Below are 142,279 nucleotides of genomic sequence, written 5' to 3' on the forward strand. Positions count from 1 at the left end.
AAGCTTAATTTCCAGCCCGGTTTATACTTAAGCTACTTGAGATCACGTGTCCCTGATCACTTACCGTAAAACACAGAATTAGGGACTGTGTGGTTGTTATGTGACTGTTCCATACTTGTGCTCTCCTGTCTCCTGACTGAGGCTTGTGGGTCCGTTTTGTGTTCTGCCACTTCTACAGTGCAAAGACGACAAGAGAGGTGGCCATTCGACATTCAGCTGTTTAATGATTCATGTTTATCCGCGTATGTTCTTACACTGACTCAAATGTGCCACGTTTTTTAGCTTCACGGGATGTCAGCAGTAAGGACGTGTTTGGAAAGGACAGCATCAGAGTGTAAGGTGAGATGGTTTACAGACACAGCTGCATATAAAAACCACTGCACCTCTTTAACCACTGCAGTAGTGTGTAATCTCACCTGAAGTTTGGTGAAAGAAATGGAAAAACATTCAGGTTTTAGCTTTTTTTGGGGGTTGTCTGCCTCTGGAAGTAGTGCATTAATTCAAACCATACCATAAGCTGACAGAGGTCCATGTAATACTGAAACAGCACAATAATCGATACGGATGAAGATAACCTTTACGCCCAGCAGCCACTTAACCAGATTTTTCAGTAAAAAAAAAAAAAAACATTTAACTTGCATAGTATATTACAGTATCATACATTTATGTTGCAGTGCTGCTGGTGACATAACCAACCACAAAGTTCCTTCTTAACTGTCCAATCACACGACTGCACAGAAGCAGCCGTTTCCGAGCAGCTGACTGGCTGTTCCAAGTGTCACTCACAGCCCCTTAGGTGTCGGGCTGGGGTCACGACCCGCCGTTTAGCAGGCCTGCGCTGCAGTGGCAGCCAGCAGAGGTAATGTCCTCGGTGCCACGGGGCAGGAGTGCTGTGTGCAGACCGGCCAGCAGGGTGCGCTCCAGGCCGTGCTGCAGGGAGTCCAGCCGCTGGTCGATGTGCTGGGTGAGCCTTCTCTCCATTTCCTGCAGCCGCTGTTCCAAAGCCTGCTCCAGGCTCCTGCAGCACGAGTGCTCCTGTCTTTCAGGGGGATACGGAGACATTATCCTTCTAGTTTTACGGAAGTGCCAAAAGACGACAAAAATAGCATTAAAGACAGCAATGTTCACCCCTAAAACACTCCGCTCCTCCTACATGTTTCCCAGGGTATCCTTATAGGCTGTTTTCATACTGCCGTGGCAGCGAATTAACCGTGTCCTAGGTCAGTGTTTCCCCAACCCAGTCCTTGGGGACCCCCAGACAGTCCACATTTTTGCTCCCTCCCAGCTCCCAGCCAATCAAGAGCACAGAATACCTGGCACGGGCGTGACGGGAGCTGGGAGAAAACAAAAATGTGGACTGTCTGGGGCTCCCTGAAGACAAGCAATAGTAATTCATAACAGGTTTCTACATACCGTGGGCCTGGTGATGGACAACACTTCTGGGCGTCGTCCTCAATGTGGAGTCCGCCCACCTGCCCACAAACTGCCCGCACGGCCGAGAGCAGGTCGGGGTTCTGCCCCGGGTGACCGCTCAGCAGGGATGACACTGCCCTGGCCAGCTCGGGGCCCTCGATGTTTCCGTTGGGGAGCCCGGGCCGTCCGCTGGATCGTGGCTGATCGTCCTGTAACACGCCCCCTTCAGCAGGCCCCGGGATGCCCGTGTGTCTCACTGTACCTCCCCCGCCTTCAGGCTCGGGGGCTCCTTTGACCACAGAGGCCAGGGATCCCCCACCCATGAGCAGGGGCACAAACCCACCCAGGACATCCATCTTACTCTAGAGGAGTGATGCAGATAAAACCCAAGTGAGTGAGAAGTACAGTAAATAAAGCAGTGTGAGTAAATGAGTATAGTAAAGTATAGGAAACAGTATAGTCAATATGAGTAAGTATAGTGAATAGTGCAGTACATGTAAGCATAGTAAACAATGCAGAAAGTGTAAGTATACCAAACAGTATATTAAATGTGAGTACATAGTGATCAGTGCAGTAATTGTGACCGAGAAGTATAGTAAGTGCAGTAAATGTGTGAGGTGTACTACGTAGAGTATTTTACATACTCAATAGAGCAGAGTTAACTAACCCTGACTGGGTTATGCAGGCTAGACTTTTTAGTGAAAGGGTGGTTCCTGTCTATGCTTTTGACAAAAGGGTGGGAGCCGGTTAGGCATGTAGCATAAATTACCAAGACAATATACTCCATTTAAAAGTAAGATACGATTCACAGTAGCAAAACCCGTAAGTAAGCCTCAAAAGATCGCGCCGAGCCAGTAAACCCGCTTCTTAGTACACTGAGAAGTATAGCAAACTATACAGTAAATATAGCAGAGTTCCTGAAGTACCAAACAGAAAAATAACTTTTAATGCGACTTGCAAAATTCGATAAACACCACAAAAACAGCACCAACAGAAAACAGGTGAGCAAATATTTACTTAAACACTTAAGAGAAACTGCAACATGTACTTGCTGGCTAGAATGATCAGCATATCCTGTTTTGACTGCTTCTGCATCAAAATTTACTGACAGTGAGAAAAGACTGAGGCAGCATTGGGTTGAGTTGCTCACTTTTCCTGTCCCAGTGTAAAAAAAAAAAAATCTGTGGATGTTTTTGTTGACTTAAGTCGCTGCTATTTACCTGCTGCTGGAACTGCACCAGATGCATCAGGCTCTGAGCCCCGGGGGAGAGGGCAGTGCCCATGGAGCCGACCATGGCCCGCACGCGACGCAGGTCGATGCCCGGCCCCGGGGCCGGCGGGGAGCCTTCCTGCGTGTCGGCTGTCTTCAGGCCCAGCACGACTCGGCTGACCCCCACCCTTGTTCGCCCACCCAGAGACAGCAGCTGTAAAAACAGGGAGGGTTGCGGCAACAGCTGGCGAGACCGCAGTACACCTCCTCATTCCGGGAGTCATAGCGACTGTAAACAAAACAGCTGGCTGTGACCTTGGGGTGTACTGCCGCGCTGATGTAGGTACATACCAATTCAAAATGACAGAGTACTTAATTAATTACTACAAAGGATCTTAATGGATTATCCCCAATTGTGATTACTATACTCATATACAGTGTTGGAGACGTTACTCACAAAAGTATTCCATTACAGACAGAGGTGGAAAGTTCAGGTCCAGAAAGTACAAATCCAGACCTCAGGGGACATCCAGGAGAAGTACACACATACAGCCCAGTGCAGGTACACTATGAAGTACACTAAAAAGCAAGCTTTACAAACCCAGAGTAAACTCGATCGGAGCAGGTTAGTAAGCTATGATTGATATCATGCAAAACTCTGACGTAAGCCTTGAGAGACTCACGCCTTAGCGCCCCCCTCTGGTCAGAAGTGCACCTGCAATTCCTGGGTTTTGAAGCCAGAGAATCACCAGGGGCTTCTATATTATACAAACATACACATAATACTGTACGACGACAGACATGGATGTTAGAGGAAATTCTGGAAGTACAGCCTATGTCTGCCCATTTTAATTTACGTTCTCACCTTCACTTCACACGACGGCGATGGATACTCTAATATTAGGTGTTTCTTATAGAGGGGGGTTCTTTCTTCAGCACTGGAACACAAAGAGACCCAGGGAATTACTAAATCCAAAAATACTAAATAAACAGTTTGTAACTGGATCACTTTTTGCAGTGGTAAAACTATCTGCCACTAATGTCAGAACAAACAAAAAATCCAAGCAAAAAAATTAAGTCAACAGGGTCACATTTTAGTCATTTCTCCACAAAACTACTGGAATCATATTTTGTCAACATCTCTGTAAAAATCTGCTTTTACTTAGGGCTGCAAAATTCTGGGAATTTTCCAAGTTGGAATTAATTATGAATTAACAGGAATAAACTGGAAATTTGTAAAATTGCAGGTTAGCCTATAACAGGGAACTTAAATGTAGTTGAGAAAACAAAAACATCTCGACGGAAAATAGTGACATCATTGTGTAAACAAGTGCTTGTGAGTATTTTTGTGTGTAAAAACACCCCAAAATAAGCACCTGCATCAAAACACACTGCCTATAAGTGATATTCTATATTGTATTATTCATAGTTTGCTTTCTTTGCCGCATCTGACAGCTCAGGTAGGAGTTCCATGGAATTCAATATTTCCCAAATTCCCCAGCTTAACTTCCCGTGGAAAGTTTCTGGAAATTTATTGGAAACTGTCCACCCCTTTGCAACCTTAGCTTTACTAGCCAGAAATCAGAGCATTTTGGGTCAAATACCATTGAACGGGTTAAACAGTGAGGCCTTTGACCACAGAGACATTAATGAAGGTCGTACCTGCCGAGGTACAAACCGGGATCTGGTTCTCCACGGCACGTACCGCAGTACTCCCCCGTCCCAGAGTACACTTCCATAGTCCGGGCTTCGCTAATCACCAGTAGACTGGTTATAATGTCTCTGCATTCCGGGGGGCATCGCAAACTGAGTAAACACGGCGTCGATCCCTCTTCCTGTACCAAGTAAACTGGACCTTTCCTGTACAAAGATATGCACACACGTCAGCGGACAAACCTTCATGGTCTACGTTCAGCTTAATATAAATAACAGAATAGTACATTTACATATTGTACTGCACTGCTGATAGATTCTCGTGACCCAAGACGTTCACTCACTAGTTCACTAGTGATGTGACAATTAATGTGATTTCATTTGCTCTGAAATCCAAAGCAGGCGAAATTATCCTACACCGTCAGTCACTGAGTGGCTTAATCAGAACCGTGCTGGGAAAGCAAACAATAAAATTAGTAAGAAAATAACTAGCCAGGTTTAAAGAACACATGACAGCTCAAGTTATTGTGCGTACCGGATCAGGAGCAGGAAAGAAACTCGGGAACATCATGGCCAGGACTGAGAGGCTTAGGAGGAGTTTCTAGTCCCAGACCACAAGGTTTCTGAACCTGGACGTGCCATTGCACCTCAAACCCTGGTGGACATTGTGCTCTTGCACCCCTCACCATATCCGTACTGTTACACTGCTCACTTTTTATGTCTGTGTTACCGTTCATTTTTAACATACTTCTCTGCTTGCATTTTAGCTTTTTGCACTTTAACTTTAGCATAATTGGATTTTTAACTTGCACAGTCTACAAAAGAGCGGTCCAGGAAGCATTTCACTACGTGTTGTACTTTGTATAGCTATGTATGTGACAATTAAAGAATCTTGAATCTTTATATATCTCACCAATGACAAGCAAACATTCATCCTCTACATTTAGTTCCAGAATGAAGCAAATAAAATGAGAGAGAGCAGTGACTTACTCGACTGAGGTCTCGGAGTACAGCTGTGTGAGCTCCACGGTGCCGCTCTCACGGACCGGCTGTATAACATCGGAGAGCTGAGTCCCGGCAGATCCATAAGCCCAGGACGGCTGCCCGGAGACTAGGGCATCGCTTCGTGACATCTGGCATTCATTGGCCATAATTTATTCTAGATTCTCATATATGTCAATATCAACGATAAGCGACAGTTTCGGTCGCTAGTGACAGCGCTAAAAACTATAAATAAATTATAATTAACGGAAAGACAAAACGGCCCAGTATGTTACCCATACACCAAATGCGACTCCAGTTATTACTGCGCTGCAAAGTACTTATCTAACCGTTTAAGAGGATATATCATGATGAAAACGTTACTTCACCTATCCCTGATTTCTAAAATCGCTTAAGAAACAACCATTAATTCACATACAATAAAAACGACGCGGCAACTGCCGGACATGGCGAAAATATGACATTGGCTCTGAGGACCCATAGCAGTATGCCCTTAACTCGCCTGCACAAAAAAGACCATTGACACAAATATTAAAAGTGAGTAACTTCAAATTCCTAACTATTATCTGAATAAAAGATATGTCAAGAAATATTGTATTGTGGATTTGGCAATAATAGTATAGATATTTACTGGTACAGTCGGCTGTACACGAGTTTCTAAACATCAGGCTCTTCAACGACACCTACCAGATGAAAAAATGACAGAATTGCGCTGTTTTCATCTGTGTATAGTTTACGGAGAGGTCAAAGGGCGGTATATTTAAATGCTGTGATACGGAAATTTTTCCGACGAACGTTTTTATGACTGAAAAATCTAAACAGGAGGGCATTTTTTTCTGCGGGCTGGCGATACCTAGCCATAGAATTTAATCAGTGTGTACAAATGACCAGAATAAAAGCATCATGTTTTTGGCATACTATGAGAAGACCCGTTGTTTAGAAAGTACTGTAATGCTTGGAAAAGTTGAAGGAAAAAGAGGAAGCGGACGATCAGCAACAAGATGGATGGATCGACTCATTACAACGATGAGCATGTCACTTGGAAGCCTGTACTCTATTATCAGCCAGTGAACAGGAAATTATGATGTCGTCTGTTTCGTTCCAGGAGTCGACGTGACTTGACGTCACCTAAAAAATAATAATAAAAAAATAAATGTGCAATGTGTATGAATCCTGTGAAAATATTCAATAATGCAGGCGGAGTTTAGATGTGACTGGTGCCAATTAACATGCATTCTTTTCCACTTTAAATCTATCAGGCCTATCTATCTAAGGTTGTCACAACCGTTAATCCCCAGTAGAACCTGACCGCTTGCCTTTCCTTACAATCCCCCCTCCGTGTGCGCTGAATCCAAATCACCCACCAGGTGGTGATGACTTAACGGCGCGATTTGACTTGACTAGGCAGTGTGTTTCCACCACGGTGGGCAGTAGAATAGGAGACACCCTATGAACTAACTAGAGATGGCACCCAGGATCGATCCGTTCCGAAGTCGTCCGAAACTTCTGGTCTCAATACGGAGTTTACGAAATGTTTCGAAACAGTCACGTGACCGCCGTGTCATTGTTCACGGCGAGAGAAAAAACCCCGGAAAAAAATCGGTGCGTATTGGGTGTTTGTGGCGTTGTTGGTTTGAGTGAGTTGTTTGGCGATTATTATTATTTGAAATTCAATTGTATTAGTGAAACAGGTTAGCAGTTAGTTTGATTTAGGCATAAGTATAGAGAGGGACATATAGTTATAGTAGGTGTAATATCAAGGTTTTGCTTAGATTCAGTTAAAAACATAAATCAAAAAGCTAGAGTACGCATAGACACAAATTACATATACATATATTAACATTGCTAACACAAAGACTGTTGTCCGAAACTGCGTTTTTGCACTGTTCTATACAAATTAATTAAAACTCCTATAACCTGCTCAAGACACACAAACCTGGATAGGATAGTATTCTGACCTCAGTAGCTAATTAATTACTATGCACACTCAATACTCGGATGGTATGTAAATACAGAAATTATGTTTTAACAATACACAACCATGGGAACAAATAATCTCTAAATGATATAAGAACCAGTTTAGGTTTTGATTGACTGGGGGAAATTCTGCGGCATATAAACATGCAAATAATGCAGATAGTGTCAAAAAGACAAGGTACAGAGACTGTTCACATGGTGCGAGCAAAGTAAACATACTGCAACAGATTTAAAAAGTACATAGTACACAAATGGATGTAAAATCTTGAGAAGCTGAATGTGACAGTAACGTGAATATTTAAAGATGAGAATAATAATCATCTGTAAATAAATTATGTGCAGTTAGAACACAAGGCACCGGATTGTATTATAACAAAAGAGGATGCTTCCTGACGTATTATGGCTATGGATGGGGAGTGTAACGCCTGGAGAAAGTGTGATGTCGGTCACCAGTTGTCTGCAGGCTGTGCACAACTAGTGTTTCGAAACTTTTCGAACCGTTTCGAAACATTGTTTGTTTCGAATGTTTCGAAATTGTTTTGATGATCCGAAATTGCCATCTCTGCTAAATACTACTGAATACCTTTTTCCCTCATGCAGTCATTCAGGCTCCGTCCTTAATGACCCATGTTACAAAAGTCAATTTCTAATCCAGATAGGTCATATATGTCCTTTCCAGCTTGCTGGAAAGGTGTTGGCTGATCGTGGGCAATATTATGGTAATACCGTATACCGCCCCTCCCGCTCTGCCAATTTAATCGGGATATACGTGAATAGACCGCCTTGCTTTTAAAAATGCCGTCAACACATGCTGCTGTAAAATGTCTGGACGGTATTATAAAATAGATAACGCCCAAGTCTATAGAGTGGAGAGACGAGGTGTTGAGGTGCTGCCGGGGCTAGAGGGTGGCGGTAAAATTTGCTGACGGTGGGGTGGGGGTCGGAGCGGGGTGCGGCAATATCTTTTTTTTCGTTTTTAAAAGGCGGTTTTATAAGAAACTTTATTAATAACATAGAAAAACAATATGTTGACGTATATGTACTCTCAGTTGTAAAAGCTGTGGTTAATGCACGCAATATATGATGGATAGTGATGACAGCCAATAAGATGTGCTGGGATTGACACGTGATGTACGTGTGTATGCGTCAATAATTGTTTTTGCAGGTTCCAGTCTGAACAGAACTGAGATGTCACACTGTTCATTCTTCTGTAATTAATTTCAGTCTCGCATTGGGCACACAGAACCGCTGACCAGCTCATCTCTGCCAACACAATACAGTAACAAATTCTAGTGTGTTCAAGTAAGGTTTCCCGTCCAAAATAAAATCACACCTAAGAAGGATATTTATGATTTATCCATAGGGTAAAATTAAACACCAGTTAATTATAGGAAATAGTAACAACATAAATATTACTAAAATAAAATTGAAATGTTGGAACAACAAAATAAATGAAAATTCAAGCAGAGAAAATTAAACAATATATAATTGTTGTGGTTTTTCCTTCCCCACCAATTCAGGAGTGAGAAGTCGCTTGTGTTGAGCTTCCGATTCAGTCTTCATTGCAACATGCGTAGTTACACTGATTTTTATACACTTATCAAGATATTTATCATAGCGATTTTCCAAGTATCATCTCTCTGGACCAATTGCTGTCATTGTTCCAGGGCTCAGAGTCCTGGCAACTGTGAGATAAGGATGACAGTTATTTAATTATCTGTCTGGAAAACATGACCAGGGCAATATTGTTATTTTGTATAGTTTTGGTGAAGAACCCAGAACTACAGAAGGAAAGAAAACTTTCCAGGTTTCACTGATTAAGAAATAACAAGTTTTGGTGGTTTCAGTTGGTCCTGAGATGCTTCGCCACAGAACGGAATATTCTGGGCCTTCAAAACACTGATAAGCTGAGCTAATTAAAGTACATATTCATACACCAAAGGCTAACATAAGATCGATAACAGATACAGAAGCTTCTTAGCCAACACAAGGTGCTTATTCATACTTATTTTTAGTCACATCATGCACAGCAGTAATGGTCTGTATTCTCTGAAAGTTACAAGGTCACACTCTACACGGTTTACATTTGCTTCTGGTTGCATCTTCTTAATAGTATCCTAGTGATTACAGTCTCTATGTGTTATACAGTGCTACATAATATCCCATATAATAAAATGAACTAATAAATCTAATTCGGACAAAATTATGTACAGTTTCCTGGTATGGACACTTAAAAATGTAAATATATTTTTGTGGGGGGATTCAAAAAAGTGACATTTAAGTAGTCTATATAGTTTTTTGCTATGATGATGATTTTTAACAAAAAATTCAATATGCTTGTTCTTTGGGGTACCTCATAACTGGATCGCTCTGAAAAAGAAGGATTCTATGCTTATGGTTTTGGAGCTCAGCCAATCGTGCAAGGGTTTCCGTGTCACAAGTATAAAACAAAGTATAGAACTTCATAGAATGGGTTTCCATGGCCGAGCAGCTGCATCCAAGCCTTACATAACCAAGTGCAGCGCAAAACGTCAGACGCAGTGGTGTAAAGCATTCCGCCACTGGATTCTAGAGCAGTGGAGACATGTTCTCTGGAGTGATGAATCACGCTTCTCTGTCTGACAGTCTGATGGACGAGTCTGGGTTTGGCAGATGCCAGGAGAACGGTACTTGCCTGACTGCATTGTGCCAAGTGTAAAGTTTGGTGGAGGTGGGGCAGAATTATGGTGTGGGGTTGTTTTTCATAGTAAATGGACTGCATTTATATAGCGCCTTTCTACTCCTACAAGTACTCAAAGCGCTTTACAATTCATGTCTCACATTAACCCATTCATACACACATTCATACACCGGTGGCCTTAAAACACCTTTTCAGGGGTTGGGCTCGGCCCCTTAGTTCCAGTGAAAGGAACTCTTAATGCTGCAGCATTCAAAGCCATTTTGAACAATTTCATGCTCCCAGCTTTGTGGGAACAGTTTGGGGATGGCCCCTTCATGTTCCGACATGACTGCGTACCAGTGCACAAAGCAAGGACCATAAGGGCATGGATGAGCAAGTCTGGTGTGGAGGAACTTGACTGGCCTGCACAGAGCCCTGACCTCAACCCGATAGAACACCTTTGGGATGAATTAGAGCAGAGACTGAGAGCTAGGCCTTCTCATCCAACATCAGTGCCTGTCCTCACAAATACTCTCCTGGAAGAATGGTCAAAAAAATCCAATAAATACATTCCTAAACCTCATGGACAGCCCTTCCCAGAAGAGTAGAAGCTGTCATAGCTGCAAAGGGTGGCCCAACTCCATATTAAAGCCTATGTATTAAGAATGGGATGTCATTAAAGTTCATGTGTGTGTAAAGCATGGGCGTAATTTCTAGGCGGGTTAGGGGGGTCATGACCCCCCCAATAAACAGATCCAGTAAATATAACCCCCCCAATAATCATGTTTCCCCTGTAATGGGTGAAGACCTGGACCCCCCCAATATTCCAGCCAAAGTTACGCCCTTGGTGTAAAGGCAGGTGGTCCAATACTTTTGGCAGTATGGTGTATAATGGCACCATTGATCGGTGCCATTGTAACCAGATAGCCAGTATAATTAACTTAACCTGTCTGTGGTTTTAATGTTACAGCTGATCGGTGTATATACTTGCGGATTTAGGTTTGGGCGACTGGGGCAGGCTACCACTCAGAGGTGGGGAGGGGGGCAGGGCTGGGGTCTGCTCAGGGCACCCAACTGGAAGTGCAAGGTAAGGGGAGTGAAGGAAACTATCAAATAGCACACCGCTAACTTTGAACAGTACTAAGTAAAATTTGTTTAGAATGTTACCACAAATATATAGGCCTATTTATTTGTATCATAAGAAAAAATAATTGAGAGTTAGTGCTGAATGATGCTTTTCTTTGTTGGTGGGGGTGTATATGGTTTGTTGGATGGGGGTGTAGCTGAAGGGGAGTTTGCCCAGGGTGTCATACAAACTGGAACCACCACTGGCATCTTCTCGTTATAATTAGATACATATATTGCGTTATAGTGAGATAAACATCTCGTAATAACGGATACTTAATTACCTCGTTATAGTGAGATACTAAGCAATTGTTTATTATAGTGGCCGCGATACGCTTCCTTAATGACTTTCACTGGAGCAACCACAACAAAATAGGTAGGGTGAGTATTGTTAAAATGGGACACTTTTTGAAAATTTTCTTTCTGGAAAAATCATCTCAATGTCTTGAATCCCAGCTTGACACCATTCTAAATAAATGAACGCCCCTTGAACACTTATAGAAGAGAACATAAAATATTACTAAACATATATATTAACTGCAATTCTCACCCCATAACTCTTTTCATATAACCGAAACAAACTGGAATCTTGTCAGGTTTAAAATGCAGACTAGATAAACCGGTTCTTTACTAGTAGACACCTTGATCCCATCGATAGTCACTCACCCCACCTCCGGAATTACCTTTGAAAGGTTCCTGATTGTATACACACTTTCTTTGCCACGGAAGTTAGCGCACAAGCTCGCCATTGGAAATACATTAGCGATGGCAATAATGCAGGGGAAGAGTATCTTCGTACTTGTGCTAGTTTTTTGTTTTTTAAGGGGAATTGCAAGCCACGGTAAGGCCAGACTTATACAGTACTTACAAAACATATGCGGATTCACACTGAAGGTGGGAGTATCTTATCATGACGGCTAACCTGTAGAATACTGAACTCACCTAGTAGTGTGGTGCAGGTGTTGTAAATCACTCAACACAAAATGAAAATTGTGGTATATGTCGTATATCTATCAAGCTTTACAAATGCTGAGTGCAAATCTCTGAGAATAGTTGTTCATTTTTTGTAATGAATGCCTTTGTGATGTTTAATGCGTTTTCTGTCATACTTCCTACAGCATACGCTACCACAGGGGTCTGACTGTTTACGAGAACGCTTCTCTTTTAATAATGTATGCGGCTGTTTAAATTGTGTCATAAATCGAAATCGAAATTTTATTATTTGGATATACGTTTTGAGCGTTTTTATTTAAAAGTGAAAGAAAATCGATATCTGTACGTGGTCACGAGTAATCGGTTATGTTTAAACTGGAATCGGAGCTTTGAGTCGCCTGTCTTTGCAGGGCTCGCCGATGAGCTGAAACCGCAGCTTTCGAGGCGCACAGTTGTGTATCCGCACATAGTCCATCACAAGTGGAAAAGACAAATCGAACATGTTGAGGACTTAGAGCCGGTAAGCGGAACATCTTTTTGTTTATTTGTGGATCAGGGTGTGACAGACAGTACAAAGGCTAAAAAAAAAATTTTATTGCAGGAAGTGGAAACCGATAGAGTTACATATTCTCTAATCATTGAAGGAAAGCATCACTTAATTCATCTGGAGAAAAACAAGTACGTTTTAAAAAATTATTATGCATTCTCATTATCCAGCCTGTGTGCTATATTATCTTTATCTCCAGATCATTTTTCACAGGTGCACAAACGATATGTATAATGAGTATACCGTACCGACATACTTATCTATTTTTTTTATTATTATTTTTGCTGGACAGAGACTTCTTGGCGAAAGATTTTATTCGGTTCTCCTATGATGACAGTGGAAAACTGGTGGCTTCGTATCCAGCAGTTAACGTAAGTTATGAATTGAGTTCTGAATGTGAGGTAACCTGGAAAGAACCGACATCAGCCTGACACAATTAAGTGTGTATAAATACACTCCAGCCGCTGATGATTAGGATTATTTACCGTCTAGATATTTAAATTAAGATGCGAAATACTTGACATTAAGACAGTTTAGTGACTCGACATGCCAGTTTGTAGCCTGATCCATGTTTGTTTGATGTCGGAGTTGTTCAGTCTTTGCCTGCAGGTCTTATTTAATGGAGCGCCCCAAGAATTAATTTTACGAGTTTTATTATATTGCTTCACTCTTTTATTTGCTATACCAACTATAGGCTATGTGATACATACATTATCTCTGCTATTCTCTGGGTTTTTATATATCTGTTATATACGCCTGTATGTTTTTTTTATTATGCAGCGTATCAACTTACTAACTGAGAAGACTGGAAAATATTAACGTATTAGCCGCTTTTGACGAGGGCCAGGTTTCTATTAAAGGCAGGGATTGTCTAGAAAAACGTGTCTGTGTGAAAGTGTGATTGAGAAATAACGATATATACTAAGGCCATACCATGTCTGTGGCGCAATTTGAACAAAGACTCCCGTCAGTAACCGTCGTGGTGTTTAGCCCTGTTAATCTATCTTCTCTTGGCTATTGCGGTTAAAGTAAGTGGGAGCTGGAAGAAAACGGAACCGGTAACATTTTAGGCTTATTTGAGGGGGCACAAAATAAAATAGAAGTTCACTCTTAGGGCGCTTTTCCACCGCACCAAGTACGGTACTTTTGGTACTTTCGCTTTTCCATTGATTCTGGTCAATTACAATTAAATACTGAAAGTTCCAGAGCGAAAGTGCCAAACCGGTTCTGGTACCTCTTCAGTACTTCAGTACTTTGGGCTGGGACTTGAAACGCTTTACTTAATGTACTAATTAATAAGAAACAATTAAAGTGTTAGTTACATACTGATTCCACGTTCGTTTATCATTAGTCATTACAGTCCATGTATTTGTTCATGATTTGTACTTGAGTAGTAACTGAGTTACTGAGTTATTTGTGCTCCCCCAAATAATGTGTTACCTTGAAGCCAGCCTTCCTCATTGTCCTGTCAGAAACCCATTCTGTATCATGCAGAAGGACCTTTGTGATATGTTCAAGGCCATCAGGTGTTTCTTGTGTTTCTCTGCCATTGTAGAGACATTGTCATTATCACGGACGCCTGGAAGGACATGATGACTCACTGGTGGCACTTAGCACCTGCTCAGGTCTCAGGTATGTCCAGTCATCCATATGTCTTCATTAAGCATTTATCTAAGTGAGCCTGGAGCTGACCCTAGAAGGCAGGGGACACCCCAGGGACACACTCACACACTATGGGCAGTTTAGGGACACCAGTGTCACCAATTCTGATCAGCTGGCTAGCATGAGATTTTCAATGTCTGCACACACATGCATGCTCATTTACATGTATGTAACAGTTTTATTACCTTGTAAGTATATGGCGCAGGGGGTTAAAGTTTCGCGAAAATATTTTTGCTCTGTTACTCTGTCATAGCAAGCTTTGCAATTTTAATTATTATACCGATTAAACATTCTTACATGTTTAAAAATCAGTTTAAAGTTTTACTTCCGCTGCTTTTGCATGAGTGCTGCATGCGTTCTCCGAACCGCGGTTAAGTTAGCCTCATATTCGATATTCAGTTTTCTAGCTTCAATAACTTTTCACGGAAGTAAGGTGGGGCGTTTTTAGTGATAAAATCGTGTTGTCCAGTCCACAGACAACAATGCACACCGGTTATTTTGTCGCTTCAAACCATTTCGTGATTTGTGCAAAATCGCGTTAATAGCTCATAAAATAGGTCCTGTCAGCTGTAATGACATGGTCGGTTAGCATTTTGGGCTCATGGCGACTGTTGCACACCCCTTTGTTTCCCAGATTGCTTTACGTACGATTTTTAATTAATTTTTGAATGTTCGAACGTATCCGTATAATGTGCTATGGGACAATACATGAATGGGTTAATAACTTTAAAACTAGACGAGATAGGCACATCTAGTGAAGTGTGCTTTTATCAGTGGACTACAGGGAACAATGCACACCCCTTAGATTTTCAGAATAACTTTCACTCTAACAGCTATTAATTAATACATTGTATGCATATTACATGGCTTAGGGGCAATGCACTAAAGGGTTAATAGCTCAGGAACAAAATGGGACAGCCATATCCCATGAAGTGTGCCTTGATCAGGGGACTCTGGGGCACAATGCACACCCCTTAGATTTTCAGAATAACTTTCACTCTAACAGTTATTAATTAATACATTGTATGCATATTACATGGCATAGGGGCAATGCAATAAAGGGTTAATAGCTCTGGAACAAGATGGGACAGCCATGTCCCATGAAGTGTGCATGGATCAGTGGACTCTGGGGGACAATGCACACCCCTTAGATTTTCAGAATAACTTTCACTCTAACAGCTATTAATTAATACATTGTATGCATATTACATGGCATAGGGGCAATGCACTAAAGGGTTAATAGCTCAGGAACAAAATGGAACAGCCATGTCCCATGAAGTGTGCCTTGATCAGGGGACTCTGGGGCACAATGCACACCCCTTAGATTTTCAGAATAACTTTCACTCTAACAGTTATTAATTAATACATTGTATGCATATTACATGGCATAGGGGCAATGCACTAAAGGGTTAATAGCCCTGGAACAAGATGGGACAACCATGTCCCATGAAGTGTGCCTTGATGAGGGGACTCTGGGGGACAATGCACACCCCTTAGCTTTTCAGAATAACTTTCACTCTAACAGCTATTAATTAATACATTGTATGCATATTACATGGCATAGGGGCTATGCACTAAAGGGTTAATAGCCTTGGAACAAGATGGGACAGCCATGTCCCATGAAGTGTGCTTTGATCAGGGGACTCTGGGGCACAATGCACACCCCTTAGATTTTCAGAATAACTTTCACTCTAACAGTTATTAATTAATACATTGTATGCATATTACATGGCATAGGGGCAATGCAATAAAGGGTTAATAGCCTTGGAACAAGATGGGACAGCCATGTCCCATGAAGTGTGCCTTGATCAGGGGACTCTGGGGCACAATGCACACCCCTTGGATTTTCAGAATAACTTTCACTCTAACAGCTATTAATTAATACATTGTATGCATATTACATGGCATAGGGGCTATGCACTAAAGGGTTAATAGCCTTGGAACAAGATGGGACAGCCATGTCCCATGAAGTGTGCTTTGATCAGGGGACTCTGGGGCACAATGCACACCCCTTAGATTTTCAGAATAACTTTCACTCTAACAGTTATTAATTAATACATTGTATGCATATTACATGGCATAGGGGCAATGCAATAAAGGGTTAATAGCCTTGGAACAAGATGGGACAGCCATGTCCCATGAAGTGTGCCTTGATCAGGGGACTCTGGGGCACAATGCACACCCCTTGGATTTTCAGAATAACTTTCACTCTAACAGTTATTAATTAATACATTGTATGCATATTACATGGCATAGGGGCAATGCACTAAAGGGTTAATAGCTCTGGAACAAGATGGGGCAGCCATGTCCCATGAAGTGTGCCTTGATGAGGGGACTCTGGGGGACAATGCACACCCCTTAGCTTTTCAGAATAACTTTCACTCTAACAGTTATTAATTAATACATTGTATGCATATTACATGGCATAGGGGCAATGCACTAAAGGGTTAATAGCCTTGGAACAAGATGGGACAGCCATGTCCCATGAAGTGTGCTTTGATCAGGGGACTCTGGGGCACAATGCACACCCCTTAGATTTTCAGAATAACTTTCACTCTAACAGTTATTAATTAATACATTGTATGCATATTACATGGCATAGGGGCAATGCACTAAAGGGTTAATAGCTCTGGAACGAAATGGGACAGCCATGTCCCATGAAGTGTGCCTTGATCAGAGGACTCTGGGGGACAATGCACACCCCTTAGATTTTCAGAATAACTTTCACTCTAACAGTTATTAATTAATACATTGTATGCATATTACATGGCATAGGGGCAATGCACTAAAGGGTTAATAGCCCTGGAACAAGATGGGACAGCCATGTCCCATGAAGTGTGCCTTGATGAGGGGACTCTGGGGGACAATGCACACCCCTTAGCTTTTCAGAATAACTTTCACTCTAACAGCTATTAATTAATACATTGTATGCATATTACATGGCATAGGGGCAGTGCAATAAAGGGTTAATAGCTCTGGAACCAATTGAGACAGCCATGTCCTGTGAAGTGTGCATTGATCATGGCTGTCCCATTTTGTTCCAAAGCTATTAACCCTTTAGTGCATTGCCCCTATGCCATGTAATATGCATACAATGTATTAATTAATAACTGTTAGAGTGAAAGTTATTCTGAAAATCTAAGGGGTGTGCATTGTGCCCCAGAGTCCCCTGATCAAAGCACACTTCATGGGACATGGCTGTCCCATCTTGTTCCAAGGCTATTAACCCTTTAGTGCATTGCCCCTATGCCATGTAATATGCATACAATGTATTAATTAATAGCTGTTAGAGTGAAAGTTATTCTGAAAATCTAAGGGGTGTGCATTGTGCCCCAGAGTCCCCTGATCAAGGCACACTTCATGGGACATGGCTGCCCCATCTTGTTCCAGAGCTATTAACCCTTTAGTGCATTGCCCCTATGCCAAGTGATATGCATGCAATGTATTAATTAATAGCTGTTAGAGAGAAAGTTATTCTGAAAATCCAAGGAGTGTGCATTGTCCCCCAGAGGCCTCTGATCCATGCACACTTCATGGGACATGGCTGTCCCACCTTGTTCCAGAGCTATTAACCCTTTAGTGCATTGCCCCTATGCCATGTAATATGCATACAATGTATTAATTAATAACTGTTAGAGTGAAAGTTATTCTGAAAATCCAAGGGGTGTGCATTGTCCCCCAGAGGCCTCTGATCCATGCACACTTCATGGTACATGGCTGTCCCATCTTGTTCCAGAGCTATTAACCCTTTATTGCATTGCCCCTATGCCATGTAATATGCATACAATGTATTAATTAATAACTGTTAGAGAGAAAGTTATTCTGAAAATCCAAGGGGTGTGCATTGTGCCCCAGAGTCCCCTGATCAAGGCACACTTCATGGGACATGGCTGTCCCATCTTGTTCCAAGGCTATTAACCCTTTATTGCATTGCCCCTATGCCATGTAATATGCATACAATGTATTAATTAATAACTGTTAGAGTGAAAGTTATTCTGAAAATCTAAGGGGTGTGCATTGTCCCCCAGAGTCCTCTGATCAAGGCACACTTCATGGGACATGGCTGTCCCATTTTGTTCCAAAGCTATTAACCCTTTAGTGCATTGCCCCTATGCCATGTAATATGCATACAATGTATTAATTAATAACTGTTAGAGTGAAAGTTATTCTGAAAATCCAAGGAGTGTGCATTGTCCCCCAGAGGCCTCTGATCCATGCACACTTCATGGGACATGGCTGTCCCACCTTGTTCCAGAGCTATTAACTCTTTAGTGCATTGCCCCTATGCCATGTAATATGCATACAATGTATTAATTAATAACTGTTAGAGTGAAAGTTATTCTGAAAATCCAAGGGGTGTGCATTGTCCCCCAGAGGCCTCTGATCCATGCACACTTCATGGTACATGGCTGTCCCATCTTGTTCCAGAGCTATTAACCCTTTATTGCATTGCCCCTATGCCATGTAATATGCATACAATGTATTAATTAATAACTGTTAGAGAGAAAGTTATTCTGAAAATCCAAGGGGTGTGCATTGTGCCCCAGAGTCCCCTGATCAAGGCACACTTCATGGGACATGGCTGTCCCATCTTGTTCCAAGGCTATTAACCCTTTATTGCATTGCCCCTATGCCATGTAATATGCAAACAATGTATTAATTAATAACTGTTAGAGTGAAAGTTATTCTGAAAATCTAAGGGGTGTGCATTGTCCCCCAGAGTCCTCTGATCAAGGCACACTTCATGGGACATGGCTGTCCCATTTTGTTCCAAAGCTATTAACCCTTTAGTGCATTGCCCCTATGCCATGTAATATGCATACAATGTATTAATTAATAACTGTTAGAGTGAAAGTTATTCTGAAAATCTAAGGGGTGTGCATTGTGCCCCAGAGTCCCCTGATCAAAGCACACTTCATGGGACATGGCTGTCCCATCTTGTTCCAAGGCTATTAACCCTTTAGTGCATTGCCCCTATGCCATGTAATATGCATACAATGTATTAATTAATAACTGTTAGAGAGAAGGTTATTCTGAAAATCTAAGGGGTGTGCATTGTCCCCCAGGTCCCCCTGATCCATGCACACTTGGTAGAATGTGGCTGTCCCATTTTGCTCCAGAGCTATTAACCCTTTATTGCAGTGCCCCTATGCCATGTAATATACATACAATGTATTAATTAATAACTGTTAGAGAGAAGGTTATTCTGAAAATCTAAGGGGTGTGCATTGTCCCCCAGAGTCCCCTGATCAAGGCACACTTCATGGGACATGGCTGTCCCATTTCGTTCCAGAGCTATTAACCCTTTATTGCAGTGCCCCTATGCCATGTAATATGCATACAATGTATCAATTAATAACTGTTAGAGTGAAAGTTATTCTGAAAATCTAAGGGGTGTGCATTGTCCCCCAGAGTCCCCTGATCAAGGCACACTTCATGGGACATGGCTGTCCCATTTCGTTCCAGAGCTATTAACCCTTTATTGCATTGCCCCTATGCCATGTAATATGCATACAATGTATCAATTAATAACTGTTAGAGTGAAAGTTATTCTGAAAATCTAAGGGGTGTGCATTGTCCCCCAGAGTCCCCTGATCAAGGCACACTTCATAGGACATGCTGTCCCATTTCGTTCCAGAGCTATTAACCCTTTATTGCAGTGCCCCTATGCCATGTAATATGCATACAATGCATCAATTAATAACTATTAGAGAGAAGGTTATTCTGAAAATCTAAGGGGTGTGCATTGTCCCCCAGAGTCCCCTGATCAAGGCACACTTCATGGGACATGGCTGTCCCATTTCGTTCCAGAGCTATTAACCCTTTATTGCAGTGCCCCTATGCCATGTAATATGCATACAATGTATCAATTAATAACTATTAGAGTGAAAGTTATTCTGAAAATCTAAGGGGTGTGCATTGTCCGCCAGAGTCCACTGATCCATGCACACTTCATGGGACATGGCTGTCCCATTTTGTTCCAGAGCTATTAACCCTTTATTGCAGTGCCCCTATGCCATGTAATATGCATACAATGTATTAATTAATAACTGTTAGAGAGAAAGTTATTCTGAAAATCCAAGGGGTGTGCATTGTCCCCCAGAGTCCCCTGATCCATGCACACTTCACTAGAAGTGCCTGTCTTGTCTAGTTTTAAAGTTATTAACCCATTCATGCATTGTCCCATTTCGCATTACACGGATACATTCGAACATTCAAAAATTAATTAAAAATCGTACGTAAAGCAATCTGGGAAACAAAGGGGTGTGCATCAGTCGCCATGAGCCCAAAATGCTAAAGCACCATGTCATTACAGCTGACAGCACCTAATTTATTAGCTATTAACACGATTTTGCACAAATCACGAAATGGTTTGAAGCGCAAAAATAATCGGTGTGCATCTTAGCCTGCGTACTGGACAACACGATTCTGTGATTAATAACGCCCCACCTTACTTCCGTGAAAAGTTATTGAAGCTAGAAAACTGAATATCGAATATGAGGCTAACTTAACCGCGGTGTTCTCCGAGACAATCATAATCATTTTCCTCCTTGCTGTTTAAATCAGTCTTAGACGGGTTTGTGAGAAATGTATGAATTCCTATTTTGTTTTATAAAAACCCCAAAATTTATCACAACAAAATCACATTGCTAAATTTGTATCAAAATCATATCGCTAGGACAGCACGCTATATATGTGCTGTATTAGTATATTCAAGAAAATACCGTAGCACCGCGAGCATAGCGAAGGACGAGGAGACTTGCTTGCCGTTGGTCTGTCGAGTTGAGCTACTTTGTCGAGTTAGGCTACCGTAGTGCTAATCGATATCCCTAACCCTAACTCTTACCCTAACCCTAACCCCCCGAAAACCCCTAAAACCCTTACCTTAACCATAACCCTAACCCCTCAAACCTAACCCTAATCGTAAAACGGTGGAACTGCACATGCGCAGAAAGGCTCGATAGCACGTCTCGATAGGTAGCTCAACTCGTCAGAACACCGGAACAGAACACACTCTTTATTGTAGTCCTTAAGAAGACTGCAACTGGCACTCAATGAGCACCATAACCTCAAATACACACAGCGGAAACACAAGGTCGTCATACGCCGAACTGTAAGGTGCACAAACAATGGAAGATTTATATAAGATAGGAACACGGGAGGATCGGACAGGGTACACACAAGACATGTGTCAAGTCCCACCCCAAAGTACCAAAGAAGTACCCCAGTTGGTTTGGCAGTTTCGGTACTGGAAATTTTAGCACTGGTGCTCGACTGGAAAGGTCAATAAATACCTAAAGTACGGTAGTTGGTGCGGTGGAAAATTGTGAGTGTCACGTGTGAGAGTTGGCAGCCCTGTAACCACGATTTTCAAATGTGTGAGGAAATCAGACTACCTAAAGGAAACCCACAAAACACAGGGGGATCATGCAAACTCCACACACAGATAGTGGAAGTGGGACCGCAGTGCTGCTGTTGAGCCACCACACTGCTCTGTTGGTTTAGTCGCGGAGAGGAAGCGTGACAGCTTCAAAAAAAAAAACTTTGTGTTTGTTTACCTTTCAGTGGCGTTATTTTCTTTGGAAAAGGGAGTTACGGAATTGAACCGGCTGCCACTCATTCCACAACCAATGAACACTACCTCTTTCCGCTGGAACCCAATCAGGATGAGGGGGTCTTCTGTGGAGTGACCAATGAAATGGATACCTCCGATGGCTACGCCCACCCTGAGACTACCCTGTCTATGAGCAGATTATTCCGGGTATAATGCAATACCTGCATTGTTGGCAGGCAATAAAAGTTGTGACAAAAGAATTATGCATATGGCAAAGTGCCATCTGTTAACTCATAGCTGGGTCATTCTTCCTCCCACACTTGTTTTCCGTTCCATGTTCAGAAAAAACGTAATTTGCCACAAACCAGATATGTTGAGCTGGTGCTGGTCGTCGACAAGAACAGGGTGAGATGTCTATTTATTTTGTCAGTTGGTTATTAGTTACCTGTACGTGGGTGTTAATTGGATGGCTCCTTTTTCACGCTCTGTCCTCAGTATGACATCGAAAAGGGCAACGATACGGCAGTGACGGAGGAGATGGTGTCACTGGCCAATCTGCTGGACGGGGTGAGACCAGTTTCTTTAATGAATTCTGACCCCTTATACATCTGCACAGTCATGTATCATGTGCAAGTTAAACCAGTTATCATTTCATGAATGATATTATATATTTCGAATGGTGTGTGAGTGTGCCCTGCGATGGGCTGGCCCCCCATCCAGGGTTGTTCCCTGCCTCGTGCCCATTGCTTCCGGGATAGGCTCCGGACCCCCCGCGACCCAGTAGGATAAGCGGGTTGGACAATGGATGGATGGATGGATATTATATATTTCATAATTACACAGGACTTCTTTGGGGTGCTACTAGAGATTTTGGGCCCCATGAAAGCATATCATATTGGACTCATAACCCAGACCGATACAATTATGTTAAAAATTTTGGTACAAGCCCTTGACATCCTAACTGGTGTCCCCTTTATGGTTTCTCTGGTACTATTAATAACATCCATTTATCTATCTTCCAAGGGCTTATCCAGTAGAGGGTTGTAGTTAGATAATATCTGACCATGATTTTTGAGTAAGAGTAGCAGATCATTACACTCAGCCGTCTGCTCCATGAAATCCTTGTGTCCCCAGTACTACCAGCAGCTGAATATCCGTGTGGTTCTGGTGGGAATGGAGATCCTGAAGGCTGGTAACCCGTTCAGCGTGAACGGCACTGCGGGCCAAACTCTGAGCAACTTCGTCAAGTGGAGGCAGACTGTGCTGCTGCCTCTCATCCGGCATGACGTGGCTCAGCTTGTGCTGTAAGTTTGGGGGGGGGGGGGTCGCTTTGTAACACCATCGGGAGCTTTTCAGATGGTTAAAGAGGTCCATAGACCCCAGTACTGGGAAATCCCCCCAATCCCAACTATCACGGATGGGCAGAAAAACACAGGTACACTTACCTCAAACAACAACGTTTGTGCCATACATTGCTACAAAGCCTGAGTAGAACAAACTAAAAGGTAATTCTCTCGTGTAAAAATCTTCCAGAATTTACATGTGAAATGTACAGTTTGTTTAATCCTCTGTACCTAAAGCACCTCTTGACAGGTGTTTGATATGCACTACTGGGACCTAAGTTAGCTTAATGGATAATGCTTAAGGTGGACCTATAGGTTATGGGTTTAGACCCAAAAAGGGTTGTGTTAACTTGTGAAGGAGCCTTCATAAGCTTCACTACAAGCAGCTAGATGTTTCTCCATAGTTTCTCCAAGCATGTCAGCATTAACTGAGTAACTTTCCCACTGCAAACTTTCTTCACGTTACTAAGTCATAACAGTTTGATATATTCAATACGTGGTGCCTGTCTGTTTCACACATTTTAATTATTTAAATTTTTTAGCATCATATAATGTGTTCAGAATATTTTTTAAAGTTGCCCCCCCCCCCAACTCTTTCGTGCCCTACAGTTTGAATAACCCAGACAAACCATCGTCAGGCACCATTGTAGTGAAGGTGACCGGCCTGGCCGTGTTTTACCGTGTATTACCATGTTTCACTCTGTTTTACCGTGTTTTAGGGGCCTGCCTCCGTACTCTGGAGGGATCCTGGGAATGGCATTTGTGGGCACTGTGTGCTCCGCCTCTAGTGCCGGGGGAATCAGTGTGGTAAGGCCTGGCTTACGGACTCTGGCTTACTGGCTGCATTTGCCAGAGTCGTGCTGAGTTCTGTTATAAAATCTGCCCATTTCCAGTCCTGCCAGAAGTCGAAATACCCCCCTGCCACACACGGCTGATCTCACAAAATTCTTATAACATAAGCGCCAGGGTAACGGAATGTCAGCTGACCTGCTTGCTCCCCCCCCCCCCCCCTGCAGTTCACGGGCAACCATTTGGCTTATTACTCCACGATAGTCGCCCACGAACTGGGCCACAACCTGGGGTTCAGCCACGACAATGGCCACTGCACCTGCAATGGGTCTGCCTGCATCATGTATGCATGGGCCAGGTATGCATGCCTTCCACACCCACACTTCACTGTGGCATGTGTGACTCAGTAATATCCAGCATGGACTTCCCCGTTCTGTGTGGAAATTAGGTTTTAGTAGTTCCTGCTCTTCAGTTTCATTGTTGTTGTTTTGAACACCTTGCTCACTGCCACCCTCTAGTGGGTCGACCTTGTTCAGCACGTGCAGCAGCAATGACTTTGAGACACTGATCCTACGAGGAGGGGGCGTCTGCCTCAAGAACCAGCCGCCCCCTGCCAGCGTCGTCACTTACGCCATATGCGGCAATGGTATACTGGAGTCCGGGGAGCAGTGCGACTGCGGCAAGCCCCAGGTGAGCGCCGGGGTCACCGGGCCGAGCTGAGGTCCACCCGGCCTCGAATCCACGCTCTGATGCCGACCTCCTGCCCATGTGTGCTATAGGTGTGCCAGAATGTCTGCTGCAATCCCGCTACCTGCCAGTTCACCAAGGGCTCCACCTGCGCGCAGGGCAGCTGCTGTCAGAACTGCCAGGTAGGTGGCGCCCTGTCGCCCCACCCTCCTCCTCCCCCAGAAATCGCCGTGGCGACCCTTCTGGGGCCGACTCGGCGTGAGGGAATTCCACATATCATACGGTTCTGGCATCAAAAGGTCATCCTCACAATTGGTTAGGTAGAACAAGAAGTGGAGCTCCTTTGTTTTAGCTTCTGTTTAATAATCTACACTTAGGGGTTCTGTGTTCCATCTTTAATCTTGGTGTACATACATCCCTTTTCTGTAACCGCTAAACCAGTACAAGGTTGCAGTGAACTAGATTCCTATCTCAGGAAGCACAGGACACCAGGCAGGGGCCGACCCTGGATGGGATGCCAGTCCATTGCAGGATACACACTCACTATGGACATATCACTAAGATATGCCAGTTGCCCTGACTGTCTTTCGATTGCGGGCGGGAACTGGAGTTGGGGACTGGGCTGAGGGCCGTGTGTCTGTGCTGCAGGTCATGGTGGCAGGGACGCCCTGCAGGCCGTCGGTGGACACATGTGACCTCTCAGAGTTCTGCACCGGCCAATCGGGCTCCTGCCCCAACGATTATTACATCATGGACGGGACGGCATGTGGCAACAACACCGCCTACTGCTACGATGGCCGCTGCCAGACTTATAACTTCCAGTGCCAGCAGCTGTTTGGGCAAAGTAGGTGCTGGGCAATTCTGAGCCCACCGTCCCTTCCGCCCCCCCAATGGTGGACTGCCACTTGACATCACCGCCTTTGGGGGGCGTCATCTGCCCGAATGCTTAGTTTCTCCACCACTGGTTTCTTCACAGATGCAATGATGGCCCCCAACATCTGCTTCAGTGTGATCAACGCTAGGGGGGACCAATTCGGCAACTGTGGATACAACGGAAACAGCTTGGTCGGTTGTACGGTTGCGTAAGTATCACCCGTGCCTCTCCGGGCCTGGAAGTGCTCTCCCTCATGCTAAGGGTTTGATTCAGCAGACTGTGGGGAAGGGTTAAGAACCACAAGGATCCTCTCCCCTGGGGATCACAATTCTCTGTCCGGAGGGTTAGCAAGGAGCGAGCGTCAAGAGAGATAAACAAATTAGGTCATTTTGTAACTGCTTTGAATTTAATTTGGCTGTAAAACGATGACAGAATGACATGGAACACGTTTTGAAGTAGAAGAATGCTCGGATATAAGGACTACATGTCCCAGATGGTTATAAACAGGCGTGTGCAGAAGGTACAGGGGGTGGCTGGGGGTATCTGAGCACTTGCCCGTGACTTGTACATAAGATTTAAAGGTGCAGGTGTTTCTTTTAACCTGCACCTCAAAAATTCTCAGCACAGCCCCGGTTAGACACATACCGGAAATCCTCAAACAGAGGTTATTGACAGTTCTCTCTCAGACTGCTGCTATCAGAAAGGGAGTCTTTATTACCACACGACCAAGGCTGGTGGCACAGCTTGCCATGGCTGAAGACATCGTGACAATAGCTGATTAACAACAGAGAATAAATGCAGACAGACAGAGAATAAATGCAAGACAGACAGAGAATAAATGCAGACAGACAGAATAAATGCAAGACAGACAGAGAATAAATGCAGACAGAGAGAATAAATGCAGACAGACAGAGAATAAATGCAGACAGACAGAGAATAAATGCAAGACAGACAGAATAAATGCAGACAGACAGAATAAATACAAGACAGACAGAGAATAAATGCAGACAGACAGAGAATAAATGCAAGACAGACAGAGAATAAATGCAAGACACAAGATACACAACAGACACAAGAAAGCAGGTGATAAATACAGTGGTTTGTGCAAATTTAACTAGTGCAATGCAGAAAGTTGACTGGGGAACAATACAGGCAATATACACCCATACATATAGTGCATAATTATGGCTGTCATGGCTACTTTCTCAAAAGCTGATGGGGTAAGTTAGTTCTTGTGGTTTCCCTCTACACTGGTGAGTCACCCGTGTGTTCTGCCCTGCAGCCAGTCTCTGTGCGGGAAGGTCCAGTGCACCAATGTGAACGCCAACTACCCGCCTCAGGGTGCGATCATATCCGTGCAGAACATCAACGGGTCCAACTGTGTGAACGCCAACTTTGACCTGGGTCCGGATGTCCCGGACCCCGGCTACGTCAAACCAGGCAGCAGCTGCGCGCAGGGCATGGTGAGGCATCACCGTGTGTTGTCCAATCCTATTGCACCTGTGTATGGAGGCCTACTGTGATTGGCTGAAATTTGATGAGTATGTGTCCATTAATCTCTGCCTCCAAATGCCTTGTCTTTCAGACGTGCCTCAATTATCAGTGCGTCAATGCCTCACTGCTGATGCCGAATCTGTCGTGTACCCCCCAGAAGACCTGCTCGGGTAAAGGGGTGAGTGGGGCGGGGGGGGGGGGGGGGGGGGTCATGGGGGCATCATCAGTTTGGGGCAATTTGGGGAGGTTGAGTGAACTCGATGTTTTCAGGTGTGTGACAACCTGGGCAACTGCTTCTGCAACAATGGCTGGGGCCCCCCCTACTGTGATAGAGCTGGATTTGGGGGCAGTATAGACAGCGGCCCTGCCGAGATAGGTAACTCTACCTACCTCACCATCACGTGGATCCTATCCTCTAGAGGGCGCCGCTGTTTGCCTGCAGCCGACACATTCTGGTGTCTCCTACAGATTACTCCCTTCGGAACGGCCTGCTCATCTTCTTCCTGCTGGTGGTGCCCATTCTCATCGTCGTCGCCCTGGTGCTCATCTACTTCTTTAAGCGCGACTGGATGAGGGCATGCTTGAGGAAACGCCCCCCTGGACGGTAAAAGCCCACTCTCGTTTTCCCCCCTGCCACACCTTGCGCCCCCCCCCACCCAACCGGTCCCTCTCCCGGTATCCTTTGCTCTGCGGGCTGCCGTGTGATTCGCTGTACCTTGTAGGTCAGCGAATGCCGGCGGGAACAACGCGAGAACCTCCCCACATCCTCAGACGCAGAGCAATGACAGATCGCGGCAGGTAGGCTAATCCCTCCAGAACATGGTCTCTCCCTCCAAAATGGCACCCATATCATCTGTATCAAACCTATCAACATAAACCGTCTACCGTTTCAAATTAATTAGTCACATGATTCAAATTGATTTGCTGAGTGTATTTCCTGAGGGTCCCTTGACCCTTCTCATGAAGGATGGAAGGATGGATGTTAGGTGAGGGTTCCTCAACCACGTGTTTTTGGTTAGAAAAACCATGAGAATCCAAAAAGTCTAGAGTCTGATGTTATAAAATATATATATATAAAATAATAATAATTGCGTTCTTCAGCTAATGTGAATTTGGTTTCAGCACCAGAAGTCTCTGCATCACATGCCTGCAGCATGTGTCAGTTGTTTTGAAACATGACTTAAATCAATCCAACGCCTCAGTACAGTGTAATTAGACATGAATAATAATAATAAATTGGGGCTTATAAAAGCTCAGCCAGAGGCAATACATTAAAATAGGCTTTTAAAAAGTTTTAAGGTTAATTAGTTATATCTGAAATCCTTCTCCAGTGTTTTCAGAGTAAATCTGATGTTCTCAAACTTCCATCCAGGACAAAGGAACCTTTTTGTGAATTGTTTTTATCCCTTATAGACTGGAAGAGTGTGACTCAGTTACAGCGGCCTCTTTGGTCACACCTAACACTGCAGCAGATAGTGTGGGGGTTATGGGTTGTCAGATTGCAGGTCTCAACAGTGTCACATTGAATTATTATAGCACACTGCTTTCTGGGAGCAGTAGTATATTTTGCTACTTCAGAGCAATACGGTTTATGAGTTGTGTCTAACTCCACCCTCCTATTTCCAGAATATACCCCCATACATGGCACGCCCTCCAGAACCGGTGCCTAGGTATGTACCTTTCTCTGAGATCACTACCTTAAAGGTCGAAAGGACATATTCAGAGCTGGACTGGGATTAGAAATTGGCACTGGAATTGGGGTTCCACTGATATGTTTTGCTGAACCAGAGTGGGGGATTCCCCACAATAAATTTTGCCGGCCCACAAACCCATCGGCCCACTGGGAAAATGTCCGGCATGCCAGATGGCCAGTCCAACCCTGAACATATTTAAGTTGTGCATCTTGCTTTTTTTCGAAGAGTCCAAAGGGGTAACAGTAATATTAAGAGTATCAAAAGTGTAAGTAATCACCAACATCAGTGCACTAGCACACCAGCCAGTGATCATTATATTAAAAGGGATTCTTATCACACTCTGCTAGCACGCAAAGTGACGCTGGCTTATTGTGTTGCCTGTGCATCCCACAGATATGGGCAGGGGACTGGCGCACAGCCGGGCACAACCCTGGCGATCCCACAGCCGATACGACAGCAGGGGCCCGGGGTCCCCAAACCCATCGTACCCAGGCAAGCCACGCCACAGTGACATCATCACTGATGTCACGCGAGGTTGCTGGGTGCATCCTCTCAACATTGATAAATCTGTTTGATGTTTGTCTGCTGGGAGCATGAGCACCGGTCCTTCCGTCTTATTACTGCCTTTGATATACTAAGCATATTTTTAACCCTCAGTCTCTCTTGAAAGTACAACAGGCACACATTATGAATAACAGAATGCCCCACTCGTTCATTTTGCTACTGTAAGATGTGCACCATTTAAATGACTGCCAACGATATTTTGTTCCATATGTGAATAGATTTGTTCAATGTAGGGATGGCCAGTCTTATCCAGAAACCAGCCACTGTTTAAGTGGGTGTTCGCTGCAACTCCTTAATTAGATTACAAATTAGAGGACTGATTGGTTGAAGAGTTTGAACAGCTAACCTAAAGGTTGTCCCAAAAACCCGCACACACACTGGCCATTTGTGGATAAGATTGCCCATCCCAGGTCTAAGGTATATAACCACCCTTCTAACAAAAAATATTTTCAGGGAATGGAAGCAATATTTAATGTAAAAATGTAATGAGTGTATTTTAATGTAAATGTGAACTAAATAAAATGGTTTTATTTACAATTCCTCGACAGTGTGACTGTTTTTGTGAGTAATTTTGTGAGCTTTACTAAGTCTCTGTGTTTTAAAACATTGCAGAAATCCTAGGAGCCTTATGAAGAGGCCTTGCACTGTTAGTCATGCAATTAAAGCTACTGCTTTAATTATGGGAGACCAGGGCTTGTGTCCTCTGGTGAAATTACTGCATTGGTGTCAGAGGCAGGGTGTGTGGCAACCCTACGTCTGTAACACACCCTCTGTTAATGCTCTGCGGGTCTGGCATAAAACAGGCTTGTATGACTTTGCCCAGACGGGGGCAGCATAACATTTCCAGGATCCTCGCTTTGCTATGGGTGGCCCTGCTGAAATTAATTACATTCATTTTCTCAAAAAATAAGCTAGGAATAGTATATATAAAATCACCTAGAATATACGTAATGTTTGTTTTTATTATTTATAAAACATGACTGATATACTTCAAACTCCGATACGGAAGTTATGAGAAAACTGGTGTATTACTTTAAGAGGACGCTTTCTTTTCATTGGTTGACTCTTAGACCCTGCAGCCAATCACAATTTCCACGATTCCCTACACTTCCTGTTCACTGTAGAACCCGGAGTTGTCTCTCAGTATGAAGAAAGTAGCGTTTGGTTTCGATGCCCTTGCACTAGTTCCTAAATCATAGTGTATTTTAAAAAGATAAAGTAACTGTATTCCAGATTAGCATATGTTTTTTGCTTGTGAATGGAAGCGCTAGCTAAGCCGGTGAGCTCCGAGAATGCACGGACATGCCTGTGTGTTCTGTGCGGTTTGCCCGCTGCAGGCAAGTCGACGCTGGTCCAGGTTCTCTCTGAGTCTTTACGGAAGAGAGGCTGGGGATGCTGCGTGCTGTGCTATGATGATTTAATTCCAGACGAAGCCTATCAGCTGCGCATAGCAGAGAGTGACGAGCTGAGCCACACGGTAATTAAACTCTTCCTTTAAAATTAAAAATCTCGAAAGGAGTCGCGCTGTATGAATTTGAATTCAACTACGTTATGTTCCAGTGAATCAAATAACCAAAATTAGTTTTCTTTAAATATATTACGTGTGCTGCTCCAGCAGATTGACTTCAGTATAGATAAACTGACAGCTGCGTGTTTCCAGATTTCCCTTGATGATGTGTGTATTTAACCTCAGCAAACACACTGGAAGGTGAGCAGACGCGAGGTGCTTCAGCGTTTGGAGCAACTCCTAAAGCGCGACCACGCACCTTTGCGCGCCCCCGAACCAAGCTTTGGAGAAGACACGTGGACGCGCTTCCTGCGCGCCGCACATGATGCAGCGGAGTCCAGCTGTCACCTACCTCATGGCCCCGCAACACTAGTTATTCTCCTGGATGACAATTTTTACTACCAAAGCATGCGATATGAAGTTTATCAGCTTGCCAGAAAACGTATGTGAAATTTCAAATGCTGCAGTACAGAGGCATTGTTTGTTAGAGTTAGTCATGAGGGGGACATTGGCTGGGATTTGTTGTGATTGACAGTCAAATAATATTTCCAATAGCTGGTTTTCTCGATTCAGCTGTTTGGACACTTCACATAGACAGTGTACTAATGAAATGCTTGCAGGGAAAAGTGGCATTTCTAAAATTTTATTTTCAAAATAGCATTTCTTAATTTGCCTAGCAATTACACTTGCTTATGCCAGACAGGGTGTTAATTTCCTCCCTTAGATCTGGAACAAACACACCCATATTCATTTTGTTCTTGTGCTCAGCATATAGAAATCCTAATGTTTTATATATACTTTTATTATATATGATGATATTATATTCATGGTGCGGCATGGTGGTGCAGTGGTTTGCACTGTTGCTTCACACCCCTGAGACCTGGGTTCAAGTCTCTGCCTGGGTTACATGTGTGTGGAGTTTGCATGTTCTCCCCGTGTCGTCGTGGGGTTTCCTCCGGGCACTCCCGTTTCCCCCCACAGTCGGAAGACATGCTGAAGCTAATTGGAGTTACTAAATTGCCCATAGGTGTGAGTGTGCCCTGCAATGGGCTGGACCCCCATCTTGGGTTGTTTCCCGCCTCATGCCTGTAGCTCCCAGGATAGGCTCCAGACCCCCTGTGACCCAGTAGGATAAGTGGGTTGGAAAATGGATGGATATTATATTCAGCCACACATTTAATAAGTGGATGCCCCCCTTACAACAAGGCTCCCTCTTGCTCCTGATAAAAGGTAGTAACTTTTTTAATGAAGTAAAAAACGGTTATAAAAATTTCAGCGTAATTAATAACCTGACTATAGACCATTGATAAACCCTTTATAAGGGTGGGTTTATTGCAAAGTGGTACCAATGAGTGTTGCTGGTTTCCTACTCACTGATTGTAAACAGCTCAGGTGAATAACACCAGTTACCCACATGATTTTGTGACTTTCACAGTCTTTGACAGAAAAGTGTATTACTGCCCTTATGAAACGTGTTTCAGTGTTATGGAGATTGTCAGATGGGCAGCATAATGATTCTGAGGTTATTAGATGGGACAGGACAGCTCTCTCTCCCCCCTCTTTGTGCGCAGACTCTCTGGGCTTCTGTCAGCTGCACGTGCACTGTCCCGTGAACTCATGCCTGAGCAGGAACCAGGCGAGGAGCCGGCCGCTGCCGGACGAGGTGGTGGTGGAGATGGCGAAGCGTATGGAGGCTCCCAACCCTGTCAGAAACGGCTGGGAGCAGAGGAGCCTCACGCTCACCAGTGACGGTGCCTTTTCACCACAGGACGTGTACGTCTAGCACCAGCGGGACGTCGCTTAGTCTCGGAAATGTGCTGTGATGACCGTTCGCAAGCTTTGTGATGGTTCTTTGGTGGTCGTCCTCAGTATCTCATTGAAAAAGAGTGACACCAGGTGCTTAGGACTTATCTGCGGGTAGATGTAAAGATCAGGTGAAAGAATTTAACATGTCTGTGATCCGTACGTTGTCCCCTCCTGCCTGGAGAGAAACAAAGGCCTCTGTCCCTCTCTGGCTTCAGAGAGCTGTCCGTCGGTCTGATTGCTGCTGCGATGGACGACCCCCTGTGCCCAATCCAGGATGACACAGAGCAGAAGGCAAGGGAGCTTTTAACTACTAATTACGGGTACACAAGTAATGGAACATTAGCCTAAATAGAAAGAGAATACATGTTTGCATATATGCTACAGGGACGGTCTAGAATACCTAATGATTTTTACATTCACTGGTGCCATTATCAGACTCCTTGTTCCTCTGACATCATTAAATGGAGACGGGTCCTTTACTGTGGACTGACCTCAAATTATGACATCACCGCATCTCCCACGCTGACAGCGATCAGCATACATATCACCCTGTGTCTGAAGTAACCCACCGTCTTAAAACTAGCCTCGCTACATAAAACAAACTAAGCCATCTAAGAACTTGAATTTTAACCATTTCGTCAGGTGAGGACCAAGGTGATCTTGATGAACCACAGTGTGGTACAAAAAGAGATGGTGATGTGAAATGAAGGATTAGTTATTGGGAGTTTTTTCAGGCAGAGCTGTGTATGGTCTGTGGGCAAATCATTGTGGGAGGGGCCTAACTAGTTCTTTGTGGTACCGTTCCCTTTAAGGAGGCCGACCGGCTGAGCTGCGCGTCCAGCGTGGTTCACCAAGCGGACCAGGCCTGCCGTCGGTTGGTGTCCCGGGCCATGCAGGGGGCCAGAGGTCAGTCTACGGTCACGTGGTCTCCAGGACCTGCTGCTCATTGGCTGGGCGCCTTTGTGCTCTTAGGGATGGGCTTTCTGGGCTGATACCCAGTAGTTCTGGGTTTGATCCTGCAAATCTTATGTAGTTCTCTCCTCTATGAGAACATATACCATCTCTCTGTAATCCTGGTAATAGTTGCTACTCACTCAATTCCAATAACATCGCTCTCATCAGTGATACTATGAAACCAAGGTGGCCCCTAAGTGCCAGACTCATATAGATCATTCTGTCACCTCTGGCTTAGAACACTGGGACACTGGTTCTCCTCTACACTGTTGGGATGAGAAGCATACATGATAATCAGATACATAGTTTCGTGTCTCACTGGAACGGTCTAATCAAAGACTAGTCCTTAGAACTGTGTCCTCCACAAGCCAGAGATACTTTGTAGATCCATCAGGTCCTAAGTTCTGACCTTAAAGACTTCTTGAAGAATATACAATAATATATAAAGGGAAGGCTTTTATGGAAATATCTACTTCATGTAAACCCTTTTCTCTGTTAAATATCTGTTTACAGTATTGTTCCATTTTATTGCATTTTTGGGTTTAACTGGTATTTTCAGTTCTCATGAGGTCTGTGATGATTTGTCTGTCTGTCCACTTATTTTTTTGTTTGTTTGTTTACTGTAGAACGTAAAGTTCCCCCAGAGAGCATGAAGTCGCTAGCCACGGAACTAAACCAGCTGAAGACTCGATCCCTGGATGACCTACGGAAAGCGGCACTTGGCGGCCATCCCACAAGCCCCGGCGGGAGCGGGGACCTGGAGAGAGCGGTGAGCGGGGCGGTCGCTGCCTTTGAGCGGGAGACCAGCAACTGCATCAGACGATACAGCAGAGGGAACGCCGAGCTATGATGACCCGCACTTCCCAGCTGCGGTCAGAGGGTGGCGCAGTTTGTCACAAGATTTGGCACTAGATCGGACTATAAGTGTATCTCCTCTCGGTTTCAGACCGAGTAGCTGAGTTAGCCTTGACCTAGAGTGTGAGACGTGCCTTTTAATTTGTGTGGGCCAAACACGCCGTCGCTGGGTAAGAACACACACCAAGCCACCGTTAGAAAGTTGTTTACTTAGAATGTACAAAAAAGCAGGGCATTTAAATTGTAAATGACATCTGTTAACATTATTTCTACACAAACCGTGTTTCCACGTGTACGTTACAACAAGCACAACACAATTTTGCAGCAGGTTTATCCCCTGGCACAAACAAACTCATCACCCCAAATCTTCCTCTAGGAACAGCAACTGCATCTCAAAATGATGTTATGCACATACACAATAGTCTCTATAATAAAACACTACTGACTGGTTTCTTGTGATATTACAGTCACAAAAAAGTGATATTTACTTCCAGGCACAAAAAAATAAAAGGCTTTCGATGGAAATACACTTTTCCACATTACAAATAAAGGTTTCTATATAAGCCTTCTTGAATATAATGTACATTTTTTATGTACCAATCACATGATAAGAGATTGTTATATTATCTAGTTAACAGCCACTATTATTTTTTTTCCCTACCAAAATTAAATCAGCCCCAGCGGGTTAGACGACATTCTGAAATCAGAAATAATGGAAACGCTGGAAAGGCTGCCAGTTACGTGTGGTTAAGACCGAATGACAAAGTCATATTTACACCATCTTTTAACTCAAGGCAAAAAACAGACATTTTAGTAAAGGGTAATAAATTAAAGCATGAAAGTTACTGTAACCAAGTTCATAATTAAATAAAGGCCTTCTTTTGTGGATGGTTTCAGATGAATGACCGACTGATAAACCCATAGACTTAAAGACCCCCCTCCCCAGTTCAAAATGGCTTCAGCGCTGCATCCTGTGTGGGTGAAGAACTCTGAGTCAATCATCCGAAGCAACTTTTAATGACTGTTTTAAGGGCTCCGTAGACGTGGACGTCTTATAAATGGCCTCCCGTCCTGCCACAACACTGAAGAACGATTTGTGTAGCTGCCCCCAACCCCGTTTGCTGTGCCTCTCAAACATCTTGAATCGAGTATCTAAATGTAGTGAGAAGTACACAAAAAAAATCACACACACACACCTCAGGTATTCATAGTTTCTATAAATTAGTCAAACGTGTAATTTGCTTTACTCCACACTGTTTTTACCCCCCCCCCCCCCCCCACACACCCCCCACCTCCCCCCCGCTACTGAAGGTTTTGTGCTTTTCCCATTGACAGTTACACCTCAGTCAGATCTCCGCTGCTATTCAAGCATTTTCAGTTCCCTGCTACATTCTGAGTGCTGAACAGGATGATTCCATTTGACCACCGAGACTCACATGGGGTGGGATTCGTAGATCTGTACGGAAAAAGGCCTTGTGGAACGCGGCGTTAAACTAAACGATAATAATAATAAACCCCATCACACACGGACCTACCAACGGACATCACTATGGATAGATTTACTCCACACATCCGTATCGTCTAACAAAAAAAACGACTAGGTACAGAACAGGAACTCACGACAGCCACACTGAAAATGTGCAAATCATTTCAATACTTAAAAGAGGCGCACAGATAGTTAAAAATCACTGATTTTTGTAAGAACACAGGGTGAGTCCATCAAACTGCTACAGTGCTATTAAAATATGCTATCTAAAAAAATACTTTGAAAAGGTTCATTAGAACACTTTGGCCTTGACGTGACAGAACGGTTAAAATTCAAGTTCTTAAAAGGCTTGGTTTGTGTTTTATGTAGCGAGGCTAGTTTTAAGATGGTGGGTTACTTCAGACACAAGGTGATATGTATGCTGATTGCTGTCGGCACGGGAGACACGGTGATGTCATAGCTTGAGGCCAGTCCACAGTAAAGGACCCGTCTCCATTTAGTGATGTCAGAGGGACACTGAGTGTGACAATGGCACCAGTGAATGCAAAAATCATTAGGTATTCTAGACGGCACCTACAGCATATATCCAAACATGTACTCTCTCTTTCTGTTTAGGCTAATTTTCCATTACTTACACCCCCTGCGTAGCTATCATATGACAAGTTAACAGAAATTATTAAGTCTGATCTAGTTCTCAGGACATCTTAAACAATCACCTTCAGTGCTCTCTGAGGTATCGCAGATCGAGACCGACACCAGAACCAACGTCTCCAAAGCACGGCTGCGACCATGTGACCCTGGAGACTCTTACACGCCTCCTGAAGCTCCTCCCACTGCCTAAAGCACTTCCGTAGCTAAACGCTGGCTCGTTCGACGACGAATCATCGGCGTAGCCCATGAACACAGCACTTAATGCGGGAGGTTGGCAGGAAGTCAGGGGCTACCAAGCTCTTACTTTAGGTGCAGTTGGGGATAAATATCTCTATGCTACTGGTTACTGATTAGGTGAGTGAGTTTTATCGGAGGTGATTATCTCATTGAGAAACGGGAGTGTGCTGATATGAGGTACGACCCCTGACTCTGAGTCAGTTCGTCTGGCTTGGAAATGCGGGTGACACACACACTCACTTCGCCCCATTTTCCATCCAGAGACAGTCAACGTCATCTGCAAACCTTCACACTGTCTTTTGACTCTCTGAAAAAGGATTTTACCACCCAGATGAATCTGCACCCCGAGATTAATGGTGTATGTGATGTACGCTACACCGAAAGGCTATTCCACAGGATCCAATGGGATCACCATAAGATTTCCCGGAGCTTTAACTTCTGCGGAGGAAGGACGACGATGCAGAACGCTTCACGCCTTCTCGGCCGAACGTGCTGCATCGGGCCTTCCTCGCAGACCACCCGAGGTGTCGGGAGCCATAGTAACAGTCGTGTGCTCTGTCGGAGCCTTCCCTACTCGACGGCGGGAAGGAGCGACACATGCGCGTGTGGGGATTGTTTGTGCGCTAAGGCTGCACTGTGTCCCCTTTAAGAGAAGCCATTTAAAAAAAAAAAAAACAGCCATTCCTCTATGACCTCATAGGGGGTGGGGCTTCAGACATGCAGCTTTTGTGATTACCGTCCCCATAAACAATAGCTTGTCTAATAATAATAATAATAATAATAATAATAATAGTAATAATAATAGTAATAAAATAATAAACACCACCTAGTAAAATATCTTTGTAAAATAGAAAGAGGAAATATTTAATTGCCTGGGTAGACTCCTAAATAAAAGCGGAAGTCCCAAATTTACAAAAATAATAATTTAAGATGGTCTGAGTTGGCCTCCCACCCCACGAGTCACTGTTTGTGCTGCCCTCTGGCAAAGTGGCACGCAAAGTCATACTTGTTTTTGCACTTGCAGCCGCAGATATTGCACTGGAACGGGTTCTCGTAGCCGTGGCAGCCCATGTGGATGGTGTAGAGGATGTTGTCTGCAAAGTAAGTGTCACAATGCTGGCAGCTGTGCAGCAGCTGGGGGTCCTGTGCGGGCAGGTTGGGCGCCGGCGTGCTGGGCTGGCTGTTGCTGACGCTGGGCGTGCTGGTGCGAGCGCTGTGCTCGCTGCTGGGGCCCGCCACGGGGCTATAATTCCGGTGTGCGGGCGGCCGCGGCTCGGGAGTGGTGGGGGACGCGGCCCGGGCAGCGGCCACGCTGGCGGGGACGGCCACCGGGGCTGCGCCGGCGCTGGGCTGCTGGATGAGGAAGGGCTTCTCGTCCCGGCAGGACAGGCCGTCGGGCGACACGGGGGCCTGGGCCTCTGGGGGAAGGCTGGCCAGCTGGCCTGCTAGAGTAGACAGCTGATTCAGTGGGTTGTCCACCATCATGTCATGGCCGTCTCGGGAGCCGGTCCCACCTCCTATGTGTGCCTTGGCCACACCCTCGTAGGCCTCGGGGTGCAGGTGCGGCAGCTCGTGGGAGAAGTCGTTCAGGTAGTCCGGCTTCTGCACCACCATGGAGGGTGGGCTGAAGTTGATGAGGAGGCGGCGGCTGTAGCTCAGGCCGCTGGCCTTCTTCTGGAGGACGCTGAGCATCTTCTTGTTGGACAGGCCGGAGCGCGCCCCCTTCATGGGCAGCAGCTTGTGTCGCCGCCGCCGGTGGTGAGACAGGTTGCTGCGGTCGCTGCAGCGGAAGGAGCACAGCTCACACTTGTAGGGCTTCTCGCCCGTGTGCGAGCGCATGTGCGCCTCCAGGTGGCGCTCGTAGGCCGAGGCGAAGGGGCACAGGTGACAGCGGTGAGGCTTCTCACCTTGACGGCACGACACATGGATGGGGAGGGGGGGGGGGGCACATTAGTGTCATGTATACAGAAAAGACAGAAGAACCTGATGTATCTCAGGAATTTATGTACAGATTCCGGGTGTCCCGCTTACCCGTGTGTATCCGGATGTGCTCGATGAGGCGCGCCGTGCCCTTGCTAGCGTAGTTGCAATACCGGCACTTTAGCTTGCCGTCGTAGGTCCTCTCAAAGCCGTCCACCAGCATGCCCGAGCTGTCCTCCAGGGACACCTCCACTGACGGGTGGTCCAGCCCGTTCTGGTCATTCTCTGTACCGGCTGCCGGTAAACAGAACATAGGTCTGTACTCTACACTGGCACTATCACCGCCATCTCCATCCTCTGACTGCATCCCAACTGGGTTTGTGTGCAGACCTGGAACATAATGCCACTGACATGTGATGCTGGACCACTACTGATGACCATTTTACTTGCACTTCCATTCAGATTTACCGTAAAGTCTAAAATACACTGGAATAGAAAAAACTTTACTACCAAGATTACGTAAATCCCCACAGCTATTGGCATAATAAAATAAATGCACCAGAGTCCCATAAAAAGGGATTATACCTGAGTAACAGACTAGGGCAAAATTAACTCTACTTGTTATTTTTCTGATTAAAACAGTACTGATTAAATACACAATTATGCTAATACTCTGATTAATAAGGTTTAGATGCAAATGTATGCATTACTTACAAGTAGAACGAATTACAGAATTATTCATGCATAAACCACGATATACAGGATCGTACCATGTAACATGCATTAAGCCAACTTGCCCACAAGAGAAATTCTCACCTCCTTGGAGAGGCTCGGGTTCCTTGTCGCCGCTGACGGAGCCCGAGATCATGTTGACGTGCTGGGTTTGCTGCGTGAGGTACTCCTGAAAGTCTTTCACGAAGTCCAGTGGTTCGGGCTTCTTCTCCCCCATTCTGTGGCGGTGGTATATTCCACTGCGGACCCCTGAGACCAACAGCGCGCACAGAATAACACCGCCGTCGAGTCACACCATTTAATTACATTTAAAAATTTAAGTACTTCTTAAGGGCAAACAGTTCTTGTGATCGAAATTATTTTTTTCCCGAAAAATTACATCATAGGAAGAGTAAAAGTGGAACGGGAGAACTGGTTTAGTTTTAATTCTGTTAAATAACAGACCAAAAGCAATTTATGTGCAGCCCGGACTGTAAGAAAACACCTCATAGGAACTGAGTGATACTGAAAAACGTGAGCAATCAGTATCCCTACAGTGAAATAAATATTTAAGAGGCTGTTTTACATGTTTAGACTGTTTACTAGTAAACAAAGCACATACCTCAAAAGACAAGAAAAAAATAAATATGGAGGTTGGGAAGTTTATTTTGAGACACCCGGAGATTCATGGTACACATCGTATTTTGTACAATACATAAAATTGACACCACGGTAATTTTTGAGTTTGAAATCGTTGTAAGTATAATACGCATCTAACAAAAATATAATTAATTCATACTGAATATTAAATATTCACATTTGAAATGTTTTGTATAGCTAAGGTATCGCGCACAAGCATGACAGCAATATAAAATGTAAAAAGTACAAGCCGTTATTGTTTTCTAAAATGGAATTTAAATAAGCGTAGAAGAATTCAAAGCTCGCCAACGCAAATTTGTAATACATAAATCAACGCAAACACGACGGTGTCTACCAGTATTACTACAAGTAGCAGTAGCAATAATGTACACAGACATATACTGTAACTCTAACCGTACAGTTATCTTAAGGAGCCAACTTGTCCCGATTGGGAAATAAATCCAGATAAATCTATAGCCGGCGTGGCACTCTGGCTTAAACAAACAGTAGTTAGGGTTACTAACCACGCAGCCGGTCAAAGACGGGTGTCTCACACCAAAATACAGTAAACACCAGCTGCATAGCTCACCGATTCCGATTTTAATACGGCTAGTTTGTAACGTCACCGAGAATAGCTTACTGAAGTCTACCGTGCTATAAAAGCGAGCCTTTACCTTGTGGCAGTTCAGTGTTTACACTCCCCGGTAGCTCCGAGCATCAGCAGTACAACAAACACAGTCGGAATGATCCGCTGACATCCAATATTTTTCCATGTAGTCCAGTCAACGGGAAAACTCTAAAATACTATGTCAATATTATAAAATGTACGCTGCATTTAGCCGACTCTAAAGTATGCTTTCGATTTAAAAGTGTTTAAACTGACTATATAGGGTGACTGCTAACAAACTAACTAGCTACCTCAAAACACAAAGGGGAAAGACTGAGGGGTGAAAGGTTGGTGTCACAGTAGAGAGAGTCCCCACCGTGTACATTGTACGGAGAATAGTTCCGCTTTCCTTTAACGTTGTACAAGCACATCGATGTTGATTAAGATTGTAAAATTACTGTAGCAAATATATTAAATTGACCTTATATTGTCTTTATACATAATACGTGAAATTTGTTCAAGACTTCAATGGAAGGACATAGTGAAAATACTTTAGCTCATTTCACAGTAATGATGCATTCCCACACATATGTAATATGTCAAGTCTTGATGGGTGCTAATTAAACAAAACAAGTTCATACAATAACCTCCATTTAATAGCTGGATAGTAGTAGATGCTACATATTACTTTGTGCATTCTGAAAGCAAGAGCAAGCAAAATGTTTAAAAATGTAATTATGCTTTGTAATATTGCTTAGGAACACTGACGTTAACTACATTTTTATTTATATTTTCAGGTAATGTACGATGCAATGAGTGAACATCAAACAGACATGTTCTTTAAGTGACGTAGTTAGATAGCGACGGGGAGAAACGAGATGGTTGACTGTGGCTCGCAATATATGTTGTAATTATTATGTTAAAGTATTATATTCTGCTTTGGGTAATAGCGCACTAATAACATATAATTTAAATATAATAATTTTTTTTATTATTTTAAGAAGAAAACAACACTATCACGTGGCTGGTCTGACTTAGAAATGGAAGTGGTTCAACCAGCAACGCCAAACTGACCGGTAGCATAGCCGAAAACTAGAAAAGAGTTCGTTAAAAGTTTTGCGGCAGTTGAAGCAGGCGAATAATCGCTGGACATCTATAGCAATTACAGGTTGCCGAAGTGGGAGACAATATATAATTAAACGAAATAAAGGAACAGTTTCAAAAATACTTTAATGCAAAACGTAATATAATTTCTAAAAGACACTTTTTTTAAAACCCGTTTTAAGAGTGGTGAAACAATTGATCAGTAGGGCATATTCCGAGTTGCGCGATGGAAGTATGACATTGTAATTAGAGGATCTTACTAATTACCTGATAAAGGACGTGTGTGGTGTTTGAGAGAGGGCACTGAGAGAGTGACTGTTAGGAAAGCAAGATCTGGATTTGGGACAAGTGATAGCGTATAGCGTCGGGCTGTAGAAAAGGTGAACACACAAGCAAAATATGATATCGATGGCGCGTGCAGCGTAGATGCATTAATGAAACGGGACACAGGAGGCACAGAAAAAGAACGAGTGTGCTAAAGGCTGAAAGTTCTTAATAAGTAAAACTCACAGTGATCAAAATGTACCTGATGGGCAACACAGCATTCTCTGCGACGATGTCCAGCATATGGGAAAACTTGCAAGAATTGCAATAAAATGAATCATTATGCACGGTATAAAGATACAGAGATATAAAGAAAGGCAGATGCAGTTACCCAAGATGATGAGGAATTCTGTGTAGATACAGTAATAGAAAATTCAAATCACATAAAAGAATGTAGTCTGTAACTTAAAGTCAACGAAAAATACATAAATTCAAAGTGGATGCAGGTGCAGAAGACAATATCCTTTTCGGGATGGATTACAAGAGTTTGCAACCATGACCAAAACTACACATGCCCAGGCCACAATGCAAAAATGTATGTGCAGAGCTTGAGTGGAATGGTGAACTACACAGGGAAATTCTTACCTAAACTAGCTGAGATTATGGTTCCACTTCGAAGTTTGACTGAGAAGGAAACACAATATGAATAGAATCATGAGCACGAGTCAGCATGGAACCGACTGAAAAAGCAGTCGATTGAATAACCAGTCCTTGGACTTTATGATCCTGTAAAAAAAAAAAACAATCAAAGTCTCTTCAGATACATCACGTAATGGACGAGGTGCTGTGCTTTTGCAGAAGTTTGCAGATACCTGAAGGCCAGTGGCGCATGCATTTCGATCCATGTCAGACACTGAAACCCGATATACACAAAAGGAAAAGTAGAGCTGTTCAGCATTATCTGTGATTGTAAAAGATTGCACCAGTTTGTTTCAGGTCAGGAAATCACTGCGTTATCTGTTCACAAACCTTTCATTTCACGATTCCAAAATCCACAAAATTATTGTCCTACTGAGAATTCCAAATACGCTGATCGAGCTCCAACATTACTGGCTGAAGGTGCAGTATATACAAGGAAAGATGATGTATACTGCAGACACTCTTTTCTTGAGCACTTGACCCAAAAGCGACTGAGAATTCAAGGACAGAGAAAGAGCAGATGGCATTTGTGGACATGATGACAGAAGCATTACCCGCTTCAGATGGAAAAATGAAAACCATGTGAACTGAGACTGAGAAAGATGACACACTGAAGAGTTTTAAATGAATTACACAGGGAAGGGCTGAATGCAAAGCAAGACTATGAGCTTAATTTGACAGAATTTTGGAACTACAGAATTGAATTGATGGTTGGACTGCACAGTCTGGTATTGGGGAAAAAAACAGGTGGACAGTTCAGGTCCGGAAAGTACAAAGGAATTCAAACCTTGGTCTGGATTTGTACTTTCTGGACCTGAACTTTCCACCTCTGGAGAAAAAAAAACATTGTGGTGCTGGAGTTTTGAAAAGGGTACAATGCCAGCATTTTGAAAAAAAATCAACGTTTATTATGCAAATTGCTATTTGATCTGGCTAAAAGGAATCTGTCTCTTTAAGCTCAATGCTGACAGTGGTGACGTTGCAAGAAACAAACGAGAGTAACAGTAGAGAAAGTGGTGCATTTTTTCACATTGTTCAGCGTCTAAGCAGCGGCTTAAGCAATACCTTGTGGAAACAAAACCGGATGTATGTTTCTATGGCTCTCACAAGCATGAGAGCTGCCTCTCATCTCCCACTGATCAAACGCTTTAAGCGGCCCACCTAGCCCACAGGGTTCAAATGCAATGCAGTTTTTTTCACCCCCCCCCCACCCCCACCCCCACCCCCGAAAGGAGTGCGAATAGATACCTGACCAAATGACGCACCTACTGGCCCTTGATCCCGTTTACTTTAATCTGAGTTGTATTTATTGTCCATGCTCTGAAGCCTTCTTTCAGTATATTTCTAGAGGGTTCCTGCGCACATTCCTTAATAAATCATACCTGATTCAACTGTCTTCTCGTGATTTTTCTTTCACAACCTGAATTCACTGACAAAGAGGGGGCCTGAAGTGATATTTCGGCTGTAAAGCCGGCAAAAAAGGCGAGCCCATAAAACAGCAGAACCGGTTTGCAAGCGCTCTTTTAAAGTTTGTCTCTCAATGGGAAGCAACACAATCAAACCTGGCCAGATGTCAGACAAACATCAAGACCTTTTCAAGGAATTCAAAGACCGACAGGTGATAGCTGAGTAGTTAACGCCCCTGTGATGTCCATGAAGGAAACCAAAGAGATGGAAAAGTCTCTCAAAGCAGTAATATACACATTCGTACATAGCCTGGTGATGTGCAGGTCCATTTCATGAGCGACCCAAACTTGCTGATTAATTCAACCTGAGTGTGGCTCGAATCACTAATATTAAAAAAGAAAAAATGGTGGCTGATCTGCATATTTGACTAATTTTTGTTTGAAATAAAGCACAATAATGACATCTGAGAGTGTTTCCCCTTTTTTAGGAAAAATATTGAAGACTATCAAAATCGAAATTCATAATTCTGATATTGACATCATTTTGGTATTGCGACACTATTTGACAGTAGGTAATGATAGGATTCACAAAGGAAACAAGACGGTCATTCAATTGAAATTAAGAAGAGAAATGCTGAAGAAAATTCATGAAGGACATTTGGGAGTTGAAAAATGCAAGAGAAGAGCCCATGAAGTTATCTACTAGCCCAGAATCAGGATGAGATCTCACTGTAATACATATCAACAGTATCAGGCAAGTAACCCTCAAACCACACAGTGTGTCAGAAAGACCAGACTAGAAAATAGGAGTTGACTTATGATAGAAAAGATGACTTTATATCGAGTATACTATTCCCTCTAGTTACTACTACAACAGATATAGGATTCAATTAAGTCTTCAGTGACAATGGACTATAATTTGTCAGTGTGACATTCAGAGAGTTTAGCGAGGATTGGGATTTTGCAACATTTTTCTCAATCCGATGGGCTAGCTGAGAGGTCAGTACAGGAAGCAAAGAAACAGATGTACAAAGCCAAAAACGGAGGTCATTTTTATAAAAACTTTCTGGCAAAGCCACCTTTGGCAGGGGAACACAGAAACTGCCTGAACTCCATCCTGGTGATAAGGTATGACGGTGCATAGATAAAGCGACACATGGACACAAGAAGGTACTGTATTGGAACAAGTACAGAAAAGGTCATATGATATACAAACAGATGGTGCTCTTCTACAAAAACCCAGAGAGACATCAAAGGACCTTCAACCAACCAAGACAAATGACATGGGACACAAAACGTTTAAGCAGTTATAAACAAAATGTCCTGTGAAGTTGAAATGTTCATACATGGAAATGTAAATGATTAATCTTGTTTAAGAAGAGGAGATGATGCAATAAAGCTTTAAATAGACATGTTCAATCAGCAGTGTGTCTTTAAGCCATGTAGTTAGTGACAAGGAGAGATTAAATTAACCACAAAATATCTTAACAGCCATTATGTAACACAAATGTTCAGTCTCTCCTCAAATTACTCCTCACCCATCTACTTGAATCAAGGATACAGTTTACAATAAAATGTAATCATTAAACATCACTTTGCATATATTATCCGATTATGAACACATGTAAATCACTTTACTGTCACGGACATAGCAAATCCATTGTCTCACATTTCAGAAAATGTTTTGCAAAGTTCTTCACAGAAAATATCACACAGCAGGCAGGATCAGAAGATCGAAGAGATGACCCAGATCTAACACCACGTGTGCATTAGTTACTGTGGATTGGACCGACTGTCGATCGTTAAAGTGCATTCAGTGCGGACTTGTTTAAATGCAGAAGATCAGGGCCGACAACGTCTGCATTTTGTCGGGATCTGTTACGCTGGAAGGCAGCATGAGCTAAATTTTCCAGCCCTTAGGTCGGCAGGTACCCGCCCTGGCCGTAGAGAGCCGGGTCATGGAGGCTGCAGCACGGAGGCATGTCGGCCCGCTATACATCTCAGAGGAAGAGATTGTGTTGAAGGAGGCGAGGAAGTTTTAATCTCTGGGGATTTCACATGGAAGCTGATACAATGTAACTCTTTTGATCCAGGATAACAGCACTGACAGGAAAAAAATTATGTATTGTGCATGCCAGGGTTAGCCTATATTGATTAAGCACAACATGTACACCGTTTCATTATTGAGATTTTGAAACTCCAGTCATTTGAGTCCATCATAGTCTCGCTGTCTCGGTTGTGTGCTCACACACAAAACTATGCTGTCTTATTACGTAAATTAAACTTTGTTTTGTTGTTGCATTCCTCAATAGTGGGAAAAGTTTGCACAAGAACACATTGTGGATGAGAACTCAGCCATGGATGAGGCTAAGATGAAAGACCTATTGAACACTTTAGCTTGCCGTCGTAGGTCCTCTCAAAGCCGTCCACCAGCATGCCCGAGCTGTCCTCCAGGGACACCTCCACTGACGGGTGGTCCAGCCCATTCTGGTCATTCTCTGTACCGGCTGCCGGTAAACAGAACATAGGTCTGTACTCTACACTGGCACTATCACCGCCATCTCCATCCTCTGACTGCATCCCAACTGGGTTTGTGTGCAGACCTGGAACATAATGCCACTGACATGTGATGCTGGACCACTACTGATGACCATTTTACTTGCACTTCCATTCAGATTTACCGTAAAGTCTAGAATACACTGGAATAGAAAAAACTTTGCTACCAAGATTACGTAAATCCCCACAGCTATTGGCATAATAAAATAAATGCACCAGAGTCCCATAAAAAGGGATTATACCTGAGTAACAGACTAGGGCAAAATTAACTCTACTTGTTATTTTTCTGATTAAAACAGTACTGATTAAATACACAATTATGCTAATACTCTGATTAATAAGGTTTAGATGCAAATGTATGCATTACTTACAAGTAGAACGAATTACAGAATTATTCATGCATAAACCACGATATACAGGATCGTACCATGTAACATGCATTAAGCCAACTTGCCCACAAGAGAAATTCTCACCTCCTTGGAGAGGCTCGGGTTCCTTGTCGCCGCTGACGGAGCCCGAGATCATGTTGACGTGCTGGGTTTGCTGCGTGAGGTACTCCTGAAAGTCTTTCACGAAGTCCAGCGGTTCGGGCTTCTTCTCCCCCATTCTGTGGCGGTGGTAGCCTATATTCCGCTGCGGACCCCCGAGACCAACAGCGCGCACAAATACAGAGTAATACAGGCACAGTTCAGCTTCTACACCTCCGCAAATACAGTGAAATATTTAGGGAATGAAAATCAGCTTTTAACTGAACAGTTTAATAAAAGTTATCAAGAATGATGACCGCCCCCCCCCCATAAACTAATGATACTGCCATCGACTCACTCCTTTTAAACATTGTAAATGACATGAAGATCATTTATTTTTATAAATTGTGGAATAAAAATAAAAAATAAGGACAGCAGAGTCAGGGAAACTCATTTAGTTAATCCCATGGAGGCTGAGAAATTTATTCCAAGACATCAGGAGTTTCATCATTCATCGTTTTATTTTATATAGTTAAACACATTAAGTCGACAGCACAACATTTAAAACGCTCTGACAGTCTATGGTTATAACAAGAAGCACATAAAATCTAATAATAAAATATATCCAACAGAAACATAATTAATTTAAACTGAATATTAAATATTCATATGTGAAGTACTTTGAACAGGTGAGTAATAGCTAAGTGACAGGTATCACAGCAATGCATAACAACAAAATAAAACTAAGTACACGCCGCTTTTAAAACCTAAAATATATTTTTGAATTCTGCCAGGCAGAATTCCATGCTTTTCATCGTCACCCAGCATTATAATACAGAAATCAACGGAAACAAAATTGCTTCTATACCTGGATGACTGCAAGTACCAGTGTCAGTAACGTACAAATATTAGCCTATATGCTGTACCACAATAAAGCTGTCACTCATACCGCAGTTATCACAATGAGCTACATTTCCCCTATAGGAGAATAAATCCAGATAAATCTATAGCAGGCGTGGCACTCCGGCTAAAACAAACAGTAGTTAGCGTTACTAACCACGCAGCCGGTCAAAGACGGGGGTCTCACCCAGCAAAATACAGTAAACACCAGCTGCATAGCTCACCGATTCCGATTTTCACACGGCTAGTTTTTAACGTCACCGAGAATAGCTTACTGAAGTCTACCGCGCTATAAAGGCGACTCTTTACCTTGTGGCAGTTCAGTGTTTACATTCCTCGGTAGCTCGGAGCATCAGCAGTACAAACACAGTCGGAATGATCCGCTGACATCCAATATTTTTCCATGTAGTCCAGTCAACGAGAAAACGTTTAAATACCATGGCGATATTAGAAAATGCGCGCTGCAATCAGCCGACTCTAAAGTGAAATACACTGACTTTCAAATATACTGATAGCTAACAAATTAACTACTTCAAAATACAGGTGGGAGGGACACAGTGACACCTCACCCTCCGGGGTGAAAGGTTGGTGTGACCGTAAAATGAATCCCCATCGTGTACTTTGTACTGAGAACAATAGTTCCTCTTTCCCTTGTACAGCCACACCGATATAACCCACTGCAAATTAGGACTGTAAAACTACTACAACGAATATACCATATATGACTACCCGTGTTATCTTAATGTATAATAAGAGAAATATTTTGTTCATGGCAATTCAATGGGACGACATAGTTCTAGTGAAAACTGTGGCCCCCAGGTCATTTCAGAGCAGCGATGCACCCCACACATCTGTAGTCTTTTTTTTATTATTATTTTGATGTGTGCTAATCAAACTTCATTAAGCCGGAGCAAAATAAATGTCACAAATTTTAATTATGCTTAAACATATTTACGTTTTATACATGATTTTCTACATTTTCAGGTAGACGTAGGCTATTGTATGCATTGTAGACATTATAATTATCACGATTTATTAATCAGTTCTAAGTTATTAACGTAAAAGATAAATACTCTAAAATGTAATATTATTACATATCATTGGTCTGATTTTCTGAGCATGTATATGCATAATTGTAAATTAAGAACTGTCTTATCACAGTCCTAATAGTATATGTAGGCCTATTAGTTGTCCCACGACCCTGACCGGGATAAACGACTGAAAGATGGTGATTGCAAATCAATGACTGTCTCTCTGCACTCAATAAAGTATACTGTATCTTAACAGATGTAGTTATCCCCCGACACCATCTAGGATAAGTGATTGGGAAGATTGCCGGATAGATGCACGATGTTTTATACCTACTATATAGTCATATTGCCTCACTGAAAATCGGCGATTGCATGCGGAAGATTGCACTTGTTAAAGGGCGGCGTGACCGTGAGCAGCCAGATGGCTCTTTTCTAACCCGCACTCACCGGCACAGAAGCTCGCGGACGCCCCCCCTCCCCGCATATTAACGGAAGTGAACATGGCGGCGCCCTTGGTCCGGCTCTGCGGGAAGGTGAGCGCGTTCCTATGCGATCTGCAGTAATTTACACGTATAAATACAGGCTACCTTGTAAACTAACAGATATGGGGCTGCCTCCCGGATACTGTTATGTTCAAAGTACGACCATAATACATAGTCACTTTATAAAGCAACGTCAAATTATTCCGCACGTATCTACTTGAACCCTGGACACAAGTAATGGTAAAACGTTATAATTAAAGGTAATTTTGCATATATTATCAGAATATCAACACCTGTCATATAACTTCTCTTTTTCTCACGTAAATCGATTTACTGACATTGTCATTGCAAATCTGCTACATAGTTTCATCTATATAGAGAAAAGGTTTTGCTAAGCTGTTTACAGAAGTGATCAAATGGCAGAAATGATTCGGATAAAATGCTGCGTGTCTTTACGCGTATGCAGGCGCTGTGGACCGTACCGACTGTCGATTGTTAAAGTGCATTAAGTGCGGGCTTGTTTAAATGCAGAGGATCAGGGCCGACGGTGTCTGTATTTTGTCAGGATCTATTACGCTTAAAAGCAGCATGGGCTAAATTTTCCAAGCTGCAGGTCGGCAGGTACCTGCCCCGGCCGTGGACAGCCAGTTCATGGAGGTTGCAGCACGGCGGCGCGTCGGCGACGGCGGAAAGCGAGCGGGCCGCCGCTGCTGGAATTCCTCACCCTCCGCTACAGTTCTTCTCAGAGGAAGAGATCATGATGAAGGAGGCGGGTGAGCTTTAATCTCTGGGGATTTCACAGGGAAGCTGATACAGTGTAACGCTTTTAAACCAGGACAGTAGCACTGACAGGAAACAAACGAAGTTTTATGCTTGCCAGGGTTATTTTGAATAAGAGCAGTATGTATGCCGTTTCATAGTTGAACTTATGAAACTACAATCATTGGCAGTGTTCACACACGAAATTATGCACTTATTAGATAATTTAACTGAAGCCATACTTTTGTTTCATGCCTCAACAGTGAAAAAGTTTGCACAGGAACGCATTGCCCCACTTGTGTCAAAGATGGATGAGAACTCAGCCATGGATGAGACCATGATAAAGGAGCTATTTGAACAAGGGGTTTGTATCTCTCTCATTTGGATGATTGTGGGACAGCCCCCGGTGCATTATGTCACTCACATAGTCCTCCCTCTCCCGCATGCCTGTTGCAGTTAATGGGCATCGAGATTGACCCTCAGTACGGAGGTACTGGCTCCTCATTCTTCTCCTCCATCCTGGTCATTGAGGAGCTGGCGAAGGTGGACCCGTCCGTGGCGGTGCTGTGCGATATCCAGAACACGCTTATCAACACGCTGCTGGTCAAACTCGGCACGGAGGCCCAGAAGCAGCGCTACCTGACCCGACTTTCCACAGACATGGTGATGTCAGGCTGGGGTTGCCGTTTAGGGGTGCAAATGAAGCTTTATGAACTGATTGCTGTATTTTCTGACACCACTAGATAGGGCCCTCATCAAAAAAGGGGTTCAATTTATGCCCTGAAGCAAACCAAGAGCACCATCTAATGGGACCAAAAATACAGATAATGGTTCATGGAGCTTCATTTGGCCATCACTACCTGTGGCTATTGTTACTACTGGGGTTTATGGATAATGAAGTTCACAAGTGATATGCTACTGTACACCTGTTCTATTTCCTGAGCAAAACAATGTTCATTTAATGTACAATTCCCACCACGGTCTTGATATCGCTATGCATCACTAATGTATTCAGGGCTAATGACGGTGGAAATTTTGCCTGCTGCAGATAAGCAGCCGTAAAAATGACTGCTGATTTGCAGACGGGTCCGTTCTTCCTTCACTGGAAGAGACGACCTGGCTGGTGCCTCTGCACGGCTCAGTCTTGGCTCTCCTGAGAGAAGATGCATGGATGGATGTCTGTATACTGTAATTAATACTTTTAGCAGATCTTATACAGAAATGTGTATTTATATTACATTTTAATTACAGACTCATCGAATGGGACACTTTTTTTTTTCTTTTTTTGAAAAAGCAGGGTAAGAGAGTCCTTGGAGTAATTGGGGCTTAAAGGCTTTGCTCAGGGCCAGCAGTGACATATCTCTGGGATTCGAACCAGTAACCTTCTGATCACAGGCAGTCACATTCCATCCCCCTTATTCTCCTAGATGAGTTCAGTCGAAGGGGAACAAGACAGAGACACTGGTGCATGATGTAGATCCTGCTGCTGATTCTAAAACCCACCAGTTTTTAAATTTGAGTTAATTCTTTCCCACAGGTGGGGAGCTTCTGCCTGTCGGAGGCGGAGGCCGGCAGCGATGCGTTCTCCCTGAAGACCCGCGCAGAAAAGCAGAAGGACTACTATGTCATCAACGGCTCCAAGATGTGGATCAGCAACGCGGAGCACGCGGGAGTGTTCCTGGTGATGGCCAATGCAGAACCCTCAGCCGTGAGTCGCGCACCCTCTCATTGTCCTGGGGTGGGAGGTCAGGTTTGGGTCTGCTCAGCCTCAGTTTGGGTTTGTCCGGTGTGGAACTCTACAGGAATCATCTGCGCTGAGACCAGTATGTAAGGAAGACCAAGTCGGAGTGCAGAGTAACTTGTAATAAAGATTCGCCTTTGTGATCATTTCTGATTAAAGCTTATGGTTGCTCCCTTGAGCAAAGTGTCTAACCTGAATCTGTCCAGTAAATATCCAGCTATACAATGTTACAAAATGTGTGTTTTCCACAAAAGCATCTGCTAAGAAAATAAGTGCTTCAGTGGTTTAATATTCATAGATTTGTGGGAGCTGCTGTCTGTATTTGAGTTCTGTGTTCAGTGCAACATCATTAATGTCCACTAGAGGGCGCACTTGCTTTAAAGTACATCCCTGTTGGCTGACCAGCCTGTTGTGGTAGCACACTGTAGTATTCTGCGGGTGTGTTTTGTGCTCTCCTTTATCTCCTTATATACTAGGCATTTGTAGAAGCATGTATAGTGCTTATAGAAATAAGATTATCTGATTGGTCATTGGTTGTCATGGAAACGATCTCACTTCCTGGTGCTTGGCAGGGTTATCGGGGTATTACCTGCTTTATAGTGGACAGGGACACAGAGGGGCTGCACATCGGGAAGAAGGAGAACAAGCTGGGCCTGCGTGCCTCCTCCACCTGCCCGCTCACCTTCGACGACGTCAAGGTACCCATCCTCGCCCTCTCACCCCACCATCTGCCGCTGGACCAGGAGACCCAACTTAGCAACGCCGTGTCTCTTTTTCAGGTCCCAGAGAACTGCGTCCTGGGGAAGGTGGGCCAGGGCTACAAGTACGCCATCGGGATGCTGAACGAGGGCCGCATCGGCATCGCTGCCCAGGTGGGGTCCCTTTTGGAGACTCGCCGTGTCGCGTCCCTGTCGCCGGCGATTCCCGCAGCCTCTGAACGCGGCTCCCCCACCCTCCGCAGATGCTGGGCCTGGCTCAAGGCTGCTTCGACCACGCCGTCCCCTACACCCGCCAGCGCGTTCAGTTTGGCAAGAGAATCTTTGACTTCCAGGTAAGCATGAGGGTACGGGGAGGTGTGCGGTTTGGGGCGTTACAGATCTGTGTCTGGAAGGTCATGAGTTCAAATCCCATGGCAGGCACTGCAATCATATCCCCACTTTACCCCTGAGCAAGGGTCTTAACCCCAAAACCTGCTGCAGGGATGCTGGCTGACCCTGTGCTCTGGTCTTCACTTGTATGTTGGACAAATGCATCAGCAAAATAAAAGAATTTGAATACCACAACTTTATAAAACCAGCAAAGGGATATCTGGCTCCAAAGTGGGGGGGGGACGGGGACTAAGAGAGAGTACTTTAAAAGAGAGGTAGGGCAGGACCCCTCCCTCACCCGATTTCGAGCTCATGAGGCATACACATCACTTCCGGCTGACCCTGTGCTTCCGTCGCAGGGAATGCAGCACCAGATCGCGCATGTGGCCACGCAGCTGGAGGCTGCGCGGCTGCTGACCTACAACGCGGCGCGGCTGAAGGAGGCCGGGAGGAACTTCATCAAGGAAGCCTGCATGGCCAAGTACTTCGCCGCAGAGGTGAGCTGCTGGGGGAGGGAGCAGGTTCTGGGACGGGCTGCATGTCCCTTCATCTGGGACCAGGGACGGCCAACCCCAAGTCTTGCAGGTTGTGTCATAGGACTGGCCCATTAATCAAATTATGATTTTGGTTTCCAACAATTATCAAAACAAAGTTATTGAAATTATCGTGCCACATTTTATTTCACAGTGATGCTCCCGTTTTGTCCTGTTATAAATCCAGCACACTGCTTTTTATGTGGTTTTCAATTGAATTATCTTTAGAGTTCTAGGAAATCCACTGTTTTTTAAAGTCCAATAAATGCACAATATTTCGAAAGTCTAAGTAATCTTGTTAAATAATCGCGATCTCGATATTGACCAAAATAATCGCGGTTGATTGATTTTCATTGTCACCCCATTGTGTCCATAAGTCAAAACGGAGCCCATCTTAAAGGACAACCAAGACGACGGGTAGGTAGCCAGGCCTTTGCACCTGAACATCTGTCTTGCATCGTTGTTCAACTTCCGTTAGGTTGCGACTCTGACGACGTCAAAGTGCATTGAGTGGATGGGTGGGGTGGGGTTCACCAAAGACTACCCCATCGAGAAGTTCTATAGGGACTGCAAGATCGGTGAGTGCCAGCTTGGTGATGTCAGCAGCTAAATGGGACGACTTCATGTCAAAGATTAATGTTATTGAGGTATTTTACACTTGCTACTTCTTTTTCAGGCACTATTTATGAAGGCACAACCAACATACAGTTGACAACAATGGCCAAGTTCATCGATCAGGAGTACAACGATTAAACTGCTGTCATACACTGTCCTGGTTTACAGAGACTGTCCCGTTTGTCAGTCTGGTTCTAGATATGACATAAGCATTTTGAACTCACAATAGAGAGTAACGCTGTTCCTTGTAACATTTCTGTGCTGCAGGTTTCATTATGAATATTGTTTGGAAGACCCTTCTTAACGTGGGACATGCTATAATGTAGCATTGAACTTGCCTGTTTTCCCAGTTCACCAGTGTGTCTAGATCATGCCGTACATTACATTTTACAGGGTCTTGAGGGCATCACACACCCTGTACAGTTATTCAGTGGGTACGTTGTCCACAGCAGTCTGCATTTTGCTTGTTGGTGCAATCAGACATTTCCCTTCAATTCCTTTTCCAGTTTCCATATCCAATAAGTGCAGTGTTAACCACATTAAGTGCAGGCTAATGTAAGTGCTTAATTTCAGCAGTTCATCCTCCTTTCCCTTTATGATTAAGTAACTGCACTTACCTTCCAAAGGTACAAAGGTATAGCTGAGACCGTGTTACAGTCCCAATAGCAGAAGCAGTAGCTTCCATTGGATGTTTCTGCAGCCATCCGGAGCCCAAACCATGTTCCTGTGATCTGTGCTGTTAGGGGTAGGGGCTTTGTATCAGCTGGTGACCAGGCAACAGCGGATTCAGGTTATCGTACATTTTGGCAGAACAGGTGCCCTAATATGCTAAGGTAAGATATTGGACGGTATAAATGTGTAAAATGGTAGGTTGCGCTAATCAACTTTACAAATTTTAAGAGCAGATGTTATATTTGAGATAATGTGGTGCCTCAGGGGCAGATGGACATGAAATGAACAACGTGGCATTCCTGAGGTTTCTTTCAGTAATCTTCTCCTTGAGATTTCATCTCCGACCTTCTGGTGAGTTCTTTCATATTTCTTCCCCTCTGGAGTTACTCTATTCACTGGGAGCACAAATGTACTGATTTATCCAAAGCAAATTACAGTAGAGAGAATGGGTATAATTAATGGGTACTCTATGGGATTTGAACCTACAACTTCTGCACAATGCCCTATTACAGAATGAGCTACAGAAGGTGTGAGCCTTACCATTGAGATCTTTACCTTCTAGCTGCCATTCTCGTTGTTTCTGAAGAACACGTGCCTTGCACAAGACCGTCTGTGTGAAGCGGTATGTCACATGTATTTAGGGTCCTGTCCCACCTTAGTAAATTTAAACAAGGTAACAGTTCATTTGCACAGAGCTGAGGTCATTTTTGCTGTTTACTGGTGTAATAACAGCAAATTTCTTAATGATGTTTCTGGTTGAGTTACTAAAATCATTTTGGCAATTTTTTTTTTTTAAAATGTGTCCATTTTAATATAATTCAATATTTGCGAAACGGAATAGGGCATTAAACCTACACCCTGTCTCCGCTGAAAGACTTGGGGAGATATATTGTTTAAAATATCATTAATAGATGGGGCAGTGGTTGCCTATTGTTTAGGGAAGCGCACTTGTAATCAAAAGATTGCGGATTCAAGTCCCCAACCAGCAAAGTACCCTGAGTGAGCCCCCCCCCCCCCCCAACACTGAATTAGCTGCCCCCTGTTATGTCATAATGTCACATATGGGTTAAACACAGGACACTTTTTGTTGTGGCATGCCAACAATATCAACTTAAATAAATAATAGATCATAGTAATTGGGGCACTTTGTGGCTCAGTGTGTTAAGATTTGCGCCTCTGATTGGAAGGTCACCGGTGTGAATCCTGGGGTTAGCAGATGGATGGTGTCGCCCCCCCCAAATGTGCTCTTATCTGTGTGTGTCTCATGGAGAGCACGATGTCACAGGCAAAAGAAAAATCCTTAAGGAGATCAATAAAAGTCCCTCCATTCTAAAGATGGGTGGTGCATCACCTCAAAGTATAGCTGGTTTAGTGTGGCTGTCAAGTGAACTTTTATCATATATGAACTCGGCAGCGGTTGAGGTCCATGCCCCACCCTAGACAAGCTTCTAAGCTACATTTTTGTTACAGTTCTATATCTACGCACTAGGTGGCGCTCGACATAAAACACTAATATGCTCTGACAAATTGGTAGCCTATTCGATGGTCAGCCACAACAACATGTTTCACTCTTAAAATATTTAAAATTCAGAAGAAAATTGTAGTGGTAAACTTATTTTCTGTGGAATAAAAACTACAACGCCGGTATAAACTTCTTTCCAAGAATCATATGACACTTGGAAGAGAAGCAATAAAATCTGAGACGGTCTAATAGCATCAACATGTATCACTATGCCCTGCAGAGAGAAAACCAGGCTTATTAAGTAGGCCTATTCAAAAAACGTTTTGGTTTATTACATTATGTGTTGAAAAAACACCTCAGTGAAATGTTCGTATAACACGCCCATTTTTACAAAAACTGACCTGTTTGACGGCGACCCCCCATTTGGTTTAAGCTGGAAATAAATACCTATAATGAAAACCAGCAACGGGGAAGTTGAGTCCACAAGGGACTGGACCTAATTCCCAGCCGGAACAAAGGGACAGTGAATTACGCCACCTTTTAAAAAGGCAGCTTTGTGCCCACGCTGTTTAAGCAGAAATTTAATTACTCTCCGGTTTCGCTGAGATGCTACCCGCCATGAATAATTTACTTGTCGCTGCCTTAATTTGCCAGTGGATCAAGATTAATTAGATAATTGATTGTGTTTATTTCTTTAGTGCGAGTGTATTGCTTTCTTAGATCTTGGGGTTATCGGATGTTACTGTATTAATACCATGTTATTCTACCGGAAGCGCAAATCGCAATAATGATAACAGTTTGGAGACAGCAACGTGGCGATAAGCCGTTTAGTTTATATCCCGGGTTTCCTTCGCTGTCATCAAATACCTTACAGGGGCAGGGCTTACTAACACACTTAAAGCTACACAATGCACACTTACAAAAACCGAAGATGAATAGGATTTCAATACGTAAGGGTGAGAAATAGAGTATGCTGACGAGAACTAGGCTACTGATCAGCCGGAGTACTTGAAAGGCAGTACTTCTGTCTGCTGCTTTAATTTAGATTTTCCTCACAATATTTGTTGAATCTTTTTTTTTAATCTTTAATTAAGGATTATGTTATGTTGTCATTCACTTCTAAAAACAAATAGGATATAATGAACTAGACGGCATAGGTCCATGTTAAAACACGAATCCTTGCTGGGAGGGTATTAGCAAATCCTTTGCTAAATTACAGGTTTTTAACCAGAGGTTTGAATTGGGTGATGTTCTGCATTTCCGTTACACCTATTCACCGGTAAGTTAACATAAGACAACCAACCAGCACTGGTTTGAGTATAGCTGCATGTTTCTTTGGGGTTTTCATAAGGTCATCTGTGCGGAATCAGGAAAGGTCACAGAGAAGGGGAAACGCGGCTCTACCCCTGTGTATCGTTTTGCTGTTTGTGTTTCTTTGTGCTCGCAGAGATTTAAAGTTAAAGTTATCCGTCTGCTGCTTAACCTAGTTCTTTGTTTGACATATTTATAAATAACATAATGGGTTTAAATCATCTTGTCTAGCCCCTCTCCCCGCAGCCCACCATAAGCCAGACACCTCAAGTGGTTATAAAGAGAGCAGGACTTGATTTAATTTGCTTTATACACGTGCAACATTAACAAGCTTTGCCGTATCTCCCACAAGGCACCGCCCGCCGTGAACCATATTACTCGGATTAAAGCCCCGTGGGGCCGCCGCGCTGTAGTTTTGATAGTTAATCTGCCCTCTGCACGCGAGTTTACACCTGCTTAATAAGAAAGTCACAGAGTTATCCACTTGGCCCCGTTCGCGTTTAAAGGGACGGGACTCAAAAGGCTCGCGCCGCTATTAAACTGGCACGCTTGTGTTCTGTTTGCGGTTTTGCGGGACGGACGGACACACACACACACACACAAACGGCGCATTTCCATCTGAAAGAAAGCGGGGGAATTAATTCCTAGAAGAGCCTGTGCTGCCCCCCTCCCCGGTCCAAAAAAGCACTCTACTCATATGCTGAGCTCATTTAAAAGCTGCATTGGATATTAGTGCCAAAGAAAAGAGCCCGCTCCTTGAACAGCAATAGTAGCGTTATTCATCGCCTTCGCTACCGGGTCGGCGCGGGGGAGAGATAGGGGCGGACCCGGGAGGATTCTATTCTTCTTACACTATTTATTTCTCAAGACCCCTAGTCTGCATAGGGTGTATGAAAAAGAAAAGAGGGTGGGGGCGGTCTACAATAAAGAAAGTACATATTAGGCTTTTCATTTCCCAGCACTCAATTTCCTGGAGACCACGCTGAGCCCTTTCTAATGAAAGTAATTGCCGCCTCTGATGAAAATAGTATTATCAGGATCACACTTTGTGCAGGCAAACAAAGTGCATCCCCCCCATCCCCGCCCAGTCCTCTTTTAACACAGGCATCGTGCACTCCCTGGACCCCAACCGCCCGGAACGCACTGAGAAGGAGCAGCCTTTCACAAAGACGTAGTTTTCCCGAGGAATCGTCGATGGACGGTGGGGACGAGGCTGGACAGAGAAGAGGCGCCGCTCGATTAATTTCCTGCGCCCGCCCGAAAGTGCTTCTCCGTAATTTCCCGTTTCTGCCACGCATCCAGCGCGTGGGCAGAACGCACAAGCCGGCTCGTTTAAAACAGCGCATTATGAGCTGATGTTTGGCTGAGTGAGTGAATATGCTTCGTTTGTAACCAGAAGACCATTGGTTCAAAGCCCAGCATCAGTGAATTCAGTGCTGGGCCCTTAAGCAAGGCCCCTAACCCCTAATTTTCCCCTAGGACCTTCTGAAAAGAAAAATGTTCATCGCTTTGGATAAAAGTGTCTGCTAAATAAATAAAATGTAATGAGAATAACTATTCTCCTCGCTCTTGTGGGTTCTGATTTTTATTTATTTATGGGCCACAGTTGGATGGAGAGTGTGGGTTCATTCCCAGAAGCAGCCTGACCAGCACAAACTGGCGTCAGTCACCTTCGTGGTTTACGTTACAGCCATCATAAAGATGTTATATCGATCCATTGGATCTGCTCGCCGCTGAGGTATTGTAATGTATGACAGATTGATTATTCCTTTACGTATCTTCTTAGTGGACGTTCTTGTACAAATGGAATAACATCAGAGCTCATCATTTATTCATGTAATCAATGTTACCCATGAATATGATGGTATATTTTCACATTTTCATTCTGGTTGTTTCTCAAGGGTATGAAAGCAGATTTTACTGTGAGATTTGAACCTTCTCTCCTCATCATTCATGGTTAAATAGTTAGAAGTGAATGCCCAGTTCTCCTTTCATGTCCATTTGGGGACTATTTAGTCTGAGTATTTGTAGGATTGTATCTGCTGCTGATAGAAATGAATGCCTTTACTCTGGATGCTAAAAGGATTTAGCTTTTCTGCACTGCATTTCTTCCCCAGTTGTGGCGAAGCTCGAATCTGCCCTTTTGGGATTGCAGAAATGTAATAAACAGAATTTGATACTCCGTTAATGTCGAATTTGAAATAGCATTATTGCTGTTTGTGGTAGCGATTTCTGCAAAATGCACAGAAATAATTAGCAGCTTGAGCTTGCTTGCCACAGTATTCTGGTTATGGATTTCCAGCGGCCATTTTACTGAAAGCCAAAGCTGGATGCCAGTTAGCGCATCATACACACCTGTAACCTGACGTAATGTGGCTTCCAGGCCTTTCAACAATCCCAGTAAACCAATTACAAGGCAAAGTGGAAAACAGAAGGGCATGCACCCCCCCAGATACTGTACTCAGTCACCTCTGCTTTTCAGTAACCATGACAACACATACCCAGCAGTAGTGCCTAAAAATTATTTCCTTTTTGTCAAGGGGTGGATTAAAACCAATAAGAAAGAGGACTTATGGTTCAGTCCATTAAAGTATAATTGTCCCAACTCAGCAGCCTAAATGAGCAATTCACCTGTTAATTAGCAGTAATTAAGACTGGTGCTTGGTTAAATATTTCACTATTTTTTATACCGCTTATTTAATCAGGGTCACTGTGACCGGGACCTGGAGCATAAAACCAGGTGCACTGTGGACCAAATATCATTTGCACTGAGGGCTATTTGGAGTCAACAGTTAACCTGTGGTCAGCTTGGTATATACCACTGTGCCAGCGTGAGCGTGGCACATACCACTGTGCCAACCTTCATTCAGGATAGCGAACTCCTGCTGTAATTACAGCATCACACTCCTGTCTAACATAGGCGAATTAACCTGAGTGTGGCCTTTACAGCTCAACACTGAGTTTGAACTGCACTCTTTGGATATCATTCATGCCGTACGCACATTGAATAGACAGCCAGGCTGTGTCTCCTGCCACCCCTCTTCCTCTTTTACATTTTTGCATCAGCCGTTTATAAATGGTGGTTCCTGGGCTTGTGTTGTCACCTCACACTCCCCATGCATTAGTATGTGCCCCTTGTGTCCATGTGTCACCGTTGTGTGATTTGCGTGGATAACCTTAATCTGAATATTTAATACAGACGGTCCTCTATTTGCGAACAAGATACGTTCCGAACGGCCGTTAGTAACTTGAAATGTTCGTAAGTCGTTATTCAACATCATTTTAAGGGTATACGCAAGTACAAAGAACTAGGATGCTGGGAGTTCGCACGCTACGCTGCCGCGCGGCGGGAGTAGCGGCCAGAAGGCGTACTAGGCGGAATTGGCGCAGGAAAAAAAATTGATGTTGTGGACAGGAAACGGGAGCCCAAGGAACACAATTTGGACTTACGGTCCTCTTCGTTCGTATGTCTGAAAGTTCGTAACTTGAAATTTTGTAAGTAGAGGAGCATCTGTATAATAATTTATAATTAATAATAACCTGGCTGCATATTCTTAATTTTCAAGTCAAAATCAAAAGAGCAAAAAGACTGCTTTTGAGGGGGGGGGGAGCAGGGAGGTCTGTCTCGTCTGCACCTGTAAACATGCTGTTCCCTATGGAGTAATACAGGGGGCGCTGATGGTCTGTGGGGACAGTGGTCGCCACGGCACTCCTGCAGGCTTCGTTGGCCAGGAGATGATGGGAGGAATGAGTGACCTTTAACCTCTGCCCGCAGCCATGCTTCCCCCCCCCCCCCCACATTGATCAACCCGGCCCATGTCCAGCTGGGTCCCCGCAAAGCCAGTCAGCCGGAGAACCACTTAAGGGGCGGCATGACGGCCCCGTCCAGCTTCCGCAGCCATTAATTACGTTTTTATCTGTGACAGTGATAAACCTGCCGTGTCACAATCTGGTTTATTAGGGTCACTCTATAAAACACAGAGACGGATCTCAGCAAAACCGCACACTGAGGTGGCTAAGCGGGGAAATGGGGCTATAATGAGGGAGAAATGGACTTTGCACATATTTTTGTACGTATATAATGTCACATGTATTCCTGCAAGGGCTGGATTTTCATCTACACATAAAAACTAGCTCACGTCTAGCGTAGCGTTTTTCTTATACGCCTGTAAGGGACAACTAGTCATTGTCAATGACAAAAAGTTTAACTTCAAAATATCAAAAGAGGGTAGCTGGATAGAACAGTGATTTTTAACAAGATACACCTGAAGGGTGCTGGCTTGAGTCTCAAATGAGGTCCTGCTTTATGCCCTTAAGCATGGTACTTCATCTGAAATACTCCAGTGAAATACTGTAAGTCCGTCCATCCATCCATCCATCCATCTTGTAACATCTTCTCCAGCACTGGAGTATGGGGGGGGCGAGGCAGCACAGGAACATGCTGACGGGATGCCAGCTCACCCAGCTGCCCGATTTTGGACTGCAGGAGGAAAGCGGAATAGCTGTATGAACATGTGAACTCGGGTTCGATTGATGGTGCCACTCACTACTCCCCACTCTCCAGGCCTCTAGACATCCTAAATTCTTTTAGCCAGTAGATGCTTACCCATTGGCTCCTTGAGTTGTCATAAGTATCTAATTAATTGTTATGGAAATAGTAGTAAATAATTCTCTCTGACCCCTTATCCTAAGGTTCCAGATTGCTAGCATATACACCATGTTGCAGTCCAAGACAGTGGATTGTAGAGGAGGAGGGCCCAAGATATCTGATTGGTTGGTCCAGCCTCCTCTAGTTGCTTGGATCCACCTCCTCTACAATCTGATTGGATTAATGTTGTTTGTACCTTAGGGAACAAAACTGTGCCAGGGCTGTGGACTTCTTTCTGACAATGTAACACCAACATGCCCTGTTGCTTGCAGATTGGTTTACGGTGGTTACCATTGGTTACTTGGTTCCCAGTCGGTTGAACCAGGCAGAGATTGACAGCAAATGATTGACATCATTTGGCTGAGACATCCCCCGTAGCAGACAAGTGTCACAGTGTTCAACAGGCCCAATACAAAGCCCCCAAAGGTATTATCATTGCCCATCTGCTCACTGGTGTAGTAACAGTGCACTGTTCCCGTACCCAAGACATGCATGTGTAACACTTCTGTGATGAATGTGAGAGTGTAACACCGATCCAGGGTCTGCACATCACACCGGCAGCATACGATTGGACACTTGGCTCCCACCGTGTCCCTCAGTTGTTTTGTCGCTCAATGGTCAGTTGGATGCATCTTCTGGACCCAATGGGAGGGGGGGGGGGGGGGGGGGGGGGGAGGAGTGGCTGAGGTTTGGGGGCCCCCTGTTGGCCATAAATAGATACTACACTAAATAAACCCACCTCTTTCTGGGTCTCATGTATATGTTTCTAGCCCCCTCGCTGCAATAAAATTCATCGTCCTCACCCCATTCATGGCTGAAACTCCATTCTGGGGCAAATAAGGAACAAATCTCTGATTCCTGGGGCTCACAGTCCTCAGAGACTCGCTCGTTTCCTGAGCTAAAATAAAAAAAATAAATAAAAGGAAAAGAAAGAATTGAGCGGCCTCACACACAAGAGGGCGGCAGATATTCCCGATACGTCCCCAAGGAGCAGATAAATCAATGTGTTAAACAGGAGAAATCTATTAGGTTAATGTGTATCAGGCTGTTAACTAGGAACTGACTGATTGCTGATGCTGTGACAGTGTATTTAAATGTGGGACTGTGTGTAAGCGAGTTTGCTATAAATGACACAGGTCAGTCCTTCCATTAAGGGAGGGGGGAAATCATACCTCCAGGCAGAAAAGCCTCCCAGGGCTGCAGGGGGAGCCTATTTCATGGGGCCATTCTGCAGCCTCTGCCTCTCCAAAGAAAGGGGGGGGGGGGCGATCGAAGCATAATCAAGGTGTATGTTTAGAAAATTTATTGCTATAATTTTCCCCCCTAATCTCTTCCATTTTCCAGCTGCCCCTGTGACATAGATCATCATCCAAAACAGAAAAACAGGGAAAATGAATAGCAGTTTAAAATTTATCGGTCTTTGATTCTCAATTATGTGTGTTTATGGATTCATCTGTCTTCTGGAACCAGAATCTTTTTCATTACGGTAGAATATCTGACACGCTCACACACACACAAGTAGAGAATTTATTAAGTTCTATGTTAGTTTTTTGGGGAAAACCTTTCTTTTAAAGACTGCCGACATGACAGAAAACGTCACCATTGCGCCATCGGGAAATGCTCTGTCGATGGCTCTCGATCTCGTTTTAGCTAGTGTCTGGGATCTGCTCCGACACTCTGAAGGACCTTCTCTGGTCCACAGAGCAGGTGATGATGTGTAGAAGCAGGTGGGAGCCTTCAGTGCATGTGTACACACACACACACACACACACACACACAGACACACACACATGTAGGGTATACATATCCTTATGGGGACCGCTCATTCATTTCAATGGGAAAAATGCTAACGCTAACTATGACAACCTTAACCCCTGCCCTGCCCTAACCATAACCATAAGTAAGCAAACAAAATACAAGAGTTTTTGCATTTTTAATTTTTTCATAGCAGTCACCGATTTTTATAAAATAGAGTTTTCCCTTATGGGGACCAGGAAACCGGTCCCCATAAGGGAAAAAAAACGGATATTTATCAAGGATAGGTAAACCCGCTCACACACACACACACACACATTTCTATTCATATCTTTGTGGGGACACTCCGTGTATTTCTATGGGGAAAACCCTAATCCCAACATGGTGACCTTAACCCCTACCCAACCCTAACATTTACCGTAAGTAACTACAAGGGGTGGATAAAGCAGGCATGTTTCTGCTTCATGAATTAGCATGAACAATTCCGGCACTTATTATTATTCAATTTCAGTAGCTGTCATTTGTTTCACATATAACTTGCATATCTTATTTCAAGTTCAACTTTATTTATAAAGCACATTTAAAACCACCTTAGTTGACCAAAGTGCTGAACAATATGATTCGTGAGTCACATACTTACATGAAAACAAGACACAAAAAAACATCAAACATAAACACAGGGACAGTGCCCCGATAAACACAACCACAGTGCCAAGGGCAATGAACTATTTGGATCTAAGCCGGGTCAAAAAAAATGGGGTTGAAACTAACAATTTCACATTATTATGTATAGCTGAGTATTTTAGAGGAAGTCAGGTGATCTACTTGGCACAGGTGTACATCAGGAAGGTCCAGTTTTGGAGACTTACCAGCAATATCATGGCCCTCAGACTGCTTGGGTCACTCTGCTTTGTGGGTGAGCAGTTCAGTCAGAACCACCCATGTATATGTCTATGTGTAACTCCCCTACACTTACCTACATGGCAAGTCGGATTCCGCCCTGTCCCAGCATGCTTTGCTGAAGGAAAACGAACCAAAAACGTCACATACACTAATTCAATTAACTTATGGTAACTTATGCACAGAAATAGTATTCTCTGTTCAGGAGTAAACGCCGTTTTGCTTTTTTAAATCCGCTACCACGCAGGCCCACCGCCCCAACCCACTCCACCCAAACACTGCCCTCAGTTCCTCATTTTTACTCATTTAAAGTTACTTTTACCATTTCGTTATAATTCTGAAAGCTAGGGGGGGAAATCCGTAACTGGATATCAAAACAAAATCCATCTCCACTATTCTGAGCGATCGCAAATAAAAGTTAAGGTGTGAGGCTGGTCTGGGCAGCCGCAGATTTTTCATCATTCTGATCATTATATGGTGATGGATGGAGACCTATGCAGTATCTAAACTGAACCTTTAACAGGCCATGAGCAATACTATCATTTCTTTAATAGAACTTGCTGACCGCGTCTTTCCCGGGTGCCATTTGTCATTTTCCCTGTAAAATAATCAATAACGTGGATTTGGGGGAAAAAAAAGTCATATAATAACATATTACGTCTTCTTGTGCTGTTCTGAAGACAAAATAAAATAGATTTAAACCTATATTATTTAATAAAACAACAAAGAAAACCGAAGGTTTTTTCTTTAAAAATTATTTTGAATCAGAAGCATAGCATGTGTTGAAAGAATTCGTATTTGAAACGAAAATGAAACAGTTACGATGAAAACGCATGTATGGCGCTGTGTTTATTGTTCCGCCCGGTATTGAAATTGATGCGCGTGTCATTTTCTTCCTTTACTGACATCATTCTGGTCACTGAATTGTATCTGTCTACAAAGCAAAATCCAAAAGAAAATAACACAGGGTGTATTTTATATTGATCTGCTATACAAATAGCTTTGTGGTTTGTAACCGGCAGTTAGGTAAAGCCTTTTTAGCGTTTTTGAATTATCATCACGGGTTTTAATTATATAATCTCAGAAATGCGGATAAACAGCATTTAACAGGTCAAGCATACACTAAATGTGCTGATCTCATTGTCAGATAGGCTGAGTGCTTTCTTCCAAGCGTGGCTTGGTGAAGGATTAGTAATTTATCTAAGGGCTTCAGCTCTCAGTGTGTCGGAGAAACTGGTATTAAATGATTATCGTGAATTACGTCTAATTTTCACACAAACTCAAGACACACTAGAAACTTTTCTTTTTTTATTGTAATCCATATTACTGAATGATATTGCCCTGGTTAATGTGTACCTCGGTTAAAAAATATTATTTAACTGGTTATGTAGCTGTTCTTTGTTTTACGCATTTTTTAGATTTCTTTCTTTTTTTTGCCATTTTTACATCTTACCATTCCATCCTTGTTATTTCTTGTCCACCTGTTTGTATTCTGGTGCGTTAAAATGGCCAAACATACTTACTGCTCTGACAAACGATTCTCTGGACAATGACTTCTGCTAACTGCCCGTAATAATAATCATCAATGCTCTTCATTTAGTAAACACCAGATGGCGCTACTTCATTGGCGCTAACAAAACATTAAAAAGTAATTTCGGTAACAATGTAATGATTATTATTAAATGTATGATCCATTTCTGAAGGATACATCTGGAACTGATAAAATAATATAAATTCCTGTTTCATTTTTACTATTTATAATAAATAATAATAATTTCTGATGAGTAAAAGTGTGCTCATTATTCATAGAACAAGGAATCAAGATATATTACAGTACAGTATTACCACTTAAAGTTCATATTGTTCCCAAAGAAAAATCAGAAACAGGGTAGATTGATCTAAATTTGTCACATTTTACCCCTCCCGAGGAAGCACCGAAGCCCCTTTTCTTAGCTAAAGCGCGTAAACGTGTCTACTTTAGCAGGCCTTACAACCACTAGGCTATTAGGTATAATCTCTTTACGTGAGTACAGACCGGAGAATGGATAAATAGCTTTTTCACATTCTGTGTCTGATTTTCCAGAATAATTACATGGGACAGGGCAAATGTCAGATATCTTCAAAAAGATGAAATCGTATATGCATTATCTTAACATGATCTTCCATTATACATGCCGATAGGGGACGCTGTTTCCATTTATTCTCCAAGACTCGGTCTTTTTCTTTTCTGCTCCCTGTCTATTAATCACTAAATACTAAAGCTACCAATCACATCTAATACGATATTGAGCATTTCAAAATTCATTGTGGGGGCTGGATAATGGAGAGGATTTTAATAGAACACGCGTCGGGAAGGCACACGAATCGGCGACAATTGTGAGGCGGGCAGAGGTGGAGTAGCCATTAGTTATCTGACTGCTAAAAGCGCTGAATTGTTATTATGCGCGTTTTTATATATTTTTAATTTGTTTTTTAAAAACCCGGAATCAAGGCAATCGAAACCGACTCTGTAAGTCTGAGTCATTGTTTATTACTTATGATTCAGAGTTGAACTTTATGAACTTCGTAAAGTAGAGAGAACGACAGATCTAAAGTACCAGGGCTCAAAAAAAGACACAGAAACTTGTAAGGAGGAATTAGTTTTAATTAATACAGTATCTGCAAGCCTATAATCATTCAGAATACCACAGGAATCATTATTTAGGCCTATTTCTTTTTCTTTTTTTTATTCCAAAAGCAGTTATGTTTGTTTTCTCCGTATATATAGGCCTGTGTTCATGGCAACATTTATACAGACTATAGGCCTATTATAAATTTAAACTCGCAGTAGACCAGTTGGCACCTAGCAAGCTAGGAGTTTATTTTACGGAAACTGTCATAAATGTAAACATACCGTAAATAAAAAAAACATGATTAACAACATTAGCAACAAGAAGAGATCAATAATGTAATGAACAAAGATATCTTAGAAAGGCCGACTGATTTTGAATATAATTACGTCGATTTTAATGAGCTATTCGTCAAAGACAAACGTTTAAACGGATCTAAAAAAGCAGGGACCGCACGCCTTTAAATGATTGTTTCACACGTCCCCTGCCCGACGCGCTCCCCCGTCGCTGTCTATCACCGCTTCGGACGTTCGGACGCTTTCACTTTTTGCTATGGTGATTTGTTTAGCACTGGTACTTATTTTTTTGTTTGTGACGTCAAATCAGGTTTGTTTCGGCAAAAACTAGCGATTATTCCTTAACCAATTCACAAAACTTGTTTATTAATGTATAATGTATTGTGACTTATTGTGCTAGTGAAATTCTGAAAAAAGACTCCTCCCATATAAATCAATCCAAAAGCATCTCACTTCAGAGTAAACAGACGGAATCAAATTTGAGACACTTAACAAACAGTCCGGCGTTTGTCATTCGCTTGCTCCACTTGGACTGCCAAGGCAAACTGCATGGTGATTTGTAATAATACCCCGGCTCTTATTTGCTGTCTAATTGGACTATATAAGACCAATAACAGGCGAGCGCTTACACTCAAGGCAAGCAGTCAAGGGAGGGTGGACTTGCTTTCAAGCCTGTCCCCTCTATCTTCCACCGCCTCTTAATCCCATTTGCCATTGTAGGTGAACGGTAGCCCTGCACTCCTCGCGTCTAATATCGGTGACATTTTTTTTTTCGTCATTTGCATCTGGCACTACGCTGGCGCACCACACGATTTTTTACCGCGGATCTTCGTAAGACCTGGATACCGACCGATGCTACTTTTTAAAGGTTTCTGTTTACCGTCCCGGGCGTCTCATTAATTAACAGAACAATCGACGCTTAAAACGGCACTCATTAAAGGAAGCGAAGTTAAAAGCCATTTGTTTTTATTTTTTCTTAGCCACGATTTCTTTCCCTTAACTTCTGTTTTTTTGGTGTGAGCTATCCGGGCGTTTAGTCGCAATGCCAGAGACAGCGCAAGAAAACTGTGCTCCTACTAAAGACTCGCCCTTCTCCATTAAGAATCTGCTGAACTGTGACAGCAAATCCAGCAAACCCAGACCCCTGCTGGCTGCATCCAAGAGTGTTTTGGACGGCGGCTTCTCATTCTCTAAGGTCGGAGATCTGAGCTTTCCCCGTTTTGAGATACCCACGCAGAGGTTCGCGCTGCCGGCCCATTATCTGGAGCGAGCGTCCGCGTGGTGGTACCCCTACTCCCTCAGCTCTTCGGGCCATCTACACAGGACAGAAGGTGAACATTTCTCATTCGTTTTTAAACGTAGGGACACATTCATTAAATTGTGTCTGGAATACCTAATGTGCTGCATTGAGAAGTGAATTATAAATAAATTAGCCTATTGCGTTTACCAGGCTGGGTGACAAAATAAGCATTGTTATTAACAATCGCATTTTAAATAACTTTTATTATCATTATACTCAGAATAGCGATCTGTAGGCTTGCTCAAACATTTTGTAATTATTTTTGCTAAATGACACAAAAAGTTACAATTTATGCAATCATGATATAAGCGAATCCTGCAATAATCGGACACAAGAAATATTCCCGCTGCTTTACATGACAATGATTTTTGTATTATTTTCTTATTGTTTTAGTGTTGTTTTCCATGCTTATCGACAACTTTCCCGTTCCCCTTTTCTTTTCAAATCTAGTTAACGAAAAAGCGAGCGTGAGGGAATCCTCTCCAGCCTCGGGTACCGATCGGGATTCGCCGGATCTAGTGCTCAAATCCGACCCCGACTCCAAAGAAGACGACGGCAGCAAAAGCGCGGATGAAATCGTGCTGGAAGAGAGCGATCTGGAGGAACCAAAGAAAGACGACGGCACGGATGACTGGAAGAACAGGGACGACAGTCCGGATAAGAAACCATGTAGGAAAAAGAAAACGCGCACGGTCTTTTCCAGGAGTCAGGTGTTCCAGCTGGAGTCTACGTTTGACATGAAGCGCTACCTGAGCAGCTCGGAGAGGGCTGGATTAGCAGCGTCCTTACACCTCACAGAGACTCAAGTAAAGATCTGGTTCCAGAACAGAAGAAATAAATGGAAGAGGCAGCTGGCCGCAGAACTGGAGGCTGCAAATCTGAGTCACGCAGCGGCGCAGAGGATAGTGCGCGTGCCTATTTTATACCACGAGAACTCGGCCTCGGAAACGGGGAGCGCAGCGGGCAGCGTTCCAACGAGCCAGTCTCTGCTCACATTCCCCCACCCCGTGTACTACTCACACCCTATAGTTACCTCCGTACCGCTGCTTAGACCGGTGTGAGAACTACTCCTTTTACACCAACAAAGTGTAATTTTAAATTTATTTATATAATCGAATATTCGAAATATTATTTTTATATAGGCTATATAAAATGCTTACATTTTTAATAGGGGGAAACGGCGTTGACATTGCAGCTTGTATTTATTTGACGTGTGAAAAAAAAATCACTGCAGATTCAATGTTCACAAATTGTGTCATTATTTTATATATCGTTGTTACTATCATTAGACGTACTGATGTCATGGTGTACGATATCACCTACTGCCGTTGAGTATTTTATTTCGTTAAGTAGCCTAAGTGAGTGAAATTTTTACGATGCAGTTTATAGAGTTTAATAACTGTTGTACAGCCTGCAGCTATCCGAAACGTTCTTTACTAGAGTGACACCTAATCAGGAAGGCGTTTGCTGCCGCAGGATTTACATCGGTTTTCCTTTTCGGGGGAGTAGTAAAATATGTACGTTTAAATGCGTTTTTATATAAAACAAAAATACAGACTCTGTAAAATTTGTTTGGTGTTTTATGACTGCATGGATTTGTTTTGTAAAGGGAATTGTTATCGGTGGCATTCTAATATGTGTGCAATATTTGGTATGTTGAGGTCATGCACAGCACTCGACGAGGAACGGTGACCCTTCTAGCCGTTATCGTGATTCAGACTTTAAAAGTATTCTACTGTACATATTGAGACTAATCAGAAATATAGAAACAGAATGAAAGACCCATAATAAACGTATTTGTTTTTTTATTGTTATTATTAAAGCGCTTTATAACTGGAGACAATCAATTTTCTTTTCCCTTTCCCCCCACTGTATAAGCTGTATATATTTTTGGTTTGATGTACTCAATCATTTGGAATTTACTTGAATTCAGTCAGGAAATTATCTTGTATTTCATTTGTGGTTTAATACTGACACTAGGTTATCGGTATATATATATAAGCGAGACAAGGGGAAGAAGTTTTAATTGACTTACCGTTCCCTTTGTAAATGCCGCGACATTTTGATAGTGTACTGCTGAATTAAGTTGTGAAATAAACTGTTAACATTCCATACTCCGTTTATGCTTGTTAATTCTGTGGCTGACGGTTTGTCCTATGTACGGGATGTTAGGTTTTAAAGATGACAGCCACCTGTTCCTTTCACGGTGATATCTAGACACCTGAAAGATTTCCCGTCTTTTACGAAGCAGATTTACGGCACCTAGATTTAGGATATGAAATCAGAATGGAGAAGGGTCATAAACTTTCTTTAAAACTGTAATTAGAGATGGTATATGGGTCAATAACAACAACAACAGCAATAATAATAATAATAATAATAATAATAATAATAATACATATGAGAATGTTACTTGTTTCTTTGTCATTTAATCAGTCATTATGCGTGTCCTTCTTAAGACGTTTGGTAACGTAGGCCTGTAGTACCGTGCTGGTGATTTACCTATAGTAATCTCGGACTTCAAACTGCATCTGTCACGTCTTCTCAGTCCGACAACATTAAAAGTATGATGAAATCTGAATTGTTTTTAAAGCCAGCTGTTTGTCCGTAAATACCACCGGCATTTTCGATTTTGCCTTGTTATTTATTGCCATACTGTACGGAGTTATTCATCTTCAGGATGGTTTATGGCACTCAATACATTTTGTATCCATCGCGGAATATTTTTAAACCTTAATTTTCTTACGGTTACCTACATGGATTTTATAGAACTTTTCAAATCCAATCGCAATAGCTACGCATTTTTAATAATTTGCTCCTCGTTTTTTGTATTATATGGATTGACCTTATAGACTCATTTAAACAGTGTATATTACATGTATGTAAAGAGCTCCGTTCGTACTTCATTCTTTTCCGAGATGTAGGGTAAGGAGCTCGCTCAGTTAAAAAATATAAATAAGTAAACCCCAATTTATTTTCAGTTTTGTAGCCTGTATTAATTAAACACAGTATTGTGGTGTCAATTATTCGTTTTCATTAACAGCAGAATTTAAACTCTAGCTTCGACAGGGCCTGGTTCAGAATTTAGAATTACATAGACATGCAGCCTAATCGCTCTAGGTCTTCCTACCCTTGCATAAAGTTTCTGGTAAACATAAATGTTTAATATGCACACCAAGTTCCATGTATTCAAAATGCCTTTATAATCTAAAAGGCCAAGAATAGCATATCTATTAACGTTAAGTTACGATTTAATGAAGATAAAATATACAATTTTAATATATAAGGCTACAATGGCAGTTCTTTCACATTAATTTAAAATATAGATCACGAAATTCACTCAGCGTAAAACAGAGCCTTGAAAAATATTTCTAAAAATAGTTTCTAAAAATTACCCCAGTTTGACGAGGTTGATGTTGTAAAGTAACAACAAGATGTATCGTTGTTTTTAAATACTGGATCACCAGATCATTCATTTTTTTACTTTTGAGTGACCTGTTTTAAAAGAAATATGTAATACGCTTATATAGGGCAATAAACCACATTAACACATATTGCAGAAATGATTACAGAAACTATGGGTTTTACGTAGCGACCTGAATTCAGAATTAAAACACGCTAGATGTAAAACGTTTTTCACCATTGTATAATAGATAAATAAATTAGATGGTAAGTATGAGGATAATAATGATTATCACGACTGTAATAAACATTATTCATTTATATTTTCATACATTTTGATGACGTGCACGAAACCGCAATGTGTAAGAACTAACGAAATTAGGAAAGATGTAACCTACTATATAAAGTCAGAATAACAAGACTCATTCAACTAATGTCGTGATAATAATTTAATGTATTGAGATATTATACCAGGCAAGCCCAACGCGACCCCATTAAAGCGCATTAATAGATTGGTAAAACATTATGCTTCAGCTGGTATCGATCGAAAAACGGTGGGGGAACATTGTTTTCACATGAAAGCCATTGTCCAAGTTTCAGCAGCGATCGTGACCTTGATGTGTTTGAATACGTTTTAATAAGTTTTCACTCTTTTCTGTAATTCCAGTTTTTTTTCCTATCAAAATATTCGGAGAACTGAAATGAATAACATAAGCGAGAACTTGAAAGGCAAGTTCATAGTTTTAAATAGACCGCATCATTAAATTAGATTACCGGGCTCAAGTGGGCGACAGCATCAATTATTTAGTTTTAACTCAGTTACCGCCATGTCCCCAATACTGTCAAATCTCTTTCTCAGAAGCCATTCACATACGCAATCATACACTGAGAATTTTAAAAGTATAGGCCTACGTCACTACTTTTATGTAACTGTACACGGGCTACATTAATGCACAGACCTCTTTTACCAGTTAATTGGCAGTTATTGTAGGTTACCACGTACATAAAATAATAGTGTGTTTCCCACAGTGAGTAATTTCTGCATTGCAGGTATAGGTCCGTGTGCAACATTCAAATCCCTTTATTTCAAAGCTTTAAATAAGTTTGCTTGACTTTATATTAGCCTGGAACGCTGTCGATTTAAACCTAAATTATTTAGCCTACCAATTCAAATAGCTCAATGTGAGAAATTTGCGGTGTTTTCGGAAATAAAAGTTCGCAAGTGACTGAGTTAAACCATCAGATTTTCATCAAAGTTCTATTAAGTGAAACATAGGTTGTGGGGCATTCTCTGATTGAAACAGTTTAAATTTTAATTGTGTTTTTAATTTGACATACAGTTGCAGAAAAGAATGACACCGCGACGCCAAAGGGCGGTCGATTTCCCGCGTCTCTCCCATAGGAATTGATGAGTCTATAAGGGCGGTGGATTGGAAACCCATTAAAGCTCAGTGGTTTAGTTGTTAATTGGAACGTGATGGATAGAAGCCCTTGGATGGGTTAGCCTGATTCAATCTGTATAGCTTTCTGTTTCCAATAAATTACCCAATTCATTTCCAACCACAGATTACATAAACTGTAAATTGTGTACCTTCAGGGTTAAAAAGGGAACCAGCCCCGCCCCCGCTCCAACCCCAACCCCCCTCTCAGCGGTGTCATTTGAACCAGAGAAAAGAGCGGACTCAAATCCTCTGAATGAAAATCGAAACATAATCAACGTTCATACTTAGAAAATTTATTGGGATCATTTTCTCTCGTAATTTCCTTATTTTTAAGTTTAGACGCCTCATACATCATAATACACAGCCGTAAAGGGTCTATGTTTAATATTTATCGAAACTTGATTTCCTGATCGAGGCTGCTCATGACTTCATCTGTCTTTCAGAGAGAAAACCGTTCTCCCGTGCTATAGGGTAAGGCTTTGCGCGCGTGTGTATGTGTACACACGCGCGCGCACACACACACACACACACACACATATTTATATATATATATGTATATATATATATATATTTATATATACTTATATTTATAAATACTTATATTTATATATAATATTATGCATAGTAATATTTTTTTTATAAATGTGGGTTCTCAGCAAAATTGTTGGAATTTGGGACACGCCAAAAAGTGCGCCAGAGGTTTTAGGAAAAGGCTAAAGTCGCCATCTCGCCTTAAATCGGGGACATTGCGGATTAAAGACTTGACATTATGATTAAAGTTGACCATTTGTTATGTGTCTGGCTTCCGCGGATGCCGTAATAAGGTTAATGTAGTAGAACAACGAAAGCGAGCCGCACCTGCCCCCCAGACACGGTTAGGGGTGGAGCCCCCCAACACTGATCAATTAGTCGATCAATTAACTGCCTGCCAGCACGTGAGAGGAGGCATATTACCGAATTAATTATCCGATTAATTTTTAATTGGACACAGTGGAGATGCAGAAAAACAATGTCATTCATTCCCATCGTTTCTTAATTCAACTTTTCCTTTCAAAAGCAAGCTTCGTTAGCGTGGCGCTCTATAACTGGAGTTTTGGCAGATGATCAGTCTGTATATCACAATCAAAATGTTTCGAAACTATTGAACTTTTTAGTTAAAAACGGATCAGGGCAATTTACTACAAGATATAAATGCTCTTGTATTTATAAAAAAAATACTACATGGACTTACTGCATGTCTTATTTCTATGTTATAGAAGATGTAGTATTGTAGTAGGCTAGTTCAGCCACCGTGTTTCTTAGATGCCAAATAGAATTTAATTGGAATCTTCCATTTGTTATAGTAATTTTAAGGTGGCCTTGAATTACTGCAGTTTAGAAGTGAATGCTTTTTATTGATTTAGAATATTCATATGTGTAAAGTGGGTTACGCCTAACCCTCCCATTGAGTGTTTTAACGAAAATTCCGTGGGTCTATGAAAAGAAATCTCTCGCTGTCATCCGCAAATAATAAACTTTACGAGGAACAAAACCTTATACTGAAAAATGTTCATAGATTTTGTGCATATCTGTAGCAAATATTTGTGAAGCCTATTTTATAAATATGGATGTATTTTGGATGTATATGTATATTAACAAAATAATTAACAATGTTACTCTTAGAATACCCCGCCCCTGCATTGCATAAACAAATGCGGAAAACTGAAATTGTAAATATAGTTAAAAATAGTATTCTCTATTAAAACAACTCAGCTCATCAGGTAACCTGCGTCAAAATATTACAGTAGTCACGCCTCACGTTTTTTTTGCCCACACTGGAAATCTCAGTCCCTCAAATTAGCCATAACCTTTCCGTTCTGCTGACGATTTGCAATCGAATAGCAAAATGAACTTGACTGGCTCCGAGAAGCAAAATGTTAAAATACGGGCTACTTTTAAGAGTATTACCCATAGTTCTGCATTCCCGTGCAAATGGAACTGCTCACTATAAATTTTAAAAATATTATTTTCCTTAAATAAATAAGACAATCCTTTCATTCTTTGTTAGGCCTTCAAATGTGACAGAAAACTTTTACAAAAACGTGTACTCGTGTCAATTTTAGTGCTACAAGGAAGTCCCAGAAGGCTATTATCAAGTAGGAAGTTGATCAAATGTGTGAAACTCTGTCACCGACATCAACTCCTGAAAACATCGGCACTGGCAAACGTACCTGGATAGCCATTTATTTAACTTTCTTTTTTGCTTTTTGAACTCGTAAAATAGCCCGCACGTCGAATCCAACAAGTAGCGCTGATAATACGAATGCTATTAAAATGAAAATATCCAAACAGCAGAATGAAAGGCCGTATATAAATATCTATCAGAGCTCATAATTGGTACCCATAAAAGTCTGTTTAATGGTATATAATGGTATATACTGTCAAATATCGTTTCGTCGATTAATAAAAACAATAGTGTAAGTGGGGAAAAAAACATATATAAATGTATTTTTTTCTTCGTATCTTAGATTTCATATCCACGTTTTTCCTTCGGACCATTTTAATTTAAATATTAAAGTCAGTATCTCTAAAAGCGAACTAAACGGTGGGTCTTTGTCACAGATGAAATGCGATTGACATAAACTCTGTGAGGCACGGCTGTGTTTGTGCAATAAAATACATATTAGGACTACAAAACACAATTAGTCAAACCGGCGCTGTTTTTTCCGTGAATGTCTCACGGTCCCTGCATCGCTCCGTACAAGAAGACAGGCGTTTTGAAATTTCCGGGGCATAGTTTACGCTTGTGATTGGCCCATGAGAAGCTTACCAACATGCAAAATGAGGCAACGCCACAACACTGCCTCTAGTCGACAGTGGATGGTAGTAGGTAGAAATACGTATAAGACTGTGCGTTCAAGAAAAAAAAAACCTCCCGACATCACTTTTTAATCTCTCCACATATACGGAACACGGGCTTATGTTATCGTTCCTTTTGTATACACATAAAGGCTTCTGATTCCCCCAGTGTTATGAATCCAGCATGAGTAGCACAGAAGACAATGGTAGCAAATGCTCACCGGCCCCAGTCTCCAGCTTCACCATTCAGTCCATTCTGGGCACCGCATCTGAAGGCGCGCGCGCAGAGAATTCCAAGGAAGGGCTGCACAGGAATCGCGCACTGTCCGTATCGTCCGAGGAGTGCAGTGGAGGAGAAGAGCCTGTGGATTGTTACTGTGCCGAGGCCGGAGACCAGCACAATGATGCTCGACAGCAGGCTCTTAACTTTTCTTGTTTGAGTAAGTTTTGCAGTTCGTATTTTTATTATTATTATTATTATTATTATTAATTCACACTTTCGAACGCAAAGAGATCGTTGTAAAGTATAAGTTATTCTCTCAAAGCTATTTTATACGACCTCGTCAAATTGATTAAATCGGCTTTAAAATGAAATAATTTCCCCTGAATTGTAGTAAAATGTAGCCTGATTTAATTACGGTTTGTTAAATATTAATTGTATGCCATTGTTTATTTAATGGGGCACTCATAGCTTTTCGACAGTCGATCAAGTGGCCAAAGTTCAAACCTAATGAACTCCTCATTAAAGTATAGAATAATGTTTAAATGTAATAAATCATTTGCTTTACACTGTTACACCACACAAATCATTTTAAAGGTTTGGGCTTCTATGTTAAAAGATAGAACGTACGAACGACGCAGCATTAATAAGGCTTCGGGAAACTCACCCTTGTTCTTTTTAAAGGCAATAATGTGTCGTTACATATTGATAGAGATAATAGTATATTTAACGTGAAAATTACTGTAAAATAGTAGACCGAAGAAATCTTGTAAATTATTTACTAATAATAAGTTGATGTTAGCAATATAATTTTTATACTTTTGATTTTTGGACATCACTATACCGTCACTGTCTTTTTCGTAGACGCAGCGAAAAGAATCGCATCGGTTCCAGGTGGAATAGAAAAGGGGAAGAATTTATCAAAGGGTGTATTACAGGATTACAAAGAGGAAAAGCAGAGACCATGTAGCCAGATGTCACCTGTCTCTGACGGAAGGAAAAGAGACGCCGAAGACAAATATAGTAACTCCGCCAAGAAGAAGACCCGCACGGTGTTCTCGCGGAGTCAGGTGTACCAGCTGGAGTCCACCTTCGACATGAAACGCTACCTGAGCAGCTCCGAGCGGGCCTGTCTCGCCTCTAGCCTACAGCTCACAGAGACTCAGGTTAAGACATGGTTCCAGAACCGCAGGAACAAATGGAAAAGGCAGCTCTCGGCAGAACTTGAAGCAGCCAACATGGCACACGCTTCTACACAGACTCTGGTTGGGATGCCACTTGTTTTTAGAGAAAATTCCCTACTCAGGGTTCCAGTGCCAAGGTCCATTGCTTTCCCCACACCTTTGTATTATTCCGGCAATAACTTACCCGCTTTACCGCTGTACAATCTTTATAACAAGATTGAATACTGAATTGAATACTCCATAACACAATGCATACATGTAAAACATGTCTATGTCTATTTATAAACATTTATTTGAACGAAGATGTTTTACATTTCGTATAATAACCTGCATATATGTTTAAATACGAGTATTTCTCTGATTGTAGCCTATTAAATACACCATGTGTATGTTATTTTGTACTTTTTTAATTTAGTGCTTTTCCTGTGATTAACTGATATACATGTTATCGCAAAATGTAGTGCTGTAACGGAAGGCCGCCACAATAAATGGCAAAATAATTATATTCGTTTTTTTTCTGGACATGGAGCAGAAATCCACAAATTTTGCATTTCGATTTTAGTGACTGGTAAAAATATCCGTCAAATAATTAAATAGCAGTAAGATGATGAAATATTGATATATTGTTTCTTGTTGTAATGTTAATACATAAGCAGATTTGCAGGATATTCTTGGCAAAAGAGTGAAGGAAAAGGAAAGACCCACCAGTGGTTAGAACGGTGGCATCTCAATATTACGGTAATTTCTACAAATATTGGTTCTGGATTTCTGCATGTTTCATGGTGTATTCCATTCTTCGACTGCAATATATTAAGAGTATTCAGCGACGGATGACAGGCGACTTATTCATTACAGGACACTCGCATAGTTTGTTGCGAAACGAGTAGGCTATGTAGCCCGGCAGAAAAGTGGTGTGCCTTTAGGTATATTTCTGGAGAAATTATGTAGGAAGGTGGTAAGGTTTAACATCAAAATGTAAAAATCTGATGGTTAATGCCACAAGTTCTTTTCACTTTCATCATCATGTACATCATTGTGATTTTGTATATTACGTCAGGGGTCAAAAGTAACTAATCATTTGAAATTAACTATGACTATTTTAACACTACAAATACGACTACAGTATTTACCTACTACTGAACAGGAACTAAAATTACTGGATACCTAATTTGAAGCAACGTCTAATTATGCCCCGTTTAATCGATTACACTCAAACTGAATTCAGCTCAAGATATGTTAGGCCGAATTAAGTCCCCGAAGGACCGAAATCGAACATCATTGAAAGCCCCAGCAACATTCCTCGATATCAATCAATTCTGTTTAAATTTACAATAAGCATATAATAAGCTTGAAAGATTTGTTGGAATAAAAATTCAAAAACGGATTATGACACAAAACGTAGCCTACGTTGAATCGAACATTTTCAGAACATGACATGCCAGTAGGTCTAATTATATCTGTCCTACTCTCTTCAAAAAATACCTTAATACATAAGTATATTTCTACTTATCTAAAACGCATGCGACGAAATTAGAGTAGGCTATGCTCCTCAGTGCCCAGGAGCATACATACCCTATGTATATCTGGTGTTATTGTGCGGTCATACTCCAGTTAAATATTCCTTATCTACACGGGATTCAGCTTTGTGAGTGAAGACACGGAGCACGTGACATACACAGTGGCAACGGAAGAACTCAAAGGGAACCGGAAGTGGTATCAAAGCCAATCAAAATCAAGGCGGGAGCGCCCGTATTTCGAGCCTGCCAATAACAGGCGGTGTTTCTTTCCTACACGCTCGCTAGTGAAGCCTGCACCGGAGACTCGATTGCTGTTTACTAGCTAAATTGTTTCGAGAGATATACTTTATTTTTTTCAGAATAAAAACGTGTTACAAGGTAGTAGCACTCAACGAATAGAGGTGAGTATGTATCCAACCAGTCAAAACTTTCTATGCTAACGAGGTGCTGCTAGCTACGGGTTGGAAGCGGCACGACGTGACAAAAGAAGGCCTAACATTTCCGTGCCCACTGTATGTGAAAGTGGGGTACTGGTTTTTATTTTCCAACCGAACATCAATCATTTAAATGATTGAAATGAATCTCTCAGTTATATTTTTAACGGAAATGCTATTGTTTCTGGCTACGGGTGATGGTGCTAGCTAGAGTTAGCCAATTATCATATCGGGAGAAGCAGTCAAATACAAAAAACATACAATGTACGCTACTAAAAAAAAAAACAGCTTCACAAGAACTTTGGCAGCAAAATGTTGCGATTGTCGGTGTTTATCGGGTGCATGGTCTCGGCAACAATTTTTGTAAGGATGTATTGCATGTCATAGGATTAATATACAGCTACTTTATCGTTATTGTATGACTGGCGCCTACAATAAGACGCATTCATTATCTATTATGGGGTGGATCCACACATGAATCGGTACCTGTTTCTGCCTACAGATGACTGGGTCGAATGAGTTCAAGCTGAACCAAGGTCCAGAAGATAGTATCTCGGCGGTGAAGTTCAGTCCTAGCACAGCCCAGTTCTTACTGGTGTCCTCCTGGGACTCCACTGTCCGCCTTTACGATGTCGGCGGGAACTCCATGAGAATAAAGTACCAACATCTAGCCCCCGTGCTGGATTGTGCTTTTTATGTAAGTGAAATGGATGAACCCTTATGCAGTTCTTTTAAAATCACACTGTGACTCCTGATTTCTGAGGGTTTGAATTGCACTCTGATTATGTCCTGTTCCAGGATCCCACACATTCTTGGAGTGGGGGTCTGGACATGCAGCTGAAAACCCATGATTTAAATACAGACCAAGGTATGCTTGCCACTGCTGAGCAGTAGCCAACGTGTGACAGTACTGGGAACAGCGCACATGTACAGTATAATAATGCAGTTACTACTTATTCTATGTTTTTAACTACCAGATAGGCTTATAATTAGTTACCGTAGTAACGTGCCGTTGCATATGTTGCACACGGCTGGTTGTGTTTGGATATGTAGTATAACGGGGACATGCAACCCTTCCCTTGCTCTCAACAGATACAGTTGTGGGAACACATGATGCACCCATCCGTTGTGTTGAGTACTGTCCTGAAGTCAACGTCATGGTAACGGGTAGCTGGGACCGGTCTGTAAGGCTGTGGGATCCACGCACCCCCTGCAATGCCGGTACCTTCACCCAGCCCGAGAAGGTGGGCCTGCGGTTTGTGAAAATGATGATTTACATGAACAAAAATGAGTACAGGCTTTTCTAGAGTGAATAAACTGTCATGATTATAGTCCATGTTTATTACTGTAAAATTATTAAATGAACAGTCATCCTGTTGTACTATATGACAGTTTTTACTGTGGGTCTGCTGCATAAAAGGCTTTCTGGCACTAATAATGAGCCCTCCTGAATCAGTCTATTGGATGGATATTTGCAGAGTTTTGTTGCGGCTTTTTATATTGGCCATTTGCCTGTCAGCAGTGAAGCTGTGAAACGGCACCTTTGTAAGTAACTGCTGTGGATAAAATAGTTTCATGAAAGGGCTTTTAAGCCTATCCGTACTTACAGGAAAAATACAGACGAGCTCCAGGCTTTAATGGCTGTGTTACTTGTTGCTATGTTGCAGGAAAGGCTGCCTGGCTTCACACATTACTCGTGACCCAATTTCCGTAACGGCCCGGTGTTCAGGATAAATGGATCGCATTAGATAACGGCTGTGATTTATAGGTAACCTTAAAAACCGGCGAGGTGCGTGGGGCGAACCCGACAGATCGGCGAGGGAATTAAGCTGTTTATGAGTTCCGCAGGGCGCGTAATCTCGTCAGTCTCAGTAATTCTTCTGAGCGCATGTTTGTACCCGGCTTTTCGCGAGTCTTATTTGATCTGTCGGGTCAGATGCCTGTGCATGAAGAGTAGGGGGGAAAGCGTTCAGGATGTAGAGTCCGAGGTGGCGGGAAATATTTGCGAAGTGCCGGACCGGGTTTTGTTTTTAACTGCAGTTGGAATCCCGTGAAGATTTGGAGCTGAGAGAGACGCCATTGGTGTCTGTCACCGTGAATACATGAGGATGGGCGGGGCACTTACTCGCCACACCCTAAATTCTGAAAACAAAGACCAAAAATCTGTTGTGCTCTGAAATGGGTCAAATTGCTGGTGGTGTGATAGGCACCACATACAAAGAAGTTGACTACAAAGTTTTCTGAGTGAGATGAGCGAGGGATTGAAGCTCTTGTCTGAAGAAACCCCGCCTCCACCTCCCTTCTGTAGGTATACACGCTGTCCGTCGCAGGGGACAGGCTGATTGTGGGAACGGCTGGCAGGAGAGTCTTGGTCTGGGACCTGAGGAACATGGGCTATGTGCAGCAGAGAAGAGAGTCCAGCTTAAAGTACCAGACCCGCTGCATCCGGGCCTTCCCTAACAAGCAGGTGAGCCCGCATATTTAGTAAGGGCATCGTTTCCCAATCCAGTCCCTGTTGCAGTCTATGTGGACTGTCAAGCTGGGAGGGAGCAAAAACGTGGACCATCTGTGGGTCCCCTAGGACCCGGTTGGGAAACACTGGGTTAGGGGGCGGGGCTAAATTGTATGCTGGACCAACAATAAGTGATTGTTTCTGTGCTTATGTGAGCCGGGTGGAGTGTTAGCCTCTGCGTGACTCTATTTTCAGGGCTATGTGCTGAGCTCGATCGAAGGCCGGGTTGCCGTGGAATACTTGGACCCTAGTCTGGAAGTCCAGAAGAAGAAGTATGCTTTCAAATGCCACCGACTGAAGGAGAACGGCATTGAGCAAGTCTATCCTGTCAATGCCATCTCTTTCCACAGTGTTCACAACACCTTTGCCACCGGTAGGTCTGCCTCTTAATGTGACGTCCAGTGACCTTCTTCGAAAGTGCCCAGTCCATTTGTAGTTGCCTCATTCAGTCCACTGATCAGCTTGATTAGTTTTTAGTGTCCCTCAGTGCTTTTGGAACCCTGTGGTTGGAAGCTAAGATATTATTGGAAATGAGACCTGATCATAAATATTTCTGCTGGAATTGTAGTACTTGTAGTACCAGCCCAGAGGTAAGCAACCCAGTCCTGAAGTGCTGGTATCCAGCAGGTTTTCCATCCTGCCTGATGAGTTACTATCTGCCTGATATCAGGTGTGGTTCATCTGAGACCAGGTAGGATGGAAAACCTGCTGGATACCAGCATTCCAGGATCAGGGTTGCCTGTCCCGGGTGGTTTCTCTTGATCTGTTCTTGCCTCACCCTGGTGTGTGAGTGAAGCTGCCCATTTTCATGCAGCTTGTGATATTCAGATGTTTTGGTTTTATATTGACTCTCAGGGGGCTCAGACGGCTTCGTGAACATCTGGGACCCGTTCAACAAGAAGCGTCTGTGCCAGTTCCACCGCTACCCCACCAGCATTGCGTCGCTGGCCTTCAGCAACGACGGCTCCACGCTGGCCATCGCCTCCTCTTACATGCAGGAGCAGGGTGACATCAACCACCCCGAGGACGCCATCTTTATCCGCCAGGTCACGGACGCTGAGACTAAGCCCAAGTGAGTCCCTTCCCCTGCTCCCTCCCTCCCTGCCCTCGTTTGTCAGCTAATTAATTTCTATAATTCCGTCAATGGGATTATTGATGGCAACACGCACAGCTGCAGCCCCTGGACAGTCTTTATCTCTCCTTCCCGAGGCTTTCAATATCCGGCAGTTGATAGACGTCTGACAAATGAAATAAAATGAGAAGGGAAAAAGGCTGTATTGTCTCTTTTTCTCCTTTAAATCCCCGCCCCCATCCCACACGAGATGTCAAATGCTGCGTTTTTGCACTGGTTTAGGGATGAGGGTACTTCATGTCTAGTACAAATGTATATCGGAGCTTTTTAGTTGGGTCCCGTTGCGGACGAAGGCCAATTAGAATGGCTGAGCTGCATTAATGTCTCTCCCTGAAGTGGCAGCCCGGTTCCTGCATTGTGAAACACGGATACGCGAGCGACATTAATCAATATTTCCTCCATTTTCCTGAGGGGATTGGGTTGGCATAGGTGCACTTTCAGATGAAGATGGTGTTTTGTAATTACTTTTTTTTTCTTTTCTCTCAGCCCCAGGAACTTATGAAAAAACACACTAATTAGTAGAGGCGACCTCTGATTTTCATGATGGTAGAACTTGGTGTTTATGCAAACCTCTGGTGACCGAGTTACCTGAAAAAGGTCTTTCTTGGATGCTACCGGGCATGCCTGGCTTTCACGGAAGGGCGAGGATGGGAGGGGAGGGGGGCACGATTAGATTTGCGAGCAGCAGTGCAAATCCCAGCAGTCAATACTGCCATGGTTAGCATAGTCCAGAAATTCCGCTTAGAGAGCCGGTGATGGCAGCGAGCAGGCAACTGCGATGAGAAGCAGAGCCGTGACCTCGCAGGTCTGAAGGCAAGCGCAACGTACAGAAATGCAGGCGGCTGCCAGCTCGTATGGTCTTTATGCGACTCGTCAAAAGCATATTTATAGAAATTCGACAAAGTCTACATAGTTGTTCCTGTTTTGTAGGGATTTAAATATGCACTTCCTAGTCAGTTGGAAGGAAAGGTACCGCTCAGCGATTCTTATTATTAATGTCCAGGACACCAAATACTGTTTAAACAGCTATCGATTAGACAGTTGTGGTATATCTCAATTGTTCTAAATGCTGTGTCCTTGTGTTTGACTTTTGAACCGTGGCGTTGCTGGGGTTTTTGGGCTGTGTGTGTGTGTGTGTGTGTGTGTGTGTGTGTGTGTGTGTGTGTGTGTGTGTGTGTGTGTGTGTGTGTTTACTTCTATTTGGACAAAATTTTGCAGGTTTTTCTGTTGGTCGATCATGAAAACAAGACTTCTGAATATGAGATGGCTGACTGCGGGCAAGATCGGCTGCAGGTTCCACCTTTTGATTGATGTGTTTGTCCCGCAGGTCTACCTAAGTCCCCTGGCATGGACAATTCTCCATGCCCCCTCCTGTCATTGTCCTGTCCTTGAAGCATCTTGGGAGATTTCAGCTGGCATCCAGTGAAACCTTGATGAAACTCACCTTTTTTGTTCCTCGTCACTTATTTTTTACTCGTTAAATATATTAATGTTTCAGTTTTCTGCAGTCTTCAGTTTCCCCTTTAAGGCATTTATTAATGTTATGCGACTTCTTTTTAAACTACAAAACTAACCCACTGGACATAAGGATGTACATAATATACAGTGAATACTACTTCTGACCATACTATTATTCCATCCAGGTCTTACACAGCAGACGCTGAAATAAGTAGAGGTTTTCCAGTTAATGGTAACAATACATACGTCACAGAAGCTGGTTAGTACGTCATTTGTCTAGCGAAATCCACTCAAAAGGAAAAATCGTTTAACACGATGAAATTTCATTGTAATTTTCCCCATTATACATCGGTTTTTAAAAACTTGGAACTGTGTAGTAAATAAATATTATTAAATGCTTCCTTCCCCCCCCCTTATCTGCTGTGCTCTAGGTTGTATTTTATACGAGATAGGTGGTTTGCGATTTTTTTCCCCCCTTTGTGACATTGTACTAAAGCTTTGCGAACCCAGCCTCAATAATAAACTGAAACGCAGAGTGCTTGGAAATGTATTAATGAGAAAGTTTTGTGATACAGACGTAGATTCAGGTTTTTAATACTTACGGCGAAGGTTTAACTTCAACGGCAAGTCATTATTACCTGTTTTTAACGCCACTCCCGGACCTGTGGCCGGCGTGCAGTTATTGAAATATCCCCTCCTTGCCGGCGGAGCGTTTTCACATTCAGCTATCACAGGAAACGTAATTAAATCGCCGCGAAATAAGGCCGCACAGAAAATCCGCGCATTAGCGTATAATTGATTTCAAAATGGCTACTTTTAATCTTACAAATATGTACTAATGCACTGACCTTTAATGGCAGCTCTGCGTGGATGTGTGAAGGGGTAATTAATTCCTTTTGATTTCACTGCGCAGCGCCGGTGCTCTTTGCGGTAAAAGAGGCAGCGCTGAGCCACGGCCGGGAGCCGCTCCGGCAACAGTTGTTAAAAGACCCCTCCCCTATCCTAAAACCCTCCAGAGTAAGAAGCGAAGGGCATAAAGATTATAATTATTCTATTTAAGAGCTACAATTTTTTTGTAAATGGACTTGCAGTGGTGTAGAGAAGTGCGTGCAGCTTCTTCGATATCCTGAGCATTATTTGCTCGTTTGGTTAAATGATGTTTCTAATTCCCCCGTGATTACTTGTAATGAGGCAGTCTTTCACATTCTTTCAGAATCCATAAAAATTGCCTTCTTTTAAGATAATCACCACTCATAAACCGGCGAGAGAGAGGGAACAAGACCGGGTTTGTTGTGGGGGAATATGATGGCAAATTGCCTCGTTTCCTGCCGTCTTCGCTTCCAGCAAATTAGAAAATTAAGTTTCTCGGATAAGCATTAGAACAGTCGTGTTTGGATGTCTTCTAAATGATCGAGGCTGGGAGGATATTTTCGAATCTCTCTTAATTCCTTTTAATTATGCACTGTAAACCGTGTGGGGACGGTTTTATGTTTAAACTGTAATCGAAATGCATGTCTGATATAGAGGGAAAAACATGCCAAACTACCATTTGTTTTATATAAAGCTGGCTTACATAGCTTATGCAGAATAACGGACGACAACTAAAACAGCGTGCATTTATTTAAGTTAAAATGCAGCGTGTTATAGTGGTTTTAAATGCTAAAGGCCACGGATGATGTGAGCTGAAGTGAAGCTGTCAGTCGGCTGGTGTATAAGCGCCCGCTGGCGCTCCGACCGCAGCCGCGGTGACGGTTTCATTTTCTAAGTGCCGACGTGTGGCAGACAGTTCGGCTCTACAAGAGACTGTTACATGACAATTAAAAAGGGGGGAAGCGTGCATCTGCAGGCACTCTTGTACATTTACCCTAACCACAAAAGGGGCCTATGTGTGCGCCGATCGCAAGGGTGACCTTCAATGGACACCCGGGGTGTAAATATGGTTTCTAATATTATCACTATCTGATGCGCCCGTTCAACATAATCCGCGAGGAAAGGGGGAAATCACATGATATTTCAGCAAATATTGATAGCCCTCCAGAAATGTTACCCATAATATTTATTGGCACGTCGAGATCTTGTATATAGAATAACAGCGCTGGTCGACGTTTTTCAAAGGTTTTCTCAGACTAAGTTGGTATCAAAGCTGATTTTAAGTCACGTTATGATGATAAATATACACGCAAAGGTTTACGGTAATATACTCATGCAAAAATGTATGATAAGATCGCTATGTCTCAATGCGAAATTGTTTGTTAATTTCTCCTAATGTGACTCTAAATAACGTTTGAATTAACGTTGAAATGTCCCGGTTTTGGCGATAGTTGTACTGGATCTGTCACGTGGATCTTATTGTGCTGATAACTTGTAATTTTATGTGCTTTTGGTAAAAAATAGAAACGTGCCGATATTTACCAAAATACACTCCACCTTTGAGTTTTGCTGAACGTGCAGGATATTTTAAATAATCTAGCATTTGAGTTTTATTGAAGGTCCCAAAACAGCTAATTAAGTTGTTAGACCAAATAATTACATTAACAGTAATCACTTATCTATTTTACTTTATGATTTACAGTTAAGCTTAAACGTCAAGGATATCTCATTGACTGCTCGAAATTAAGCACGTCACGTATGTGTGTGTGTGTGTTTTAAGTGTGGTAAAATCTTCCTTACATTTCGGGACATTTTTTCAGGTCCCCATTTAGATATTCTAAAAGTCTTGTAATTTGTTTGGTTACTTATATGGTTAAGGTTAGGGCTGCGTATGGGTTAAGCTTGTTATTTTGGATTAGGGTTTTTTCCCATAGAAATGAATGGATGGTCCCCATAAGGATAGGAACACATAAACTATGTGTGTGTGTGTGTGTGTGTGTTTGTATGTCATGTTTGGTTCTTGACTGGGTGGCAAAGTCTCCTCCCGTTATGTGAGGAGATGATGGTTCTATTTAGTCATTCAGGACTGCAGTAACCTCCGTAGGTCCGATAGCTGTTCACCCTGAAGCTGCAGTCTCTCTGAGCACAGATTAACATAGCTATTTGGGCATTTCTGATGATTTTCTAAGGGGAGAAAAACTATTTTGCTAAGACATCTTCTGTGATCATTACTACAAAATCTGTTGTCTCTGCTTTTGGACCTTATAATGACTTTCTATACATATTCAGTTAAGTTATCATAATAGTAGGAATAAGGGGGGTTGTAGGCCTATGTTAGGGGGGCTTTCTGTATTTATTGGCATGAATAGCTTTTTATACTGTAATATATACAAGTTCAGCATCACCCCCCCAGTAAAGACTCAGCCCCCTTTCCATTCATTTCTAACTGTGCCCCTATAGTATAGGAACATGGTGATTTTGGCACAGCAGTAACAGAGATTTTCCATTTGTGTCAAACTCATAGACCCCCCCCCCCCCACTTTCACCATTTGCACATTTCTTCAGCGCAAATGCATTAATCTGTCATTGGCAATATTAAAAAAATAATAATAATAATAATAATAATAAATGAAATGGACACAACACATGAAGTCTTAATGTGAGAGGAGCTGAAATATGAATGAATTTGTGGGAACTTCTTGGAAGGGCAGTGAAAACCGTATATACCTTCAGGGGCTGGGGCATCTGATAGCCTCCAAAAATACAATTCCAGCAGAATTCATCTTCATCTGCTTCTGTGTGTGCGTGTTTGTAATTAAGTATGTGTGAGTGGGGGAATCAGTACTGTCTTTGAAAACACATTTGTAACCATTAGTTGAGTGTTGTGTTTCCTGCTCTGAAGCGGGCTTGCCGATGATGTTAGTTACCCCTGTAGCAGTTGTGTGTGTGTGTGTGTGTGTGTGCGTGTGTGTGTTGGGGAGGGGTTGGACGCTTTGGGCTGGAGCCGTGTACTATGTATCACGGCGGGGAATGGTAACCTGACCCCCCCACCCCCCACCCAGCAGCCTGCGATTACCTCAGTCCAGCCCTGGGGATGCTTTTAAAGAGATCTGGCCAAAGATACAACATCTCTTCAAAGGAATTGTAGTTACATCAGAAAGCAATTAGTCAGGAGGGGTCTCGGGGCTCCACTGCCACGTTTCGCACCCAGGACCATCCGTCTGGCCCCGCCAGCACCACACCTCGCTCCTTAGGCCCACCTGGGTAAATAAGAGTCCGCAGGTGCCTTGGAAATTCACCTGGGGCGGTTTTGCTTGTAACAAACAAACGCGTGCAGACGAATAGCGGAGCACTTGATGGGATTCCTTGGTGTGGCGCCTTTAGCAATGCTGGGCCGTTCCTAATTCCGAAGACCTTCCTGTTTTTGTTTTTTAATTTAATCATTTGACTGGTAAATCACATACCCCAGTCACGCTTTTGTTCTATGGGGTCGTTAAAGCCGAAATGTGTAAATATTTGCTTTGTCGCCGTAGGATTTTGTGTAGGATTCATTACCAGTAGTATCATAATTATTACCCTCGTTGATAATCTTGACAGATTCCTTTCTGCTACAATTTAGCATTCGTGTCCCTGTTAAAAGGCCCAATATGTTAGGTTTCAAGCAACCTTTACGGACCCTATTAAGGAGAATGGAAAATTGCAGAGTAATTTGCGCCTCTCTGTGGGACTCTGAGGGAGAAAGGGAGCATTTGCATTAGTAATATAAAGAACAACGATACTTGGTACAAAGAGGCTGGACTTTTTTTCTTTTTTCTTTTTTACCCGAAAGCATCTGCTATGGTTAACGATGTGACAATTACCTTAATTCTTTCTCTTTTTTTTTGGTTCGGTTTCCAAGACAGTAATTGTAGGCCTGTTATCCAGAGCCACACTAGAGACCTGACTTTAATATGGACAGATCACTGTATTGACTAGAGGACTCCACTTTAAGATACGAGGCCTTTTCCATCTTGGGGGGGGGGGGCTGTGAGGTGGGGCCTGTGCCACCTGCCCCATTGAGGCTGCTGGGAGGGGGGGGGCAGCACTTCTCAGCACAATATGAGCAGAGGATTGTGGGTAGGTCATTGGGAGGCAGCTGCTCATGCAAGTCTACATGTGGTCCAGCTCCAACGGTTCAGGTCTCATAGTGAAAACTGGTAGCAAAATGATTCAGGAACTAGACTGCAGACCAGAATGTTATATGCTCAAGTCCCAGGATCTGCTACAAAATATATATTTATTTGTTGTATTAATACACTCTAGAATTGGGTATTTAGATAATATGATGTCCTATATCCTCTACATAATCTACCTGATGAAAGGAAAATCTGTGACAATTTTATTCTAACCTGTCCCTTGGTTGCTGCAGTTCTTAGGTTCAATACAGTGCAATTGCTTCCGTGGGTGTTTATTATGTGTATTATGTATCTAGCCTATGATAATTGGGGACTGTACTGCATTACGCTGGATGTGATCCTGCTTATTTGGAGTCCCTGGTGAGCCGCTTTTATTACCTGCTGAGATCCTTCCTAGGAGCAGAGTCCGGTCTCACTCAATAAACCACTCGCAGAATATTCATTAGCATAACAGCCCTTTTTTCGACTCTGTGCGCCCCGGGAAGTACCAGAACCTGAAGGGTTTCCCTGCGTTTCCATGTGCTCCTAATCCACATCCCTCGACCTTGGTTCTTAAAGCGACAGGCTGGCGAGTAACAGTTACAGGTGTGAGAGTGAGATCCATGGGCGACGTCCAGATACTTGTAGAGGAGCCGGTGTCCAATCAGCCGGGCCCCTTCCTATCTGGCCAAAGGAATCATGGGAATCTGCAAGGTTGAGGAAGCGATACCCTTGATGGACATAGACTTCCTATCATCTGCATGGCGATTTTTATGACTGCCCTTTCTGTCTGCTGTTGAATGTCATTCCCGCGGGGCAGCATATTTAAAAGATAAATAAAACGTAATCTCCACCCATATCCTCTGAACCTCTCCAGATCTCCCGCCCAGGAGTTAGGGGTTTTGAAAGACATGTTTGTTGGGATCGGGCACCAGTGCAGGTGAAGAAAACACCTCTTGAGTTACCTCAGATAGCCAGCTAACCACCTCCGAGTGAAAGGTACATTTGTCAAACGGCAGTGAAACTGGGAACACAATGATGATCAACCAACCAGTTAGGAAGTGAGCTATCATATTAGAACCATTTGTGCAAGAGGCTTAACCCAGCCGGGTCAAAGGGCAGCGATCAAAGACGGCCTTCTAGCAAGGTGATGAACCTTTGCGCAACAATAATCCCTCCTTCTTTAAAGGAATTTTTCCATCGCAATAAATTTTCACAGGGTGATGACTTACGTAGATAGTATGTTAAAGAGGCAGCGTGATGACCCGAGGGTAGTACAAAACCTACAGGGGTACTGGCAAATAGCCAAAAGTTCCTTTACATTTACAAAGGTCAGCAACACAGAAAGGTCTAATTAGGAGCTAATTAGATGACCATTTTTCCTCGAGGCAGGAAACTAAGCTGTTACTCCTGTGTGGAGATCAGTTTTGAAAGGTTTGGTTGATTATTCTTCTCACCCTTCAGAATCTGCTGGTTTGTCAACACTACGAAATATGTCGGAATGTCATCATCACTCCAACGAGCTCCATGGCTTTGACTCCTCTCCATGGAGGTCAGCTGTAATTCTGAGCTTAGCATTCATGGTGCTGGGATGACCTACTCGTTTCAATGTGCTGAGTGATGGGTTCTTCATCGTGCTCTAGAGCTGGCTTTGACTAAGCTAATGAAAGGCATGGCAGCTTGCACAGTGTGCCGACCGTTACACTTCCAAACAATACTCTTCTAGAAGGTAGCAGTTCTCCACCTTCACATTCAAAGAGTCTTTGTGCCCCTAAAAACGTACTTCACCCTGGAGTCGACTGTCGGGGTAATTCGAGAGCAAGAGAGGACAGTGCTTGCGATGGGGAAAAAAAAATAACATTTCCATAGAAATTGACTGAACTCATTACATTGTGCGGATTAGCTACGTCTGAGCGTGGAGAGATACTCAATGTCTAGGAACTTGTGACGGGGGGTAGGGAGACGGCCCCACAGGGCACTCGGCTAAACATCCAGTTTTTAATCCTATTTAAGCCAAAGTTATATTACTAGCCTTCCTAGACGGCCTCTTTGTATTGTCATCTATGGCTGTGAAACTGTTACTTAATGTCTTCATGGCCAAGGGGTACAGGTTGCCCTTCCTGCAATTAGCGTTCACGGTTAGCTGAGCATAACTTGCAGCGAACATCTTTGATGCTCAGGTTCCCTGACCTCTGAATGAGTGGAGGGATACCCAAGACACGAAGATGACGAACCCATGTATCTGTTACAGAGTGCACTATTGCCTCCTACTGGTCTTTCCGTTTTAATGTCAAAAAAAAGAAAAGAAACAGAAACGACCTGTCAAACTGACAGCCAGCCCCATCATTGCATGGAATAAAACTGTCCCTCAAAGCCCACACCCCCAAGTCGTCATTGTACCCAGAAGACCCTACTTGTGTCACCAAAAACTGATAATGTCCTCATTTGTCCAAAGCAGGCTGTTTTAGTTCTCCTGAATGCTCTACAACATATAGGTCAGGTTGATATGATCTCAAGGGGCATCGCAGTGCAGATGGATGCATCACACAGGCACCATTGTAGGACCAAGTAGGAAGTAATACTGAGCAGAGGTCTCGCTGACACAAAGTGTCTCCTGTATCTTCTGTCCACTCCCATGCTTTGCTTGCTGAACCATGTCACGTTTTAGTGATAACATGGTGGCCCGTGGCTCAAAACATCCGTGTGCTGCTATTACAAAACGTATGGCCCTGGTTTTTGAACAAATGCCTGTAATAAAACTGCGGTATGTTTGGAATAAAGGCCCAGATTAGACAATATCATCATTTCATGATTACAGTGGATATGTCATTAAACGTGTGCAGGGGGAAAAAATACAGTTTTCCAACTCAATCTTCCAGATAGATGAATTCAGCCCGATTACCTCAGCGACGGTGGTGCATGGAAAGCTATTGAATCACCCCCCTGTTATCTCTGACAGACGGGTATAAGTGGCCACCGTTAGACACAGCCGCGTCTGTCATCGTGTCACCGTCGACTGATTGCATTCCGCGTGCCTGTTGGAGAGAGCGCTCCGTGTTAATTCTTAATTTTGTTTTCACAACTATAATTAACAGGATGCCCTCAGTGTTTAACCTGTACTACATCTATATTTGACAATACTGAATTGGGAACAACAAAATTCCCTGGAGGGGGAGGAGTTTACATGCAGCCTCCTATTGGGAGCTTGTTGACAAAACAAACCCCCCCCCCCCCCAGTCCCACTGAGTGACAGAACAGCTAATAGGCATGTCAGATGAGTCAGGGGAAATAATTCCTCTCCTCCCGAAATACTCCATCCACAGCCTCACGAATTGAAAACATCTATGACTCCATCTACACATATTGTTAGTGAGGCTGTGTTAGCGGGAGGTTGCGATTTCAAGTGAAGCCCAAAAGCAGCCACTGGAGCCCGACATCAGAGGCCGTGCATTGTATCAGCGGAGCCATGGGGCCAGGGGCAATTATGTGGGAGCATAAGAGGGGCCATAATTCATACAGAAGAGCCGACCTTATCATTAGCCAATTATATGTTTTGAACTGGTGAGTGACAGGGGAGAGAGAACTCCGGGAGCCAATCAGCTTTCAGACTGGGACCAGCGCCCCTGAGGCCCCGCCCCTGTATTCCTCCCAACATGAGGTTGATTCCTAAATCTCCCGAACAGGTGAACTAAACTGGCATGTTATACACGCCTCAGGACAGCTGTTAACAGATGTGCAGTTCTCCTTGATTCCCATAGAGTAGGTGTCACTGCAAGCAGAAAGATATCTAATCTTATGTACATGCCTAGCAGTAGAAGTTCTGCTAAAGAAATTAACACCACAGAGACAAGACTAAAAATGAGACATCGGCAAGCGTTCCTGAAATATATGATTAATTTCCTGTTTAGCCAAAAGAAATAATTACAGCTGTAGCCAGTGTAATTCCGGCTAAAGGTCAAATTGAATTTTGCTGCACTCCTCTAATCACTTACATAATGAATGTAGTCTTTGCAGGCCTATAATACAACAGCATAGAATCGGTCTTATAAATTATCAGGCATAACTGAGAACATGGAAAGACGTGGCGTTTAGCGACGCTTGTCATCTCGCTTGATTTATGCTTTCGGTTAGCAGCCCCGGGAGAGATGTTTGTGGCAGAGCGGCCGTGTGTTTTGACCAAAGGGAACGTCGCGATTTTTTCCCCCCCAAAAGCGGTGGGCACGTCGCGTCGGCAGAGGGACGAGTGAGCACCCCCTCTCTCCCTCCCTCACTCCCTCCCTCACTCCCTCCTCTCCTTAAAAGGCGCTCCGCCAGGTGTCGAAGCGCCTATTGTCAGGATCACAAACGAACGCGGATGAGCTCCCTGGCATCTGAGATGCGGCCCGACTCTCCAAAAAGCAATACAAGTGATAGGAAAAATCTCAAAGCCAATAAGTTTTTTCCCCCTTTTATTTTGCGCCTTTTCGAAACCCCCCCAGATAGGGAGAACAGAGAGGGTTTAAGGTTACCGGATAATTTCGTCGCTGTTACCCAGCTCTGCGTTTGTCAACGGCGGATGGTAAAATCTGTTACGCCATAATAATCCCTGGCTCTTTCCCAGTCAATGATTACATGTAATTATGCTTTTCCCCGTGCTATTACTCTAACTGGCTGTTGTGTAGCCAGAGAGAGGATGTGTGGAGAGTCAGCCGGCTTTTATAAGCCCTCCACTAAGGCCACTCCATACCCCTCCATTTTGGAATTACCGTCGGCCCTTTCTTTTGAAGTCTCTGTCAGCGCACTCTCTATTTATGAGACGGGAATGCACTTGCGAGGTGGAGACTGATCGAGGGGATGGAAAGGGGCGCTCTCAGCCCGAACAACGCCGCCGTAGCCCCGCGCCCCGGCATCAAACAGTCTTAATTAAAAAAATCAGCCATCCCGAGATGGATGCGGTTGCACCCTGATGCAGATTTTTCATCTACGTCTGAACATGCACAGATTTTGAAACGGGCAAAGAGATTTTGCACTTCCGATGTCTTGTTTGTGTGATTCTGCATTTTGCATGAGAGAATGTGACAATATGTCCATCTTTAGAAAGCTGATGACCTGGGGGGGCGGGCAAATAATCTATTTAAAAGAGCAATTGATGTCTGCATGATCAAATCCCCAATGACTTGAATCCATAGTTTTTGAACCTAGTCTTTAAACTGACATTGAAAAAGTTGTATGAATTATTAACTCTTGTGAATTAAATTAGATTATTTTTAGTGGTTCCTCACACCTGCGGGACTGTAGGCCTGAGTTCTGTCCCAGGTTTCCGCTATTGATGCATGGTACTTATTTCTGGGGGATTTGTGTGGATTCCCTCTGATCTCCTCAAAGACCTCAAACGTCCTCTGTCTCACTGGATATGTTAGCTGGCTTTGAGAGGCAAGAAAACGCTTCAGATTGTACCTGTACTTCGCTCTAAAATGCTTTAAAGCAGTGTTTCCCAATCCGGTCCTTGGGGACCCACCGCCGGTCCATGTTTTTGCTCCTCCCCGAGGACCAGATTGGGAAACACTGCTTTAAAGGATTGTCTCTTGGGTGCTAGGACAGGGACTGGATAAGGTGTTCCTTCATTATGGATGAAAATTCACTCTTTAATTATATTTAGTGTGTGCTTCATTAGAACGGTGAGTGAGTGTGCCCTGTGATGGGTGGGCGCCCTGTCCTGGGTTGTTCCCTGCCTTGTGCCCATAGCCTCTAGGATAGGCATCAGACCCTCCGTGACCCTGAATAGGGCAAGTGGGGATGGATGGATGGGTGGGTGTTGTTAAGTCCGATCACTCAGTCCTATAACCCCAAGTATTTTAGACCCAATGCTAATCTTCCTTCAAAAACAAGAGAGTCAAGCCCCAGGTGAACTCAGCTGAGCCTCTGATTTTTTTCAATAGCTAGAAATGGCCCTGGATGGATGGATGGAGTGATGGATGGATGGATAGATGGATGGATGGATTGATGGATAGATGTGCTTTGGTAATAATTGCAACCTCAAAGATTATATGGTGCACAATTCTTTTCCCTTCATTGTAATTTTTTTTTTTTACTATTTTAGCATAAACAGAAACGAGCACACAGTTGTTCTTGTATTCTATGCTACAAATTATTCTAATAAGCAAAACCAGTCAACTAGTTAAGACTAATTAGCATATGCAAAGTGCTGTTTTCTTGTTGAGTTAATTGCTTTAAACTGCCCATCATAACCCAGTACATTTAACGCCTGTAAACCTAAGTCAAGATTGGGACACTATGCATAATTCCTTCTTAATAGCCGATGAGCTTGGATATCACTGCTGGTTTCGGTGGCCTGGTGATGCTCTCAGCATCCTGTTACTGGCCATGGATAGTAATCCATGGATGCCTGCAGAGGTCCGGTCCAGCAATCCAACCTCGATTGTTCCAGGCACAATAGATTCTCTTTCGATTGCGGTTGCATCTGGGTAATTAATGAGGAAATACACCTAATTTAACAGGTATATTTTACCGGAGAGTCGTGCATTTGCTTTCCTCAGCTCTTGTTAAGATGTAGGTAAGTGCACTGACACTCCGTGGCCTGTGTGGGGCAGCACTTCCTCCACTGGCACTGGCTTGTCGCTCTCTATCACGCCATCTCCAGGGCTGGTCCCACTCGCACTGCTGATTTACTCTTTGCTTACTCTACTGTCAACGATGGCAGGATACACTGTGGCCAAGCACAAGGCAGGGTTAGCATTCCTGCATGACCTGCTGCCAGTGTTTCTTTTGTTTCTTTCAGTGTTTTCCAGTGCAACCGGCTTTGTCTCTTTTAGTACAGACCAAACATTACAGACCCATATACTTAATAATATCACTGACCAAGTCCTTAGTGCAAGGCGTCCGCAGTTTCTGCATGGGAAGAGAGGCTCACGTGCCTCTAGCCTCAGACTCGAGGCTTGGGGTGTAAGTGAAGGCAGTGGCTTTCCGAATGATTCATGGGGTGTAGAATGTTTTCCCCATCATAGCGAACTCCCTGCCGGCCCCAAATGCATTTATCACGGCCATCGACGTGACAAACAGCCTAAGGTACCGCTAAACCAATTCATAATTTCGAGGGGTTGGAAATTCGACGGTCAGATCAGAGCCCATCCGAGACTAACACAGACGCAACTCCATGGCTGTCAAGCCGATGCAGCAGAAACTCACAGAGGGGAACCACCTTAAAACATGCCCCTATTTTCATACATTAGCGAGCCCCGTGATAACGAATACGAGATAACGGATATGGATGAGCGTACGGTGTTTGTGCAAAAAAAGCACTAATTAGGGATAGACAATTAGCGGCCAACTATGATTGGTGGCGAAGGTTCATTTTATCTTTATTAGGTGTCTACGATCATATGAGGGGAAATGAAAAAGTGAGGCCGCCTTATTTTTTCCATTTTCATTAATTTTAAAAGATGAATGAAAATATCCAGAGTGCCGATACATTTATATGACATCAATGACCATTTAAGGCGTCCTTTTATGTTTTCTGTTAGCTGTTATTTGGGGGGGCGTAAGAATCGGGGTGGGGGGGGGGGGGGCGCCCCGTCACTCACCTCTAAGCAGACCATTGGAAGATGGATTGATTTTGGAAATACAGATGTGTATTTGTATATTTTCCCTGCTGTGAAAAGCCAGCTTTTACTAAAAATCCCCATCACATCCCTACGTCACATGAGTCTGCTCTTCGTCCTTAAGGGACAGACTTTTTCACAGTAGGATATCTATCTAAAACAAAGGGCTTCTTTCATAGCAAGATCGAGAGACTGTGAACGGCCTTCCCAGATCACGTTCCTCTTCCTCTTCACTCCGTGTCTGTGACGCTCTTCAAAGACCCACACCCTTCCACCACAAGGGCACCTGGCCCTTAAAGATGAATTCTACCCAATAATTATAACGACCTCATTATGCTCACCACATGATTTTTTTAACAAATTTAAATAAATTTTTAATCCACACTTTAAAAATAGAAATGATCTATTCGAGAAAATTTTCATTCTCTCATTTTACGAGAAAGAGGGTAGAATTTATGGCAGCAGAAGATCATCAATAATTTCATGAGCTTAATATTACCCCACGCGGGACGGTCTTTGTAAACGGATGTGCTCCGATTTCCATTACGTTCAATTAAATTTCAAAAACACCCCCCCTCCCCCCCCACCAAATGCTTCCTAGCGTCTAATTCTCAGTGTCCCATGAAGCCACAAAAAAGTATCCCAGTTGATGGCAAAAACGCCCTCCGAAAATCAGGTGTTTTGTTCAAAGGTTCAACAGCAGAGCCCTTCCAGGTCATCAGTATGCATGCCCTGGATATCTGGGGACAAATAACAGGCCTGTCTGTTGCATAGGTCTCTGGCACTTACACACTGGGGAAAAAAGAAACTGGAAATTCCTCTTTTCTTTACCTAGAACTAGAATCTGGAGCAGATTCCTGCCACATCACACAACAGGACCTGCATGACCTGCTCACCAGAGTTTGATCACCTGATGTCTGTCAACATCTGTGTGGCCAGCAGAGACGACTGCACAACAGGGAAGGTCCTTTAAAAACTTTTCTTTAAATCCCGATATCATCGGGTTCGTAGAGGGGATCGAAAATACTTTGGGCCTCTGAGTGTTCAGTTTACCGTTGTAAACCTGATCTGATGTTTGTGTTGAGCTCATTTGTTTGGAGACGGGCCGCTTTTGAGGCCTAATTCATCATTACCCAGCATGGTCCCTTAGTACTGATAGCCGTCGCCTTCAGCCTGTCTGTCCATTAATAGGTTTGTGACAGATGACAACAAGTGGACATGGCACTAGGTGGCATATTTCGGCCCCGTGTGCCGTTGCCACCTTCAGTTTATCGATTGCCGCGCTCCTGATAATCTGACGCGCGTCTGATCTGACGGGGGTGGGGGTCAGCAAAGCAAGGCTAATGAAGCTGTTTCGGTGATGGATGTTGTTTTCTGTGGCATTAACCTTGCAAATGGCCCCCGGGGGCTCGCAGCATCGCCTCCGCCAGGTGACGCCGTGCCGGTGACATGCCACGCGATCGTCGACGCTGCGCTACCCCTCCATCCGGATTTTCGGGTGTTTTCGATTGTCTGCTGTAAATCACAGACTCGTTGCATGATCCTGAATGGATCACGCCACCCAGAGTCTTCTCTTAATATCCTGAAGTGTTGTGGAGGTTAATGAGCTAAACGAGTTTGAAAGCTGAGGGAATGATATTTCTGGGTCTCCATGAAACCAGGTCTTGATCGCGAAGTGCCGCTCCTTATCTGTTTCTTGCTGCCTGTTCCTACCAGACAAGCGTCAATCACAAGCTCAGCGTGCTCATGTTAAACCTGACACCCCATATTCCCGGACACTCTTAGTAATCTGCATTTAAAATATACCCATTGGCCGAATAACGTCTCAGTGAGCAAAGAAGCAGCAAGCTCACGGCTCTGGGCCTGGTTTTCCGCCTGCCACACAAAACGTAGCCGAAGCCAAGGTTTGTGTTCATTTACACAACCAGACAATTTACTGGAGCCATTCAGGCAGGTGTTTTGTTCAAAGGTTCAACAGCAGGGCCCTTCCAGGTCATCAGTACACATGCCCTGGATATCTGAGGACAAATAACAGGCCTGTCTGAGTATTTTGCACAGGTCTCTGTGTGACACATTCGTTCTACATGATGTCATAAACATTTATACTGAAAAGAGCCTGAACCTGACCTTATATCCTGAGTTGGGTATTTCAGGTCCAGAGAGTAAAAGTCCAGACTGGGATTTTGTTTCAACCAACCAGTTGAGTACTCTGTGACTGTGACTCTCTATATTGGTTGGTTGAAACAAAATCCCGGTCTGCACTTTTACTCTCCGGCTCTCTGGACCTGAAATACTCAACTCTGATTATATGTTCGCATTCTGTTGTGTGGGCACTGGGATAGGGTCATACCCAAGGGTTTAAACAAGGGTTTAAAATGGTTGCAAACACAGAGACCACCGACCCACAACTTGAGCTAAAATGTCTTTCTCTTGGTCGAGGTCTGCTCAAGACTCAGTACTTGGGGAATGGACTCACGGGGAGTAAATAGACCTTCCTCTGGTGGGGATGACCATCACCTGATTGACTGACAAATTCATTTAACTAATTGATGATCTTATTGATTTTCAACATAAGAGATAGGGAGCGAGGAAGAGACGCTTCTGTCTTTTTGAATGTTCCAGGATGGACTGATCAGGTAAGTGATGTTTCAGCCTAGTGTTCTGGTTCAGAAGGAGATGCCTTATTTGGGCCTTTGATGTCATGTAATGTCACAATGGTAGGACACAAAAGAAACTCTAGGTGTATGGGGGTATGTGTCTAGGTGTTTGTTTTGGGGGGGGGGCTTGGCCCATGTCCCCTGTAGACCTGTTACCTTTTGCAAGTTGTGGAAAACAAAAAAAGGGCAGAATTATTTATTTAATTATTTAGAGGTCACACCTATGTCATTTACGGCTGCCCGCCCGCGGATGGCAGCCGATGGAGAGGGTCGTGAAAGGGGCTGGAGGGGGGAGCGGATGAGACCGTATCGAGCCCCTGAGGTCCCCTTTTTGGCAGGACCGATCGCTAATGCACCCCTCTCAATAGACGGTGTGGAGTTGGGGGGGTTTGCACCCATGGACACAAAGGGCTGGGGGGGGCAAACACTTTCGCTGCAGTAACCCAGTAAAGAAGCTTCATTTTACAGATTTCCTGGCCTCCTTTTGCTGGTTTTAACAAGCAACAATGCCTTCAATAGCAGTCTGAGTGCTGGTTGTTCTCCAAGGCTGTCCCCGTGCCCACCCCTCTTATCATTTAATTCCATACCAAATCTATTTAAGGTGCTTTTTTGTTGAGGGTGGGGGGTAATTATTTTTCAAAAACTCTCGGCTGTAATAATCACTGGGACAGTTTCGGCTGCCGAAATGTCACTTTGTGCCGAGTTCACGCCAAGCGGAAGCCCATCGCCTCATTTCCACAGAACGGCGGTTCTATTAGCAAGGAAAAAAGCGTATGTAAAAAGATACTTCACTCTCAAAACGATTTAAATAACACGCTACTCTGCACAACTCCTATTAACCTTCAGATCAAGCCCATTTCTGATAAATATCATTGTCAAGGACTGCTTTCCGCCGAGATTCAAATCCGAATGGGTATCTATGGGCTAATGAATTCGGGATCCACACATCGAATGTTCATCTGCAGATGACGAGCATCTTATTCCATCTCATACAACATCTGCTCTTTCTACAGCCCTATTCATTATCTACACCCCTGTTTAGATTATGCAACCAGTCTTGGCTAAGTGGTGTCAACGAATCACAAGAGCACTGTGATGCCGTTAGACTGCTTCTTCGGTGTTTGATGCTTGTTTGTTCAATCATGTTGTTACGAGCCTGTTTCAGTGAACATTCTGGGAGGCTGTGCGAGATTGCCTTCAGGTTTCTGCCTATAATGGTGGATGTGATGGAGAATAACCAGAATGACAGGCCAAGGTGGGTGTTCGTTTCAGCCTCTTCCTGGCCCTCCCACGTTCAGCCAAACACCATCTACAGGCCTTGTTTGCCCACGGATTCCCCTCACGTTGACTCACCACTCTAGGTCTTCGCTCTGGTACCTGGCGTGTGGAAACGGTACATCTCAGCTTCTCCTTAGGGGGCCTGATTATCCTAGGGAGTCATATGCTACGTGCAGAATAGCAAAGCTTCAAGAGCCCTGTGTAGGCGGGACTATCGCACACCGTCAATCACCCCGTGAGCCAATGGGAATCAGAGCCTAGGTTAATAAGCCCCTAAAGCCTGGATGGGTCTGTCTCTGTCTACTTTTTTATGTTCTTGAGGCAAAGTGACCAGCAATTCCTGGAGAATGACAACCCAAAGCTGTTCAAGAGCCCTATTGAAATCGTTCATGGTACATCTATGAGACATGTTGTTGTTTGTATATAACTATATATAGTTAAGGAACAACCGTTGACTTCTCGTTAGACCGATCCAGTTAGACTGCTTGTCTCATATCCTTTGTATGTTTATATGACCCACATTTTCTAAATATTATTACTGATAACATCTGCAGTTGTTCATGTACTGCCATTCCCCATACATTAGAAAAAGCACATTGCCACACATGGCTGGATATTGTGGGACAAAAAAATCAACATTTATTCAATGACCGGGCTCAATGTTAAGTCGATCTCTATTTAGAACAGTAACCTGTGTCAGCGATTTTCTCTTCTAAGTCACACAGGCATCAGAGCTCTTCACAGATGCCTGATGCACTTAAAGTTGTTTATTTTTCAAGTGGTTTTTGGCCAGAAATGAAGACCTGCAGATTAAAGCGTAGATGTAGGTGCATGTGACACACTAAGAGGACCGGCACGTTGACACGTGGCGACAAAGAGCGCCGATGACCTCTGAGCGTAAGGAAATAAAAGGGAAACATATCCGAAACGAAAGCAGAAGCTTTTGGTGCCTGTCTGTCCTGGGAGTCGGGTGCTGACTCCGGGACACCTGTTGGATGCTTTGCCTGCTTTTGTCCCCATCGGTCATGGTTACATCGACACCCGGCTGTGACATCTGCCCAAGGGTCCCCTCACCATTGTGCGTCTCTGAGTGACAGAGTGACCAGTGGCTTGCCGGCCGCTTGGAGTGACCCGGGATGTCACATATGGCACAGTCCCCGGTCTGTCCCCTCCACACTAGACTCAATCGTCGATCAAGGGGGTCACTTCCACCCCCCAACACCCAGAAAGGTCATGGCCCTGGCCTTACCACTCCAGGGAGGAGCACTGAAAGACTTCGGAAAGGTCAGGGTCAGTCACCTGGAGTTGGAGTCTGGTTAAGGCACGACCCTGTACTGTGGAGACTCGGGGGGTGGATACTACAGATAGGGGTGGGGGTCTTTCATTCCACCACCCATTACCCCCCCCCAACCCCAGCAGGGATTTTCTCAATATCACCCCGCAGAAAGTGCCAGTATCTGTTCTTATTTACCTACGAACCACAATCACAGTAGCATAAATGGGTGGGTTTTATGCGCGATTATACTTCAACGGTTCATTATAATCCTACTCGTTACACCAAGTGCTGAGAGAGCCAAGCTCTCCTGTCATTTTACCGTGTTATTCCAGATGGGGATACGATTACTATGCCAGGAAAAAAAAAAAGGATGGACAAAACGGCACCAGAATCATGGAGGGGTGGGGTGGGGGGGCTTTTATACACATCGCCAGTGGGGTTGCATTGTGCGTCCGATCACGAAGAATAGGAATGCGAAGCCTCGGTGCCGTCGAACGACCTAATTCGAGTGTTATGACGATGAGTTAGTTAGGCAATTTACATTACAAATACAAAAGAAGCAGTGATTGTAGCTGGCTAATTAAAACCAGGGACTGTTTAATGCGAGTACTTAAGTCTCTCGACAAAAAAATGGGACTCGTATGGCGCGCTACAAAAAAGACGCTTTCTTTGTCCCGGTCTTTGGGAAAAGGCCCGGATGCACTTTCCCGGGTTATGAACAACGCAGCGCCGACTGAATGGCGTTTTTTAGCTCGCCGGACCCGCTAATGGCTTGTTAATCACGGTGGACTTTGAAGCAAAACAATAAGAGGCCTCCCATACAGACAACAAATAGGCCGTATTATTCTCTTTGTAATTTTGACATTTGCAGAGAGTAGCGGGGGATTGGAGAAGTATTTTTATAAATGCCACGACCTGACCACGCTTGTTTTGCCCCTTGGATGAAGATTTATTTTTCCCCATTCGCGTTCATCTCGACTACGGCTTGAAGAGGCCGTAATGGCCCAGTCGAGATTGAGCGGTCTTCACTCGGTAGTCAAGGAGAAGATAATGACGCTGCAAAATTGGTCCTCGGTTACGCAAGGCCTGAATCCGATGGACGTCAGCTTGCTGACACCCACGGTCACTTCCCTGGAAATCAGACCACGACAAGATAGAATCCAGGTGAGTAGGATTTTGGTCGGGCTATCAGGTCAAAAAAGACACCGTTCCTCTGTGAAAACGTTTTGTGGCACGAGGTTTGTAGAGGAACAAGATCATACAAACCCATCGCCTCAACACATTACACGTGAGTGTATTTGGCTCCTGTTTACCTAGAGACAATGCTTCTACTCAGGTGAGGAGACTCACCTCAGCTCCACATCCTGTCTCCCCCCCCCCCCCGTGACAGAAACCCCATTGATCAGCCATCCAGCAAGACCTGCTGAATCCAGCAGGGATCTAGTTACCTTGTTACCTTGTCACAATTTATCCATCTCAACCCCCGCAAGATTTTTTTGCTCAGGGGTTCCTCTTACCTGTTGTTGACCCCCATCTCCTTCCCAACCCTCCAATATGATGTTAGACACTGTGAACCCCCCCCCCCCCCCCCCCCCACCTAACATGCTTCTCACACACATGGTTTCAAAAGCTGAAGACTTTTTCTGACGGGGTGGTGTAGAGTCTCTAGTTTTCAGGACTTTTGCAAATGGGGGGGGGGGGCATGCTTTAAAAGCTGAAAAACATCCTTGCCTTTTTTCCCGGTGGTGGTAAGTGACTCAAAATTGAGTCTGAGGTTTAGAGGCAGAACCTGAGCACAGTTCATGTGTGTTACTCCAAATCACCTTCCAAGAATTTCACGCCAGCAATCAAACAGCTGCAAACCTCACAGACCGAACAGCGGCACGGAAGAAAAACCGTCCGGTGTGCGAATCGGATTGATTTAGGATCATCGGAAAAGTTGTAGGTCCCAGAATTCCGTGCTCCGTCGCACTTCTGCTCTCAGAATTCGTGCACCATAACAAAAGCTGTCAAGATGTCTTCTCCCAGCTGTCACCCTTCAAGTTTATTGGAACACCATTGAGTACAGTCATGCCAGCAACACAATGCAGCACGTGGCTGGTTCAAGCTCAAATTAACAGTGTGAATAAAGTGAACAAGGCTTGAGGTCAGGACAGAGTGATGGCCCGTCCTGGGCAGGCAGAAAAAAACACACACAAAACTGAAAATCCAACACAGAAACACTATCTGTAGCATTTACACCAGTGCTAGGAGTCCCTGAACTGTCACAATTATGTTTTTCTATTCTATTTTTTCAAAACATTACCATTTACCCAAAACATAACCATTATGGCCAGAACGAAAATAGCCCTGCAGGAAAAACTTAGAGCACCCCTAGAATACACCCAATACATCAAATTTCTGTCTGGATTCTGCCCTAATTGTTTGTCGTTAGCTGTTCATCGTCACGGTGTCTCTAATGGTAGCAAGCTGTCCCAACTCAAGTTTCCACCAGTCGTGGTTGTGTGGCGACAAAGATTCCGATTCTGATTTTGAAGTCAACGTCTGACTTCCATCATGAGTCAGCAATGGTTTAACAATCCAGGTAGGACAACTGTAAGTCCCTACTGACAGGCAAAATGATGTCTGGCTTTTCGTTTCCATGACGAGTCACTGGCTATTGGCGGCGAACGTCCGAATAAAGAAAGAGGGCGCGAAGCGACAGGACGCCCCCCCGGAGGTTTCGGTCACCCCGGGGGCCGGCACTGTTTTCATTAAGGGGTCTTCTGAGAGCCCCTGGAATGGAACCACTAATATAGACATCAGACCCATATTTCGGAGGCAGATTTGTAAACAGACATTCATACAAAAGAGCTTGAGCACAATATAATTCGGTTTCAGGTAGACGGGCCGCTCTCTCCGAGGAGATCAGATCGGGGTATTAAAAAAAGGGCCTTTTTTCTCCCTCCCCAAGATAGCTGAAGGCACTGATGTTCCGATGGGAATAACTTCATTTGAGACCATGTTAGCCCCTGTAAATGGAGTCCGTGAGCAGCTAATGCAGTCCTCTGAGTGGCCATTGTGCAGGGGCCGGCAGAAAATGTGGCCGCAGAAGCCGTAAAGCGCCACGTCTCCACCAGTGAGCCCGTACACACGCAGCCGCACACAAGCGCGCACACACACACACACACACACACACACACTTTTAAATAAGTCAGAGCTTCCCAGTAAAACAGCTGCATGCTGGCCTGTGAACGATAAGGCCCCACACAAAGGACAGTGACATCCTAGTGACAAGGGCCACACTGGACGTGGTGATAATACACACCCAAACAAACGAACTAATGAATAAACGAAGGAACGAACAAACGAACAAACAAAAAATGTGTACCTCCCTGTCAAAGAGTAAACCAGTAAAATAAATCATATTATTTATACAGGGAAAACCTGAATTTGCACAGTAATGGGATAAGGATTAAGTGACCAATCACTGAGAACATGTGCACATTTTTAACCTTAATAAAGGAGCCCTCATAAAAGGCCATATGGTCATCAGTGTGATTTTGGGAGACGTTCCTCATCAATATAGCAAGACCGCCAGTAAAACCACTCAATACATACTATCACTGTCTCATGTCTTAGTACGTCACATGTATTTCTGTTATATTGATTTATTTTCACTATGATGAAATGTAATTTCATGTCAGTGTATGACCACTGCATCACATAGAGAGACGACAATGAAGATACCTGGACTTTGATGGCACTTTGGACAAAGACAGTAAATAAATACGTGTAAATGCATGCACTGGTACAGGCTTAGGCGCCTGGGTAAACATGGTCTTATAAGCTTTGGCTACGGTTGTGTGTAAAAGGCACCCAATGAACTGCAAGCAGCTCAGTGCCAAACTGGTTAGGGAAGGACTTTGTGTGACTGACACGTGTTTCTGAATGGGGCGGGGGTGGGGGGGAATGGGACGGGGCGTAGCTCAGACACTGAGGGAGATGCTGTGGATCTGGTCGACGGGGATGTGGGCGTCCGCTTCCTGGCCTTCGATGCGGAACACCACCTGGGAGCCCTGGGGGATGCTGGCGGTGCTAATCGTGTGCCTGATGAGCCTGCCCCGCCCCCCGCGCTGGTACATCCTCACCGCCACCTGCGCCAGGAAGAGAACCCAGGGTCACATGACCGGTCACATGACCGCTTGACTGCGTTTTAGTGGGAGAGGTAGTATAAGCAGCTACAGAGACTGAGCAGTATACTACCGTATATACTAGTATGTAGCACTATGTCGTATAGCAGGGGTCTCCAACTCCGGTCCTGGAGAGCTACTATCCAGTCGGTTTTCTATCCTACCTGGCTTCTGATGAGCCACACCTGTTCTCAGGTAAATACCAGAGCCAGGTGTGGCTCATCCAAAGGCAAGTAGGGTAGAAAACTTACTGGATAGTAGCTCTCCAGGACCGGAGTTGGAGACCCCTGTCGTATAGTATAGTATAGTATAGTATAGTATAGCACTGTTTCTCACCCCACTTCTCATGGACCCCCAGACAGTTTGATTCAGGTGTGCTGGGAAGGAGTAAAAATCTGGACTGTTTGGAGGTCCCCAAGGACAGGGTTGAGAAACCCTGTAGTGTAATATAGTATAGTATAGTATAGCATAGCATAGTATAGCGAGTAGTATAGCACTGGACAGTGAATTACAATGTTATACTGCTGAATGTACAATATTGTATTTGCTTCTAATTATATTCATGTATCACTTCCCCTCTAAATAGAAAATCATGGACAGTGTTTCATTTTAATCAATGAATCATTCAATACAAATATGCAGTTTGGCTAACAGATGGATAAATGGCTACTTATTTCTTTAGTAAGCTTGTCTTCTTCGGAGTGACCCGCTTCTAACACCAGATACTTTCGCTGATGCAGTTCAGGTTCAGCTTCTCAGATTATGGGCACGACAGCACCACTGACTCCAAACCTCATTCAGTTCCAGACAGATTTCCTCCACCAAGCTTTCCTGTTAATCTCAAACACGCTCCCTCAAGATGTACACAGTGCTGTAAATTAATGTGTGTAGGAGAGTATGATTGGCGGATGAATTTCCACGATCGGACACAGCTTCCCGTTATAAGACGACATCAGAGCGCTCAGACGTAACAGAATGTATCAGAAATGCCCCCCCCGCTGCCACCCCCCACAGCGGATCCCATATGCCCCTCCCTTGTAACCTTGCCATATTGCTACTGATGTATCGCCTACGAGATCATGATTTTCTTTTTTGTTCTCTGGCTAACAGGCCTGCACAGTGTCCCTGTCCTCCTTCTTCTGGAGCGTAGGTGACGGTGAACCTCTGTCAGTGGATCCGCAAAGGTCAGCGGGGTCACGACACTGAATGAGACCCCCCCGACCTCGGTCTAGACCTCGGTGGAAACCCATGGCCTTAACCTTTACCCCCTGGGAGTGCAAGCTGTTGTGTCCGCCCTGACCCATCGTGTTGGGGTTCTGCTGGGGCTCTGACCCTTGCTGGCCTACAACGGCACTAGCAATGTTATGGGGCGTGGGGGGGCACGTGTCTCCGGCCAATCAAACGGGCTTCTCAGCGGGCATTTATTCAGACTGAAAAAAACCTTTAGAGAAATACTAAATATACCAAATGTGATTGCTAACATCACTGGTGAGCTCATCTCAAAAACAACAAAAATTGGACTGAAAGAATTTTGAAAACTTGCTCATTCGTGATAGCTAATACTGATAGCGCCAGCATTCTTGAAAAAAATAAAGGCAAATATGTTGGTTCCGTGCAGAACGCATCACATTTTCAAGATCTGCCTCAAATATAAATAGCTCAATCCAACATTACGACTGGATCTACGTTGACACCGGTTTATCCGGAAGATGGCATAATTTCAGAGTGCAACCCAAATAATTACCATGGTGCTAATAACGAGGGACTCTGAAACTGCTTTGTGTCTCGTTGCTCCAAACACAAGGAGCAATTTTACAAACCAATAATGCATCATGCCGTCATTTAAAGGGCCAGTCTCATCCAAATAAACAACACCAAGCATCCTTCAGAACCACCAGAACTAAACGGGAGGCCTTATTTGGCCCGTCTTGTTCATTTAGATATTTAATAACTCAGAACTGGAGGAATGTTATGCAGCGCCAACTCAAATGAATGTTAGGACCATACACCCCCCCCCCCCCCCCATGTACACGATTACAAATCCCGTTCGATTGCAATCATCACCGTGGCGACAATCCCGCCGCTCTCAGCTCCCCCCCACCCCGTCTGTTAAACTCGCAGGACGGGGGATAAACAAGGTCTGCCGGGACTGTGGCTAGAATCGCAATTTCAGCCCCCACTTTCAGCTCCCATTTTTTTAAATCTCACACCTGCAACCGGTCTCCCCAGTGCCATCACAGTTACCAGCCTTTCACAGTACACTTATCTGCCCCCCCCCATGCATCCCTACCAGGGTATTTGCCTGAACAATAGGTTCGTTAATGAGATTTGGACGCTGCGGTAATTGGACGCATCCATTTCAAAAGGGCTATTTTACGGCATGCCTTATTTTGCAACACTGGTGGTGGTGGTGGTGAAGGCTGGGGGGGGGATTAAAGTATATCACGGGGGCTTTTTATGGTTCTATTTTCTTCATTTTAGAAGAGGTCAGTTTTTTGAATTACTTGCTCTGTTCTTTCATCTCCGGCACTCGATGGATCGCCGGGGCCTTTTAGTTAATAGTGGCCACAGGCAGCAGTGAGAATCCACGGCCCGGTCCATTGTGCGGGTCATTGTGGGGACCCAGGAGGCCCTTATTACCTAACAAAACATCAAAAGGCAGATAAGCGAGAGAGGTGAGGAAAACTACTCTGCCTCCCCGTAATTGCACATGATCAGTTTAATAAGGAAGGGGTGGAGAGGCACAGGGGTAGCAGCACGGGAGGGACCACGTATGGGGGGGGGGGGGGGGGTTCTTGTGTCAGCTCCCGGGCGTCAAGACTGCAGACCTTACCACCAGCGAGGCGTATGGCGCTTCTGTCGGCTTTGAGTTATCGCTTGCTCCGCAGGGGGTCGTGATTGGACGGTGTGCTGCCTTGGCGAGGGCGCTGCCTCAAACTCCTGCGTCCACTGGCTTGTGTCCGACCTTGCTGACACGGCCGGTGGTTTTCCTGGCCATTCTGCTGTCTCGTGAACCGGTGACTCTGATGGCAATTTGCCCATTGTGTGTCTGTGTTCCTTCTGAAGGCCCGTCGTCCAATCCCTAAACTTTCCGGAACAGGCTCCCGGTCAGTGACAGCCTAACTGGGTCGGTGGCTATTGACAAGCACCGATAGATGGAAGGATCGATTTACAAGAAACCAGCCATTTCCAAAAAATTATCAAAAACCACTAGGCAACAAAGTACAAAAACAGAGGAGACAGGATTTGAACACACAAGTGACAGATTGATAAGTAGCCACATGCTCAGCTTATTGAGCCATGCAGCCATATGGGGAGCAGGAGAAACACATTAAAAACTTTGACAACAGAGCGGACAGGATGGCCAGCGACACCTGCTGGCCAAACGGGGAGAAGACACGAAAGACTGGGACAAACAGGTGCTGACCCTGACATTTTTCCTTAAACTGGACTAGTTTGAGGCTTCAGCCACGAAGCTTGTGGTGAGGGAATGTGATCTGCTTCAGCTGCATTGCCCATCGGTGGGTGGGTGCGACGCGCCGGACCCAGCAGTGCCCTGCACGTGACGTACTGGCGTAAAATTCCCCGGAAGGCACTATAAGAGCCGGTCTACGTGGGACCATTATTGATGAACACCTTGAGAAAACAGGCACTGCAGTCTGGACCTTACCCTACATAAATACACCCTACATAAATCACACGCCAATCCGGACTATTAAATCAAAGGCCTCGGGGGCCAAATCCCCCCCCCCCCTATAGGTTCAGAGAAGGAAAAAGCTAGCTCTTCACATAGGAGAGTGAGGTTGTGGCCACAGGGGGTGCTGTCATCGCTAAATAAATTGAATTCCGAGACGTAAATTCCAGAAGATCCTTCAGCTTTGTGCCTTTCCACAGAAAGGGAGGCTCTAAAAAGCAGCCACCGATGCTGTCGGTGACACCAGGCTGAGAGACAAAGACACCCTGATCTTAAAAGACCGTCTCGAAACTGTAAGACAGTGCAACGTCCTCCTGACAAAAATCAGACACCAATGTGGGAAAATGCAGTGGGACTTTGTGTGACACATCTGGAATTTCAGTGGGATGCCACAAGTCCTTCAGAAAGCGTCACTAAATCAGGTGACACATTCTGACATAATTTCAACCTACAGCTGACAGTTGACACAATCTCCTTCCCCCTTTTCTCTTTCTACCTTCAGTGAATCTCTTCCACTTGCGAATGCTGAATGTCAATCTGTGTCCGGTGACGTTATTTCCTGTTATCTATTTTATTTATTGTTTTTTTTTTTTTTTTTTTTAATGTCACCTGCTATACTTATGAATTTGCATCGATTGTGTTGTTTATTATTTATTTATTACCCCAGTAATAACTTTACTTTATACACACGTCTTTGAAACTATAGAACTGTTTGTTTATGTGGTAATGCTCGTACATCTGGCAATACCAAACTTGCTTCTAGATTTTGGTCAGCTCATCACCAAATTTAAATATCCATTCATCCATTTTCTGTACCTGCTTCTCGTATACGGGGTCGCGGGGGGGGGGTCCGGAGCCTAACCAAGAAGCTACAGGCACAAGGCAGAGAGCCACCCAGGACGGGGTACCGACCCATCGCAGGGCACAAGGCAGGGAGCCACCCAGGACGGGGTACCGACCCATCGCAGGGCACAAGGCAGGGAGCCACCCAGGATGGGGTACCGACCCATCGCAGGGCACAACGCAGGGAGCCACCCAGGATGGGGTACCGACCCATCGCAGGGCACACTCACACACCATTCACGCACATGGACAATCTGGTAACTCCGATTCACTTCAGCATGTTTTTGGACTGATGGGGGGAGATTGGAGAACCCAGAGGAATCCCCACAACAACACGGGGAGAACAAAGGAACTCTACAAGTGTGGAGCCTTCGACGACAGTGCCACTGTGCCACCCCCCAAATTTAAACATGCCATGATTAAATATGATATGAAAGGCATGTAGGTGTGGGAGATTTCCCCCAGCAGAGGAATACGGCCCCCCAACACAGTTCAGACATCACTTCTCCTCTTTCAAAGGCCTTGTCTCCTGTCACCAGGACAACCTTCGCCCCTCAAACGCTGACGCGAAGCCCTCCCTCGTTTGTAGGTTCCCCCCCCCCCCCCCTTTTGGCGGACCGTGGTCGGTCTTGGACCCCATAGGCACCATTGTCTCCCCCTGTGAAATCGAGATAGCGCATTCCTGTTCTCGGGGGGGCTGTATTCAGTAACCGCGGCTCGCCGGGTGGATGTCCGGGCTGGATTACAGGCGAGACAGGCTTTGGCCCGGGAAACGGGGACTTTCCGCAGACCGGACCTGGAGGCGCAGCCTGATCTCTGGCACATGTCGGCTTATTGGGTCCATCTGAGGAGATCTTCTTTTCATATTTTACACCCCCCCGCAGCCCACATATCACATGCATATCTGATCCAAGACAAGAGACCTTATCTGCAACATGGAATCTTCACCAGGACTATTATAGAACCATAAAACCATTAGCATGTGATTTGTCTTCGCTCATGGCCTGGAGATACAGACACGACCAAACAAGTGATTTAATCTGTCACTAAAACACGGCTCTAATGCTCAAATAAGTAAAACCAAATACACGAAGCATCCTAAGCATTACAGAAGCGAATGTCTGAAAACACCCCCACACTACTAAGAATTTTCTCCCGGCTTTGTTTGCAGAATCCGGGTTTCGAATATGAACTATATCTACGTGAACGACAAACAGAATCTTTGCCTTCTCCTCTCCAGATCATGTACGGATACGCTTGTGGGGGGGGGCGGCCTTTGCTGAAAGGGGACAGATTAAACATTCAACGTGTGAGAGACACATCAGTTCAGAAGAAGAAATGTCTACGTTATCAGCGGTTTACTGCAGTTATTGTCCTTTTCGCTGTAAAAAATGACTGTAAAGGTAAGTAAGGTCGCCATTCCCAGGCGTGTTGGGGGGGACAGCAGATTGATCCGTCCTGATAATGTTCCCAGTCCAGTTTGACTAGAATCGCGAAGCTTTGGGGTGACTATGCTGGAATGACATATACAATACACACATTTTTTTGGGGTCCATGCCACGGGGATACTGAGTATATAAAAATTATGGTTCCATCCATCCATCCATATTCCAACCACACTTTTCAGAACAAGGTCACTGGGGGGGGGGGGATTGGGGGGGGCTTATGGCAGGAGTCTATCCTTGACAGGGGACAGCCAGGATAGGATGCCAGTCCATTGCAGGGCGCACTGAAGAGCACATCAGTATCAAAATAATACTATACAAAAATACTCTGAATTGCTGGAATTGGTATGTTGTCGTCGATCTGCTCAGGCCTAGTGTAGCGTACTGGGTCAGTGTGGGATTTGGTAACATATGAACAGGGGAGCCGCAAAGGGGGGTAAAGTTGTGATGATCCCAAGGACCCCTGAGTGGCAGGGACCCAAAAAAATTTGGAACATAATTGGATCTGTTTGGGTTAGGGGACCAGTATGATATGCCTTCATGGGGCCCAAATTCCAAAATCTCTAGCAGTGCCCCCCCCCGCTTAAGACTTTGAAGAGTGTCTCCTAAAGGAAAACTCATTCCGGCACTCCGTCGGAGTCCCCCTGCTTCCCACAGGTCACACACCCCCACGGGGGATTTCCTCAGATTCCTCCATTCCGCCCCAACCTGTCTTCCCCACCCCCACCCATCGTCAACCGAAAACGCTGACGGGCCACACCAAGCGCCAACGAACATCGATGCTGTTACAAGGGCGATGTCCAACCCCCAATAACACAAACACCGTCCCCTGGCTCTGATCCACATAGACGACAATAAACGCACTCAGGAACGTAGAGGGGGGGTCCAGGCGCGGTCCTCACTAGGGCTATTGGGTATCATTCCTCGAGGCAGGAGGGAAGGGCCTGGAATGAACCAAACACACGTGTGGGGGGGGGGGGGGGGGTATGGCGGCGAGGACATGCCTGTTAAAGAGTCATCCACTGTGAATGAAGAGAGCTTCCCATTTCCTGCAGGTACACCAGAAACCCAACACTGGGCCGTACTGCACTGCAGCCTGACAGGTCTGGGATAGCGAGGGCGACCCTAGCCGGTGGGGGCGACTGGCCACGCCCATTACATCAGGTGGGCGGGGCCAATCACAGACCGCTCCTGATAATATGCAAATATCATTTACCTTGGAAATCGCGGCAGCTGTAATCGCGCCCCGGGCGACGGGAACATGACATCACCCGCTAGATTTATTTTACTGCGCAGATGCTCGCATCTCAGGTTTTATATGTGTTTAAGTGCCTCAGACGGATGCCGTATCCAAGGAGGAGGTTCACGCCGAGTTCTTTGCTCTAGGCTACGAGAGCGGGGCCCCTTTATGGTCCGTAAACGTGCCCTTCCTGCCTGACGTATAGCTACAGACCTTTATTATGCTCCTTTACAGGGTGACACCTCGTTCCATCGTGTTTTTCATCTACTGTCACACATCCCTCACCAACATGCCGCCCCACCTGAGAGCCTGAGGGAGGGAGGGAGGAAGGGGGGGGGGGGGGGGGGGGGGGGGGGGGGGGCAGGCATCACAAATCTCACCTGCCATCACGCACCTTCGCTAGCAGTTCCACCTTCTAGAAAATCTGCACCACCCCCCAAGCCCAGCTGCCCCACCAGGTGGCGCTATTCACAGTCGAGAAGGTTACCTTAATCTGTGATTTAAACCACTTTCAAACATGCCCCACCACCCTGAACTTTTCCAGGCATTACCTGGAGGGGCTGTATGTGTGAGCTGACGTCCAAAACAGTATCAGACGATTAAGGGACTTTCCCCTGCTAGTTCCCTAGTACAAAGTCCAGATCATTTCCGATTGACCCCCTAGTGTGAATGGAGCTAGAAATATTCCCAAGAATTGGGCATGTTGATGATGTTTCTGTCATGCAACTGGCACAAAAACGGAAGAACACAAACAGGCAAAGAAATTCTGTCAGTAAGGGCCGGCGCCGAAATCATCCGATGTATTCAAGGAACGGTGAGACGGTCAGATTGCAAACCGGCTACATGACTGCGGTGTAATGCGAACTATGGCGCAACGAAACACTGCGATTTCCGCAGCATACTTCTTGCGTCATGTCCCGTCTCCTGCATGCCTACCCAAGTCCCAACCCCTCATCTAAACCAACTGGAGTATTTCTAGTAGCTGTCTGACACTGAAAGGGCGACTCCAGAAAATGTACAGAGCTCATGTCTAAAAATGGCTTTAATATTCTGGATCCTTCTACTGGCCACACTTCCAGCCGTCGCCTTCTGTGGGCTGCGGTGACGTCTCGCCATGCTTTCGATCAACACCCGCTGCTAGTTGTCCTTGACCTCGTCACCATCACATTCGAACCCGGATCCTCATCTCACTGCCTAAAACTGGCATCTGTAGTTTTTTCAAACACATTCCACTTTAAGGTCATTTTTGAAGCAGACGTTTAGAAACGTGCCCCCTTTGTCCTGCTGGCGTGTGGCTCAGTGGGATTAAACCCTTGCTGCTTGTGAGTGGGTGGTCATGGGTTCAAGCCTGGCTTTGGCATAATAGTCAGATGTCTGTGGGCCTTTAAGCAAAGCCTGTAACCCCCCCTGGACACCACAAGGTGGTGCTTTGCTGTGACACCCCCCCCCCCATGCTTGCACTCACCTGTTTTGTGAAAAAGAGAATTCCCTTATGGGGGCTAATAACATATCTCTATTATATTTAAAAATTGGTCTATCTGCAAGATTTAGGTTACATTGGGCATTTTTTTAGATCTAGTAATAACTATAACAATAGAAATAATAATTATATGCATTTACAGTACAAAGGACATAATTCATTGAGGAATCCCAAGGAACATTCTATTATCTATAATTATGCTAAAAGTTTTTAACCACAAATGTCTACCCCACATCATTCAACTTTTGGCTTTATGTTTGCTGCCGGTTAACTAAGAGGAATGTTGGAATGCGGTCGGTTGTTATGGTCGGTTGTTATGGTCGGTTGTTATGGCGGCTCACACCGCGATGGTTGGAGTTAGAATCCCGCCTCTCCTTTGTACGTGTGTTTGCATGTTCTCCCTACGTCACACGGGCTTCCTGCGGGAACTCCAGCGTTCTCCAGCACTCGGGGTGATTGTGCCTACGCCCCCAACAGCCTGGCACCCCACCCGGATGTTCTCCTGCCCCGTGCTTCCTGGGAAAAGGTCTGGGCCCCCATAACGGCACTCAGGAAAAGCGACAGTGAAACGGATGGAAATTCGGTGCATGTCTCTTTAACAAGGAGGTGGGACTGCCTTTCGTATTTACGTTGACCCTGTCCCCCTGCCCCGCTATTAACATCTGTAGCTGTCTGAAGCAGAAATATGAGCTGGCGGGGGGCCTCTGATGTCACCAGGTAGCCATCCCCTGCCCGCCCTGCACAACCCCAGAGGGCCTGTCTCCCAGTCTCCTCCCGGGTGACATGTGGGGCCCGTGACTGACGGTTGGGGCTGTCGACGGATAGTGGTGGGGGGGGGGGCTTTTACGACTTGGGGAAGACGTGTCATCGCCCGTGCGCCTGTCATTCAATCCAGGGGGGGGGGGGGGTCCTCTTTCTGTCAGCCCCAGACAAGGTGTGAAACATCCCCGAGCCAAAGGTGCTACGTTACAGCGTGAACCCAGGTCGGGTGGAAACCCACACCGCCACACGCGGAGCCCGGCGGCCCCGTGTCAGTCTCCCCATCGGTGGGCGCGCGCACCTGGGTGGCGAACCAATCCCGATGGGCACGGACCCTCACCGCGTGGACATGGCGTATACGCAGAGAGGTGACTCTACAGTGGACTTCCAGTAAAACGCTGTTCCACATGGTTCCCTGTGTCCAGTGCCGTCTTAATGCTTAGGCCATCGGTACTCAAACTTTTTAATCAAAGGTCCACCTCAGATTTTTGTTCAAAGTCAGAGGTCCGGAACAATGATCAATAACAAAACAACATTTCGTAAATTTAATATAACTTAATGAATTAACAATAACCTTTGATGTAGACAATCAATATGTAATAATAATGGGTACGTTTTAGCACATGCTGATCATCTATGATGATGGGGGGGTATTATGATGGGTTCTATGTGTGTGTCTGAAGTCTGGTGGTTCTGCATTGTATTTTTGTACGTCAAACCACGTTAAGCCTTTGTACATTAAACATTGATTCATAAGGTGCATTATCTCCTAGGTCTGGATTAACTTGCAGCTCAGTCCATATCCAGACCGTAGTCTAGAACCCTTGACACAGGCTATCCTAGGCTACGGCCTCAGACTCCAGCAAACATCAGGGCCCCACCTTGCCCCCCCTTGGGATAAATACAGTAACAGTTAGTGACATCAGTAGCACCTGAGTGTCCGTGCTGATGTCAGCGGGAAATGTTAATCTGCCATTTCTCACGTCCACAGCTGAGAATCTGCACTCAACATCACTCATATCTTACAATGTTCTTTAGCAAACTGAATTTACTGTAAGTTATTTTTATGTTCTTTGTTTTTAACAGTGTCTTGTAGACCAGTGTTTCTCAAACCAGTCCTCGGGGATGCCCAGTGGTCCACGTTTTTGTTCCCTCCCGACTCTCAGGGAATTGGGAGGAAGCAAAAACATGGACCGTCTGGGGTTTCTCTGATTTGAGAAACACTATTGTAGACAATGGCAGGTAGATAACAAAAATATATCCACAAAAATATCCCAAAGTATTTCACAAGAATCTGCACATCTAATTACCTTCCATATTATGAAATAAAGACTGAACACCGCTAATGTTCAGGAGGTAGCCAGGGCTGGATGGGCCAGCTGACATATGGGACATGTTCCTGGTGGGGCGATGGGTTTCTGGGCCAGCAAAATCCACCCCCCTCCGTGCAAGGCATAATTTACCATGGGGCTACGGGGGACCCCAAAGTCTGAATCCCGGTCCAGCCCTGGAGATAGCTGTCTTTTAAGAATGAAAATTTCAGAACGTACTGGGATTTTCAGAACGATGGACCCCTCAGTCGATGGACAATGACCGCCAGCACGTGGGACTGAAATGTCTCGTATTGATGTGGGCGGATGAAAAGGACGAGTACTTTGTGGGATATTGACTGCTGACACAGATATTGAGTATTGATGGATTCTTTTTCCTTAGAATATTTGGGCTAAATTTCTGCCAATGTTCTTCATCCCGAGTGGTTTAAAACTACTTTAGCAATGTGAATTATTTTCCATGATTTCCATTTTTTTTGCATTGCACCATACTGATAATATGCATCAATAACCACTAACCTCAGTAGAAGTTTAAAGTGGCTGCAGACTACAAATGAAACCAGCGGACCAGTGTGCAGAAAAAGGGACAGATAAATAAGACAATTCATTACACAATGTGGCCTGATTGCTCATGCCGGACAATGACTGAGAATGATGAATTGCAACAGTACAAAGACTGCTTCTGAAGGATGGGAATCTTTATAGTGAATGTGCTTGGAGAATAAAAAAGTCACTAAAGACTGTAATAGATTATTCTATTATAGAAGTTGTCTCTAGATTAGTATGTGCTTGTCGATGTCCAATAAGCAGAATATAAGACTGTGTCTGCCTGTGTCCAATAAAAAGCCTGAGAAAGTCCCTGCCCATGTCCAATAGGAAGCTTCAGGGCCGAGAGTCAATAAGGAGGCTCAGAGCTGTGACAGTCCCAGTCCATGTCCAATAAGGAGGCTCAGAGCTGTGACAGTCCCAGTCCATGTCCAATAAGGAGCCTCAGAGCTGCGACAGTCCCTGTCCATGTCCAATAAGGAGCCTCAGAGCTGCGACAGTCCCTGCCCATGTCCAATAGGAAGCTTCAGGGCCGAGAGTCAATAAGGAGGCTCAGAGCTGTGACAGTCCCCGTCCATGTCCAATAAGGAGGCTCAGAGCTGTGACAGTCCCAGTCCATGTCCAATAAGGAGCCTCAGAGCTGCGACAGTCCCTGTCCATGTCCAATAAGGAGCCTCAGAGCTGCGACAGTCCCTGTCCATGTCCAATAAGGAGCCTCAGAGCTGCGACAGTCCCTGTCCATGTCCAATAAGGAGCCTCAGAGCTGCGACAGTCCCTGTCCATGTCCAATAAGGAGGCTCAGAGCTGTGACAGTCCCAGTCCATGTCCAATAAGGAGCCTCAGAGCTGCGACAGTCCCTGTCCATGTCCAATAAGGAGATTCAGAGCTGCGACAGTCCCTATCCATGTCCAATAAGGAGGCTCAGAGCTGTGACAGTCCCAGTCCATGTCCAATAAGGAGCCTCAGAGCTGCGACAGTCCCTGTCCATGTCCAATAAGAAGCCTCAGAGCTGTGACAGTCTCTGTCTATGTCTAATAAAATGCCCCCAGGCACGGATCTGCAGCTATGTTTGGGGTGGACTTTGCCATTTTGGCTGAGATCTATATGCCTCAGTGGGCCACTTTGCTGAAGGTAAAGACAACAAGTAGCACGGCCCCACCCCTACTGAGGGGAGAGGGCAGGTGTGTGTGTGTGGGGGGGGTACCTGCTTCCACAGAGCAGGCAATCATGGGAAGTACTCTGCATTTCGTTGACATGTACAATTCAGTTAAGCCCGCAGGTTGCTCAAAGCTATGACCTTGATCACTAGTTAACTCCAAAATAGCTCTGCCGACCACCAGCCGCAGCTAACAGGAAGCCATTAGGACAGCGGCAATTATGGTTTACATCCATTCGCGTAGTCCCTACTTTATTTTAATCTGTTTAAGTGCATTTTCTGTGAGAGGTTAAAAAATGAGTCCCGGTCTCCTGAATGAGGCTGGGTTTTCTGGTCGAGCCGAGAGCGCAATTTATGGCTGATTTAATTTGTCCTTAGCAAACATTTCTAACGACGTTACCCCACCGCACTCGGCGAGCGAGGCCCCTCTTATTCCATTAACTCTGAAATCGGGTTTAAAGACCATATTGATGCGGGATGTTATTACGAGTGATTAACAAAACAAGAGACAATGGGGTAAAGTGTCCGCTAACTGGTTTATCTGTAATTCTGCGCAACAGATGGGCTACGGCGCAGCTGATAAATCGGCCCCTTTCTCGATGCCGCGGCAACATGCCAGACTCGCGCTGAGCAGAACCGGTGCATCCATAAAGATGTTCATTACAGTGGAAAGCGAATCCAAGACAGCACCTGGATAATGGACTCGGGTTTCGAGCGACGCAATACGGGCTCACAGCCGCTCCTGAAACGCAGCTACGCCTGCAGGTGTCTGGAACGGTCCTGAACCTTCCGGAGAAGATCCACACCATATCTTTGCCCAATCAGATTTCTTCTATGGCGTTCACTATATGAATGTAAACACGCGGGGCTCCTTCAATTATTATTATTATTATTAGGTGCCATAAAGTAGATGTTGGCTCTGGCAGGATGTTCTGTCTGGGGCTTCAGGCTTAGTCTGTCTTTGCAGCTTCAAATGTTCTTTCAGTCATGGCAACAGTAGTAGCTGGACATCCGAAAGGCGTTGATCCAACTCCAACACCAATCCCACTCCAAAGATCTTCCTGTTGATGTTGAGTGTCGTCCCAAACTTAGGACCCATCTTCCCACCCTATACTTGGCTCAGCATCTCCATCCGTAAGACCTTCTCGGTATGGTCCTCCAGTGAATTACCGTCGCATTCTTCCACACAGTCTGAAATAGGGCCCTTGTCGTTGTCACCACAATGACCGTCGGCTCACTGCCAGCCAATAATATAGGTGGCTGGTTTTGTCTGGCACCTCTGTTGGGACCTGTTTGCCATGGGCTACCCTGACAAGAGGTACAAAATCCAGCCAACATCTCTCAGTTTCACCTGCATGCCCTAACAAGGCGCTGTACCACAAGCTGGGGCTCCCTGAAGCAGTGTCAATAATACACAAATTATTCGTTGTCCCTGTGAAGGACTGGCTTCCCATGCTGGGTGTCCCCATGCAGGAAGCGACTCCAGGCTCCCTGTCACCATGTAAAGAAGACTGAGGGATGGATTTATTTACATCAATGCCCTCCTCAAGACTGGCATCCCATCCCATGTGACCCCTGCCATATACTCTAAGCTTCCTGACCCAATATGACTTTGTATTGGATAAAAGATAGAAGACTGTCATGGAAGATGGATGGATATCTGTATATCTATATGTTTTAGCTAACATGAATGTCTGAGTAGGATTTGAAATTTATGGCAATCGATAGGACAGGGACAGCCCGCCCTGTAGGTGAGATAGGTGATTGTCTAGGGCTCCTTTTGACTAAGGGAAGCAGAAGAGTGAGTGAAAAAAATCAGAAGTAATACCTCTGGTTGCATTCCATGATATTACAGTTATAACGTGAGCTAGTTTGCTAACAGTCACATACCCCAGAGCTGCCAGCTCTCAGGCACCCGGCATGACACTCATATTTTCAGACTCACGAAAGAAATCGGCAAATCTATATTATTCCATTATAAACCTAAAATTAGCTGCATCAAAAGCATCGATGCAGTTTGCAAACCCTACAGACTGTTTACAAGGTAATAAAACTCTTGCATACACGCAAATATGTGTGCAGACTGGTGCTACTGGAATGTTTTTAATTTAAATGAATTGACAAAATTTGTTTGTCTTCTGCTCTGGGGTAGGGGCTTAGGGTGCCAGACCACCAAGGACTGGCCCTGGAACAGAAGAGCATTAGGCAGTAGGAGAAAGTTTGGTGCTGAAGGGAACAAAACTGAATTTAAATACCAAGGTTTATTTATTGGGGGATGAATGAACCAAATAATTTTTTTTTTGGGTGGGGGGTACATTGTGACTCCCTGGGTCTTATATCCATGGAAAACTGAAAATGCTCATTTGAGTGTATGATACACAGGGAGTACAGAGCTAATGGAAGTTTCCAATATTCACTATATTTACTATAAAATGCAATTGGGGCCGTTCGCCTCGATCGTCCCGGCATCGGCTACTTCCGGCTGAAGCCTCGCTGACACGGGAACCGCGGCGAAGCCTCAGCGCTGCCGGCGTCTTGGCGGCCAGATCGAGTGCCGGCATGTTCCGCGTCTGCGGTATCGACGTCCGGAGTCTCCGCAGACAGAAGGGCGCGGGCAGACGGCAGCCAACGTGACCCAAAGCCCCGGAGACTTCGGCTTGAACAAAAGCGCCCAGCGGATTGATGTCTGGAGGCTGCCCACTCTGTCTCTTTTCTGGGCCTTTCCTGGGACTCCCGCAGCACCCAAACCCCCCCCCCCCAGGTCCAGGACATTGATTTGGCTATCCGACCCTAATTCCTCCATTCCCTCTACCTCAGTCTATTTATTCATTCCAATTAAAACGAACGCTCCTGAAATGATAATTAATGCGATCTGTACCTGGCCGCTCCCCCGAAATCCCCGTGATTCCTCTCCAATTTCCTCAGGACACCTTGCCACAGCACCCAGGAGCCAAAACAACCCCCCCCCCCCCCCCAACCATGCAATATAGGAGAATCAGGGTGGGGCGAGGACCAGACCAGCGGCGCTGCAGTATCTGTGTACCTGCTGTGTCACATAAGGCATTACATATTCCCTGGCAGCTCAAGGGTTAATACTGTGGTCTCATATCCCAAGGGTTGAGGGTTCAAATCCTTCCTCCTGTGTTTGTATGGAGTTTATATATCCTTGCACCTGTTTGGCTCTCTTGCCACCCAAACTGTGTGGCACAGATTAGGATGCAAGTCCTATGATTGGAAAGTTGTTGATTCCATAGTTGGGAGGAAGACCGTTAAACCACAATTTGCTTTAAGGATTGACTGGCTCTGCTTTTTCTCAATAACGTTTGTTGCTTTGGAGCGTCTGTGAGAGAAATACGATGCAAAAACTCATGGCTGATGTGTGTGTGGGGTTGCCTGTGATGGACCAGCATCACGTTTGTCTGAGAATAGACGACTTAGCAGAACAGGTGACTGGTATCAGCAATGAATGCAAAACAATGGAAGTAGAGACTCTTCTGTAAATAGATAAAACCATCTAAACACAGGCCCACTGCAATCAGAGGAGCTACGAAACCCCCAAAGGCTGGAAAGAACTGAACACTGCAGAATCACTCTACCCCCCGCCCCAGGGTATGGGGGCGCTAATGATTCCCACCCGTCAAAAACATAATGATCTAAACAAAAATTAACAGTGGGGCCCACATACGCTCTATAGGACTCTTAATTGTTTTGCGACAGTAAGTCTGTGAGCCCAGTAATCAATAGCTGACAAGCGAAAAACCTGGAAAGCGGGTCAATGGGGAGAATTCAGCTGAAACACTAGTGTCCACCAAGTACTGGAGACACATGGAGACCATCAAGAACATTTCTTCACCTATTCCAGAACCCTGAAGGATTTGTCACTCCCTGCAGTTCGTTTGGAATTGCCAGCAATTTAACTATTTAACTATGCCATTATCATCATGATGATCATCGTCACCATCATCATCAAAAAGGCATTGCCATTTATCCATCCATCCATTCATCTGCCGACTTCTTATCCAGTACAGGCTTACCAGAAGCCTCGCTGCAGGACAGCATATAATCTCAGGACAGCATATAATCTCAGAGCCCGGCTGGGATTCAAACATTTCATGCTATAGCGCCGTAGTGCCTAACCGAGCAGCCTTTTAGGATGATACAATCTGCGATATTTGCGCAGCTAATCCCAGTAAACATTAAAGTGTCTTATCATCAGCGAGGCCCATCGCCTTAAACACAGCGTCTAAACCAGAAACCTGGTCTGCAAGCCCTTTGCAAGGCCGGTTTCACGCAGAGACAGATTTGGCAGCGTGTCTGCGATTAAAAAAAGGGGAGAAACTGCTCATAACACACAGGCTGACGCTGAAAAGTGGATTAAACCACAAACAAACAGGCCCCGCCCACACATTTCTCAGACATTTATTTACCTTTTACAACCTTCTCAACTGGCATGTCATTTAAGCCATGATTAAAATCATGTTCCTCCATGTCCTCGCTAAACAATTAAATGTAGATGACACCGAATGCAAAAGTGCATCAGATTTAATCCGGGGGCCCCCAAACGCTTTCAGTCCAATAAATAAATATCAACATCTAATGAAATAATGCGGTTTTGTCCCACAAATGGCTGCCACACAGGTTAAACCACTACAAAGGAAGTGGTGGGGGGGTTATTTAATTTTTACATTTTGTATCAGATCTGCGCCGCTTAATGCTTCTGCACACGGTAATTCGAACAGGCACATTGTGTTCTTACTGAAAATGATTTCCTCTCCCGTTCTGAAAATGGCTCAACTCTCCCACCACCCCCCCCCCACCCCTCTTGAAGACCTGACAAAGGGACACAGAAAATACATATAAAAGCCTCGGTCTGGCATCATCTCCGCACTCTGGGGCAGTAAACAGTGTCCCCCCCCCCCCCCCCGCCCCTCCTCCTCCTCCCTCTCTTTTGTGCAATTAGATTAATTAAAGGCACTTTATGTCACGACCCTGGTACCCTTTTCCATTCAGTGGGCAGCGCCGTCCACCCGACCTGGTCCATTTCTACCGAGACGGTAGCTGCTAGGATATTCAAAGGGGAAAAGAGGGGGCAGTAAGCAAAACAAGCCAGACGAATCCGCTGCAGACGAATCCACTGAGCCGTTCGTCTGTCCTGTTTTTTTTTTTCCGCCGCACTGATCTTACGGTAAATTAACAGCGTTTTAGTGAGCGGCACGCTCAGGTTTCCCCAGTGGGGACCCGTCGCTCTTCTGGCACCCAATTAAGGGCCATTAGGCGGCTCTGATTAGCCTCAGGATGTTGATGTTGCGGGTACCGTTTTACCACGGTGTTTCGTTTCTGCGCGGTGCCTCCGCGGGCAGCCAGAGGCGTCCCCCGGGGGCCAGTAATAATCCAGCATGGTGGAAAGCCAGTGTGCCCCCCCCCCCTCCCGGCCCCCGAGAAGAGCGATGGGGGGTGGCTCTCCCTCCGATGGGAAAGGAAGATCTGGGACATTCTTTCGATGAATTTAAAATCGATCCGCTTCAGGTGCCACATTTAATCGTGGGCCGACAGATGGACTCAACAGGCTGGGGGTGGGGGGGGATCTCTGTGGCCACGCCGACCCACAACACCGATTCAGGTTCACAGACTGGAGGCAGACAGTCTGCTGGCATGCCCCCCCCCCCCACTCCCCCCCCATATACACACCCGCCACCAAGGCCAGTTCCGGAGGGAAGGTCTGAGTCATCACTGTCCTTCTCAGCGCTCAAAGTCGCTGCAGAGGTCACAGTAGAGGAGTGTGGCATTCAGCTTGGCTTTGATTACCACCAGGGTGTCGATGGGGGGGGGGGGGTTTATTGCATGACACGGACCTGTATTGAACCGTAGGGTGGTGCTGCCAGTGGGAGAGGAGAGCTACTTAGTGACCATGGCTTGCATCCCAAGAGAGGACCTGCAAAGATCTTCACATCTTCTTAGTCCACTAACTTCCAAGCATCGTGGTCTGAGATAGAAAAAGGAATGTGAGGGCGAGAGGGGGCCCATATAGGGATGTGGGGGCCGCCCAGGTGGGTGAGGACGAGGATGGCCGGTGTGATAATGAGCCATGTTCTGGAGTTAGATTCAGCATAGGCTCATACTAGGAAAACAGACAGTAGCTTTAACCAATCACAGAAGGCCTGCGGCTAATGGCAGCCAATGGCTGGAGAAAGCAGGAAATTAAGGGGGCGTGGCACAGCCCACTAGGAGGGACCAAAAGGAGGCCAGTGCCAAGGAAGGGTTCAGCTATTGTACCTTTGAATGAGATATGATACCAGTTGATTAATTATAGATTCCCGACTGCCCTCCATACCGACTGATCCCCCGTGCCCTCCTGTAAGGGGGTCCTCATCACCACCATGCCCTGGCGTGCACATGCCTCGGGGGGGGGGGGGGGGGAGGAGCACTGAGAAGCATCAGCGCTGATTAATCTGCGATCCACGGAAACCGATTAAAGCTGTTCCAAGGCTCTCTGCGTAATCATGGCGATGAATTAATCACGGCTCGATCCGGTCTCTCACTCTCTACATTCAGATTGCCCCGGGCCACACATCCCGGCCATAATCTCTTTAAATCACTCTGTAATCAGGACAGGGTCATGTGATGCAGGAGCCAGTCCTGGGAACATGGGCTGCAAGGCATGATGGGACGTCACTAAGCACGCGGTCACACACTCAGTGACCCCCCGGACTTTTCTAGACACTACTTGGAGAAGCTGTATGTGTGAATGCAAATGTCCGAAAAACGTACCGGACATTTAACGGATTTTACCCTGCTAGCTCCCTATCAGGTCCAGATCATTTCTGACTGACCCCCAAATGTGAATGGAGCAGGAAATTTCCCGGAGAATTCGTCAGTAGCGAGTGGGCATATTGATGATGTTTCTGTCATGCAACTGGCACAAAAATGTAAGAATACAAACAGCCGAAAAATTCTGTCAGTAAGGGCCGGCGCCGAAATCATCCAACAGATTCAAGGAACGATGAGATGGTCAGATTGCAAACCGGCTATATGACCGCAGTGTAATGCGAACTAAGGCACAGGTGAACAGCAAAACACCCCCAATGTGCTGTAAACAAAACACTGTGATTTCTGTAGCGTACTTTCTGTGTCATGTCCTGTCTCCTGCATTCTCTTCCAAAGTTACACCCTTCGTCTAAACCAACGGAAGTATTTCCAGTAGGTCTGTCCGGTTATGTGCCAAGTGTGAAAGTTCACCCCAGAAGATGTCCATACCTGATTCTCAGAACAATATCCGGAGTTCATGTGTGTAAACAGCTATAGACGGCCACCTGGAGAGGCATCTCCTGACGGAGTAGAGGTGAAGCTTGCCTAGAGTGAGTTTGGAGCAGCACCGCTCACACTCAGGGCAATTTAGGGACAGCAGTTCATCTAACTTCCTATTTCTGGACTATCGAAGGAAGGTCACGCCAGCTTCACAATTACAGAGCTGGAAAATTCCAGAAGGGTTACCCTAGAGTGCTGACGGCTGAGCCACCCTGTGATCCTGTTGGTCTGTGTTTATTATCCAGCTCAGAGACTGTAGCAGAGACACACAGGCCGTGCCAACGTGAGAAAGCCTCTGCTCCCCTATGCTACCTTCATAACAAACCCTTAATCTCCAGCTAACCTGAGTGGAAGCTTCCGTCCTCAGGACGTGGCCTGACTACCCTTCAGTTCTGACCCGCCATGCGGCCAGACGCCGGCCCGGATTGCCCGCCCGTGTCTTTTTGCCAGCAGCGGATCAAAAGCTCGCCCGTCTTGTCTGCGGGGCTGAATTGCACCCGGGGAGCTATCGGGTGTCTGGGGCTCTCTTAAGCTGCCCCCAGCAGCTGCCTCTTACGGACCCGGGGGCCGTGTAGTCACTAAATGGACACAGTAAACACGCTGCATAATTAAGGGGTGGGTGCATGTCGGCTAACCACACCGGACGGTGTAGAAGGGCGCCAGGCCATGCTACAGACTAAATGCTACTCCGCTAGAATTAAAAAATGGATCATTTATGTTATTAATCTATATTATTGTGTTATTCTTCAAGAAAGCCTCAAGACTCCCTAATATGACGGTATAATTTCCATGTCTGCACAGTTTAGTAGAATTCCCAGCGGCAAAACGCTGGCTCATTACGATCCATCCCCTTTAAGGCTCATCCCTTTAAGTAGGCCGGCCTACCAGATATCTGCGACCGAGGCACTTTCAGGAGGCCAGTGGCTCACATTTTCACTTTGGTGGCGCTCCCTCGATCCAGCCCCCCACCCTCCCAATGTTCGATCCAGGCAAACGTTCGACTTGTAATGGCACAGTTTTATGCACTGTTAAGAAGATGGGGGGGAGGGGGGGGGGGATCAATGGCACATTTTCTCCACACTCCTCTGTAATATTTGGTTTCTTGTGGCAGATTGGCTTCCTGAGTGGCTATGCGAGGAGACCATCTAATCGAAACATCAATTTATTATATAAAAGTTCTTGTCCCAGAAACACACCGTGTTTAATATTTATTTCCCCTTTTCCAGGAAATTTAACAGCTGCATTTCCACCCGCGCAGCAAATATGTTGGTTCTCTCAGCAACCGTCTCGGCAGAGATGCCTGTCAGCTCCTGCAAAGCTTTCACTATAATTCTGGATTTGCACTGAAGAATAAATAAGATAAATCTTTCTTCAAAAAATAAGAAAATATCATCCATCCATCTTTCAGCCACTTATCCAGTACAGGGTTGGGGGGGGGGGGGTGGAGCCTGTCCCAGGGACCGCGGGGTGCAAAGCAGGGCACCAAGATGCCAGTCTATTGCAGAGCACAATAAACTACTAAACTGCATTTAAAAAGTACATGTACGCATATTATTTTAATATAAAATTAAATAATTAAAATACTTAAAATATGAATTCAAATGCTTTGGAAATGTTCAGATATTGGAGGTATTATCCGATTATGTCATAAACGCAACACGGTGGCTGTCAAATAAATGAACGAATAAGAGAATGAATGAAGGGCTTAATGATCGCTAAAGAGGACAGGCGTGTCACACGAGGGGACACCCCGGGGGCAGGCGGGTCACACGAGGGGACACCCTGGGGGCAGGCGGGTCTCCTTAAAGACGTGAAATGGGGCTCACGTTTCTCCCAGAGCGACGAGCGCATGGACGGGTCCCGGTGGTGCATCAAGCAGCCTCCATTTACAAATATTTTTTGGAAAATAACATATCATGTTTTAACACAACGGATCCCTGTGGGCCAGGCTGGGGTGGGGACTCCCCCCTGGGGGTAAGGCAGACTGTCTCTGAGGCCGGTATCGAGCGTGGGGCATCTGGAGGGCCGTGTGCCACCTCCTGGAGGGGGGGGGGGGTGGGTGTAACAGTGTACTGGTGCACATGTATTGTGGTGCCTTGGGACCCCTGATCCTTGACCCCTGCCTGCTTTCCCCTTGACTCCCGTCTTTCAGAAAGCCTTCAATTTGACAGTGACTGTGAATTAACCTCAACTTAAAGCTTCAGAAACCATGAAATATCGACAATTTACCGCCAGGCAGTCTGATCTGTAACGGAGGAGCGAGTACTTCCATTCCAATGCGTGTCCAGCGTGATGGGATGGCTACGTTTTCTCAGATCTCATTGATAATGATGGAGGACCTTATGACTTTGACAAGCCAGCAGTGATGCTGCGAGTCCTCCAGAGGCAAATAAAGTAAATGAATGTGCTAAGCGGCTAGCATACATTACACAAACAAATCTGTTAAGCAGCTAGCATGCCTTAGGTAAACGAACCTGCTAAGCAGCTAGTGTGCGTCAGGTAAATGAATATGCTAAGTAGCTAGCATGTGTTAGGCGGACAAATTTGCTAAGGTGCAAGCAGGTCGTAGGTGAGAAAATCTGCTAAGTGGCTAGCATACGTTAGGTGATCAATTCTGCCAAGCGGTTAGCATATGCTAGGCAACAAAACAGCTAAGCAGCTAGCATGTCTTAGGTAAACAGATCTGTTAAGCGGCTAGCAAATGTTAGGCGAACAAATCTGCTAAGCGGCTAGCAAGCCCTAGGCGATCGATTCTGTCAAGCGGTTAGCATGTGCTGGACAAACAAATCAGCTAAGCAGCTAGCATGTTTTATGTGATCTGCTAAGCGGCTAGCAGGCATTAGCTAAACGAAACTGCTAAGCGGAGTGTATGTGTCAGCATGTTGTTAGCAGCCGTGGTAAAGCGGGCGCACGGCAGCCGGCATCGCATTAGCAAAGGCCAGCTTGGTCGGATGCCACCCCACCTGGAAAGGATATCCAACATATTTACTTCATTAGCCGAATCAATTAATGGTCTCCCTCTAAAATAAACATGACAAAACCTCGGGCTGAGGGCCAATTAAAACAGCGAGCAGACTAGTTGGCAGCCTCCAGACACGGCCGCTCACGTGTAATTACCTTCTTATGTAATTAAGCACATCCAGTTAACGAGCGTCTTGCGAAGGGGCCGCGGGGTCCAGGCTCGCCACGAGGGCTCACGAGCACCTAGCGGAGTAATTAGCACCCGCTATGCTAATGTCAGGGGAAGGGAGACTCATCTTTGCTTTGGGGGGGAGATGGGCTAGGGGGGCTAGGGGGGCTGGGGGCTAGGGGCTAGGGGCTTGGGGGGGGGGGGGGGGGGCAATGTTCCAAAAGCTTTGAAGTGATCTGCTGGGACACTTTTAATGTCTGCATTGATGATTCCTTCTCAATGGGAGCATGAAACATGCGATGGACGTATCTTGATTATCTAGAGACAATGAGTCGAAGTGAGATAAACAGCAGCGATGGCAGAAGCGAGGCTCTGAAGCCCACGGTGGGCGGGGCCTATGCCATCAGTCTGCTCCAGCCCACTTCCTATTGGACTCTGCTGTGTCTGACGTTCAGTAATTAACCCTCCCCCTCCTCCCAGCAATGGACTGCAAACCGCATACTCGCATGCACATACTAACATCACGGCCGTGACACACGGAAGAAACACGACAGCTTGGGGCAAAATAACAAGGCAGGGAATCTTCGTCAGTTTTGCCCCTCAGTAGTAAACATGTTTGGTTAAGCCTGTCGACTTGTGATGGCCACGGGCTGCCTGTGGGTGACGTTCATTTCCAGTAATTAACAAGCTCAAAAATGTAGACGATCTTGCTTCGTTTGTTCATTCATTCTTCAATTCAGACAGACATTTTACATTCTGGTTAAATTTAGCAGAAAAAATAATAGTACAATTACCACTTAGAAATGCCGTAGGATCTCTTCTTTGGGACGTGGAGTGAGATCTCCACACCCACGTCACGTGAGGATCTTCTGGTCAGGGCCATGCAGGGGCTGCCTGCTGAGTGTCCCGTTCCCATGATCCTCGTTGCCCCCGCCGGCACAACCCATGTAACCCGACCCCCTCCCTTTCAAAGAAGTCAGCGGCGTGCGGAGCCCTGCGTTTTGTGACGTCCCCCAGCCATCGCTCCAGTGCGTGGAAAGAAGCGCCACGTCACCTAGGGGTCCCCTCACCATGTAGGCCGCCCGTCTCTGCCCCACGGTCACCCCGTACAAGGCAGCGCCCTCGTCCCATCATCCCATGGGTCTCCTGTTTATCTCGCCTGCGAAGCGTAACACGACCGGGCCGGCCGCCTCAGAGCGCCTAACTTGAACGGCAGCCAAAGCTCTCTCTCTCCCCGGCTGCTGTGATGGTGCACATGGATATCACAAAGCAGCCCTGAAAGTCAGTAATAATGCGACACAGCTTTGTTCTCTGCCTTTCATTGAGCCTGACAAACACTTCCCAGCTCGCCTGTGGCCTTATCTGCAGAAATGACAAAAGTTGCCTCCCCGAATCTGATATCCTGGCTAACAATACGGAAATACTCCATCCCATAGAGACTAATTGGTGGCATTAACCTTTTAGATTATCCTGAAAAGAATATTTAAAACCTTTTTAAGCATATTTGGAACGCTTTTTGATGGGATGAAATTTGAGTACAAGAGGTGATAAGGCACTTTGGGCTTCGCGTTTGGCCTGAGGATTTTGCAGGTTTTCGGAACGAGAGGCTGTTTGATCATGTGACACCAGGTGCCTCAGAATCAGGCGACACGGAAACCCAACTTGGGCCAGAGGACCGCTGGAAGGTTCACTCGTTCCTAAATGGAAGACAGACTCCCCTCTGTGGGTCTCCTCCGGCTGCCCCCATCGACCGAACACCGACTTGGTCACGGTGCCACCTGCTGGCCGAGCCAGAGCCTCTCGTCCGGCCTGTGTGAGGCCCGGGATCCTGCAAACTCCTCACACAGCAAGTGGCAGCCCTGTAGGTGCGGAGTGCTTCATACACACATTACAGGATATAAATACTAACATTAAGGACAGCCAGCGGGAGTTCCACCACAAAAACAATTATGAATGAGGCGACAGCACCAGTATGAATGCATATACAGCTCAGTCGGCCGTTTGGAGAAAATCACAGCTAATCCAGCAGCTAAAGGGGAAAAATGCAAAAGCTCACCGTCCACCGTAGCAGGGAATGCACTGGGGCAGTGTTCCTCTTTGCTGGGAAAATATATCATTACAGACTGGCGCAAATAAATCAGGACTTTGCTCGTCTGACTCTCCCTGGCGCCCCCTGGAGGACGGGCTTCCCCTCTGAATCTGCTTCCTCCCCAGGTTTCTTCCTTCTAGGGAGTTTTTCCTTGCCACTGTCGCCTCTGGCTTGCTCACTGGGGGCTTTGGGCAGGGATAATGCAAAGTGCTTTGTGACAAGGTAATGTGAAAATTCACTACACAAAACTGAATTGAAATGAACTGAACATCTTTTAGAGATTTAGCTCATTGATAGCTACCTGTTTGAACTGGGCAGCCATACCTATATAAACACATTTGAATAGCTCCTGTTGCTCAACAAGAAGAGTATTGTGTTAAAAATGTCAAGGGTGAGGGTTCAAATGCCGGGGAGGGGCACATACACCTTCTCTGTACTGTCAGTTCAGATAAAGGTAAATATGCACTTACTGTATAGATCATTATGTGTATATGACGTAAAGAGGATGAAAAGGAGAAGGTAAAAAATGCATTTGGGTTTTTAGTTTGACAGCCACGGGACCTGGGTGTGACGTGTTGTGATAGCAGGGAATCTCGCTTCGCTGGCCCACACGCCCAGGCGGGGGCCCCCCCCCCGCAACTCTGCTCATTTTTCACCCCCACTGCATTAAGTATAGTTATTGATTCCTTGTAAATGGGGCCAGAATGGATGAGCTGCACCATTTCTGTTATTGGTCTGAGGGTCATTTATTGGAGGTACGGCGAGCCAGGAGCCCGGGGGCCCCATCCGGGGGGGCTGCTGCTGGCGGGGAATGCCAGTCTCAGCCTTTGCATGGGTATTGGGGTCCCCCTACCAGCCTACCAGTTACCCCCTTGCTACCCCCCCAAAAAAAATCGCCTTAACAGAGACATTCTTCCTTCTGTTGCCACAGCGTCTTCAGCTGTGCTGGGTCACATGACACGCGGTGTCAAGACTTCCACCATCATAAAAAACCAGTGAATGTCAGGCACACACACACACACACACAGAGGTATGTAATTATATCTTTGTGGGGACTCTCCATTCATTCCTATGCTGAAATCTCTAATCCCAACATGGCGACCTTAACCCCTTCCCAGCCCTAAACTTAACCGTAAGTAAGTAAACAAAATACAAGAGTTTTAGCATTTTTACTTTTTTGATTGCGATCACAGATCTTTGTGGGCACTTGAAAAATGGTCCCCACAGTGTCAAAATAACAGGTTTTTATCACATTGTGGGGGACATTTGGTCCCCACAAAATAATATAAACATAATCCACACACACACACACACACACACACTCCTGGACACACAGAACCTACAAGGAAGCAATTTTTCAATTTTTTTTTTGTCTCCCAGAACACAGCATCACATCCAAACATGCAGACGGACACACAGAGAACATCCATCACCGCCCCCCCCCCCCGCCCCCCCCTCACCTGCGGGGTGTAGCCCAGCATCTCCCACAGTGACAGGGAGGCCAGGATGCCGGGTCCGGAGAACTCCACCTCCTCCGTCTCCGGCCGGAGCACAGCCAGGTGCTTGCATCCCCGGTAGTCGCCCTGCAGCTGACTGCCATCCCGCAGTCGGACCTGGTCCCAGGTTCCCGTCCGGCTGAGAACCTCCCTGGCGTCCCGCAGCTGCCCGTACGACAGATGCCCTGCACCAGAGACACCGCCCACCTGCCCTCTTACTTCCGCTTAGTGGACGCGTTCGTCCAAACTGACTTACAACTGCAAACATACTATTTAGTCGGATGTCTATACAATTTTACAGCAGATATCCCAATAATATTATCCCAAAGGGCACCAAACTGTACCTTAAATGTATGGTTCAATTCCTTATTCACCTGTAATGGCTTAAAATACATTATAAGTAAATGTCCAGACCAGTAAAATAAAGGTTCTGAAAATAGACTAATAGCCCAAAATCGGATTTTTCCATGTCTCAGAACAAAGCATTAGTACATTGCTGGTGGGAATCATTAATGTAATTCCATTAATTAACAACGGGCAGTGTGGCAATTTCAAAACTTGAAATATGAGGGTTTTCGGTTCGCATCCCACTGCACATTGGCAATTAATGCCTTTCACCTGTGGATTAATGTTATTTGACTGTGTTGTTGACTTTCCCTTATATTACATCATCTCTGGTACGTAAGGCAGAAGATAGCATGACAATTTTGGCACATCTCGACCGTTCTGTACCATTCAATGCTTTCTTATAAACTTCAGGTGGCATTTCTGCCTGTAAAGGTGTAAGACCGAGGCCTTAGTAGGAAGCTGGGCCTCCGGCTCCCTCAGGATCAGTGTCAGCGAGGGTGAAATGAGCCTTTGAAGCCCAAGGTGGATGGATGGTTTGGATATGAGCTGCCAATCACGGTCAGGGAACAACTACTTGAAAATGGTGTTATTGTTCATCACTAAGCATCTCCAAGCCTCTGAGAGTGACCTGTGGTGGGTTTGTGGTTTCTGGGCCCCTCCTCTTAGCGTACTGGCAGTTTTTGGCCAACAGGGAGCCCCCAAACCTCAGGGGCCACACTGAGCAAATGTGTGGTTTGAGTGGCGATAAACGGCAACTCTGAGTGTGTCACTCACCCAAAATCCAGCAGGGCATGAAGGCATCCACAGCCCACGTCATGAAGTCGTCACTGAAGGAGCGCAGGAAGGCGTCCAGCTTGGCGTAGGTCACCACCTCCTTCCTGATCTGCAGCTGGGGGCTCAGTAGGCAGTCGGGGGACAGCAGGAGCACCCTGGGTAGGAGGTGGGAGGGGTCCAAGGACACGTCACCACGTTTCAGGTGGCTCCGCAGGTTGGTGGCCTTAGCCTGGGGAAGCAGATGGAAAGGGGCTTGTTTGTCACGTAACCGGTCTGTACACTCAGCACATCGGCCCGCGGTCGGCGCTCAGTCTGACGCTTCTCTGCCTGATTTAGGATTCCTGCCCCGTTAAGTTGGATTGCTGTTAGCCCTGTTTCACCACCCGATTTGACAGCTGTACAGCCAATTCCCTCCATGTCAATATTTAAGGCGATTTATAAGGAACTAAGGGTCTAAGCACAGTCCCTGGAGGTCGGAGCACTCTACCCCCATCAGAGAAATTGCACAGTTACCCTTCAAATCCAGTTTCTTTTTTAAATCAAATTTTCAACCCGTCGCACACAAACCTCAGAAAACCCATTAATTTAAGTCGAAATGCTATGGAGTTACGGCGCTTTATGAACTGTATTCTGGAAGGCCGGCTTTATAATACGATACGAGCCCATTTCATCCACACGATCTGGCAGAAAATTCCCCCCCCCACCGAAAAATCCATCTTAATATGCCCCAATAAAATCACTGCTCCATTTCCTCCCTAATAACCCTACAGAAGGTACATGTAGAACCTTGTTCCCTTCAGCTTCTCTATCACTGTGGTCCATAACACCACAGCCCTTCCGCTCATTCAACCTTTACCTCGTTTTCACCTGTTATCTCCATGACCGGCTACACTTTATGTTCCCATGTGATTTACTCAATGTTCATTTTTTGAGAACTTCTTGAGAAATTCTGTTCCATTAATTTTTTACTGAATCCATAGATCTAGGCTTGTCATATTACACCGGAGCCCTTATTTACCTCCTGTACACCTTCTGTGTTGTGTGTTGAAACCCCATTCCTGAAGGTGACCTAACTGGCACCTCAGGATACAGAGAGGCCTTTGATGTAGGCGTTGTCTACCTATAAAAAGAGCCTTTCTGACTTCAGTGACCGTGTGAGTTGGCTAACCTAGTAATCCCACTACTCACCACTTTGTGCATTCATTTTGCCAACCTTGACCTTCGACCTTGACCCGCTATCCAGCTCTACCAGCTTTACACTTGCCCAGAGTACCAGTGTCTCTCGAGATCGAGTGCCGACTGTCTAACATGCTTGTTTCCTTTCTGTCAGGAACTCCAGACACCAAGGTGAAATTAAGGTGTTATTAAATGAGCTAAAGCTTATACAAAAATCAGACTACTTCAACCATGGTGAATTGCCACTCCACGCGGTGGGGCTGCTACTGAGCTGCTGCCCAACTGGGCTTCCCGGAGACACCCTCTCCATGCATAACCATTCACGTTCCTCCTGCTATACGGTATGCAAATCCAGATTTGGCCTCAACAGTCCCCCATGGAGAGGCATCAATGTCACGAATGGCACTGATTGGCCACTCCCCCCCTCCGCACGTGAAATATCATTGGTCATTTCTGGACCAGCTGGCAGAGAGTTGCTTTACCATAATATCCTGGATGGGGTCTGCAAAGTGACGCACGGAAGTGTCCTCCTCTTTCAGTTTAACATGCCACTTTTTGTTGTGCTGGGTCACTTCCCCTTTCCAGTCCTTCACGTCGATGCAGAAGACCCCACGACCTGTAGAAAAAACATCAATCCCAGAAGCAGCCCCAAGGTACGAGGCCGCAAAATGCACACTAACGTCACTCACGATTTGTTTGTGGTACTTAAGCTCGAAAACACATAAAAAAAACACCATAGAGACAGAAGATGCTTGGCTGGAAGGCGATTTCATTGCACTATGACACCCACTTAGGAAAGGAAAAAAATCATGAGGACGAACTGATCTTTGGGACAAACTAGGCATAACTTATAAACTCAGTTGAAAAGAGGAATCTTCCCTTAGTGACGGGTTTGATGGCCAGTCGAAGGCTTTCATCTACAGGTCATTTAACAACGTTATTAAAGATCTGAAGCTGCGGTCTGGTCTATAGCCCAGTTGCATCTGGCTTGTGTCGTGTTTGAACGCTGTAAGAGAAAGTCTCACCTCTCATTCAGCCTGAAGCTGTCAGTATGTGTTAACATGCACTATGCCTATGGCAATGCAATTAGACATATGCTTTTTAAATTAGCTGCTGATCTGTAAATCATATGCAGGGTTTACGCTGCAGGGACCAGTTCAAATAATGACAACAGGTAGCACTTTACTTGAACTGCACATTCATAATGCATTCATAGGACATTCATAAGCAGCATGTACATATACCGTAACATCCTAATCAGCTTAACAGATCATGATTATACGACTAATGTTTGTTGTTATCATATACTGTTTGTTATTAATGCATATTAAATCTGTTAAGGTATATTAGGATGTTAAGGTATACTTACATGCTGCTTATGAATGTTCTATGAATGCATTATAATTATGAGAGGGCATGACCATAGTCAAGGAAATATAGTGTTTCCTGACAACAATCACTGCAGCAACAGCAGAATCACTTCAATAAACAGGCATGTATCTTTACCAAAAACTTTTCAAATGAACGTACCGGTGAGAATGACCAAGCTGATTTCATCTTTGTCGGACTGAAACTGATTAGGAATCCTCAGATTGCAGAACACGTCCTCGCTTCTGAGTCCGCCAATGTTCCTGTGTTTTAAACAAACTCAGTAGTACATAATAAAAATGACATGTTTTTCATACACATTTAAACCCAAAGTCCCTGTTCATTATATGTAATTGTTTTCAAAATTATGATTATGAACTGTTGATTGCAGCTTTTATATTCACAATAACTCTGACAAGTAGGCCTAATATTTCCACTCCGGTGTGTAATGCAAATTACTGTTTCTGACACAACAAAAAAGTAGTAATGTTCATCAGATAATATAAAACCATTTTAACTGTGCCCCAAAACGAAAATCTGTCCAATACCTTATTTTTACAAGAAGGTCATTAAAACCAATTGCAAGATGCGCTGGACTTTGGGTTGATGACTCAACTGATGGTTCTGTTGACATTTGGCTTGATGGTTCAGTTGATGGTTTTGTTAGTGGTTGGGTTGATGGTTGGGTTGATGGTTGGGTTGATGGTTTTGTTAGTGGTTGGGTTGATGGTTTTGTTAGTGGTTGGGTTGATGGTTTTGTTAGTGGTTGGGTTGATGGTTTTGTTAGTGGTTGGGTTGATGGTTCGGTTGACAGCTTCATTAGTGGCTAGTGCATACTGTCTTCTGTGCTGCTCTGCCAACTGGGATTGGAAGCTACCTGAAAATTGACAGATTGATCTCCAAGCTGGAACCTTTTAGTGACTTTTATCTGAAACGATATAGAGTGAAACAGAAGTGGAAGGAGAGCTAAATATATAAATGATTCGAAACAGGAGGACTTTATACAGATAACAAGACATTCAACAACTAAACAAACTGATACTTTGATCTGACATAAACAAGACATTAAAATAACATGGAAAAGCTTTTTGAAAAGCAGGCTTAGAAATGTACAGCACAAGAATATTTATAATACCACTTAAAAGTATATAGAAGTATACATACAGCGCAAAAGCAGGCAGTTAGGCTAAAAGGTATATGTCCTGTGACGGACTAGCATCCCATCTACAGTGGAGCCCTGTCTCCTTATTGCCTGGGATAAACTCCGCGTCCATCCAGCATTAGCCGCCGGAATATGATTATTAATATGTTTATACGCACGAACAGCTCTGACAGCACCAACGACCACATCGGGCTATCACATTTACGTAAGAACGTTTAATGAAAACTTCACTACAGTTCAAGAATTCCCACGTTTACTTAATAACCGACGATCAGCAGATTTAACATCATTAACTACAATTCGAACGCTATACGAATATATATGAACATTTAAATATAAATGCACTAACCTGTTATGTGGGCGAAAACGTGCAGAAATGACGACTACGATCAGTCATCGGTCATTTTCAGGCGTCAGAGACGATCACACTGCGCGTTGTTTCACAATCGCAGGGTTTTTTTTTCCCGGAGCTACTTGAGGTTGCCTGGAAGAAGTAAACAAGGAACCACGTGCGGCGTCCGCCTCCCCAGCAGGATCCCCGGCCGCCCGAGCGCCGCTGCCGCTGGTTATTACGCTAGCAGGTGTCTCTGCCTCGTTGCGCAATGCTTTCCTAAATAGCAATATGAAGCTTTTTACTGCGTGATTCACAGCAGCTGATCTGATACTGCTCTGTTGGTTCAGTTATGAAATCATAAGGTCATATTCTGAATTTATATTTTTATTTGGCTGGGACATTAAATCTTCAAACTCGAATCCAAAATATGTGTGTACTACATACAGGACGTTAACATAAACCTGCATTTTCATTCTGCAGGTATTCATTCAGCAAACGCCTTTGCCCAAAGCTATCTTACACGTCAAAGGAGAGAATAGATGGCCAAACCTTATTTACTGAGAGGCAATATTAGAAATATATCCTTGACATTACTAGCAATTCACATAACTTTTTTTTTTTCTTTTTCGAAGGTATAAGCTTACTGTATGTGCTTCAACGCTACAAAAATCCTCCCACGTTCCTACGAAGAACTGCTGTTTCGTTAGTATTTATTCACTGCAATGGGCTAAATGTTTTGAGAAAGCGTAACTCACCTGGACAGCTGTCAGTTCTAGCGGAATAAATAATTAACACTGTGGTGGGTAAGTGTAGCCGCTGTTAATACCAGCGATATTGCATCGCATTTCTGTGATGGATGGATGGATGTTTATAATTCCACACACAGAGCTGTCAGCTCCCTGTCCCATTTGCATGGATGTATTGGGATGCCCGGACTCTAAGCGGGTAGCGGGGTGACTAATGGGCTTTCCACGCGGTGCAGCCCCGGCTTCGTAAATGTTTGATTCCATCCGGAGAGATTAAGGTTAGATTACCTATTTCAAGGGATAACACAACCTCTCCTTGTTTCTGAGTGGGTTTCGTGAGGTGGGGCAGGGAGGGGGGTCAGATTTAGGCGCTGCTTGGGAAACGATGCAGCATAATTGCTAGAAAGGACCACGTGGCGGCAGGTCCGGCTTTTCCGGTGAGTCACCCGATCGCATTCCGTCGCAGTGAAGGCACACACACCTCGGGGAGGGTTGGCATGTTCTCGCCCTCCCCTTCTTGCGCTCACTCTCGTTCCCCCTGCGTTGCAAATTAATCAGGGTCAAAATGACGCGGTAATTCGGCACGAGGCATCGGGATTGGGACTGAGATAAAGATATTCCAACTCTTTGTCTCCATTATCTGTTAATTATCAGGTTTGTAGAAATCTGAGCACTATTAATCCACACTCACGTATCAATGTATTCAATAGTTATTGCTAATCTATATTTGCCATGCGGAATGCTATGGTTCATAATAATTAGTCTCATTCTGTGTCCTAAGGCAGGGACGCTGTAAAGGGGGGGCAGTTAGAATTCCAAGGGCCCCTGAGCGACGGGGGCCCTAGAAAATTGGAACATAACATAATTTGTCTGGGTTAGGAACCCAGTAAGATATGCTTTGATGGGGTCCAAAGGCTCTAAGGACACCCCCGTCCTACTGATATACTTTAAAAACAAGAAAGCACCATTGAGTTTCAAAACAAAATAAAATCATAGGAATAAATGAAAGGAAATGAATAAAATTTAAGGCATCACACCCTAAACATAGATACAAAAACAGTACAGTTTACAACAGTTTTTTACAATAATTATTGTAAAATAGACCAGCTTTAAAGAAATATTAATACATAGTGACATAAATACAGTTTTAAAATCTCAGCACAAACTGCTTCATTATACTGTAACACTTGTTGTCCAATTTTATATTCTGGCTACTCCAGACCCCCGTGACAGTGAATAGGAAAAGTGGTTACAGAAAATGGATGGATGGATGGATGGATTGATGGGTGGATGGATGGATGGATATACTGGCTAGGTGGATGTTCAGATACTAAACAAAAACAAAGCACGGTTAACAAACACCTTTACTAATCTCCATGGACACAATAAAACGTGTTTATGGAAAAGGAGGACACACATTTACTTTTGCTATTTGGACTTATCTATATCTACAGTATCTATAGCTGCTGCGTTTAATTTTTGTCACAATTTATCTATTAGATATACAAAAAGGCACATGGGCAATGTTTGGCTTCACAGGCTATAGGCCTCTGTGATTGTGATCAGACGGTTGCTAGTTCAAACCCACCCTTAACAGAATAGTCACATGTCTCTGGGCCCTTTAGTACGGTCCCCAACTCCCCAGGTTCACTGTGACCTCCAAGTTGTCTCTCACTTACATGTACGTGTCTCATATAGAGCAAGACGGGGTAGAGGATAGGAGAATTTCCCCAGAGGAATTAATAAAGTATCACTATTTTAGAGGTAAATTTTTTAGCTGGAATATATTAATTCAGGGATAAAAGAAGTATGAATGGACTTAAGCCATATATAGTTTAAAAATATTCCATATCACTCAGCAAGGTTGACTTTTTTGCTATATATCTGCAAAAGTTTGCCACTCGTTATTTATGGACACCAGTATGGAGAATCCCTGAACTTTCATAAGATTCGTCTCTCTTTTGTGGAGGTGTGCAACACCAGTGGCCTGTATGTCAGGCTAGGGAGGCTTAAGCCTTGAATATAGCAAAGCCCCACATCATTATTTTCTTTTTGCTATATGTATAACGAAGTGTCTCCCAACCCGGTCCTTGAGGACAGGTGGTCCATATTTTTGCTCCCTCCCAGCTTCCTGCCGGACAGTTCACATTTTTGCACCCTCCCAGCTCCCAGTAGAAAACAAAAAGCAAAAACATGGACTGTCTGTGCGTCACTGAGAACCGGATTGGGAAACACTGGTATAATGTCTTCAGACTCACGATGGACAAGTATCTAATGTATTTTAAACAGAATAGATGGACCCAAGTGCATTTTCTAAGTGTAAAAATACAGTAAATGCACCATGTGAAATAATTTGATGAAAGTAATATAAATCATTGAGGCCCCAAGCTCAGCAAATTTTATCAGGGCAAAGCCCCCCCTCCCCTGGTCTCCGAGCTAAACCACAGATGTTGTCAGATCACAGTGACATCCCAGTAGTACCGATACGGATGCAGATCGGATGTTGTGCAGGACTCTCTGGGTGTGTTAAACCACGTGGAGAAGTTTATGACTCTATTTGG

General features: G+C 44.5%; 10 protein-coding genes across 18 annotated transcripts; 6 read left to right on the forward strand and 4 right to left on the reverse strand.

Moving 5' to 3' along the window:
* Positions 1–204: 204 nt before the first annotated feature.
* On the reverse strand, positions 205–6,846 carry c20h10orf88 (chromosome 20 C10orf88 homolog). The gene is made up of 7 exons (XM_023831021.2): positions 6,643–6,846; positions 5,267–6,406; positions 4,286–4,483; positions 3,489–3,561; positions 2,634–2,837; positions 1,414–1,775; positions 205–1,039 (listed from the first exon to the last, which is right to left on the reverse strand). The coding sequence occupies exons 2-7, from the start codon at positions 5,425–5,427 to the stop codon at positions 811–813; spliced, it is 1,227 nt and encodes a 408-aa protein (XP_023686789.1). The 5' UTR covers positions 5,428–6,406; positions 6,643–6,846; the 3' UTR covers positions 205–810.
* A 4,853-nt stretch (positions 6,847–11,699) lies between these two features.
* On the forward strand, positions 11,700–29,718 carry adam9b (ADAM metallopeptidase domain 9b). Its single transcript, XM_023830841.2, has 22 exons — positions 11,700–11,880; positions 12,383–12,492; positions 12,574–12,650; positions 12,812–12,890; positions 14,075–14,151; positions 21,748–21,943; positions 22,079–22,141; positions 22,232–22,303; positions 22,871–23,040; positions 23,799–23,886; positions 24,096–24,226; positions 24,387–24,558; positions 24,648–24,737; positions 25,204–25,399; positions 25,532–25,637; positions 26,712–26,892; positions 27,015–27,101; positions 27,194–27,299; positions 27,392–27,527; positions 27,646–27,721; positions 28,550–28,593; positions 29,011–29,718. Exons 1-22 carry the CDS (start codon positions 11,805–11,807, stop codon positions 29,126–29,128), a joined length of 2,451 nt encoding a protein of 816 aa, XP_023686609.2. The 5' UTR covers positions 11,700–11,804; the 3' UTR covers positions 29,129–29,718.
* Positions 29,719–30,282: 564 nt separating this feature from the next.
* LOC111853682 (L-seryl-tRNA(Sec) kinase) lies at positions 30,283–35,189 on the forward strand. Its single transcript, XM_023830875.2, has 6 exons — positions 30,283–30,658; positions 30,875–31,130; positions 32,260–32,461; positions 32,710–32,785; positions 33,307–33,400; positions 34,075–35,189. Exons 1-6 carry the CDS (start codon positions 30,440–30,442, stop codon positions 34,296–34,298), a joined length of 1,071 nt encoding a protein of 356 aa, XP_023686643.2. The 5' UTR covers positions 30,283–30,439; the 3' UTR covers positions 34,299–35,189.
* A 418-nt stretch (positions 35,190–35,607) lies between these two features.
* Positions 35,608–43,799, reverse strand: ikzf5 (IKAROS family zinc finger 5). Of its 5 annotated transcripts, XM_023830869.2 has the most exons (5): positions 42,185–43,799; positions 39,414–39,578; positions 38,709–38,987; positions 38,192–38,584; positions 35,608–38,122 (listed from the first exon to the last, which is right to left on the reverse strand). In XM_023830869.2, exons 1-5 carry the CDS (start codon positions 42,261–42,263, stop codon positions 37,638–37,640), a joined length of 1,401 nt encoding a protein of 466 aa, XP_023686637.1. In that variant the 5' UTR covers positions 42,264–43,799; the 3' UTR covers positions 35,608–37,637. The 5 variants fall into 5 exon arrangements, with proteins under 5 accessions (XP_023686637.1, XP_023686639.2, XP_023686636.2 ...); XM_023830871.2 differs by having other exon boundaries at positions 35,608–38,584; positions 38,709–38,891; XM_023830868.2 differs by having other exon boundaries at positions 35,608–38,584.
* A 1,389-nt stretch (positions 43,800–45,188) lies between these two features.
* On the reverse strand, positions 45,189–49,283 carry LOC140581302 (zinc finger protein Pegasus-like). Of its 2 annotated transcripts, none has more exons than XM_072703472.1 (3): positions 48,260–49,283; positions 47,057–47,216; positions 45,189–46,534 (listed from the first exon to the last, which is right to left on the reverse strand). In XM_072703472.1, the coding sequence occupies exons 2-3, from the start codon at positions 47,187–47,189 to the stop codon at positions 46,395–46,397; spliced, it is 273 nt and encodes a 90-aa protein (XP_072559573.1). In that variant the 5' UTR covers positions 47,190–47,216; positions 48,260–49,283; the 3' UTR covers positions 45,189–46,394. The 2 variants fall into 2 exon arrangements, with proteins under 2 accessions (XP_072559573.1, XP_072559571.1); XM_072703470.1 differs by having other exon boundaries at positions 45,189–46,630.
* Positions 49,284–49,366: 83 nt separating this feature from the next.
* Positions 49,367–54,356, forward strand: acadsb (acyl-CoA dehydrogenase short/branched chain). 2 transcript variants are annotated; one of them, XM_023830874.2, is made up of 11 exons: positions 49,367–49,514; positions 50,077–50,236; positions 50,486–50,586; positions 50,679–50,885; positions 51,760–51,930; positions 52,536–52,661; positions 52,743–52,835; positions 52,925–53,014; positions 53,411–53,548; positions 54,063–54,162; positions 54,261–54,356. In XM_023830874.2, the coding sequence occupies exons 1-11, from the start codon at positions 49,482–49,484 to the stop codon at positions 54,335–54,337; spliced, it is 1,296 nt and encodes a 431-aa protein (XP_023686642.1). In that variant the 5' UTR covers positions 49,367–49,481; the 3' UTR covers positions 54,338–54,356. The 2 variants fall into 2 exon arrangements, with proteins under 2 accessions (XP_023686642.1, XP_023686641.1); XM_023830873.2 differs by having other exon boundaries at positions 49,409–49,514; positions 50,071–50,236.
* Positions 54,357–68,187: 13,831 nt separating this feature from the next.
* On the forward strand, positions 68,188–71,305 carry hmx3b (H6 family homeobox 3b). Its single transcript, XM_023830784.2, has 2 exons — positions 68,188–69,183; positions 69,603–71,305. Exons 1-2 carry the CDS (start codon positions 68,895–68,897, stop codon positions 70,211–70,213), a joined length of 900 nt encoding a protein of 299 aa, XP_023686552.1. The 5' UTR covers positions 68,188–68,894; the 3' UTR covers positions 70,214–71,305.
* Positions 71,306–76,883: 5,578 nt separating this feature from the next.
* LOC111853642 (homeobox protein HMX2) lies at positions 76,884–78,599 on the forward strand. Its single transcript, XM_023830785.2, has 2 exons — positions 76,884–77,274; positions 77,919–78,599. The coding sequence occupies exons 1-2, from the start codon at positions 77,019–77,021 to the stop codon at positions 78,464–78,466; spliced, it is 804 nt and encodes a 267-aa protein (XP_023686553.1). The 5' UTR covers positions 76,884–77,018; the 3' UTR covers positions 78,467–78,599.
* Positions 78,600–79,986: 1,387 nt separating this feature from the next.
* bub3 (BUB3 mitotic checkpoint protein) lies at positions 79,987–85,841 on the forward strand. Of its 2 annotated transcripts, XM_023830836.2 has the most exons (8): positions 79,987–80,156; positions 80,692–80,886; positions 80,988–81,057; positions 81,282–81,433; positions 82,498–82,656; positions 82,897–83,074; positions 83,557–83,773; positions 85,161–85,841. In XM_023830836.2, exons 2-8 carry the CDS (start codon positions 80,692–80,694, stop codon positions 85,168–85,170), a joined length of 981 nt encoding a protein of 326 aa, XP_023686604.1. In that variant the 5' UTR covers positions 79,987–80,156; the 3' UTR covers positions 85,171–85,841. The 2 variants fall into 2 exon arrangements, with proteins under 2 accessions (XP_023686604.1, XP_023686605.1); XM_023830837.2 differs by lacking the exon at positions 85,161–85,841 and having other exon boundaries at positions 83,557–83,777.
* Positions 85,842–105,133: 19,292 nt separating this feature from the next.
* Positions 105,134–139,189, reverse strand: LOC111853672 (uncharacterized). Of its 2 annotated transcripts, none has more exons than XM_023830858.2 (7): positions 138,988–139,189; positions 138,354–138,404; positions 137,639–137,739; positions 136,591–136,724; positions 134,933–135,161; positions 133,775–133,995; positions 105,134–107,260 (listed from the first exon to the last, which is right to left on the reverse strand). In XM_023830858.2, exons 4-7 carry the CDS (start codon positions 136,591–136,593, stop codon positions 107,093–107,095), a joined length of 621 nt encoding a protein of 206 aa, XP_023686626.1. In that variant the 5' UTR covers positions 136,594–136,724; positions 137,639–137,739; positions 138,354–138,404; positions 138,988–139,189; the 3' UTR covers positions 105,134–107,092. The 2 variants fall into 2 exon arrangements, with proteins under 2 accessions (XP_023686626.1, XP_023686625.2); XM_023830857.2 differs by having other exon boundaries at positions 138,025–138,404; positions 138,988–139,186.
* Positions 139,190–142,279: the final 3,090 nt, after the last annotated feature.

The sequence above is a fragment of the Paramormyrops kingsleyae genome, chromosome 20, assembly GCF_048594095.1.
Source record: "Paramormyrops kingsleyae isolate MSU_618 chromosome 20, PKINGS_0.4, whole genome shotgun sequence".
Taxonomy (NCBI): Eukaryota; Metazoa; Chordata; class Actinopteri; order Osteoglossiformes; family Mormyridae; genus Paramormyrops; species Paramormyrops kingsleyae.

Coding starts and splice junctions, on each gene's coding strand:
- acadsb (XM_023830873.2), top strand. CDS start 49,482: ATGGCGGCGCCCTTGGTCCGGCTCTGCGGGAAG. Junction 50,237..50,485: donor GATCATGATGAAGGAGGCGG/GTGAGCTTTAAT, acceptor ATGCCTCAACAG/TGAAAAAGTTTGCACAGGAA. Junction 52,662..52,742: donor TCACCTTCGACGACGTCAAG/GTACCCATCCTC, acceptor TCTCTTTTTCAG/GTCCCAGAGAACTGCGTCCT.
- c20h10orf88 (XM_023831021.2), bottom strand. CDS start 5,427: ATGGCCAATGAATGCCAGATGTCACGAAGCGATGCCCTAGTCTCCGGG. Junction 3,562..4,285: donor CCCGGTTTGTACCTCGGCAG/GTACGACCTTCA, acceptor TTTGTGTTCCAG/TGCTGAAGAAAGAACCCCCC. Junction 2,838..3,488: donor CGCCGTCGTGTGAAGTGAAG/GTGAGAACGTAA, acceptor CTGTTTTTACAG/CTGCTGTCTCTGGGTGGGCG.
- ikzf5 (XM_023830868.2), bottom strand. CDS start 42,263: ATGATTCATTTTATTGCAATTCTTGCAAGTTTTCCCATATGCTGGACA. Junction 38,988..39,413: donor ACCCGAGCCTCTCCAAGGAG/GTGAGAATTTCT, acceptor ATTATGTTCCAG/GTCTGCACACAAACCCAGTT. Junction 38,585..38,708: donor GCACATCCGGATACACACGG/GTAAGCGGGACA, acceptor CGTGCCGTCAAG/GTGAGAAGCCTCACCGCTGT.
- bub3 (XM_023830836.2), top strand. CDS start 80,692: ATGACTGGGTCGAATGAGTTCAAGCTGAACCAAGGTCCAGAAGATAGT. Junction 80,887..80,987: donor TGCTGGATTGTGCTTTTTAT/GTAAGTGAAATG, acceptor GTCCTGTTCCAG/GATCCCACACATTCTTGGAG. Junction 82,657..82,896: donor GGGCCTTCCCTAACAAGCAG/GTGAGCCCGCAT, acceptor CTCTATTTTCAG/GGCTATGTGCTGAGCTCGAT.
- LOC111853642 (XM_023830785.2), top strand. CDS start 77,019: ATGAGTAGCACAGAAGACAATGGTAGCAAATGCTCACCGGCCCCAGTC. Junction 77,275..77,918: donor TCTTAACTTTTCTTGTTTGA/GTAAGTTTTGCA, acceptor TCTTTTTCGTAG/ACGCAGCGAAAAGAATCGCA.
- LOC111853672 (XM_023830857.2), bottom strand. CDS start 138,296: ATGAAGCTGTCAACCGAACCATCAACCCAACCACTAACAAAACCATCA. Junction 135,162..136,590: donor ACCCCATCCAGGATATTATG/GTAAAGCAACTC, acceptor CTGCTTCCCCAG/GCTAAGGCCACCAACCTGCG. Junction 107,261..133,774: donor TGCTGGGCTACACCCCGCAG/GTGAGGGGGGGG, acceptor TTCCTGGCGCAG/GTGGCGGTGAGGATGTACCA.
- adam9b (XM_023830841.2), top strand. CDS start 11,805: ATGGCAATAATGCAGGGGAAGAGTATCTTCGTACTTGTGCTAGTTTTT. Junction 21,944..22,078: donor CTATGAGCAGATTATTCCGG/GTATAATGCAAT, acceptor TTCCATGTTCAG/AAAAAACGTAATTTGCCACA. Junction 27,300..27,391: donor CAGCGGCCCTGCCGAGATAG/GTAACTCTACCT, acceptor TGTCTCCTACAG/ATTACTCCCTTCGGAACGGC.
- hmx3b (XM_023830784.2), top strand. CDS start 68,895: ATGCCAGAGACAGCGCAAGAAAACTGTGCTCCTACTAAAGACTCGCCC. Junction 69,184..69,602: donor CCATCTACACAGGACAGAAG/GTGAACATTTCT, acceptor TTTCAAATCTAG/TTAACGAAAAAGCGAGCGTG.
- LOC140581302 (XM_072703470.1), bottom strand. CDS start 47,189: ATGGGGGAGAAGAAGCCCGAACCGCTGGACTTCGTGAAAGACTTTCAG. Junction 46,631..47,056: donor ACCCGAGCCTCTCCAAGGAG/GTGAGAATTTCT, acceptor ATTATGTTCCAG/GTCTGCACACAAACCCAGTT.
- LOC111853682 (XM_023830875.2), top strand. CDS start 30,440: ATGGAAGCGCTAGCTAAGCCGGTGAGCTCCGAGAATGCACGGACATGC. Junction 32,462..32,709: donor GCCTTTTCACCACAGGACGT/GTACGTCTAGCA, acceptor CTCTGGCTTCAG/AGAGCTGTCCGTCGGTCTGA. Junction 33,401..34,074: donor GGCCATGCAGGGGGCCAGAG/GTCAGTCTACGG, acceptor TGTTTACTGTAG/AACGTAAAGTTCCCCCAGAG.